Source organism: Scomber japonicus, chromosome 2 (assembly GCF_027409825.1).
Source record: "Scomber japonicus isolate fScoJap1 chromosome 2, fScoJap1.pri, whole genome shotgun sequence".
Lineage (NCBI taxonomy): Eukaryota > Metazoa > Chordata > Actinopteri > Scombriformes > Scombridae > Scomber > Scomber japonicus.
This window is the reverse complement of record NC_070579.1, coordinates 7,738,771-7,854,097: the sequence shown is the minus strand read 5'-3', so window position 1 is coordinate 7,854,097 and position 115,327 is coordinate 7,738,771. Positions and strand designations below refer to the sequence as shown.

At 40.0% G+C, this 115,327-nt stretch overlaps 7 protein-coding genes and 1 long non-coding RNA gene across 8 annotated transcripts; 3 read left to right on the top strand and 5 right to left on the bottom strand.

Moving 5' to 3' along the window:
• Nucleotides 1-10,336: 10,336 nt before the first annotated feature.
• Nucleotides 10,337-18,951, bottom strand: wdr83os (WD repeat domain 83 opposite strand). Its single transcript, XM_053332837.1, has 4 exons — nt 18,806-18,951; nt 16,363-16,468; nt 14,241-14,338; nt 10,337-10,494 (listed from the first exon to the last, which is right to left on the bottom strand). The coding sequence occupies exons 1-4, from the start codon at nt 18,853-18,855 to the stop codon at nt 10,428-10,430; spliced, it is 321 nt and encodes a 106-aa protein (XP_053188812.1). The 5' UTR covers nt 18,856-18,951; the 3' UTR covers nt 10,337-10,427.
• A 543-nt stretch (nt 18,952-19,494) lies between these two features.
• Nucleotides 19,495-23,720, top strand: wdr83 (WD repeat domain containing 83). Its single transcript, XM_053334179.1, has 9 exons — nt 19,495-19,601; nt 19,768-19,888; nt 20,672-20,777; nt 21,588-21,636; nt 21,916-22,042; nt 22,196-22,263; nt 22,369-22,477; nt 23,039-23,153; nt 23,336-23,720. The coding sequence occupies exons 1-9, from the start codon at nt 19,499-19,501 to the stop codon at nt 23,489-23,491; spliced, it is 954 nt and encodes a 317-aa protein (XP_053190154.1). The 5' UTR covers nt 19,495-19,498; the 3' UTR covers nt 23,492-23,720.
• Nucleotides 23,721-25,633: 1,913 nt separating this feature from the next.
• Nucleotides 25,634-26,370, bottom strand: LOC128365018 (persephin). Its single transcript, XM_053325636.1, has 2 exons — nt 26,280-26,370; nt 25,634-26,076 (listed from the first exon to the last, which is right to left on the bottom strand). The coding sequence occupies exons 1-2, from the start codon at nt 26,368-26,370 to the stop codon at nt 25,634-25,636; spliced, it is 534 nt and encodes a 177-aa protein (XP_053181611.1).
• An 8,902-nt stretch (nt 26,371-35,272) lies between these two features.
• On the bottom strand, nt 35,273-36,890 carry gtf3aa (general transcription factor IIIAa). Its single transcript, XM_053333268.1, has one exon. The coding sequence runs from the start codon at nt 36,784-36,786 to the stop codon at nt 35,707-35,709; it is 1,080 nt and encodes a 359-aa protein (XP_053189243.1). The 5' UTR covers nt 36,787-36,890; the 3' UTR covers nt 35,273-35,706.
• A 1,135-nt stretch (nt 36,891-38,025) lies between these two features.
• On the top strand, nt 38,026-41,581 carry yju2b (YJU2 splicing factor homolog B). The gene is made up of 9 exons (XM_053332753.1): nt 38,026-38,058; nt 38,178-38,231; nt 38,324-38,406; nt 39,017-39,072; nt 39,165-39,225; nt 39,347-39,489; nt 39,623-39,795; nt 39,908-40,046; nt 40,885-41,581. The coding sequence occupies exons 1-9, from the start codon at nt 38,056-38,058 to the stop codon at nt 41,370-41,372; spliced, it is 1,200 nt and encodes a 399-aa protein (XP_053188728.1). The 5' UTR covers nt 38,026-38,055; the 3' UTR covers nt 41,373-41,581.
• Nucleotides 41,582-43,241: 1,660 nt separating this feature from the next.
• On the top strand, nt 43,242-70,210 carry LOC128381450 (venom factor-like). The gene is made up of 44 exons (XM_053341470.1): nt 43,242-43,348; nt 43,430-43,453; nt 43,548-43,583; nt 44,085-44,120; nt 44,711-44,903; nt 45,018-45,183; nt 45,501-45,571; nt 45,782-45,873; nt 46,166-46,248; nt 46,400-46,487; nt 48,522-48,624; nt 49,516-49,630; nt 50,091-50,206; nt 50,332-50,475; nt 51,097-51,312; nt 51,435-51,635; nt 52,240-52,395; nt 52,718-52,847; nt 53,824-53,892; nt 54,284-54,571; nt 55,238-55,475; nt 56,479-56,564; nt 57,135-57,274; nt 57,387-57,596; nt 59,111-59,171; nt 59,355-59,438; nt 59,522-59,725; nt 60,230-60,305; nt 60,562-60,724; nt 61,402-61,509; nt 61,670-61,817; nt 62,225-62,388; nt 63,654-63,809; nt 63,953-64,012; nt 64,131-64,221; nt 64,488-64,539; nt 64,650-64,737; nt 65,121-65,210; nt 65,496-65,601; nt 66,131-66,220; nt 66,320-66,403; nt 66,744-66,824; nt 67,332-67,479; nt 68,848-70,210. Exons 1-44 carry the CDS (start codon nt 43,260-43,262, stop codon nt 68,990-68,992), a joined length of 5,289 nt encoding a protein of 1,762 aa, XP_053197445.1. The 5' UTR covers nt 43,242-43,259; the 3' UTR covers nt 68,993-70,210.
• A 1,218-nt stretch (nt 70,211-71,428) lies between these two features.
• LOC128381067 (uncharacterized) lies at nt 71,429-73,272 on the bottom strand. Its single transcript, XR_008323531.1, has 3 exons — nt 73,171-73,272; nt 73,015-73,075; nt 71,429-71,534 (listed from the first exon to the last, which is right to left on the bottom strand). It is a non-coding gene; the product is annotated as an uncharacterized LOC128381067 (long non-coding RNA).
• Nucleotides 73,273-73,757: 485 nt separating this feature from the next.
• LOC128365009 (B-cell receptor CD22-like) lies at nt 73,758-108,722 on the bottom strand. Its single transcript, XM_053325626.1, has 11 exons — nt 108,649-108,722; nt 108,486-108,543; nt 102,350-102,698; nt 90,528-90,755; nt 89,660-89,929; nt 89,049-89,170; nt 87,177-87,261; nt 86,910-86,948; nt 76,167-76,430; nt 74,281-74,541; nt 73,758-73,765 (listed from the first exon to the last, which is right to left on the bottom strand). The coding sequence occupies exons 1-11, from the start codon at nt 108,720-108,722 to the stop codon at nt 73,758-73,760; spliced, it is 1,758 nt and encodes a 585-aa protein (XP_053181601.1).
• Nucleotides 108,723-115,327: the final 6,605 nt, after the last annotated feature.

Sequence of the window (115,327 nt, the reverse complement as noted above, 5' to 3'; positions counted from 1 at the left end):
TAGGTCTTAAAGGTTAGTGGTTCAAAGCCTCCGACGGGGCCGAGACAATCTGCTGCTGCCCTCAATCCAAGATCAACACAAGCTTCCCTTAAATATGTGCAGTGAGAAAAGGAAAGTATATAAATAAGCATCGCTCTGCAGGATCTAGAGAGCAGCACGGGGAAGATGGTGAGTTGGTATCATGCATTATTTGGGGATGAATGCATGCAGATGGAGAGGGAAAGGAGCGGGGAGGAGCTCAGTGCAATGCATCATGGGAAGATCCGAGCAATGTGGGCCCAGAGCAGCATAAGTAGGGGCTGGTTCAAGGCCTGGGCTGCTTCTACGTATAAAAACACCAAAAGACACTCCATTTATCACACGAGGAGAGAGGAGAGAGAGCAGGTAGAGCGTTGGTTCCTCCTCCCTTCTGGTCTTTTTCCTTTTAACCCTCCTCTTGTCCTCGAGTCAAGGAAGGAAGGAAGGGAGAAAGGAAGGGAGGGAGGAAGAAGGAAGGAAGGGAAGGGAGGGAAGGAGAAAGGAAAAGAGGAAGGGAGGAAGGAAAGAAAGAAGGACAGAGGAAGGAAGGAAGGGAGGGAGGAAGGAAAGAAGGAAGGAAAGGAGGGAGGGAGGACAGACGGAAGGAAGGAAGGAAGGAAAGAGGGAGGAAGGACAGTAGGAAGGAAAGAAGAGAGAAGGAGGGAGGGAGGGAGGAAAGAAGGAAGGAAGGAAGGAAAGGAGGGAGGGAGGACAGACGGAAGGAAGGAAGGAAGGAAAGAGGGAGGAAGGACAGTAGGAAGGAAAGAAAGAGAGAAGGAGGGAGGGAAGAAGGAAGGAAGGGAGGAAGGAAGGTAGGAAGAAGGAAAGAAAGGAGGGAAGGAAGGAAGGGAGGATGAGAGGAAGGGAGAAAGGAAGGGAGGGAGGAAGAAGGAAGGAAGGAAGGGAAGGGAAGGAGAAAGGAAAAGAGGAAGGGAGGAAGGAAAGAAAGGACAGAGGAAGGAAGGAAGGGTTCGGTAGGGGGAAGGAAAGGGAGGAAGGAAGGAAGGAAAGAGAGAAGGAGGGAGGGAAGAAGGAAGGAAGGGAGGAAGAAGGAAAGAAAGGAGGGAAGGGAGGAAGAGAGGAAAGGAGAGAAGTTGTCAGATGGTCCGTTGAAGGCTCGTTACACCTTTTCATTCAAATAAGGCTACATCTGAAGGAAGGAAGAAAGAAAGGAAGAAAGAAAGGAAGGAAGGAAGCAAGGAATGAAGGAAGGAAAGGCGTGAGGAGGGAGGGAAGGAAGGAAGGAAGGAAGGAAGGAAGGGAGTAAGGAGGGAGGGTGGGAGGAAGGAAGGAGTAAGGATGAAAAGAGGAAGGAATTAGGGGAGAAGGAAGGGAGGAAGTAAAGGAGGATGGAAGGAAGGAAGGAAAGGAAGGAAGGAAGGAAGCAAAGAATGAAGGAAGGAAAGGAGTGAGGAGGGAGGGAAGGAAGGAAGGATGGAAGGAGGAGGGAGCACTGATTCGTGCTCAGATTTTTCCACCTGAATCCTGCTGAATTAAAAAAAAAAAAGTGATAATCAAAGCAGTTTAAACGTCTGCAATCTGACTCTGAAATGGAAATGAGTACCTGCTTTCTGGCTAACAAACACACGCTGATTTCGTAGACACGTAGGTGACAATTACGTTTCTAAGGTGACTTGAAAGATTATACCCCAGAGAGGAGACAGATCTACATCCTCCTGTGAGAGTCGAGGGATTACCGAGGACAGCTGGACCCAGATTCACTGTGAGTGTTTGGGTCAGTGATTAATAAGGGTTGGGAAATGAGGGAGGAAGGAAGGAAGGAAAAATGGAAGGGAGGAAGGTAGGGGGAGGAAAGAAAGAGAGAAGGAAGGAGGGAGGGAGGAAGGTAGGGGGAGGGAGGAAGAAGGAAGCTAAGGAGGGAGGAAGGAAGGAAGGGCGGAAAGAAAAGAAGGAAGGAAGGATGGAGGAAAAAAGGAAGGAATTAAGGAAAGAGGGAGGGATGAAAGAAAGAAGGAGGGAAGGAAAGAAGGAAGGGAGGAAGGCAGGGGGAGGAAAGAAAGAGAGAAGAAGGGATGGAGGAAAGGAGGGAGGAAGGAAGGATGGGAGGGAGTGACGAAAGAAGGAAGGAGGGAAAGAAAGACAGAGGAAAGAAGGAAGGTAGGGGGAGGAAAGAAAGAGAGAAGAAGGGAGGAAGGAAAGGAGGGAGGAAAGAAGGGAAGGAAGGGGGGAGGAAAGAAAGAGAGAAGGCGGGAGGAAGGAAAGAAAGAAATGAGGGAGGGAGGAAGGAAGGAAGGAAAGGAAGAAGGAGGGAGGAAGGAAGGAAAGAAAGGAAGGAGGAAGGAAGAAACGATGGGAGGGAGGAAGGAAGGATGGAAGAAGAAGGAAGGAAAGGAAGAAGGAGGGAGGAAGGAAGAAGGAAAGAAAGGAAGGAGGAAGGAAGGAACGATGGAGGGAGGAAGGAAGTGAGGAAGGTATGGGGGAGGAAAGAAAGAGAGAAGGAGGGAGGAAGAAAGCAATCATGTGAAATGTGTTTAAAAGAAACATAGTGATGTGTTGCAAAAGAGGATTATATTTATTCCACATTGAGTTATCATTTATTTTTATGAAAAAATACTGGTTACACCAACTGACACGGGGTTGCATCAGGTAATTGTTCAAGTTTACAGTCATTTACATTTAAAAAGTACAATCATACATTCAAACCCGTCTGCTCCGTCTCTCTCTCGGCCTTGAACACTCTATAAAGACAGGAAGTAATAAAGGAAAAACAAACTCCATAAGAAAGAAAACCCACAGATGATAAATCACTGTGAGTTATGTAAGTGCTTACTGTTCAGTCATCTCAGCGCCTGGGGGGGGGAAAACTGTCTTTGAGGCAGCTGGTCGGAGCTCTCGGTGCTCTGTAGGCGTTTTCCCGAGGGACGGAGTGTAAACAGACCGTGGCTGGTGTCCTCCGTAACACTCTCTCGTCCTCCTGCTGCTGCTGGAGGTGTAAATGTCCTCAGTCTGTGGCAGCAGAGACGTTACTGGACCAGGATTATTTTAAAGATGGAGATTGGTTTTTACTGTCCTCAGTTGGTTGTGGTCTTACTCTGTGATTCTAGTTAAACCACACCAGTATGACTCCAGTAAGGTACTTACTTACTCCGGTAAGGTACTCCAGTACTTAATCCTTCTGTTGTCCTTGAATCAAGGAAGGAAGGGAAGGAGGGAGGAAGGATGGATGGAAGGAAGGATGCATGGATGGAAGAAGGGAGGAAGGGAGGAATACAGAAGGAAGGAAAGGAGGGAGGGAGGAAGGAAGGAAGGAAGGAAGGAAGGGAGAAGAAGGAAGGAAAGGAGGGAGGAAGGATGGGAGGGAGGAAGGGAGGGAGGAAGAAAAGGAGGGAGGAAGGGAGGAAGGAAGGATGGGAGGAAGGAAGGAAAAGAAGGGAGTGAGGAAGGAAGGATGGGAGGGAGGAAGGATGGATGGAGGAAGAAGGAAGGAAAGGAGGGAGGGAGGAAGGAAGGAAGGATGGAAGGGAGGAAGAAGGAAGGAAAGGAGGGAGGGAGGAAGGAAGGTTGGGAGGGAGGGAGGAAGGAAGGAAAGGAAGGAGGAAGGAAGGAAAGGAGGGGGAAGGAAGGAAGGGCAGAAAGAAAAGAAGGGAGGGAGGAAGGAAAGGAAGGAAAGAAGGAAAGTAGGAAGGAAGGAAGGGCAGAAAGAAAAGAAGGAAAGGAGGGAGGAAGGAAGGATGGATGGATGGAAGGAAGGAAGAAAAGAAGGGAGGGAGGAAGGAAGGGCGGAAAGAAAAGAAGGAAGGGAGGAAGGAAGGAAGGATGGATGGATGGATGGAAGGAAGGAAGGAAAGGAGGGAGGGAGGAAGGAAGGTAGGAGAAGGAAAGAAAGAGGAGGGAGGGAGGAAGGAAGGGTGGAAAGAAAAGACGGAGTGTAAACAGACCGTGGCTGGTGTCCTCCGTAACACTCTCTCGTCCTCCTGCTGCTGCTGGAGGTGTAAATGTCCTCAGTCTGTGGCAGCAGAGACGTTACTGGACCAGGATTATTTTAAAGATGGAGGTTTTTACTGTCCTCCTCAGTTGGTTGCGGTCTCGCTCGGTGAAGGAAAGAAGGAAGGAAGGAAGGAAGGATGGGAGGTTTTTAGCAAAACCACACCAGTATGGTTCCAGTAAGGATGCTCTTAACCCTCCTGTTGTCCTTGAGTCAAGGAAGGAAGGATGGGAGGGAGGAAGGAAAGGAGGGAGGAAGGAAGGAAGGATGGGAGAGAGGAAGGAAAGGAGGAAGGAAGGAAGGAAGGTAGGACAGAGGAAAGAAGGAAGGATGGGAGGGAGGAAGGAAAGGAGGGAGGAAGGAAGGAAGGAAAGGAAAGGAAAGGAGGGAGGAAGGAAGGAAGGAAGGAAGGGAGGAAGAAGGAAGGAAAGGAGGGAGGGAGGAAGGAAGGAAGGATGGGAGGATGGAAGGATGGAAGGGAGGAAGAAGGAAGGAAAGGAGGGAGGGAGGGAGGAAGGAAGGTTGGGAGGGAGGGAGGGAGGAAGGAAAGGAAGGAAGGAAGGAAAGGAAGGAAGGAAGGAAGGTAGGAAGGACAGAGGAAAGAAGGAAGGATGGGAGGGAGGAAGGAAGGAAAGAACGGAGGAAGGAAGGAAGGGTGGAAAGAAAAGAAGGAGTGTAAACAGACCGTGGCTGGTGTCCTCCGTAACACTCTCTCGTCCTCCTGCTGCTGGAGGTGTAAATGTCCTCAGTCTGTGGCAGCAGAGACGTTACTGGACCAGGATTATTTTAAAGATGGAGGTTGGTTTTATTTTTACTGTCCTCCTCAGTTGGTTGTGGTCTTACTCTGTGGTGGAAAGAAGGAAGGAATGAAGATAGGAAGGAAGGAAGGAAGGACGGAGGAAAGAAGGAAGGATGGGAGGGAGGTAGGAAGGAAGGACGGAGGAAAGAAGGAAGGATGGGAGGGACGGAGGAAAGATGGATGGATGGGAGGAAGGATGGAAGGAAGGATGACGGATGGAAGGTAGGAGGGAGGGACGAAAGAAGGAAGGATGGAGGGAGGGGAGGAAGGAAGGAAGGAAATGAGGGAGGAAGGAAGGAAGGAAGGAAATGAAGGAGGAAGAGTGGAAAGAAGGAAAGGAGGGAGGAAGGATGGATGGATGGATGGAAGGATGGAAGGGAGGAAGAAGGAAGGAAAGGAGGGAGGGAAGGAAGGAAGGAAGGAAGGAAGGATGGGAGGGGGGAAGGAAGGAAGGAGGGAAATGAGGGAAGGAGGAAGGAAAGCAGGAAGGAATGGAGGAAGGGAGGAAAGAAGGAAGGAGGACAGAGGAAAGAAGGAAGGTAGGGGGAGGAAAGAAAGAGAGGAGGGAAGGAGGATGGAAAGGAAGGAAGGAAAGAAAGAGAGGACGGAGGCAGGAAGTACAGACGGAAGGAAGGAAAGGAGGAAAGAGAGAGGAAGGAAAGAAGGAAAGGAAGGAAGGAAGGAAAGAAGGAAATAAATGTCCCTCAGAATAATAAAGACTCTATTAATCAGAATCAACTAAAATAAAGTTCACAGGAGCTTTAACAGAAACCAAACTGAAGGAGGTTGGTTTTTACTGTCCTCCTCAGTTGGTTGTGGTCTCGCTCAGTGTATGCCTCCAGTAAGTGAGTCAAGGAAGGAAGGAAAGGAGGGAGGAAGGAAAGAAGGACAGAGGAAAGAAGGAGGGGAGGAAGGTAGGGGGAGGAAAGAAAAGAAGGAAGGGAGGAAGGAAGGAAGGAAAGGGAGGAGGATGGATGGATGGATGGAAGGAGGAAAGAAGGAAGGAAGGTAGGGGGGAGGAAAGAAGGAAGGAATGAAGGGAGGGAGGAAGGATGGATGGATGGAAGGGTGGATGGAAGGAAGGGAGGAAGATGGAAAGAAGGGAGGGAGGAAAGAAAGAGAGAAGGAGGGAGGGAGGGAGGGAGGAAGGAAAGGAAGGAAGGGAGGAAGGAAGGAAATGAGGGAGGAAGGAAAGAAGGGGGGAAAGAAAAAAAAGGAAGGGAGGAAGAAGGTTAGAGGGAGGGATGAAAGAAGGATAGAGGAAAGGAGGAAGGGAGGAAGGTAGGTAGGGGGAGGAAAGAAAGAGAGAAGGAGGGAGGGACGAAGAAGGAAGGAAAGGAGGGAGGAAGGAAAGAAAGAGAGGAGGAAGGAAAGAAGGAAAGGAAGGAAGGGAGGAAAGAAGGAAATAAATGTCACTCAGAATAATAAAGAATCTATTGATCAGAATCAACTAAAATAAAGTTCACAGGAGCTTTAACAGAAACCAAACTGAAGCTCTTTTGTTGGTTTTAACTCTGGTCTGAAGTTTGAAGCCTGTTGAAGTTGCTTTTTAAATAATTGGCAGGTGTTGGCTTCTTCTTCTGAGAGGGGACATAAATATCTCATGTCGACTGGCAGCACGAATAATTCAGAGTACAAGTTCAGCTTAGGCCACGGCCGACGTGTGAGAGGAGTAATGTGAGTTCAAAAAAAAACAAAACTGGATCATCTCATTTCAGAAGAGTCTAAAAACTTCCTCCCTTCTTTCCATCTTCCTCCCTTCCTTCCTTCCTTTCCTTCCTCCCTCCCTCCTTCTCTCTTTCTTTCCTCCCCCCTACCTTCCTCCCTCCCTCCCTTCCTTCTTTCCTCCGTCCTCCCTTCTTTCTCCTTCCTTCCGTCCTTCCTTCCTTCCTTTCTTCTTTCCTCCCTCCTTCCTTCCATCCTTCCTTCCTCCCTCCCTTCCTTCCTTTCTGCTTTTCCTCCCTCCTTCCTTCCATCCTTCCTTCCTTCCTTCCTTCCTTCCTTCCTTCCTTCCTTACTTCTTTCTGTCCTTCCTTCCTTTCCTCCCTCCTTCCTTCCATCCTTCCTTCCTTCCTTCCTTCCTCCCTCCCTTTCTTACTTCTTTCTGTCCTTCCCTCCTTTCCTCCCTCTTTTCCTTCCTTCCTTCCTTCTTTCCTCCGTCCTCCCCTCTTCATTCCCTCCTTCCTTCCTTCCTCCCTTCCTTCCTTCCTTTCTTCTTTCCTCCCTCCTTCCTTCTTTCTCCTTCCTTCCGTCCTTCCTTCCTTCCTTCCTTCCTTCTTCCCTACCTTTCTTACTTCTTTCTGTCCTTTCTTCCTTTCCTCCCTCTTTTCCTTCCTTCCTTCTTTCCTCCGTCCTCCCCTCTTCCTTCCTTCCTTCCTCCATTTAGTGTTAATATGATTTTACCCCTCCGCATTAAAACACATATCTATGAGAAATCACCACGGTAACGAACTCTAACTGTACTGTAATTACCTGACGATTCATTTCAGACTCATGTGTGATGCCGTTGTGCCCTCTAGTGTTACAGAGTGAGATGGAGACGCTCACACTGACACTCTCTGCTCTGATTCTGCAGATCCAACAGAGCAGAGTATGGAGATTAGATTTAATTAAAATAGCCCCGAGCGACGTCACCCACCCAACTTAAGATCTACATTCAGCAAACTGTGACAGCTTTTAATATCCAAATTACGCAGGCTGCCGATCAATGCTGGTGATAACTGCTGACTTCAACAAATTCAATATCCTCTCCTCTGATAGCAATCAACAACAAATGCACTATTATGACTGAAAGAGAATATATAAATAAATATATATATAAATATAAAATAAAAGGGTAAAGAGAGTTCTTTAACCCTCCTGTTGTCCTCGAGTCAAGAACGGAAGGGAGGAAGGATGGAGGGAAGGAAGGAAGGAAGGAAGGAAGGATGGAAGGGAGGAGGACAGAGGAAAGAAGGGAGGAAGGAAAGGAGGAAGGAGGGGAATAAGAAGGAAGGAAAGGAGGGAGGAAGGAAAGTAGAGAGGAAGGAAGGAAAGGAAGAAGGATGGAAGGGAGGGAAGGAAAGTAGAGAGGGAAGGAAAGTAGAGAGGAAGGGAGGATGGAAATAAAGGAAGGAAGAAGGAAGGAAGGATTGGAGGGAGGAAGGAAGGAAAGAAGGAAGGAAGGAAGGAAGAAGGGAGGGAGGGAGGAAGGAAGGGAGAAGGAAGGAAAGGAGAAAGGAAATAGGGAAGGAAGGGGGGAAGGAAAGAAGGAAGGGAGGATGGAAGGGAGGAAGAAGGAAGGAAGGATGGAGGAGAGAAGGGAGGGAGGGAGGGAGGAAAGGAAAAGAGGAAAGAACGAAAGAAGGAAGGGAGGAAAGTAGGGAGGAAGGAAGGGCGGAAATAAAGGAAGGAAGGGAGGAGGAAGGAGGGAAGGAAGGAAAGTAGGGAGGAAGGAAGGGCGAAAATAAAGGAAGGAAGGAAGGAAGGAAGGAAGGATGGAGGAGAGAAGGAAGGGAGGGAGGGAGGAAAGGAAAAGAGGAAGGAACGAAAGAAAGAAGGGAGGAAAGAGAAAGGAAGGAAAGAGGGAAGGAAGGAGGGAAGAAAGGAAAGTAGGGAGGAAGAAAGGGCGGAAATAAAGGAAGGAAGGATGGAGGAAAGAAGGAAGGGAGGGAGGGAGAAAGGAAAAGAGAGAGGAAGGAAAGAAAGTAAGGAAGGAACAGTGAAAACAGACGGGGTCAAAGGTCAAGTGCTCTGTTTGCAGTTTGAGTAAAAAACAAAATCAGGAGAAAATTCAGCGGAGTTCAGCCTCAGCAGAGCTAAACCCAGAGAGACACACACACACACACACACACACACACACCACACACACACGCACACACACAAGCAATTAACGCTGTGTGGATGCTGTAGGGGAGAAAGAGTTTATTGCCCTTACTAGAGAAGAGACTGGAGAGGGATAGACCTGCTGTGTGTGTGTGTGTGTGTGTGTGTGTGTGTGTGTGTGTGTGTGTGCTGATTAGTAGATGTAACAGCTCCTGAACAGAGGACGGGGGGGGGGGGGGGCTGGGCGGGGGTCGGACCTCTCACCAGATTAATGTCTGCCGCTGTGTGTGTGTGTGTTGTGTTATAAGAGAACACACTCATAACTCCAGTGTGACACATTCATTCATATCTTTAAGTACTGCTGTTGCGTAACCTCACTTTTTGGGGACGGGGGGGGGGGTGAGATTGGGTTAATGCCACTATGACATCACAGGACCCTCGGACATGGACCCAAATCCCTCCGTGACTGCACTGATCTCATCAAATTTAAATCTCTTCTCTTCTTTTATTTGTTATGTTTTTCTATTTGTGATTCTTCTTCTTCTTCACTAGATTGATTTTATTGATTGTGTTTTTATTTGTCTTTGATTCTGTAAACACATCTTTAACCCCGAAATAAAGGAAGGAAGGAAGGAAGGAAGGAAGGAAGGAAGGAAGGAAGGAAGGAAGGAAGGACGGAGGAAAGTAGGAAGGCAGGGAGGGAGGGAGGAAAGAAGGGAAGGAAGGAAGGTAGGAAATGAGGAAGGAAGAAGGGACAGAAAGAAAAGAAGGAAGGGAAAAAGGAAGGGAGGAGGGAGAGAGGAAGGAAGGAAAGGAGGGAGGAAGGAAGAAAGGACAGAAAGAAAAGAAGGAAGGGAAGGGAGGAAGAAGGAAGGAAAGGAGGGAGGGAGGAAGGAAGGGCAGAAAGAAAAGAAGGAAGGGAGGACGGAAAGTTTGGAAGGAAGAAAGGAGGGAGGGAGGAAGAAGGAAGGAAGGAAGAACGGACAGACGGAGGAAAGGAAGGAAGGGAGGAATGAAAGGAAGGAAAGGAGGAAGGAAGGAAGGAAGGAAGGAAAGAAGGAAGGAAGGAAGAACGGACAGACGGAGGAAAGGAAGGAAGGGAGGAATGAAAGGAAGGAAAGGAGGAAGGAAGGAAGGAAGGAAGGAAAGAAAGAAAGAAAGAAAGAAAGAAAGAAAGAAAGAAAGAAAGAAAGAAAGAAAGAAAGAAAGAAAGAAAGAAAGAAAGAAGGAAAGAAGAACGGACGGACGGAGGAAAGGAAGGAAGGGAGGAATGAAAGGAAGGAAAGGAGGAAGGAAGGAAGGAAGGAAGGAAGGAAGGGAAGGAGGAAAGAGGGACGGACGGAGGAAAGGAAGGGAGGGAAGAAGGAAGGACGGACGGAGGAAAGAAGGAAGGGAGGAAGAAGGAAGTAAAGGAAACAGTATAGTTATAATTACCACTAGGATGTTAACAGACTTTTAAATAATGTAATTTCCCATATGATTTGAACGCATCATTAGAGACAGACCAGAGCCATCAGTTCCTTTTAAAACCGAACATCTTTATTAACGTCAAACTCTCCCTCAGTATCGATCAGCCAAACGGTAAAATGTCAAAGTTTCCATAAAACGACAAAAAGACTTTAGAAAAAGATTGAAAAGAGGAAGATGATGAGGAAGATGATGAGAACACCGTCGGAGAAGGCCGTTTGATCTCTCCGTCCTGACAACGTGTCCTCTCCTCTCCTGCTCGTCTGCTCTCTGTCACATTATCCTTCCTTTTTTCCATCTCTGGTTTTTCCATGGCGACGGAGGGAGGGAAGGGGAGGGGAGGGGGGGGTGGAAACCAGCTGTTTCGTCACTCATTCTAGAATACATCTTCGGTTACCATGGCGGCGACATGGGCTGTGGGTTCTGCAGGTAGGACATGACGACTGCTGAGATGGACAACCTGCGGACAGAGGACAAAAAAAAAAAAAGATGTGAAACATTAGTTTTAAAGTCGAGATGAAATATTAGTTTGTTACCTTAGTTTAATGAATCTACACCAGGGGAGTCAAACTCATTTTCATTCAAGGGCCACATACAGACCAATTTGATCTCATGTGGGCCGGATCATAAAAAAGATGGAGGGAAAGAAGGAAGAAAGGAAGGAAATAAGAAGGGAAGGAAAGAAAGACAGGCAAAAGGAAGGAGGGAAGAAAGGTAGGAAGGACAGACAGTGAAGGACGGACAGACGGATGGAAGGAAGGAAGGAGGGGAGGACAGAAGGGAGGAAGGAAAGAATGAAGGTAGGAAGGACAGATGGAAGGAAGGAACGAAGAAAGGAAAAAAGGAAGGTAGGGAGGAAGGAAAGAAAGAAAGGAGCAAGGGAAGAAAGAAAGAAGGAAGGAAGGACAGATGGAAGGAACGAAGAGAGGAAAAAAGGAAGGTTGGGAAGAAGAAAGGAAGTAGGGAGGGAAGAAAGAAGGAAGGACGGATGGAAGGAAGGACGGATGGAAGGAAGGACAGAAGGAAGAAAGGTAGGAAGGACAGATGGAAGGAAGGACAGAAGGAAGAAAGGTAGGAAGGACAGATGGAAGGAAGGAAAAGAAGACAGGAAGGAAAGTGGGCCGGATTGCTCCCCTCAGCGGGCTTTCCTTCCTTGTGTCCTTCCTTCCTATTTTCCTTGCTTCTTTCCTTCCTTCTGCCCTTCCTTCTGTCCATCATTCCTTCCTTCCTATTTGCCTGCCTTCCTTCCTACATTCCTTCTGACCATCATTCATTCCTTCCTTCCCTCCATCTGTCATTCCTTCCTTCCTTCTGACCATCATTCATTCCTTCCTTCCTTCCATCATTCCTTCCTTCCTTCCGTCCGTCCGTCCATCCATCCATCCATCATTCCTTCCTTCCTTCTGTCCATCATTCCTTCCTTCCTTCCTTCTGTCCATCATTCCTTCCTTCCTTCCTACCTACCTACCTTCCTTCCTTTCTAACCTCCTCCCTTCCTTCCTTCCTTCCTTCCTTCCTTCCTTCTTTCTGTCCATCATCCCTTCTTTCCTTCTGCCCTTCCTTCCTTCCTACGTTCATTCCTGCCTTCATCATTCCTTCCTTCCCTCCATATGTCCTTCCTACCTTTCTTCCTTCATTCCTTCCTACCTTCCTTCTGTCCATCATTACTTCCTTCCTTCCTTCCTTCTGTCCATCATTCATTCCTTCCCTCCTTCCTACCTTTCTTCCTTTCTAACCTCCTTTGTAATCAACAACATCTTCACCTACAGCACCGTTAGCACCTCTGTATTCTGACATGTTGTATTTGCCTTCATCATCATCATCATCATCATCATCATCATCATCATCATCAGGTGTAAGCAGTATTACTAACTTTCTTATTTCCTTCCTTGTTTGCATTTGTTTTGCTCTCTGAGTTCAAATAACACTTTTGTTCATGAAGTGTGACTTTTTAAATGACTTCCTGTTTATTGCCTTCGGAGGTGAAACCCAAACCCAACACACTCTGATTGCTTTTTAATTCAATGTAATATTTTGAAATGACTTTTTTTGAAAGCTGGCGTATTATTTCAACAGAAGCCTTAACCTTCCTGTCGTCTGTTTTGACTGTTCCTTCTTTCCTTCCTTCCTTCTTTCTGTCCTTCCCCCCTCCTTCTTTCTTTCCTCCCTTCCTTCTTCTTTCTTTCCTTCCTTCCTTCCTTCCACCCTCCCTCCCTCCCTCCTTCTTTCCTTCCTTCTTCTTCTTTCCTCCCTTCCCTCCCTTCCTTCCTTCCTTCCTCTCTCGCTTTCTTCGTTCCATCCTCCCCCCTTCTTCCTTCCTCCCTCCTTTCCTTCCTTCCTTCTTTCTGCCCTCCTTTGCTTCCTTCTTCCCTCCTTTCCTTCCTTCTTTCCTCCCTCCATTCCTTCCTTCTTTCTTCATTCCCTTCCTCCTTCTTTCTTTCCTCCCTCCTTTCCTTCCTTCTTCCCTGCTTTCCTTCCTTCTTTCTTTCTTTCCTTCCTCCCTCCCCCCTTTCCTTCCTCCTCCCTCCCTCCTTCCCTCCTTCTTCCTTCCTCCTTTCCATCTTTAATTCACACAAACAAATATAAGAAGTCAGGTTGTTCTGATTCACCTCCATGACTCACCCCCCCTCACCCTCTCCTCCTCATCTCATCCCTCCATCGTATCACTCACCTTTTGTTCAGTAACACGCCGATACTCACATAATATCTTGGCAATTGACAAAAGTCCTTAAACTGGCCTTGAACCAGCATCTCTACACAAGACGCTGATGCATTAAGTCCATTGTCTGACATTATTTGCTGAGCCAAACATCCTGCGTGACTAAACTATGACTTCATCAAGCGTGTCTCTTTAGTACAACCTCATCTAGACGATGGACAGCGGGGGCTTTTCCTCTTTTCTAAATCCGTCCTGTCTGCCGAGGCTCGGGGGTGGGGAGGGTGGGGAGGGTGGGGGGGGGGGCTTTACTGGACGATTGCCCCCCGCTGTTGTAAGTGAAATGGAAATGTGCCACAGCTGGAGGTCACACAGTTAAAAGCTTTTGGACATTAGACTTGGCTCATCAGGAGTCTGAATGGCAGCCGGGGTGGAGTCTAACCTACAGTTTTAAAGCTGCGTAATGTAAGATTTTACTGTAAATACATACAGTAGTAACCTTGTCATAACAAAGAGAAATACTTTAACCCTTATATACTGTTCAGGGTACATGTGAGAGCTGTAAAAACACCCTGTACACATTTCTACAAGGTGGATTTTGACTCATGTCAAACGATTATTAAAACTATTTTTTTTTTAACTTTAGAAACATGCTGCATTTATTGGGCTTAATTAAGAGGAAGGAAAGGAGGGAGGAAGGAAAGGAGAGAGGAAGGGAGTGAGGGAGGGAGGGAAGGAGGGAGGGAGGGAAGGAGGGAGGGAGGGAGGGAGGGAGGGAGGGAAGGAAAGGAGGGAGGAAGGAAGGACGGAGGAAAAAAAAAAGGAGGGAGGAGGGAAGGAAGGAAGGAAGGAAGGAAAGGAGGGAGGAAGGAAAGGAGAAAGGAAGGAAGGGGGGGAGGAAGGAAAGGAGAGAGGAAGGAAGGGAGGGAGGAAGGAAGGAAAGGAGGGAGGAAGGAAGGAAAGAAGGAAGGGAGGAAGGAAGGAAGGACGGAGGAAAGAAAGAAGGAGGGAGAAAGGAAAAGAGGAAGGAAGGAAGAAGGACAGAGGAAAGAAGGAAGTGAGGAAGGTAGGGGGGAGGAAAGAAAGAGAGAAGGAGGGAGGAAAGGAAGGAAGGAAAGAAGGAACAGTCAAAACAGACGGGGGCAATTTGACCCGGGAGGACGACATGAAGGTTAATATTCCTTTTTCTTCCCTCTTTCTTTTTTTTCTCTTCCTATTCAACTCTTTTAATGTGAAGCACTTGGTGTATGTAATTTCTTTTGTTGTTGCATTTGTTCAAAGGTGTTTTACAAATAAGCAAAATAATCAAAATTATAAGAGAAAAACTTTTAAAAGTTTAGTTGTTTTTTTTTTACAGATTAGAATCACTCACTTGGACACATAATGTTATTAAAATGATTATATGATATGACCGTTTCCACTTAAAGTCAATTAACTACATTATTGATTTATCTCTCAGCTCTAGATTAGATTCAAAGTCTCAGCACTGATCTCGATGCTTCGCTTTGCTTCATACCTCCCAAACTAAACCAGCACCAAGTAACACTCACATGAAGCTGCTCATCATCTGTTTGGTGTCTTCGGAGCTTCTGGAGTTTGCAAAGCTGATGAACGAGCAGTAGACGGCGATCCAGGCGCACCACTTCAGCTGGAAACACAAACACACACACACAGGTTAGATACGAGCTCAGTGAAGATTTAAACATATAAACATACATATAACGTTCTGCTAGTGAACAGACAGACAGGCTGGGGGGGCGGGGGGGAGTAATGAAATACATGAACAGTGTCACGTAGTTAACATAGACTGTATAAAAGAAATGGACGTAACATCCGTGACGTCACCCATTGGTTTGTGGACTGCTGCTCGGAAGCCAATAGTTTAGAATCTAGGCAGCGGCCATCTTGAAAATTTCAGGTGCATGCTGGGAAAAATAAAAACATGGATTCTACTTATATGGGCATGAGGCGGAGTCATGGGCGGAGCGGGGAGGTTGCTATGGTTGCGAGGGCTGGATCTCGAGGACATTGGGCAATCAACCTGTCAATCAGGACGTAGCCACGCCCTAATGCATACCCTGCTTTATCACACTTTTAAAATCCAGGTTAAAAACATTTCTCTTCTCCTGTGCTTATGATTGAGCTCTTTTAAAGCACTTTACATTTTAATCTTTCATTTGCACTCTATGTCCTTTTAATGATTTTAAAGCTAATTTATTATTTTATGCTGCAATCATTTTATTTATGTCTTTCAATTTTTCTGTACTTTGTTTTTATTATGGGGGGTGGGGTGGGGGTTAATTGTATGTTTTAAGTTTCTCAAATTACATGTTTTTCTGTTTTATGTAAAGCACATTGAGTTGCCATTGTGTATGAAATGCACTATATAAATAAAACTGCCTTGCCTTATCGTCACATATAAAATCAGGGAGGCCAAAATGTCCCAAATGAACATCATACTGCATTGAAGAAGGCTTTAAACTAGAGATTGAGACCATAAACACATTTTGAAAACGTTTACTGAGGTTAGAAATCAAGTGAGAAGTTGGTGAATTCTCCATTGACTTGTATAGAGACGGTCGCCCCCTGGTGGCCTTTTGATAGAATGCAGTTCTAAGTTACTTCCACGTTGGCTTCATTTCAGAGGACCCTGCCTGGTAATTAATTAACTGTACTCTGTTAAAGTTACAGAAATAAAGGATAGATAGGGTTAGGTAGTCAGATTACCAATAAACTGGGTAAAAATGAGGATTATTAGCAGGATTACAACTTTAGAAAACATTTTAAAATAAAGAACAATATATACAGCCATGCACTTTAAGCAGAGCAGGAACAAGACGGCTGTAGGAGCATAAATGTAATTTGAGTTGATATTTGGACAATAATTTAAATTCATATGTTAAATGGTGAGTTATGTTTATGCTGATAAAAAAAAGAGCTATTTATAGTATTTACAGATTAAAATATTGACAGTTTGTATTTACAGTAAGTAAGAAGTTAATAGTTTAATTCATTGCACTTAAAATACGTGTGTGGATAGGGAGGATTGGGAGTACGTTGTGGTTTTCTAGTCATTTTGTATATTTCATCATTGCTTTTGTTTTTTATGTGAGGATCTGTGTGTGTGTTGGGGGGGGGGGGGGGGGGTTACTTGTGGGGTCATTCAGTCAGGCAAGCATGAAGTGGAGCCACAGTTTTTTGACCTCTCTACCTCCTTTAGTCTCTCTTTTTTATTTTCTTATCTTGGAGTAATGTTTTTTTTATTTTAGGGGGAAATAATAAGTTCAATTGTTCTAAAGAAAACATTTAATACAAAGAAGTTAAAAAACAACAACATATTAGTAGATGGAAAGACAATCAATTAACCAAATGATCTACTGTTGGGCTTTAAGGCCACATGAGTCCGCTGCCTTCGCCCTCTTCATTAAGTCCGCTGTGTGTCGTCAGAGCTGAAAGACAAACGCTGCCCTTCATCCTTCAACCTGAAAAGGTGAGTTTACCTTTAATCTTCTAAATGGAACGACCGAGTGGGACCGGGCGTTCCCCTTCAGAGGGAACGGCCCTTTAGTGTTTAGTGTGGACACAGAGGAGGGATAGGGGACAGAGGGTCGGTGTGTGTGTGTGTGTGTGTGTGTGTGTGTGTGTGTGTGTGTGTGTGTGTGTGTAGGTCACCTTGAGCATCAGTCCACACATGCTGAAGATCATGCCGAGCAGGTTCATGTAGTCGGGGGTGGGGTCCTCCAGTGTGGGGTTGGTCTCTGTGCTGGGAGGCTTGTACCTGCAGACACAGAAAACACACACAATCAAATACACACAAAGTATTTTACTGTGTGTGTGTTTTAAAGTCACACTCCACTTCCTGTTACTTCAGTTTAATGTGTGTTTCACTGCAGGAGGATGTTTGAGTTTCTATGTGCTCATTAAAAGCTAAGTTAAAGGGCCTATGAGCAGGATTTATGACATCACAACTATTTAAAACTACACAAGTGTGATGTGGAGACTTAAAACCTCCAGTGCACAAACTCAGAGGATGGAAGTAGGAGATATTTTGAGCCCTACAACGTTCGACATAATTTAGCTGAGTAGTTCTTTGACCAATATTGTGATCTGACATCAGTGTGCTACTCCTGTGCTTTTAAAAAAATGACGAAAACTAAAACCGTTCTAAACGAACGACAATGTGTTAATTGCTGATTTTTGGACAAGGACAAGTCTGGTGTATTTTTATAGTGTTCATATATACAGTATCTCACAGAAGTGAGTACACCCCTCACATTTTTGCAAATATTTCATTATATCTTTTCATGGGGCAACACTATAGAAATGAAACTTTGATACAATTTAACAGTAAATCCATAAGCTATACAAGCTGTACACGCATATCAAAGTTTCATTTCTACAGTGTTGTCCCATGAAAAGATATAATAAAATATTTGCAAAAAAGTGAGGGGTGTACTCACTTTTGTGAGATACTGTATATATATATTTGTATTATTGCCACTGTGGCCTATGAAAGGAGTATAAATTAGTTTCTCTTATGAGTACGTACGGTTCAACTAGCCGCCACTTAAATTAACAAAAGTTCACATAATCAGCTGTTTCCAGAAAAACTACATCATATCCTGCTTATTCACAGACTGGACTAATGAGGGAGAAGGAGAGGATGTAATGGTATGAATTTCTAATTATGTAATATTTTTTGGGGGGGAAACTTACCAGATACAAATTATTATTCAAAGCAGAGTGTTTTTATAGGTCTTAAAACATGTTTGGAGCAGAAGTATTTAATATTGTAAAAGTGATATGTGCAGACTTCTGTTAACTACAATCCTTTTAATTACACATTCATCACTTTAATGTTATGTGAGTCCTTTCACACAAAGCTGAGTGTTAAAAATCTAAATATTAAACCCTGGACCTCCATCTGCTGCTGTAACACCCTCCACTCTTCTTCTCTGGAACCTGGCTGCTGCAGAGATCGACTCTCATTAAGCCAAAAGAGTATTTAATGAGGTTGTGAAATGATGCTGGCGATGAAGTCTGGCTCACATTCGGCATTCAGTTCATGTTAAAGGTGTCGGCTGGGGCTGAGTTCAGAGTTTATGAAAGCCACAACAAACTGGGAAAAGCTTTTTTTGGGTGGGATCCAGCTTAACATGCTGCAACAGGTAAAGAGTCTTTCCCAAGCTGTTGGCATCATGTCTATATATCCACTTATATGGAATAAGTGTAGCACCCAACCTTTACATTATTATTATATTATATTATATTATCATTATCTCAGTGGTATGAATAACAGGAAGAGCATTTCTTCTAAAGAGTACAGTCGCTATATGGCGCTATATTAATAAAAATTGATTGATTGATGGACCCAGCTTTGCATTTTTAAACAGGTAAAGAGTCTTTCCCAAGCTGTTGGCACAAAATTAAAAGAACACCATTGTCTAAAATATCAATTTATACTATAACAGGAAGATTTATCCTAATCGAAGTCAAAGAATCAAGTTAACACCAAGAAAAGCAGCCTGTGTGTGTGCAGAGGTATCCACTGACCTTTAGCCATATAGTGTGAAAGTCAAGTTAATGGTCAACTACTTGGATAATTGATTAATTGAGTCATTTACTAAGAAAAACTGGCCAAATTATGCATCTTATATAGTAAAATCCTTCAATTGTGGACAAAATGAGACATTTGATGACTTCAACTTGAGTTGTGTGATATTTTTACACAATTTTCTCACTTTTAATGAACCAAAACATGACAATAGACCTCAGTTACAGCTCTAGTTTTAAAATAATAAAGCAAACTGAGAGAAGCCCATTCAGAAAGTGAGATTAAGGCAAATAGATGGAAACAGTGCTCATTTAACATAAAGTATTAACAAATTAATTAACACAGCAACTATACCACTACCTGAGGATTTAATATGTAAGTTATTATCAATATATAAAGCCAGTTCAGAGGTGTTTAAACCCTAAATCTAAATGAGCTCATCACTAATCCCTTCACGCTACACTCATGACGTGAGTTTAAGGAGTTAGCTAGTTAGCTTCAGTTAGCCAAATGGTTAAATTTACCAACACAAACGCTCTATTTCCTGTATAAAACACTCACCTCAGTATCTTATTCTGTCGCCTAGGGTCTGCCATGTTGTTAGAAGACATTATATATTATAATTCACTCGTTTAATGTGTTTATTTTAGGAGGAGATTGAGATTTAAACTCCGATGACAGAAGGACAGCTGATCGTGCCCGTTCGTGAATGGACCCAAATGTGTTTCCGGCGTGTTTCAGAATAAAAGCATAGCGTAAATTCGAACGGTGAAATAAAGCGGGAGGAAGCGGTTTGAAATCTTATTTTGAAAGGAAATGCTTGATTCCCAGTATGCATTGTGCGTGTTAGCAAAATGAATGGAGGAGACTTGAGCTAGATTGTTAAAAACATGACGTTAAAATAGATTATTAAGTGATTTAAATAGTTGTATCCAGTATATCCACATGGCGCAATCTTGAACTTTAAATTTTTAGGGGGTAAAAGTAAGTAAAAACACATTTTAACCTCTATAAGAAGGAAATGCTAGCTGTAAAGTGTTTGTATGCTAGTCAGGTTTGTATACAAAAAGCAGATGTTTCCTTTTAGAGAGTTTTTAAGGGGTCAAGAGGTAACACTAGACGACTTACTGTCCCAATAAATGTGCAAGTTTCAAAGTAAAAGGGCTAAAACCACATGATAACTCTCTGGTGATATAGTGGGAATTTATTAAATGACATGTGATGTGTTGTGTTTCTCCTCACAGGTTGGGTGTCATGTCGTTTCCTCTCCCCAAACCTCAGGCTCCTCAGCTTCCTCAGCATCTGCTCAGGACCATCGACTGTCAGCAAGGAGCTGTCAGAGCTGTCCGCTTCAATGGTGATGAACACACACAAATATTCATCTTACTATTGTTTAGGACTGTTGAGATAAACCACTATAGTCTGTTTCTATTGTGACACATTTGTAGTATTTAAGTCTCTTGATGATGCAAATTGATTTAGCTCACACCTGTTTCCTGTCTCCTGTCTCCTGTCTCAATCAGCTGATGGTAACTACGTGCTGTCCTGCGGCAGTGACAAATCTCTAAAGCTGTGGAGTGTGAGCCGAGGGACGCTGCTGAAGACGTACAGCGGACACGGATACGAGGTTCTGGATGCAGACGGGTGAGAGAAGATTAGTCACTTTGTCTGGAAGGATAAATCAGCAATATTAGTGTCATCAGATTGCATGATAGACACATGAAGATGTAGTAAATATGGGCTTAAGAGATAGATAGATAGATAGATGTAGGGCTGCAACTAACAATTATTTTCATTATTAGTTAAATCTGCCAATTATTAATTCATTTTAATGCTCATAAAATGTCTTACAATAGTGAAAAATGGCCATTTTAACTTCTTATAGCTATTGTTACATCTATAAATGTATCATTTTATGTGATTAACAGTCCAAAATCTAAACATAGTTAGTTCAGTATCATTTATGACACCGACACAGCTTCAAATCCTCACATTTGAGAAGCTGCAACCAGCCTTTTTTTTGCCTCTTTGACTTAACAAATGACTTAAACTATTGTTTGATTATTAAAGTAGTTGCAGATTAACTTTCTAACTCTAACCCTGCAGCTCTTATTATATGATATGACTAATTAATAACTATACTAACATTTTACGAAGCGTCCTTATTTTCTGATGGAGGTTTTTTTTGGATAAATGATGAAAAACTTGAGCTGTGTTTCAGTAAAGGAAGCTTTATTTCAGGCTGGTTTTAGCTGTAGAGGAGATACAGTTTACAGTGTAATGTAGGAAGTGTAGCAGCATGTGACCTGAGTACTGATATGTGCACGACTCAATAACTAACTAACTATATACTCTACATACTGTTTATAACTCTTTACCCCCTGCATGAATCAACCATCTTTGTTTCTGCTTCGGCTGCTTCAACAGTTCCTATGACAACAGCCAGATTTGCACCTGCAGCTCAGACAAGACGGTGATCCTGTGGGACGTCGCCACGGGCCAGGTCACACGGAAGCTCAGAGGTCATGCTGGGGTCAGTCCTGCTGTCTGATAGTTCAATGCACCGACACAGTTTCACTTTATTTTGTATCCTAAATCAATCAATCAATCTTTATTTTTTTATAGCACCAAATCACAACAAAGTTATCTCAAGGCACTTTCCACATAGAGCAGGTTCTAAACCGAACTCTTCAGGTTTTAACTTTAAAGAGACCCAACATTCCCACATGAGCAACAGTGGCAAGAAAAAACTCCCTTTTAACAGGAAGTAACCTCAGAACCAGACTCAGAGTGGGAGAACATCTGCCTCGACCGGTTGGGGTTGAGAGGAGAGAAAGGAAGGATAGAGGAGAGAGAGGAAGTAGAGGAGAGAGAGGAAGGAGAGGAGAGAGAGAGGAAGGAGAGGAGAGAGAAAGGAAGGAGAGGAGAGAGGAAGGAGAGTAGAGAGAGAGGAAGGAGAGGAGAGAAAGGAAGGATAGAGGAGAGAAAGGAAGGATAGAGGAGAGAAGCACAATGAAAATCAACAATGAAGCTAGAAGGTCCGGGACTGGAATCCGTCATCCGGACGACTACAGGCCCAGATTACCTGAGACCAGAAACCAGAAAGACAACTCCGGGGGAGAAGTTTAGCTTATTGAATGCATTAATAGAACATGAATGTTAATGGATATAGATGGATGGATAGAGAGAGAGAGGGAGGAGGAGAGAGGAGCTCAGTGCATCATGGGAGTCCCCCCAGCAGTCTAAGCCTATAGCAGCATAAGCTAAGAGCTCTAAGAGCCCTAACTATAAGCTAAAGCTTTTGCTTTTTTTTCTTCATCTCACTCGAATTTTGTGTTTGCAGAAAGTAAACTGTGTCCAATTCAATGAGGAAGCAACTGTCATCTTGTCTGGTAAGTTTCCATTCATGTAACATAAATACAATACTCTATTCAGTATTATTATTATATTAGTTTGTGGATGTTATTGCATTTATCAGGTATATATACATATATATATATATATATATATATATATATATATATATACATATATAATGTAATTTATTGGATAATACATTGTCTATATGTGTTCTTCTGCCATACAATTATCAAGACTAATATTGATCAAATTGTGAGTTGTATGTTAATTTAATAGTGCTCTTTGTGTATAAAAATGTCCTGTTTTTTTAGGCTCCATAGACGGGACGGTGCGTTGCTGGGACACCAGGTCCCGTCGGTTTGAGCCCATCCAGGTTCTGGACGAGGCTCGAGACAGCGTCAGCAGCGTGAAGGTGATGCAACACGAGCTGCTAACAGGGTCAGAAAACAACTTATTTCTCTATTATTTAGGTTTGATTTTAAGATTGATTCACGAATCAGTCATGTCTCATGTTTCATTCAGACTGAAACAGCTAAAATAGATCTTACTGCCACTCTGTTTTATTCTCACAACCAACATCTTGTGTTTCAGGTCGGTGGACGGTAGAGTGAGGCGCTACGACCTGAGAATGGGACAATTACACGTGGACTTCATCAGCAGTGAGCAGTCGTTTCTATGACAGTATTTTAAACATTCAGATAATGTGAAAATGACTCTGTGGGAAAATAAAGTTGGGTCTAAATGTGTGTGTGTGTGTTTTCCAGGTCCGATCACGTGCGTGTGTTTCAGTCAGGACGGTCAGTGCACGCTGAGCTCCAGTCTGGATTCAACGGTCAGACTGCTGGACAAGACCACCGGAGAAATGCTGGGAGAGTGAGTGAAGATGTTTCATTTATAGTTTGATGACATCACATGACATCACATGACATCACATGACATCACATGACATCACCACTTAGTAAAAGAGTACAGACACTGTAGGAGAAGAGCTTCCTGTTTTTAGTATTCATCAATTAAAAAAAGGATGAATTAAAAATGTGACTTTAACTTTTGTGTCGTTCTCCCGGGTTAAATTGACCCGTCTGTTTTGACTGTTCCTTCCTTCCTCCTTCCCTCCTTCTCTTTCTTTCCTCCCTCCTTTCCTTCCTCCCTCCTTCCTTCCTTCTTCCCTCCTTTCCTTCCTTCCTTCCTCCCTCCCTCCTTCCATCTGCCCTCCCTCCCTCCTTCTCTTTCTTTTCTCCCTCCTTTCCTTCTCTCCTTCCTTCCTCTCTCCTTCCTCTCTCCTTCCTCCCTCCTTTCTTTCCTTCCATCTGTCCTCCCTCCCTCCGTCCTTATCTCTTTCTTTCTTCCCTCCTTTCCTTCCTTATTATTCCTTATTTTATTTTTATGTTTTAACATATTACCTGAACTAGTTTTGGTTTGTTTTTGCTTTAGGTATTCAGGGCACAAGATGAAGGGCTATAAGCTGGACTGCTGCCTGTCCAGTAAAGACACTCACATCCTGAGCTGCTCCGAGGACGGACACGTGTACTGCTGGGACCTCGTGGAGGTGAGCGTCCAGCTAACAAATACTTAACAGGTCACCATTATGCAGCCTGAGTCCTCCTGAATACAGAATATCATAGGAGTGTCTGTCTTTAAGCCCCAATCCATCATCTAAATCAAACCCTCACTAAGCTATTTTAATGAAGCACGGACTAACGAACATCCTGTCTCATCTCTCTCTTCCAGGGCTCTTTATCGTTAAAGCTGCCGGTGGGGAAAGCCGTGGTCCAGTCTCTTGCTTTCCACCCGACGGACGTCTGCCTCCTTACAGCCATGGAGGGGCGTGTCCAGGTGTGGGGGGCAGAGCCAGAGGAGACGGAGGAGGATGCCATGGCAACGTAGAGAGGGTGAAAGTAGTAGATATTTCAGTAACTGGGCTATACTGTCATCCTAAAGAAAACCCAAATTAGGATGACTGACACTACTGATCTTCTTCTCTGAGGTTGCTGGTGTTAACATAAGTGCTGACAGAAGGAATATAAGGCAAAGTCTCAAATGAAAGAGATCATAATTGGAGTATATGTAAATTTATAAATGATCATTGTGGAAAAAGTGGTTTTATTTCATTCTGAGGTGAGCTACTTATAGAATCATTAAATTTACAAAAACTTTACAGCTGTTGAGATTTTGCTCCGAGATGTTTGACAGTTTAGATCTGACTTTAGCTCATTACTGAGTCCCACGCCTTTTGGATTTATTCATTTTTGTATGACAGACAAAATATTTTTGTACAAAACCTGAATAAACATCTTTTTTTTTTGTAATATACATCACATTGTGTATTCTCTCTCTCTCTCTCTCTCTCTTTCTCTCTCTCTCTCTCTCTCTCTCTCTCTCTCTCTCTCTCTCTCTCTCTCTCTCTCTCTCTCTCTCTTAATCGCCCCCCACTACTTTTTTTTTTTTTTTTTTTTTAGCGAACTCCGCTGAATTTTCTCCTGATTTTTTCCTCCCTTCCTTCCTTCTTTCCTTCCCCCATTCCCTCTGCCCTTTTTTCCTTCCTTCCTTCCTTCCTTCCCTCCTTCCATCTTTCCTTTCTCCCTTCCATCTTTCCTTTCTTTCTGTTTTTCTTTCCTGTCTTCTCTTCCTTCCTTCCTCCCTTTAGCGTTAGTTACCTTTTATTTACCAAGACTAGTCCTGGTCATATAACATAACCGCCTACATTCAAGTCTCTCTCTCTCTCTTTCTCTGTCTCTCTCTCTCACTCTCTCTCTCTCTCTCTCTCTCTCTCTCTCTCTCTCTCTCTCTCTCTCTCTCCACATAAATGATGCTTCCCACCAACACGGTTCAGTTCTGTACAAGTTTATCTTTATTAGGAACTGTACAAACAATCAACACAGAGATGAGCACAGTAAAAAATAAATTAGCATGACACAAAAAAAATGAATGGCGACAAATAAATAAATAACTTAAGATTACATAAATAGATTTTTTCAAATGTGGCTGGAACGTCTGGCAACTTTGTCTGAATGTTAAAGAGAGTTTCGCTTCACTCGGCTGCGTTGGTCGAACCACGAGACGTAGCCGCGCAGCTGCGTACACACACACACCATCCAAATCTATTATTAACCCCCGAAATTGCACTGAAGATCTTTTTAAATAAATATAATGTCAGCTTATTTACAAAAAGAGAAAAAAGAAAAAAAAAAAAGTCAAGTAGTAGTTAGTGTCAAACTCATTTTCATTTAAGGGCCACATACAGACCAATTTGATCTCATGTGGGCCGGATCATAAAAAAAAGATGGATGGAAGGAAGGAAGGACAGACAGTGAAGGACGGACAGACAGATGGAAGGAAGGAAGGAAAGAAAGGAGAGAGGGAAGAAAGAAGGAAGGAAGGACAGATGGGAGGAACGAAGAGAGGAAAAAAGGAGGAAAGGAGGAAGGACAGATGGAAGGAAGGAAGAAAGTGGGCCAGATTGCTCCCCTCAGCGGGCCGGTTCTGGCCCACGGGCCGCATGTTTGACACCCCTGTTGTAGAGTCTCTGATCAGCTCGATTCTTCTAAAAATAGCTTTGTCAGGAAAAATCGAACATTAAAAAAAAAAAAAAAAAAAAAAGTATTTGCATTTGAAGGCTTCCCCTCCAAAAATCCCTCTATGTATTTATAGCAGACGTCAAATGGAAAAACTCCCCTCACTCTTCCAGAAATAAAACAGTTCATGAAGGTTTTTAGCTTGACTGATTTCAGAGTAAAAGCTTTCACGAGCCAAAAGTTGTTAAATTCTGATCCTGTTGAGGTTCATGAGATCTTCGGCTGGAGTCAAAACATTTAAATCAACATAACTGGAGTAGTGATGGTTCTTTCACCCAAAAGCATTTACATGTCAATTTTGGGGGAAAACAGTTTGACTTTGTGACATAAATAACATTTATAAGACATGAAAGTTTTTTTTCATTTACAGAAATTACAAAGAAAACCTGCTTTGTCCTCCCAGATCATCTCAGTATTTCACTCCAAGCTTCCCCCCGTCTACGTTCGCCCCCTTCTAGCCCACACAGTTGCATCCCGCCGCCGACAGCTTCTCCACTTTGTGCCAGCGGTGCGAGTTATCCAGGAAGGCCATGTCCTCGTGGTGGGTGGGCCGGCAGCAGGGGGCGTTGTGCCACAGCTCTCCGGCCGCCGGGTGAGGCAGAACCCCGCTGAGCAGCAGGTTGGTGAGGGTGAGGTCGTGGTTGGAGCGGACGCGGGGACACGACCCGCCGCAGTACTTGAAGAGGACGGTCTCGTCCGAGTCGTAGCCCAGCCCGAGGTCTCGGACCTGCAGCAGGATGGAGTGGAGGCCACACTGGGAGTCTGGAGTGGAGCGGCGGGAGCGGACGATGGGGTGATGGAGTGATGGACCGACTCCAGAAGCTTCTTCAGCTGGATCTCCGCTTCTCTTCTCCTCACTTTGAGACACGTGTGGAGATGCAGCTTCCCGTCTCTGATCTAGAAAAGGCAGAAAGAGTTATTTATACATCATATGCACCAAATTACAGAGAATACATCTATAAAAAAGCTCCTAACTTCACCCCAATCCACATTGAGACACCAAATATTTACAGCAGTCTAGCTCAAAAACACACAATCCTGGAATCCAGTAAAAAAGTAATAATCAGCCAAAAGGTCATAGGTCACGACCCAGCACTTACCAATCAGTGACCTGAGCCGACGGCCCTCTCCCCTCTGGACGCAGACCAGAATCACCACCAGCTTCAGCAGCAGCAGCAGCACTGACCTCATCGCTACAATCTGCTCTTCGTCTCTACGAGAGAACCAGACGTTGTGTGGTTGGGGGGTTTTTTTGTGAGTGTATGCTTAAGATACAGACGAGTCGCGGCCTCCATATATATAGCCCTCGGGAGATGAAGGGGGGCGAAAGGGACGAGACGAGGAGGTGTAGGGGGAAGACAGACGCTAACCCGTTACTTGCCAACAGACTATCCCACTCACCTGAGGCTTTGACAGGCAGCGTAGGAGGGCAGGCGGGCGGTTGACCCAGAATTTGTCCTGTTGGGATTATCTAATTGGTGTAAATCATCGGTTTATTGTCGAGTTTCCCCAACGCAGATGTTTTTCCAGAGGATGCTGGCCCCCTTTTGGCAAATGGAGGGTTTTTTAAGGGGGCTTTTAAGGAGTGGACAATGATGCCACTTTGATGATGATGATGCTGAGAAGTATGCGTGCCTGCCGATAAATAAATGAATCATTAGAGGAAGAAGAGATAGCTAGACAGACACAGGAAGTGGAAAGACAGCCAAGAGGTACAAGTCATAGACGGAGAATTATCAAAAAATGGAGGCACGAAAAAAGGATGTAGGAAATGTGAAGGATGGAGCGAAAGATGAGTCGTCACTGAGGAATGTCTGAAAAGAAAAGTCCGCTCCTGTTATCATCATCTCCTTTGCTTTTGTCACTTTTGAGGATCGATGAACCAAAATATTTAAAAAAAAAAAAAAAAAGAAAGAAGAAGGAGGAAACTTTCTCTCTAAAAGATTAAAATGCTAAAAGTTATAATTATAAACACAACAGGGGCCCGTTCCCGTTTTTATAGCACGCATTCCACAATGGGTGACTGGCCTGGAGAGGAAGAGGCAGAGCTGGGACATAAATTGAGGGATTTCACCAGCAATGTGCGGCTGACATGTAGAATATGTAGAATATGCTTTATGGAAAGGTCAGAGGGCCCGAAACAGGCAGCGAGTGGAATTTGGAGTTTGCAGGAAGAAGAAGAAGACGAAGTGCATATTTGGACCTTGTTTCTGTCAGGTGTGCAGCAGGTCAAACACCCCTGTGCACCTTCTTCTTTTTTCTTTTTTTTTAATAGTGAAATGATGTGACTCAGGCTGGAAATATGGATAACTGCTGAATTATGTAATGAGTTGCTAAATATTAGTCGTCTCTGTCTCTGGTCCTTCTTTATATCTGAGAATACTGAAACCAATCGCTTTAATCACATTCATCCCTATAATAACACATATATAGGCTACACATATCATCTCCCTAGACTAGATCATGGGTCAGGAACCTGGGGCTCGCGAGGCTCTTTTTCTGCACAGTCGAGGCTCTCGGATGAAATGGGTTAGCGAAAAAAAACCAACTTGCAACTAAAGGGGATAAGCATAGAGGAAAGCTAAAACAACAGTCAATACTACTTCTATTAAAATGGCAAGGCTTCGTGGCAAATACGTCGTAGCAGGTCTATCTGAGAAATGTTATTTCACTTTCCACCTCATTTGACTCCGTAACCATAGCCAGCACAATATTGTTACATTCGCGGCTCGTTGCCATGACAACGTCAAACAAAATCACAGCCTGAGTGGACAGATGAGTTCGAGTTTGTGTTGAGGGTTAGGGTTAGAGGGTTGGAGAGAGCTGGGACTGCCACCTGTTTGTTATGTAACGACAAAATTGCGTCGATGAAACGATGCAATATTAACCCTCCTGTTGTCCTTGAGTCGAGGGAGGAAGGGAGGGAGGAAGGAGGGAAGGAAGGAGGAAGGAAAGGAGGAAGGAAGGAGGGAAGAAAAGGAGGGAGGAAAGAAGAAAGGAGGGAGGAAGGGAAGAAGGAAGGAAAGGAGGGAAGGAAAGGATAGAGGAAAGAAAGAGAGGAGGGAATTAAGGAAAGGAGGGAGGAAGGAAGTAGAGAGGAAGGAAAGGAGGGAGGAAGGAATAAGGAAAGGAGGGAGGAAGAAATTAGAGAGGAAGGAAAGGAGGGAGGAAGGAAAGAGAGAAGGAGGGAGGAAGGAATAAGGAAAGGAGGGAGGAAAGAAAAAGAGAAGGAGGGAATGAGGGAACAGTCAAAACGGACAGGGTCAATTTGACCCGAGAGGATGACACAAGGGTTAAACGCCACTTCGACACCCACCACCATGCATCATTTGCAGCAAAATATCCTGCAGGAGATAGTCAAAGCAAGGCCTGCCAAGAGCTCCTGAAAAAGGTACAGGTCGACCAACATGTATTAAAGTAACTAAGTAAGTTAAATATCCAAACCGTCTTCTAGTCATCTTTATGTGGCTCTTCTGAGATTGAAAAAAAAGTTTTAAGTGGCTCTCCAGGAAAAAAGGTTCCCGACCCCTGCTGCCCTAGATCAAGTCTGTGAACTTTGTCTAATTGATCACATTTGGGTTTTTTTGCCTCACAATTAAAACTGCTTATAAGACTAAATTAAGTAAGAATAAGTAATTATTAGTAATGGTAAAAATATTTATGCTGCAATCTTATATTTAATGCTCCATTCTAGTATTTTATTTCTCTCTCTTTCTATTTTTCTGTACTTTGTTTTTATTTTATTTTATTATTATTAGTGGTGGGGGGGGAGTAAGTGTGCTCTTGTGAACTCCTTCAGCCAGGTGTTGAATAATCTATTAAAATAAGAAAAGAGACAACATGTGAAGTGTAAAGAAGAGAAGCAGGTGGGATAATAAATGCAGGAATGAACACTAAAGGGAAGAGTAAGCAGTTCACATAGCAGGAAATATCCAATGCATGCAAATAATACAATAATAATAATAATAATAATTTAAAAAAAGGACATTACTTTTACTTCGCTGTGTTAATATTTGCCTTCTGGTTTCACTTAGTTATATTTAGACAAGAGGAGTGTGTCCAATGAGATTTATTTATTTATTTATTTCAGAGTTAAACATCCCCATTTCTCTTTTATTATAGCACTGCTGATATGAATTAAAAAGGAATCAGCCCTAAATCTTGAACTCAAAGTGCTCCGTGAAATTTACTGCCAGGAATTTCAATAATTCTTCCGAGGATCAGGCCTCTGGAGACTGCACAGAATTACACATTAAAACATGAGAAATGGATTTTTAAGCGAACTCCACTTCAGATACAGGTGTTTAACAACACTGATGATATATTTCTTGGACTATCTGCTGGTCACCAATACTCAGAAACATCAGCATCACACATCGTGAGCTGTTTCACCTCATGCAAACCCTTCAAACAGCTACGATAGATAGATAGATAGATTAAAGTTAAATAAGAATAAAGATACTAAGAACAGTATACTAAATAGATAAAAACCAAGGTTCACATTAATGTGCTGAGGCTGTGTGATAAGATAAGGCAAGACAGTGCAAGTATGAGTCATTAAATATTCAATATTCATCATTCATTAATAGCCTACCTCATCTGTCATTAATAAATGAGAGAGTTTATCCTTTAGTTTTTTACACTGTTTGTGTCACAATCACATTATATTATGATAAATGGATGGACTGGACTTACATAGTGCTTTTCTAGTATTCAGACTACCAGAAGTCACATTCAACCATTCACACACTCATTCATATGTTGATGTTAGGGTAAATGGACTGTACTTATATAGCCTAGCGCTTTTCTAGTCGTTATGACCACTCAAAGTGCTTTTACACTACATGTCTCATTCATCCATTCACACACATTCATACACTGATGGCAGGAGATACAACGCAGGGTGCCAACCATCAGGAGCAACTTGGGGTTAAGTATCATGCCCAAGGACACATAGCCGGCTAATAAACGTTAGCCCCGCTAGCCGGCTAATAAACGTTAGCCCCGTTAGCCCCGCTAGCCGGCTAATAAACGTTAGCCCCGTTAGCCCCGCTAGCCGGCTAACAAACGTTAGCCCCGCTAGCCGGCTAATAAACGTTAGCCCCGTTAGCCCCGCTAGCCGGCTAATAAACGTTAGCCCCGTTAGCCCCGCTAGCCGGCTAATAAACGTTAGCCCTGTTAGCCCCGCTAGCCGGCTAATAAACGTTAGCCCCGCTAGCCGGCTAATAAACGTTAGCCCTGTCCTTGTTTTTCATACTTAAATTACATTTTTGAAGGCAGGTTCTCTACTTATTAAGTAGTATTTTTATAATAATAATTATAATAATCCCGGTGCTTCTTCCACTACTGATAAAATAACACAGTTACACAAAGGACACTTTGGGAAATGTAATAAGCTAAACGAAAAGTGTTTTTACTGCAATCACATGGCTCAAATGTCATCTGAACAGTATGTAAGGTTGAAATTAGATGTTTAGTGAATTATTTTATAGTGCAAAGAACATGTGAAATCTTCTGAACATTGTCTGAGATGCTTGAACAAAGTTAGCTGCTTTAACAGACTTTCCCAGTGGTTCTTTTAGTGGTTATACTGGGCAGTGCAGTGGTTATACTGGGCAGTGCAGTGCATATATACATGCCTGTAGAGGTTAATAACAATCAGAACTCTGCTTGACTCACTGAGAGCACCCAAGCACCCATTTCCCGGTAATTTCCGTTGAAAACAAGCTCATGAAAGGGCAAAGAGCCTGATGATACATTCCTTCTACATTTCAAGGAGACACAGGGACGAAGGCCAAGAGGAGAGAAGAAGAGAAGACGGAGGGAAAGCAGAGGAGGTGGTGGGAGAAATACAGTGGAGATAGAGCAATCCCTTTGGATTATAGCCTAAATCACCCGTCTGGAATTCAGAGATGTCAGAAGACAGGAATGGGAAGAACGTGGCATCAATTTTTCAGTCAGAAAAAAAAAGATTAAAAAATGTTGGCAGTAATTTTATTATCTGGTCAGATCTGAAAACACGGCTTGTACTGATGATGGTCCAAAACTTAAAACCCAACATTTTTTAAAAGGGTAACCTGCTCTAATGCCAGGAGTGATATTACTCAACTTAAAACAAAGTGAGGCCCCTTCAGATGGATATCAGCTACTTTCACCGCTGTATATTATTATCTAAGAGCTTATTGAACCAGGCACTGTTCAATTAGATTTTTCACTATTTTACAATTTCTGTATCATTTTGAATTACATACTGTCATGGTTTAGTCAATGCCGTAATCAGGATTTTTCAAATACAGAGGTCAAAGTGAACACCATAGGTCTTGTATGGGTGGTCAGTAATCCATGATATATTTATAACATTTTCTTCCTGTGCATTTCTCAGTCATGGTCCAGTTCTTGTGGTCCAGTTTTTTCTTATCACTTCCAATTTAAATCTGCAACTTAAATCAACTCCTATTTCAGTATTCTACAACTTCTATGGTTGTATTTTTAAAAATTATAACTGCAATATATTATTTTCTTTGTTTGTTCTTAAAATGGAAAAATTTGAATGCCCCAAAATTGAATGGGGCTGCTGGGAAAGGAAGCAAAGGGCTCATCCAAAGTCCAATTCACAAATGTAGACAACATTTCTGGCGATTTTCAAGTTGCAGTTCAACATCTACTGCAGCAAATATTTTTCTGGAAGTGAGCTCTATATAACTGCGACATAATAAATGTATTATGTCTATGAGGAAACCAGTTGGGACAAAACACGGGGGCAGCGGTATCTCCAAGTACGTGTCATGTGACGGTCCGTTGATGCAAGGAGAATTGTCTCGTCTGCTATTTTCACTTCACAATAAAAGGAAACTTCAAGAAAATAAAAAAATACCGAGGATATGACCTCAGTGTCCTCAATGGTAGCTACGGCCATGGGTTTAGTGGGACAATTGAATATATTGTTAATATTATGAGTAACACCTGTGATCTTCAAGGCGTCTGCTATGAAAAAGGCACCTTGTCTGTTTCCCAGTGTAAATCTTTTACCTGATCTCATACATTTTTTAAACTATCTTATTGCATAGTCTGTATGGATTGTTCCTGTCTACTCAAGGCTTACAGTGTTGAAGTAATAAAGATAAAGAATGTATCTCTGAGCCCAGCGCTGTCAGCTCGGCTGCTGATGCTCAGGCATGACTCAGTGACAGGTCTAAATGTAGCCTGACTTCGGGCCAACACTCATATGTCCAGGTAAAAATAGTGCTCGACTATGATGGAGCTTATAAAAATACATCTAAGTATGGAAAGATTCAGGTAGAGAAAAAAAACCCTAGTACTGTATGTAAAAAGAGATGAAGCCCAAACAAAGTTAAATAAAGTACATATAGTGGCCCTCTGGTGTCTCTGTGAATACACTGAGCTTATTAGACTTACAGTAACATAACTTTATTTATATGATGTAGACAGAAACTTAAAAAGTTTGAAAGTGCTGATGTGGGCTGTTTGCACAGTATCACATTTATTTCAGAGAAATTTTAAAAACTGAATTATTAATATTTTCAGTGATTTATATAGTGGAATAAATAATCCCTGGACAGGTTGCCAGCCAATCACAGGACTAACATATAGCAGACAAACAATTATCACACTCTGCAGCCAGACGCTCCTCTCACCAGTGGCGTGCACAGACTTGTTGAAGGGCAGGAGCGAAAAGAAAAAAGCACGCGTTTTGGCTCCCAAGAGGGCACTTTAGTGTGTTGTGCCAACCAGGAGGACACCTTAGCACCTTGTTTTATATTCATATTTTGAAAAGTGACTGTCATTTTCTTTGATGTTGGGTTTGTCATAGCTTTATACTTTCTTAAAGTGACAAAATGAGTTAGTATAGCTGGGTTTGCACTGAAAAATAGTATACAATGAATGAATGAATGTTGCAAAGATGGTTTAAAAGGTGCCAAATAAAAAGAGACATAAATAAATATTAACCACAATAAAATTTGACTTAAAGTTCATAAAAGTGCGAATATAAAAACTGAAAAACAACACAGAAAAATATTGATGTCTGATTTGAATTGCAGACATAATCCACAGAGAAATGTATAAGTGGTGTAACTGGTGTAACCATACAGCATCTGCAGTGTTATTGTAAGTTATCAGTGTCTCTGCAGCTCTCATCAAGACTAATCACAGCTTTTGTTCCACGTGATAAATTTATCTTTTATTGCTCCAGCAGCCGTGTAGGAAGGTTGTAAAAGAGGAAATGATTCCAGGATATTACATTACATGTTACATTCAAAATGTATGAATACTAATTGGATGAGATACGCGGTGCATTCCTGGGTGAGCTGGTCAGACAGCCGGTCCATATAGGGCTCGTCTGAGCAGAGCGGGGCAGGAATGCAGGGATCAGCCTTCCTGTAACTGGAAATATTCGGAGAAGGTTTAGCCTTGGAATCCCAAACTCGCTCAGAGCTGCTCCTGTTTACGCCGTAAATCTGTTTGGTCAGTGCTGAAATACCTGAGCGCGTGCCATCATGGTGCAACAATCCTCCCAGCCTCTCTCTCTCTCTCTCTCTCTCTCTCTGCTGCAGGTGATTTCACTCTGAGCAACACACCCCTCCTCTGATTGGGAAAACACTCTACGTGACCAACAGCATGTAGACACCCAAATAAAGAGAGAACAGGAACATTACACTCATATATGATTGTTTAACATCTCAGTCCAGATCCAGTGGCTTTATTCTGCTGCTGTATCACCCTCCAGTCTTCTAGTGGGGATTTTCACAAGAGTTTGAAACCTGCAGGAATTTTAATCTCATTCAGACACAAGCGATGGTGAAGCTGGTAGCTGAGGTCTGATGAAGTCTAGCTAACTGTTCCAGCTCATCCTGGAAGTGTTGAATCAGGTTGAGTTCAAGGCTCTGAGCAGGACAGTCAAGTCCTGCTGTGTCCCAAATCACTCCCCATTTACTATATAATGAACTATATTTACCCTCCATCATTTTATTTGAGCGTCTGATTGCTGAGTGTGTAAATTTATCCACTACAGTTCCCTCAAATATTCCACAATGAACATTTTAAAGATGTGAAAACTACCATCAAGTGATTAGTGTCCAAAGTCTTGATTTGCTGCTCACTATATTTAGTATCTATCTAGTGTTTATTAAATAGGGAGTATTGAATGAGTGACTAAAGGAGTGATTTCGGACACAACCCCTTTCTTTACAGACTTGGTTTTGGTTGTATAATTATTATTATTATTATTATAAGCACACTATTGTCTGACCTATGACTGTGTGCTGTGGCATTAAGATTTCCTTTATTTGGAGTTTAAGGAGGAATCCAGGACCAAAAATATGCAAATATGAATGGACTGGGATGTCCATGTGGTGTAACAGTGCTTTCACAGTAAAGTCTAATATTTGTTTGATTCAATACAGTTAAGACTTCAGTAAAGACATGTTAAATAAATATTAATGATAGTTATAATAATTGATCTTAGTACGTCTATGATTAACTCACAAGACACACACTTAATAACTAGCTCCAGCTCAACTAAAACTAACAAATTAAGAGTTAAAGTTGATAATGTAAAAAGTGAGAAAATGGCAAACCACTGAAATATTAGCTAACCGAAGTTTATCAGCCAATTCTAACTTACTATATGTGTCAAGATCAGTGTGTTACATGTTTACAAAAATGTTTTATATTCTTCATTGTTGTGTGTGTGTATGCGAGCTTCTAGTTTTTTTATTTCAAATGAATCAAGTTTTCTTTTGTTTCTGTTTTAATTAAGTTTTCTTTTCTGGTAGTAAAGTTTAATAATCACCTACACAGTATCCTGCCTCACATGATATTTATCAGAACTCTGATATTATTATATTAGATTTCAGTTTAGCTCAGATCAATATTAGTTTAGGCTCATATTATATTATAACTGTAGTGTAGAATGATCATATTTCCATCAATAAAAGCGAAATAAATGAAAACCTCTTTTACATACAAGGCTGCCAGGAGACTTAATGGATGTAGACGACCTTTGAAGAGCAATAAATAAAATGAAGACATCAAATATGTTTTAAACCATTCAAATGTTTTATTAAACAAAAAAAGTTTTTGCATAACAAAGGAAAAATATCATTTTTCTCTTTTTATACTTTTTAACTTCTCTTATTTAATACAATATGGAAAAATATATACATTCTTATATAAATAGCAACAGATAGAGCAGACTAAATGCTCCAGAAATTGACGCACTTGACACAAAACTGAAAGAAAGAAGAGTCTAGAAAAGAATTTAAACACAAAGACAAACGCTGCCACAAGAGGAACTGAGCCAGACGCTCATTACTATGCTGGCTTCATCCTGAATCCACGAACAAGAAACACTTCAATAAAAAATCACTTTAGTCTGTTACGTTTCATCGTGAGTCATATTTTTTTGGCTGGTGACTCATAATGTTGGACGGATTTCAGATAACACCAACATCTGGTACAATACTGTGATCACAACGTTCATGCTAGTATACATTCCTTCATTAGACTCTATACTGATAGTGGCGTAGTCAGTGCATTAGTGAGTCCCTGTGTGTCCACAGCAGGACTGCACAGTAAGGACGTGTCCTGCAGGAGAGAGACCAGCTCAACAGGACCAGGTGGATTCGTCTTCTTCTGCCCGGACCCTCCGAGGGACTGACTCTTTTTGCAGGTCGCCCTCTTCGATTGGCTGTAGCCGCTCAACCTGGAAGCGAGAGATCTTTTGGGTCGTGGCGTCTTCAGCTTCTTCCGCTCGGGGTCGTGGACGACTGTGTGGCGCTGGAGGCTCTGCTTCATAGAGAAGGTCTTCCCGCAGCCTTGGTGGGTGCAGGCGAAGGGCCGCAGCTCCTCGTGGAAGGACTTGATGTGGCTCTGCAGGTTGAACAAGGTGGTGAAAGACCTCTTGCAGTCTTCCCTGGGGCAAATGAGGACCACACGCTCCTCGCAGTGGACGTGCTGATGCTGCTGCAGGAACCAGGAGTCTCTGAACACCTTGCTGCACTGCTCGCACCTCAGGCTGGGTCTGTGCTGCTCCTTCCTGTGCTTCACATTATCCGTCCACGTCTTGGCGGTGAATGTGCAACCCTCCTCCTTGCACGGATAACCTCTGTGCACCTTCTCATGTCGCTTCAGCTTGCTGGGGAAGGTGAACCGCATCTGGCAACCCTCATAAGTGCATTGGTAAGAGGGCAGCTGAGTATGCTGCTCACACATATGAGACTTCAGCTGCTTGTTCTTCTTAAACTCAAGCCCACAGCCGTCAACTTTACACACATACTTCCTGTGCTCTTGCTCATTGGTGTGGACTCGGCTGATGTGTCTGGCCCGGTTGGAGTTGGTGGTGAAGGCCTGAGTGCAGCCGTCCACGGTGCACCGAAAAGGCTGCAGCCCGGTGTGTGTGAGCTGGTGTCGGGTCAGGTGATAGAGGCTGCAGAAGGACTTGCCGCAGCCGTCGTGCTCACATGTGTGCGGCTTCACTCCGGTGTGTTTACACAGGTGAGCATCTAGCTTCCACTGTTTGTTGTACGCAGCCGAGCAGCCCGTAAACGAGCAGATGAAACGTTTATGTGACGCTGGTTTAACTTCCATTTCTGCGACATTTAGTTATAACGGAATACGCTATTTTATATATAGATATATATATATTAGTTTTCCCTCTCGACGTATAGAGCACGCTTTCAGCCTCACCCGGAACTCCCCGTAATGCGCTTCTTATCGACGTCACGTCCGTCCCGGATGTGACGCCATCATTCCTCATCGGTGCTCTGATGTTTGGTTGTTGATTTTTTTTTTTCTTGCAGCTTCTGTAAGTATTATAAGATATTTTTAGGCTATAAATAAATCATGACAGCGCCACAGTTCATACACAACAACACGAATGATTGCAATTTGCTGTTTGTATTCAGTTACTCGTCGTTTATATCCGCATTAAGGCGACGCTAGTGTTAGTTAGCATGTAAGCTAATGCTAGTTTGGGTTTAACTGCAGCTCACACTCTGCAAAAATTTAGTTTTTTTTAGATGTTTTAATACAGACTAACTTCTGTTTAAAACATAAGTCTTTACGGTCTAAATACACGCTTTCACATTATGTAGTTTATTACTGGATTTAACTGCATTAACTGGATTTATTAACTGATATTCTTCATAATGTTTGGGATTGTTTAAAGTCCCAAACCTAAAGCCTAAACGGTTTAGCGATTTAAGGTATCGACCGAAATAAATCAATACCAAGTAGTATTGAAACGTCTCCTGTCAAACGATACCTGCAATCGATCCTTTTTGCACCCAGAGCTAGAAAATATATGACTATTTTTCTGGACTTGCTCACAGCTAATCAACAGCAAGCCTTCTTCAATGAATAAATAATAATAATTTCAAGACTTTTAAAAATGCATTTGTGTTAGAATCATTTAGATGTGGAGGAGTTCATACAATTTAATGCTTTTATTCACATGATGGGTAACGAATGAATTACTCAGTTTGTATCGGTATCACTTGGATTGGTACTGGTATTGTTATTTTTTAAACGATACTGAGCCCTATTAAACATTAGTATTGGATATTGCTGATACCCAAAGCTCAGTTGTCGGTATCAGGACTGAAAAAGTTGAATCGGTGCATCCTTAGTGTTTAATCTTGATTTCAGTTAGATTTCCTGACTAAATGAAGCTTAACTAACTATAATATCAGAAAGCAGGTTATCCCAGATATGAGTTTGGATGAGGAACCTTTAAAGCCAACCTATCGTGTATCTGTAGACATTTAAGATGTATTGGTGTCAGTGACATAACTTCTATTTTTTTATCTTTTCCCAGAAGGTTGAATCCATCAGTGGTGTGGACATCCAGACGTCACTATGGTAAGCCATGATGTGTATTATTCACTTGTGTCTGTCAAGATACAAATAACCTCTTAGATATTTAAATACTCATAATGTGCTCTCTACTAATAAAGTTTACTGTGCTGTTGTCTTGACAGGGTGAAAGAAAAGGAACAAACCACTACTACCCTCCGGATTTTGATCCAGCCAAGGTTTGTACGACCACACAGATGACAGTTTTCAGTCAGTTCAACTTTGTGTTTATAGATCATGACTGACATCTCTGGCACTCTTTACCTTTTAGCATGGATCCCTCAATGGCTACCATAAAACTCACCCTCTGCGGGAGAGGGCCAGGAAGCTGTCCCAGGGCATCCTCATTATCAGGTTAGTACACATACTGAACAGTTATCATCTCCAAAAGACATATTTATAGAAGCAAATGACATACAATGATTGTATGTCTTCCATATCTAATAGATTTGGGAGCAGAGTGTGTAAAATTGCGATTGATGGCCTTAATTTTAATGAATTCAAGCATTATAAAACATGCTGTTATAATAATAATACTGAAAGATTAAGAAAGGAAGTAATTTGTAATGTTTTTTCAGAACTTAACCTCAGATTTGCTTTATTATGATCATCACTCATTAACAGTTAAAGACAATAAAGGGTAAAAGTAGTGCATATATACATACACACAGCCAAACACTGTATATATACACAAATTAAGTAGAAAAAATAATTTAGATAAACTTACTACCTCTCAGTTAACCATGAAAGGCCCTAAATTTGACAGTAAGCTTATATTTTACAACATGCCTTACTCTTTCTGTGTAAGAAGCTTGTCAGTAAGTTCATTCCTCTAATTAAAAAGTGTGGACAGTTTTTATTCCAAATTAACTTTTATTTTCCAAATGAAGCAGTTTCATTGTTATGATAAAACAAATAAAAAGTTGAATTGAATGTTTTAACTGAACTGTTTTTGTCCGTAAAGGTTTGAGATGCCGTACAACATCTGGTGTGATGGCTGCAAAAATCACATCGGCATGGGTAAGTAAAAAACCTGACCCAATTCATTCAGGCTCAGTCTCATGTGATGTTCTCTCAGACATTTCCATAACATAGATGTTCTGCTTGCTCAGGGGTCCGTTACAACGCAGAGAAGAAGAAAGTGGGGAACTACTACACCACGCCGATCTACAGGTAAACACAGACAGACTGATGTCAATCTGAAGTTTCTGTTCTCACATGAAATCGCACTTTTAAACTACATCTAAATCCCAAATCAAGACTTTAAAAATGTTCATATTTGTTGACCCAACAGGTTTAGGATGAAGTGCCACCTGTGCGTTAACTACATTGAGATGCAGACGGACCCGGCGACCTGCGACTACGTGATCGTGAGCGGGGCGAACAGGAAGGAGGAGCGCTGGGACATGGCTGAAAACGAGCAGATACTCACCACAGGTACAAAATCATGTTCATCAATCAAAAGATGAACCTGTTGTAAGGATATAAAGGTGTTGATACCTCTGTTTCTGCCACCTACTCTTCTTTTCATACTTAATCATCTCTCTCCTGTCTCTCTCTCTTTGGACAGAGCGGACAGAGAAGGAGAAGCTGGAGACGGATGCCATGTACAAGCTGGACCATGGCGGGAAAGACCAGGAGAAGCTGAAGAAGGCTCTGCCGTCACTGTCGGAGATTCAGGACCACCAGTCCAGCTGGAAGGACGACTTCCAGCTCAACAGCGCCCTCCGCAGGAAGTTCAGAGTAAGACACTGATCTCTTGTGTTGTTCTCTGCTGTATTAATGCTGACATATCTGGAGACTGTTTCTCATTGGATCACTAAACCGAGGACCCTGCTTTTACTTTGTGATGCAGACAGAGAAGAAAGTTTTCGCTGAGCAGGAAGAGAAGGACAACGCGGTGAGGATGAGGACCAACCTGTCCATCCCACTGCTGCCGGAGAAAGAGGAGGACAAGAAACTGGCAGCACTGCTCACCTACCAGGCGCCCGACTGTAAGTAAAGTTTCTTTTCTCACCTGCACTGCACACAATTGATTAAAGTAAAAAGTAACATTTAAAAATATTTACTTACTGCCTTTGACCTTTGACCTGCCTGGCTTCCAACAGCAGCTCCTATTGATAAGATTAGGAAACCAGTTTTGTTTGGACACAGTTCTCTAGCTGCATTTAAAAAAAATAAAAATGAAAACAAAGTAACTCTAAACTCTAACTAAAATTTGTAAGAAATTAACACCTTTAAAAATGTCTGTAGCAGCTAGAAATCTCTCATAACTCACACAGAGCTGACAGGGCTGCACAGTTTATCTTAACCACACACTGCATGCAAATGTATAATCTATAGCTCAAAATACACCAGATAATACTGATAGACAGTCATGGGGTTTGCCTTCCAGTAAGTAAGGTTGAAAAATAATCTTCAGTTTGTTAAAAGCCTTCACTTCTTAATTCTGGTGTTATCACAGATTGAAATATTCAAACCTAAAACTCAATTTAATCGAATCTAATAACAAATATTCTTAAATTCTTGTGTATTATTTTTAGAGCCCTCTCTCCAGAATTCAGCCCAACATTTATCTCATCTCCACTGCAATTTAGAAGATGAATTTGACCTCAAATAAGAGTTACAAATGGAATAAAGACATCTTAAAATGAAGAGATTACTGAGAAAATAGCAAAATATTAAGATTCCCGGGTTAAGAGATAGAAATAGAAAGAATCCTCATCCTCACCAAACCTAAGACCAAGACCTAAGTTTGTACCAAAGTTTGAATTCTAATAACAGGACTATTAATAAAAATGTCTTTATTATTCTCTTCCTCTCTCTGCTCAGCATATGAAGACAAGAAGCACAGCAAGCGGAAACAGATCTCCTCTCGTTCCTGGTTCAACCCCTCCTCTGCCTCACCAGGGGGCGCTGCTGGCAGTCTTCTCCACAAGCTGGGCCTGCAGGGGAAAGAAGCGGCGGTGGCCAAAGCCCTGGGCGTCTCCCACAGCCCCCTGATCCGCAGACGCTCGGGAGGGTCCGGAGTCAAAACTGAACCGTGTGTCATCGTAGCCCGCAGGAAGTCAGACTGTGAAGCGAACACGTGCGACAAAGAGGTTTTAAAGATCACACAGAAGGAGGAGGCGTCGGGAATGGTATCAACACAAGCAGGACAGGAAGTAAGAAATGACAGTGGATCCACGGAGGAGGCGAGTAAAGAACTGACAGGAGCGGAGGAGGACTCTGGGGAGAAAAAGGAGCAGGACAGAAGTTTTGGAGCAGTCACATCTCTGGTGGCAGATTACAGCGACTCAGATTCAGACCCTGGACAATGAGGAGCCTCGGACTGATCAGAACAGAAATATTGAACAAAATATGTAAAATAAGATTATAATTTTAAGTTTGGTGAAGGATTCATTGTTATACATGTGTTTATGATGACAGAGTGACGGAGGTTTGGACCCTGTTAATCAGATCTCACCTTAAAATGTTTGGTCATATTGATTTTCTGAGTGATGAGTCAATAAAACTGTAAGGAAGCTTGTAAATTAAACAGATACATAGATGTAAATTACATTCAGATTTATATTGTCCTTTTTTTGCCTTGCCTTGGATTAGTGGTAGTATCAGTAACTGTATTTCCAGACATGATTCAATCAAGTACGACAAAGCAAAATCTCACCTTTTATCAGAAGAAGGGCAGAATTATTTTTTTATTATAGATAAATCTGCAGATTATTTTCTTCTTTAAATGTTTTGTTAATGAAATTTCAGTTTCTTTATTTGGACATGTTAAAATAACACAAAAAAATATATAGGCAGCAAAATATAGCAAAACAGAAATTACAGCAAATTTTTAGATAAACAGCAAAATAACCATTTAATGTTTGAACCCGTGTAAAATGTCCTAGTCCTTTTTTCTTAAACTATAGAAATAAAATCAAAGCTACAAAAAACATCCAAAACAACACAAAGAGAATAAAGAAACAACAACTAAAACAAAGAAATAAAGAAAGTCCCATCACATTATCCCAGTTCCCCTCTGTATAGCCCAATTTCATCTCAAGTGGGCTGGACCAGTAAAACCATTGCATAATAATCTGTAAATAATATCCAATATATATAATATAACTAATTTACTACTGAGATGTCTTAGGAAAAGTTACAACCACATTAGGACTCAAGTCTATTATAGATTATTTTGCATAGAAACTGCTGATTGACAATATGTTTCACAATATTAAATATATGAATGGTTTAAATATGACCATAATGTGTATTAATTGTTTTTTGTATTCTGCTCACAGGGTGAAAAAAAAAACAATCTCTGAAGCAGCATTTTACATGAAGTAGGCTCCTCACAGTTGCTCCTAAAACCTTTCATTGTATTCAATGGGCCAGATTTGACTCATTGGTGGGCCGGTTCTAGCCCGCTGGCCTTATGTTTGACACCTCTGCTATCTAAACCTGATTAAATCACATATAAAATGTTCTTTCCAACATATTGGCTCGAGCAAAACAAGGTACATACACACAAATACACATAAAAGAGTAGTTTCTATCAACCCTCGTGTCGTCCTCCCGGGTCAAATTGACCCTGTCCGTTTTGACTGTTCCTTCTTTCCTCCCTCCCTTCCTTCCTTCTTTCCTTCTTCCTTCTCTCTTTCCTTCCTTCCTCCCTCCTTCTTTCCTTCTTCCTTCCCTCCTTCTCTCTTTCCTTCCGTCCTCCCTCCTTCTTTGCTTCTTCCTTCCCTCCTTCTCTCTTTCCTTCCTTCCTCCCTCCTTCTTTCCTTCTTCCTTCCCTCCTTCTCTCTTTCCTTCCGTCCTCCCTCCTTCTTTCCTTCTTCCTTCCCTCCTTCTCTCTTTCCTTCCTCCTTCCCTCCCTCCTTCCCTCCTTCCTCCCTCCTTTCCTTCCTTCCTTCTTTGTCCCTCCCTTCCTGCCTTGACTCAAGGACAATAGGAGGGTTAAATAAGGATGAAAGGTTTTTATTAAAATTACTGCAATAAAGCTACTTTGGTGTTTTCCATATAAGAATCTGCCTTCTGTTTTTGTGTCCGGTCATTCTTATTGATCAGATCAGAAAGAGCAGCCCCCTCCTCTTCCCTCTTCTTGTTGACTGTACATAGTCTAATGAGGTGGGAGGGGGTTATTCTGGGGTCTGTTATAGCAGTTGATTGTCTCTTCAGTGGCCACAGTCCACTCAGGCTCCACATCGGTCAACATGGGTCGGTGGAAGCTGCACAGCGTTGTGTTTCTCCTGCTTGTCTGCTGCTGCAACGGCCAGTTTGACATTAGTCGGACTATAGGAAGGTAAGTTTGTCTGCTGGCTGTTAGGATGGTTTATATCATTATTATAAGTATTATATATAAATAAATCTGTGTTGTTTGCAGAGTTCGACCCCCCCTGCGTGACAGGTATGTGTTCGCTCATACCTCATAACCATCGTAGGCACTGTTGCAACTCTTACAGTCTCTGACAGTTTAAGTTATTTCTAAATGTGCTCCCCAGATTTGCACCAATAGAAAGATTCTGGGACATCCATAAGTAAGTAACCAAAGTGGACCAATCTTTTTTTTTTAAGATTAAATATGTTTAATTTGCCCCTTTTTTTTGCAGTGAAAAGAAGATTTAAAACATGCAATAACAACAATGAGTCTGACATACAGGAGGTTGACTGATTCTGATTTTTACACTGTCTGTATATTTAGTATAAATATCCAACATGTCTTGAATTGACTGTCTCAGTGCCCCGAATTTCACAATATCAAGTGTTTTCCAGTGTTGTGCCAATAAATCAATATTTGTCATTTGTGTGACAGCTTGTTTTTAATTTAAAGTCCATCCAGTAAAAGGTGGACTAAGTTAATTTATATATTTATTATTATATTATAATACTTTGACTTTCACTAGGAATGAAACATGTGGTTTTAATTGTCATGTTACTTTACTGTTGCTAAATGTCACCTCATGATACCACAATCTGTTTTATCTCTTCTCTTGTTGACATCACTGATTAAAAACTAATCCATTCATGTTTTTTTGCAGGACACCTTCTAAACCGGAGGTCAGCTCGGCTAGGAGGTACAGTTACCAATCTGAGTTTAACAGTCAAAACAAATCATTCTCCTTCTTTGACCTTTCTCTTTTTATTCAGTCTTACTTCTTTTCTTTTTTTTTGGTATTTGGGAGTTTTTAAGTATTTTCTGATATTTCACTACTCTCCTTTCACATGCCACAAGCTTTGCATTGTTCATCTGTTAAAGCAAAACTTAAAGATGTAGTGTGTAGCATTTAATGGCATCTAGCAAAGCAGATTTGCCAGAAATGGAATATAATATTAATACATATATATTTTAATTGGTGTATAATCACCTGAAAATAAGAACACTTGTGTTTTGGTTACCTTAGAAAGAGAAAATACTGGTTGATTTGAATGCACCAGTAGCTCACCATTTGACATTTTCAGGAGCATTCAGTCTTATTTTTGGTACATTAAAAAAAAGGTGCAAATATCATTTCAAATGAAATAAAACCAAAAAAAAAAAAAAAAAGTACCTTTGAAGAAACCTGATGCTGCTTTTAAGACATATTTTTGAATTGAAGTGTTTGTATCTACTGAAATGTTTACAGTCTCTAAAACGTTAATGAATCCTTGTGGTATCATCATGCAGGTTTACTCTGATGGCTCCAGACCTGCTGAGGGCAGACAGTCCTGAGAACTTCTATCTGCAGGCCGACGGGGATCCGTCCAGCCCCATCACTGTCTCAATCACCATCCAGGACTACACTAGGACCACCATGCTCCTCGAGGACTCTGTCACACTCAATCAGGAAAATGGCTTTCACACTCTCAAGAGTATACAGGTGACTCAACAGGTTATAGTATAAAATCAGACAATAACCCGACTCTCTACAAGACTGATCCTCACTATGATATTATTCTTAACGTCTTCTTGTTTCTTGTCTCATTTTTCCCAGCTTTCCTCGGACCACTTAAATCGTGAGGAGAAAAAAAACAAGTTTGTGTATCTGACGGTGGACTTTGGTGGCATTCACAGAGAGCAAAGGATAATGATGGTGTCTTTTCACTCTGGATACATCTTCATCCAGACAGATAAACCCATTTACAAACCTGGAGATAATGGTGAGAACTACAAATAATGGTACTTGAACAACACAAATACTGCTTGAGGTTAAAACTGTTGAAACAGTTGGTGGATATGTAAAAAGAGCAACTTTTTCAATATTTCCTGTCAAAGTTTAGTTGATATCAGCCATGATAGATGCAGCATTACTGGCAGAGGTGCTGGTTCAAAAACCGTAACTGGTATGACAATGATGCAATCCATGGATACAAGCCTGAATAATGTTTGACTGATGTACAAGAAATTGAAAATTAGTTTTATTTTTAAATCATTTTCAGTCTGTCTCTTATACTTTTCTCCCTTTTTCTTCCTACAGTACGGTTTAGATCCTTCGTGTCCTCTCCAGAGTTTAAGGCTTTTAACAACTCTATCTCAATAGATATCAAGGTAAACTAATAATAATACATTATTACTGAGAGGTAAACAGTGGGTAAATAATTTTGTAATGAACAAAACCTAAAAAAAAAAAAAAAGAAGTAGGGTGGGGAACATATTGGTGCCTTTACAGACATTGTGGATCTTGACTTATAGGTTATGTCAAAACTGGTAATAACCTAATGGCTTATTAAATGATTAAATGAAATCTGTGATTTACAGAATCCAGAGGATGTGGTGGTTAAGCATGTCTTCAGGGTCAGAGCTAACGATGGCATCTTTTCAGAAACTTTCGCTCTCTCGGAAATTGTCAAGTAAGATCAACTTGTTGGACTCCTTTTTTAACACCTGCCAACACCGAGAGGATAAGAGGTGTTGGCATTATTAATTGAGGGTCAGTCAGTCAAATTTCTGAGCTTTTTGCAAAAACACAGTGAAAGGTAACAGGATTTATGGGTAAAGTTGTTTTGATTTCTCGACACTCCTCCCCTCTAGTAGTATCGCTGGTGTGAATTTGAGGTTGATGCCTGTATTAACCATGGTTTTAACTTTTTATATTAATCTAACAACTAAAACCTCTCTAATATAACTGATTGTCTGTGACAGCGAGGGAACATGGACGGTGATTGCCAAGTTTGACCACTGGCAGCAGAACACATTCACCACCAAGTTTGAGGTGAAGAAATACGGTAGGTCAAGTTCAATCATGCTTTTTGCTAATTACATCAGTAACTAAAAATCATTTTGTCAAGCAGGCGTCACATTTTCTTCAACTCTTAATGTCATATTTTGGAATAAAGTGATCCACAGGCTCTCTTTTCATGCTTTATGGTGTTTCAGTGCTCCCAGCCTTCAATGTTACCTTGACACCCAGGCAGTCCTTCCTCAACCTGGATGACAGTGAGCTGGTAGTGGAGATCTCAGCCAGGTCAGTCGAACACACAAACACTCTTATTTTCAATACAACAGTTTTTTAGTTTTCTTGTTTTTTACTCTTGTGATGTCAGATATCTACTTTAAACATGGTCAAAGTTCCAACCACGTCCTGATCATAACATAGCCTCTGATGTAACCAGGAATTGCAAAATCCTTCTTGCAAAGACAAGACATGTTTGGCTTTCTTCAACCACAAACCACAACTTTTTTTATTTTCTCTTTCGAGCTGGTAACCACCACTGTGGATCCAGATAAATAAATGAATGATGTGAATGTGTATAATAGACGACTAATCGAATATTTGCTGCATGCCAACATTCACAGGGCTAAATAGATAATGCGTCAAAATAATTTAGCTTCAACTGCACAAACGTATTTATTCAAATGTTAATCAGTCTTAATGTCTTTACAGAAACACATTAATTGAAAGAAAAACATCTTACAGGTTTACAGATCCATAAAAATATAACAGCGCTGATTTTTTTTCTCCCCGTCATAAACAACGCTGAGCAGATAATTTACAATCATGGTAGCAATGAGAGTAATGTTTGTTTTCACTCTGAGACTTTTGTCACACCCAGGACACCAGGAAGAATAGCTGTTGCCTGGGTCACAGCTTATGGGGATCCAAATAAACTAAACTAAACACTTTCGAGGATGTTGACAGACTAGTTTGGTGATTAGCGTCAGGTCCGTCTCCCTTAGTAACCATCACAGCAGACAGCAGCTTTTTGTCCATGTAAAACCACGATAGCTCAGCTCTGCACATATTTCACACCTGACGACATTATCCTTTACTTTCTGTAAGTTTTTCCACGCTGGACTTTTGTGTGGCTTCGTCTGCATCATGTTCCCTCCAGTCAGCTAACTAGCAGGCTAACTTACTACCGAGTCAAAGTAGCTAAGGGCAGTAAAAGTCCGTGTCACATTTACTTCAACACAAGGTGGAGGTGGTTAAACACAAGCTTACAGCTCCTCCTAGTGGCTGCAGTGTGAATTGCTCTCCAGCAGCTGTTGTTAAACCCTTCATACTAAACCACACAGCTCAACTCTTAAAGAGTTTCAACAAAGAAAAAAATACAGCACAAAGGTCGAAGTTAGTCCCCATGAACTATTAGCCTAATCAGGAATTAGGTTTTAAAGACACAACCCTACTATTTACTGTTTATTATATTTCATTTCTATTTAAATTGCCTAGACCGCATGTAAAACCACGATAGCTCAACTCTGCACATATTTCACACCTGACGACATCATTTACTTTCTATAAGTTTTTCCACACTGGACTTTTGTGTGCCTTCGTCTGCATCATGTTCCCTCCAGTCAGCTAACTAGCAGGCTAACTTACTACCGAGTCACAGTAGCTGATTTACAAAAAAACTTAGACATCCCCCTAGTGGCTGAAAGTGAGAATTGCTGCTCTCTAGTAGTCGTTCATTCATTTCCATTTTTATTATATTTTAGCTGTTTTAATTATTTTTCTCTTGTTCTTTTAAAAAATAATAATATTGTAAGTTTAAATTAGTTTTTTTGTATGTTCTCCTTTTGCACTAAATGTAAAGCACTTTACCCAAGTTGCCCTGTTGCTGAAATGTGCTATATAAATAAACTTGCCTTGCCTTGCCTTAATGAATCCTTCATAGTAGACTGCACAGCTTCTTGATTAAGGTTTTTCAATGAAAAATGAAAAATGACCACAGCACAAAGGTCGACTTTAGACCCCGCAAACGACTATTTGATTATTCTGTTTTAATGACACATCCCTAAAATAGACCAATAAAGAGCATATAAATTATATTCATGCACTTGCACACTTTATTTGATTATTTAACCCCAGAATTTTAAAGTATACTGTATAAGAAAATAATGCTGACCATAGTTGCATTCTCTTTCCCTGTTTTTCCTGTCTGTATCTTCCCCATCAGTCTCTCCAGTTAAATACAAATACTAATAAATAATATTGAAATAAAAGTATGAATAAAAACCACTGTTTTTTTTTACTAAACGTTACTGTGACTGTATTCAGGTACCTGTATGGGGAGCCAGTTAAGGGGACGGCATATGTGGTGTTTGGAGTGAAGAGCAACAAAGAGATGAGAAGGTTATCGTCAGTGAAGCAGGTGTCAGATGTAAGTCCCATCCCGAAAATCACCAGCTGTTTATGTCACTGATTTATGGATGCAGCTATTAAGATTTAAGCTTATAAAGGAAGAATGTACACTATCTCCCTGCCACATTTATCAGCTAAAAATATTACCACTATAAATATTACCACACACATCTTTGGTGACCTTTATCATTATTTGGCATTACGATACATCCCTGGATTAGGGTTAAGCAAACATTTTCCCATGTCAGTGTAATAATATGTGGCATTCGGTGACTTCTTTGTTTTGAAAATTAGATGCACTATTTTATTAATCTGTTCAGCCATGACATTATTGCTTATGTTACTTGACCAGCTATTCTGTGTATTTCTCACAAACTGTTGTTGCTTCTGTTGGTGTTGCTAATATATATTGAGCTCATTAAGGATAAGGCTAACCTACATCTGCATGAGCCTCCCACTGGAGCCTTTTCTTCTGTCCAATTGGTGAATGTCCTGTATTCAAGCAGCTTTTCACTCTGTTTTGGTCTTAACAAACATCTTGAGCTGCTAGGTGTTTTGACTTTCTTCATTAGCGAGTTACACAAATTTAGTCTGTCTACTGTTAAAGTGCCGGTAGCTGCCATGAGACTTAACCATGCAGTCGGTGTGCAAGAAGAGAACCACGAGCAATGAACTAAAAGACACTAAAAGCTGTGCACATCTGCAGAATTAGGTTTTAAGTTTCTGTGTGTCCAGCACTTTGAGTTAAACTTTCACATCATACGGAGTTATTTGGTTCAATATTGACTTGTCAATTTTCTGTTGAAATTAAAAATACTGGTGATAGTTCTATAAATAATTTGTAACAGTGGCCAAATTACAACTATTTCCATCGACTGTTTTGTAAAATTACTCTCTGTGTCGCCTGCAGCTGGATGGAGGAATCGTCAGGCTGAGCATGGCGGAGATCAAGAGAGCTTATCCTGACTTCAGATCTTTGGTGGGCTCCTCTGTGTATGTCAAGGCCTCCGTCTTGACCAGCACAGGTAAGCATTTCATGGTTTCAGTGCACAGGGGGTAAAAAACAGAAAGTCAACCCAATAATCATTCTGAAAATCTGTACAAACCTAATACAGGATACACATATACAAATTGTTGTAGTTAGACCAGAATAGATTTCATCCACCGTTCAGGACACATCTGTGGCGACATCTGTACATTTCCACTTTTGAAATCTAGCCTGTGGTCAGATGTGTGTCAACATACCCTCTGCCCTCTGGACAAACTAAAGACATCAATAGCTGTAATTGCCTCTGTGTCACAACGCTAGGAAAATGAGCATGTTAGAGCTGTTGTTTGGGGGGAAACTATCTCAAAAACCATTTAAAAAAAAACATTTTTACCCAATAAAATGATTATTTCCTCTTTCAGGAACTCTAAAAAATCACTACGAAATGTTTAAACAGTGAACAGTGAGTTATTTGCTGCTGTTTGCCTCCTGTACAGGCAGTGACCTGGTTGAAGCTGAGAAGACCGGCATTAAAATCGTGGAGTCTCCTTATGTCATATCCTTTAAACACATGTCAAAGTACTTCAAGCCGGGTCTACCCTTCGATTTCAAAGTAAGAACTCCTCCTCTATTTACTGTATTTGTCTAACATAAACTGGATATTTTTCATGTGTTCTCTTCCTTAGTTTTAGTAAATAAATTTAAATCGCACTGAGAAATTCTTCCCAACCCGTTCAGATCCAGGTGAACCACCACGATGGTTCCCCGGCCCGTGACGTCCGGGTAAAAGTGAATCTTCTGGATGATCCTCTGGTCGTCAGCTCCGGTACAGTGAGCACTACCATCAACATGCCCGACCAACAAATCCAACAAACCATCACTGTTAGTATGACTGCATATTACTTATACTCAGTTAGTCAGAGCCTCAACTCACCTGCAGCTGGGGGGACTTTTGGTGTTTTAGATTTTCAGGCTCTGCAGTACATTGCAGACCTTTTGCACCCTCACACCACAAGCTGAGCCCTTAGGTCCTCTACTCAGGGTTAGGGTTAGGGTTTTCTAAGTGACCTTGGACACAGTTTAAGAACTTGGGATGCTGCACCTTACAGTCAGCAGCCCAAAACCTTTGAAAAAGTCTCCCAATGGGCTTGAGGTTCTTGATACTGTGGACTCATTTAAAAAGCACCTAAAACATCTGTTCAGACAGGCATTTTGTGGTATTTCATGTTTTAACTTGACATCCATATTTGTTCCTGTTGTATATTTTCTTTGGTGTCTTTATCTCTATTTATCTTAATCTTATATGATTGTAGTTGATTTTATTTATTTTGAATGTGAAGCACTTTGTGACTGCTGTCTGTGACAGGCGCTATGATATAAAGTTTACTTATTTACTTATTTTAATGGTTTTCCCTCGTCATTGAAAAGGAAATCCATCTCTGGAACAATGGAAACAAATTTGTCACAAACCTTAATGGATTTCTTCTTCTGTCTGTTTCCTAGGTTGAGACCACACAGGCCGGCCTGACACCAGAGCAGCAGGCCAAGCACCAGATCGTCGTTCAGCCATACATCACCTTTAACCATCGACAGCAGAATTACCTATACATCTCCACTGGGACCAACACAGTGTCTGTTGGGGACAGACTTTCCTTGAAACTGTCCATCAAGACAGCAGAACAGACCTACAGAGACTTCATCAAACAAATCACCTACATGGTGAGACAGTGAGACAGGCACTTCACTTTTTCAGCACAGAACATTACATTTACCTCAATGAAACACAAAATTAGAAAGAAAAATAATGACTTCCTTTCAAAAACTGTTTTTGTGTCTCTCAGGTGCTCAGTAAAGGCAAAATCATCCTTGCTAAACGCATCGATGTGTCCAATCAGCTGGTCACCAGTGTCGGGCTGACGGTCACCCAGGAGATGATGCCGTCTTTCCGTTTCGTGGCGTTCTACAGCATTCCCTGGACCAGGCGTGAAGAGGTGGTGGCTGACTCTGTGTGGATTGATGTGGCAGATTCCTGCATTGGAGGGGTGAGTGATCAGCTCAGCCTCAGTAGTTGCTTGAGGAGCATTCAAAATTTGTTCCATAAAAAAGCAGCCAGTTTAAATACAGAAGCTCACAATGTGTGTCTATCAAGAAGTGTTAAAAGTGTTCTTATTCAAGACACAGACTGTGGGTTTGTTCACACTGCGAGGCTTAAGGATATAGATGTTGATAATCTGTTTTTCTCTTATTGTCTACAAAGATCATGTGCAGAGCCAAACCAACAATGAATTGATCTACTTCAATAATATCTACTTTCATTCGTCTGTGCCCAGGCTCCTGTTGTTGTCCGAAAAAACTATCAAAAACATGTCCATTAGTCACACCTATGCACTGGATGACACTGAACAGTGACTTGAGTTTCATTAACATGTTGTGCTACATATCATAAACTCTTGACTTTGTACTAGATAAATGTATAAAAGAAAAGTATAAAGTTGAACGGTTATGCAGTTTCCTTTTTAACTGCATAACTTTTTAAATATGGCCAATACTCGTCTGGTTCTGTTCCTTCTTCATTGTGATTTTTTTCTATGATGATCTTGTATTTTTTGCTGTTTCAATGACATTTTTATGCCTTTTCTCTTACAGCTTAAAGTTGGGCCAGTGGATGGCAAACATCGTGACTACCAGCCAGGGAAGAACTTACGTTTACAGGTCAAAGGTGACCCAGGGGCAAAAGTCAGCCTGGTGGCTGTGGACAATGCTGTGTATCTTCTCAATAAGGAAAGACTCACACAGAGAAAGGTGTGTATTTATTTGTATCTGAGGACATGAGATTCAAACAGAGATATTCACGTAAAATTTGTAACTCTTTTATGGTGCATATCTATAAGTTTTGTGGGCATAAAAGCAAAGATGACAAATGACAATACAAATGGTCATCTTAGTCTCTCAGCTTGCTTCCAAAGTTTTCCCATGTGTGCGAACAGCGAACATTAGTTTTGAAATAAAAGAAAACATAATGGTGTCACAAGTCGTAACCATTGTTAGTGTTCTTTTTTATTAATGTAATGCAGAACGACAAAAACCTCATGTCTCCTTTTCTTCAACGGGACTGTTTGCGTAGATTTGGGACGTGGTGGAGCACGGAGACATTGGCTGCACCCAAGGAGGAGGCCGAGATGCAGCAAAGGTGTTCACAGACGCAGGACTTCTCTACATCTCCAGCGCTGGTTTTAAAACCATGGTCAGACAAGGTACTTGAAGCTGCCCCTGTGTTGAGACAATTTCATGTTACTCTGACACTATGGAAAGCAACACAAAAAAAAACAAGATAGGGTTGAGCTGACATTGCTTTGCTCACCAATATTCAGCTTGTCTGTTTAGTTCCCATTTGATGAGCAGCTCTGATGACACATTCTTGAGCCTTAACTTCCCAAACTGACTGACTCACACGATTACTCCACCACACCACATGTTGTGATTTTAGTGAACTCTAGCTGATAGCAGTACTCGTCGTTGTTGCACTTGTATTGAGTATTGGTTCAAATTAAGAACATCTGTAGACATGTGTATGTAGGACAGGTGCAAAGCCTGCCGGGAAAATATTGAACCAGACTTAGGTGATAAGTGAGTCAGACTAGACGGTTTTGTGTTCTGTCTGTGTTTTCGTCAATACACTTGTATGTACATAGTTATATACCAATTCAAATTTCCCTCTCTCCCATGTTTACACTGTGTGTTTACTAAAAGTGAAGCAAAACTAGAGCTGCTACGGAGCGAGTTTCCAGTCTGATCTCTCAGTAACTCTGTTTGTGATACTGCCATGCTTTTATCCACTCTCACTGAACACTTCATTAGAAACACTTAGAAATTAGAAATCTGATACAATTCAATACAACAGCTTAGCTATGAGTTCTAGTTTTACAAAGCTCATACATCTTCAGCTTTTGTCGACATTGTCAGAAAGGTGGTAATTCTACTTGACGTTCATTTTTGAGTTGGTACTGATATTTTTCTATATATAGCTATATATTTATATAGCTATATATTTATATAGCTATATATATTGTGTCAGGAGGGAGTAGACACTGAAAATAATCAGAAGTAGACAATAAGATTTGTTTAGTATATTTTTAAAAAGTATTGAATAGGAATCACTTCAGGGAAAGGGTATTGATCAATCATTTGATAAATAAGTAATGATTTAAATTTAATCTCTCCTCTTTACAGCCCTACATTGTCCAGGCAGCACCAGAAGCAGGCGCTCTGCTGAACTGTTACAGCGGAAAGCCCAGCTAGGTGAGTGCTCTCTTATCACAGAGGGTTTGCTGAGCCCAGAAAAGCTGGGAAGGAGCATTGCTTAGTCCTGACTAGTGATTAAAATTACAACTTTTACTATACTGTTTTAATCTTCAACTTCTCCTACTTGGCTTTATTTTTTTACCCACTAGTTAAAAATTGTTCACCAACTTGTTCTACAATCCTAGCAGAACAGTCAGAGATTGTTTTATTGGATTCAGCTTCCTGCTGTCACTATAAATGTTGTCTTTGAGAATACAGAGACTGAACCATACAGTTACATAGCCTGTTAATTATTTGTTCAAATATATTTTTTTTTTACTATTACTATATTACATTACTAACTAGTCCCTGCTGCCCCCCCCCCCCCCCATCTCCTCTCTGCCTCCAGAGAGCCATTACAAGGATAAGCTGCAGCATCGTTGCTGTAAGGATGGCCTGAAGAAGGTCCCCATGCCGTACTCGTGCACGCGACGCTCCCTCTACATCACTGAGGGCTGGGAGTGCATGAGGGCTTTCCGCTACTGCTGCGCCACCTACCGGGGCGAGGTGTTTGATACCGAGATTCCCATCACAGCAGCACCCATTACCACAGTTGCCCCCACCACCACTTCTCCACCCCGGCCCACCTTTCCAGTCTTAGCTCGAGAGAGGATACCCCTCCTTCGGCGAAACTTTGGTAATTATCTACACCAGTCTTTTCAGCCCTGTCTGTTTGTTACTTCGGGTAAACATTTTGAAAGCTTTTAAAACACTGTTTTTAAATTCAGTGAAAATATGTGGTTTAAGTTTTAAGTACTTACTGCTGGGGGAAAACTCAACTTTTTTGCATGTTTCAGTGAAGTTATCCACTCGCTTTACAGTGATTATAAAACTTGTTTATCAGGCGCACCATATGTAGTGGCTTAACAGTGAAAAGCATCATTAAATATTGCAAATTAATTAAGTCCAGCACAGTTATAGTAAAAGTAATCAACAAACAAGTGAAAGGATTAGGAGTATTATTCTCATTGCGGTTCAGTGTTTCTTTTTGATGAAACTAATATGTCTCTTTAATGTGGGCACAAAGAATAACAAATTTCTCTGGAAATTTTGCTGATTGATTTTGTTGATAGATGAAAAGTCAGGGAAGTCCAAAGTGGAGGACCAACTACCCATCTGGCATTGATGTCCCCTAGAGCCATAGCTAGCTTGAGTAAAAATCTCAATCAGTTCATCCATTCTTCTCATTACATGTTTCGAAATTTGTCTGCACGGATTCAGACATATAGATTTACATTTATGTGTTAGAGCTGTGTGTTAAGAGGTCAACATTTTCTAATCGTATATGAATGTGTTCACATAGATTGGGGAGCACGTGTGTCATCTGAACGGTCCACCTATACCAGAGTAAATAAAATGGAGGAAGAGGTGCCAATCATGTCAAGGGGTGCGATGATTGAGGAGGACGACGAAGAGGAGGAGGAGGAGGAGGAGGAAGAGTGGGAGTACCTAGATGAAACTCAGGTGTATCTGCGCTCCAAATTCTTCGAGTCTTGGCTGTGGATTGGTGTTAATCTGCCCAATGAGGCTGGCACAGATGGGTGAGTGACAAGTTTGAGGTTAAAAAGATTGGTGGAACAGCTTAATTCCTTGGATTGAGACTGGTAGATTTTAGGGTTCACACTTTACATTTAAAGACATCATGAGAAGCTTTAATTCCCAAATTTTTGCTAACATCCATTATCTAGTTTAGTATCTGGACAATTAAACATGTGACTGTTATAATGAATGTATGTCTCAAACATCGGAACTAAAACAACCCTCCAATAACAACTGGATCCTGAGAAGGTTTGTCCAGCCAGTGATACTTCACAAACTGTGTTTGAATGATGAACGGACAGGTTGGGGTCAGCCTCTCACCCTGTAGCATCTCAGGGACAAAACACGTACTGTAGCACCGTGAATCCCCAGGGTTGCATCATGTTGTGTTTGCTCAGTGATAACGGCTGAATAAACAGCTCAGAATCAACTATGCCGACCCACATCTGTTTCTGTTTGTGCTGTTGCATGTTTGTACTGTGTGTGTTGGTCTGTGTAATGAATCTATATATATAATGTCCTGTACTGATGCAGATGCCTGTATGTGTGTCATGTCCTTGTTTGCATTGTGACATGCAGCAGTCAACTTTGAACACTAATGCTGCTGTCATCGCTGGCTGCCACAAGTCCTCCAAACACACTTATCATACATCTATAATATAAAAATTCCACTATAACAGTTACATAATATCACTTCATTGAATATACAAAAGTCTAAGGAGACTGTGTTAGTAAAATAAGAGTAATTTATTACCAATGTAGTAATTATTACAGCATACTTTGCATCACCAGTATCACAACCCTATGTATAGATAGTTTATTGCCCTACATAACAACAGTTTCTTATATTTATTAGGCTTGAGATCTCCTGTTGTATCTCTGTATCTGTACTGAGCTGAAAATGTGCCCTTTGCTCTGTTTAAACATGGATTGAGATTTAACTACAATCAGAGTCCAGTTCCTCGTATGTCAGAATAATTCTTGACTCTTATTCTGATTCAACAGGTTCGCGACTCAGAACGTGGATCACCCCTTACCTGACAGTATCACAGAGTGGGGAGTTCTGGCTGTCAGTGCATCACCTCAAACAGGTGGGAGGAGGAGGAATGTGGGAGCTAAGTTGCCTTGTTGTACTGTGACACAAGTGGGAGAGAAGGGAAAGCTTGATGAGTTAACATTATCGTCATTATTTAGAACTGCAATACGATTTACTGATGATTTTTGTTTCTTTTTTTAACATCTTTATTTAAATTGGATTAGTTAGACTTATTTGTTTCGACAAATAAATACACATAAACATTCAATAACTATGCATTAAAATAAAATTGAATCCACATTCTCTTGTTGTTCCTTCTACTCTATTCTGAACCAGTTTTGAATCTATTAATTCAAACAATATAATTATCATAATGTTAGTATTATCTTTTAAAATATAATTTATATTTCTTTATTGTTTAATGAATAAGTACAGAGTAAGCACTGGCACCAATGGTCGAAACATACAGTATTACTCATTGACTCTAAAGTGGATAAAACTTTTGTCCAAGTATTGCTTTGAGTAATAGTAATAGTTAAGTTGATGGTTTAAATCTTGAAAAACCATTTTCTCGACTTCCCGCCCACATGCATGCGATCCCTCACTGATTTTTGAATATTTGCAGGTTTCTGTGTTGCCGAGCCTTACAATGTCAGAGCATGGAAGCGTTTCTTCGTGGACCTGAGGCTGCCGTATTCAGTGGCGAGGAATGAACAGGTCGTGATTAAAGCAGTTGTCCATAACTACGGCTATGAAGACCTGCATGTAAGAAAATCACCTTCATCACCTCACTTTCTCTTTGTTCAGCCTGGGCAAATAAAGCATTTCTACAGGATTTGTGTCACTGCTGACTGTAGTGTGATTGGTTTCTGCTCAGGTGAGGGTGGTGCTGATGAAGACAGAGGACATGTGCAGCGTCGCCTTCAAGGACAGACACACACAGGACATTGTGGTGCCGGCCTTCTCTTCTATTGCGGTGCCTTACACCATCGTACCACTGGTAGTGGGCAAGCTTCCTCTGGAGGTGATGGTGGCAGGCAGGGACATGATGGGAGGAGACCGCATCCAGAAATTGCTACGTGTGGTGGTGAGTTAGTTTTAAAGATGATGCAGTTCAGTTTTTCTCTTCTTCTTAGGGTTAACCAAGGTACCTTTGGGGTGTCTGTTATTGTTCCATCAATAGTTGAAAGCTGCCTAGATAGTAGATTTGATAAACTGGAATATATCAGGTTTTTATAAATGCCAAGCACCTAACTGTGGTATATACGTGTGTGCCTGCATACATATATCCTGCCAGTAGGTGGCAGTGTCCCTAAATGTAACTCATGCATTCTGAATATACGCTGCACTTGTTCTGACTCCGTGAGAAGTAAACACCGTTCCTCTGAAGTAGCTTGCCTGATAGCTTTCTTTCATTCTTACAACACAACACGAACAAATTATGAATTTACCACAGAGGACTTTGGGATGAGAAAAAACTCCCCCAAAATTCCAATACTGGGAAAAATATGAAAGACGTCTCAGAAACAACAACAGAGGAGGGTCATCATGACATGCAATAGATGTTGTGTGTACAGGATAGACCAAGTTAGGAACACTGGCCAAAAAAATTATACATTAATTGATAATATATGTGACTAATCGCATGCCAACATTCACAGGGGCTACATAGATAATGCGTCAAAAATAACTTTCAACAAACAACAAGCTTTAACTGCACAGACATGTATTTATTTAAAATGATAATCAGCCTTCATTTCTTTACAGAAACACATTAATTCAAAGGAAAAAAAACGTAGAGGCTTAGAGACCCCTAAAAATATATCCCCGTCATAAACAACGCTGAGCATATCCTTTACAATCATGTTAGCAATGAGAGACGTAATGTTTGTTTTCTCTCTGAGATTTTTGTCACACTTTCGAGGAGCTGTCACAATAGTTGACAGACTAGTTTGGTGATTAGCGTCATGTCCGTCTCCCTCAGAGTCAGCCGTTTTTCCACGCTGGACTTTTGTGTGGCTTCGTCTGCATCATGTTCCCTCCACTAAGCTAACTAGCAAGCTAACTTACTACCGAGTCAAAGTAGATGAGGGCAGCAGTAAAAATTCACTCCGTGTCAGACCCTTATAAGATTTCTTATGTACAGTCTATGGTCAGACCCTACTTCAAAATAAGGTGGAGGTGGTTTAGACATCCCCCTAGTGGCTGAAAGTGGGAATTGCTTTGTAGTAGTTGTTAATGAACCCTTTATAGCACACTGCACAGCTCAACTCTTGATTAAGGTTTTTTAATGAAAAAAAAAATACTTTTAATTTTGGATAACTCTTTTTTTTTGGATGATTTTTAGAAGAAAGACCACCTAATGTTTTTAAGTTGTCATGTCCGGACTCATCCGAAGGTCGACTTTAGACGCAAACGACTATTCGATTATTCGGTTTTAATGACACATCCCTAATGTGAAGAATATGGACGTCAAGCATTTCCCCAGTACTCCAAATCAAGCTTTAGAGTGTGCAGAAATGAAAATTATAAAATATGTTCAAAAGTTTCTTTGTTTTTTACAAAGATCTGATATAATCACTAAATCTTTGATCCAAACAGCTGGACGGAGTGCAGAAAATTAAAGTTTGGAGTGTGGTGTTGAACCCATCTGCTGAAGGAGGTGAGGAGACTGCAGCGATGCATAATTTACCTTTTAGGACCAATTTTATCAAATTGGTCCATGGAGGCTCAGATGCAGATGCTTGTATGTATAGATTTGGAGGAGGGGGGGGGGGGGGGGCATTTGAATGAGATATTCATGAAGCTTAATTTATTGTTCTGTTTCTGTTTCTGTCCACTACAGGAACACAAGAAGTTCGTGTGGGCAAGATCGAACTGGACTCAGTTGTGCCAAACTCTGTGCCAGAGACTTTCATCAATATCAGAGGTCAGTCACTACCAGAGCAGTGTTATGGTTTAAAAATGAACCTAGGCAGACTAACAGACTGATTTTTCTTGTTTCCTCTCCAGGGAACGTATTGGCAGACAGCATTGAGAACTCTATCAATGAGGACTCTTTGGCGTCTCTGATTAGGATGCCCGGTGGCTGTGTGGAGCAGAACTTGGCTAGCATCACTTTACCGCTCATTGCCACCCTCTACCTGGAGCGAACCAACAACTGGGAGAGTGTTGGGGTGCAGCGCAAGGCCGAGGCTCTTGGATACATTAAGAAAGGTGAGAGAGAGGAGGAGGGAAGGATGGATTGATGGATAGAGAATATAAATAAATATGATAAATAAAGTAAAGGGGAAAAATGACTAAGAAAGATTAACAGAATGGGCTGTTGTATGTATAGTATGGATTGATGTGTAACAGTGAAATAAACGTAGTGCAGTAAAAACAATATTTCCCTGTAGAGTGGACATACAAAATGGCATAAAATGGAAATTTTCAAATACATTTTCTTGAAATTAAGCGAAATAGTTGAGTAAATGTATGCAATTTCTTTCCACCACTGCAGATGAATGAATGACCAGTTGGCTGGATAAACAGTTAAATAGTTGGATTTGGTTAGGGGTTAGGGGTTAGGGGTTGGCTTAGTGGACAATTAGTGGATGCCTTGTTGGCTAACTATGATGATGAATGGATGGATAATTATGAAATAATCTTGTTTTTACTCCCCAATGAGATGAAAAACACAGATCCCATCTTTAAATTAATTTGTGATGTGTTTTTCAGGCTATGAGAACCAGCTGGCATACAGAAAGAGCGATGGCTCCTACCCCCCCTACAGGCGGGAAGGTGCAAGCACATGGTACTGTCAAAACATAACTAATTCACATTTCTTTATTTGATTATAGGCCTTTTTTCAGTAGTACCAAGTGTTTACAAGACACTCAGTGTTTATCAGTATGGCAAGTTTATGTAATAGGTCTCGAAAGATTCTTTATTGAATCTGTCTCTGTTAATTTATTGACAGATTTAAAAAAAAAAATGTGGTAGAAAGATATGTTACATGTGTTTTTAAAAGTGACCAGCTGTAGGCTAATCACAGTCTACCTGAATGTCAGGATCACAGCGTACGTGGTGAAGGTTTTCTCCATGGCTCACTCCATCATCGGCATCGACGAGCAGCAAGTGTGTGACCCTCTGCTCTACCTGGTGAAGAACAAAGCCAAAGTGCCAAGGGGAAACTTTGTCGAGGACAACCCGGTTTACAGCACAACCATGACCGTGAGACACTGATCGACACAGACCTAAAAACACTGCTGATAACTGAATGAAGCTATTTCCTCTTTCCATCTTTCTTACTTTCCTTTTAATAATATAACAGTGTCCTTTAAATAAACAATCAAACATGCCCTATCCCTTAGTGTTAATAGTATCCTGGAACACAAAGTTAAAGGACAAACACATTATGAAAACGAATTATAATAATTAGCTCCATATAAATAATCACAAGCTAATTATATAAGAGCTCATATTTTTGGATTTTTTTTATATTTTATTTTTTGCTTGGGCAGTTTTGTCCTATTTTGCTGAGAGTAATTGACATCAGGGTGCATGATTTTGCAAAGCACACATACAGATTGATAGCAGGAATGTTTAAAAAGAAACTCAAACTTGTCAGTGATCATAACTATACTCTTTAATCAAAGAATCAGGTCTTCTTTCTTTGCATCAAGCAATACAAACTATATAATTCAGTAGACCAGAATCTACACAGGACAGGTGTCTTGAGTCAATTTTGGAGATACATTACAGGAAACAACAAACAATAATATAGTAAATAATAACAACTGATATGCAGAAATTGAGCTGAAGTGGACATGGTGCTATGTATCTAACTTTTCAAGTTTCCAAACTTTAAATTTAATGTGTTTTTAATTAAATTTTTGGGTGGTCTCTAGGGTGGTCTCCGTGGTGATGACCCTGAGGCGACCCTTACAGCCTTCGTCATCATAGCGCTTGCTGAGGCGAAGCAGGCAGGAGTCCGCTGCTCTGGTGCAGAAGTGGAGGTAAAGAACACAGAAAAAGCATCTTGTAGTGTTGATCAAGTAGTTGACTTTTATCTATAATTCACAGTTGCCTGTACAGTACTTGTTTATGTCCCTGTCATGTAGTCTCATGGTAGAGTGGTACTTGAATCTATAATCTTCTGTATCTGTGTGCTTTAAGGCTGTTATAAGTAGGGCAGGCACATACCTGGCGAGAGTGCTGTCGAGGACGGGGAGGAGACCGTACACAGTGGCCATTGTCTCATATGCGATGACTCTGCTTGGAAAACCTTTCAACTCGCAGTCTTTACTCAGCGCTGCAGCTTCAGGTATTCTGCTCTGTTTCATTGGTACATAGCAGAGAATCTCACCTGCAAAGACATCAAGTGACTTATTGTCATTTTAAAAACTTCTGTTATCTGTATTTTTTTTTCTTTATTTGTAGTTTACAGCACATAGCTAGTTAAATCATTGCATATTAAACATGCCCAAAATAAATTGTGTTGCTAGTCTTAAATTCAGCAGGATAATTTATTTTGATGTTTTTTAAATATTCATTTTAAGACTAACACCGTCACCTCACATCCTAAAAGTCCTGGCTTTGCATCTTCATTCTTCAGTGTTCCTCCAGTCTTGTTAATTACATTGAGTCAGAATAGATAGAGGAATGATGAATGAATGTTTGCCTGCTCCTCCTGATTAACTTACACAGAGACTCCTTCTCTCTCTCCTCCAGACGGCAGCCACTGGCCCGACAGGCAGAACAGCTTGTTCTCCCTGGAGGGGACCGGCTATGCCCTGCTAGCGTTGGTGAAGCTGGGCCGCATGAAGGAAGCTGAAGCGCCCTTCAAATGGCTGAACAGCCAGCGGAGGAGAGGAGGGGGCTTCGGTTCTACTCAGGTACCATCGGGAGTGGGGGGTCTCGTAATTTTCAAATCCATCAGTTTCATACTCATTTTTCAAGTTTCACTCACCCGCTTCAGACCCAAGTCAATTTTACACCATTTAAACCTTTTAAAATGATGCTCCCTCACAGTTCTGTTGATATTACAGTGAATAATATGAATGAAGTTCATCCTTGACCTTTGAGAGAAGAATATGTAACGAAATATTCTAAACATCTTCTGTCTGATGTTTTGTCTAATTCAGTTTATTATATACCTGAAAAATGAAGTCACATCATTGGTGAAAAAGCATGTTAATCCAAAATTGTCATTAAGCAGCAGTGTTCAGTGGTTTGCAGCTTGGCCTGAAATGACCAAACGCAACCAAAGATATTAAAGGGACAGTTAACACAAACTCTATGATAAAACTTCACAAAACAGTTGAAAGACTCTGCTTGAATGAACGATATGTACTCTGGTCTGGGTGTATCTTAGTGTGGTTTTGGTCACAACATAAACTTCGTGCTCAAATTGAAATTTCAGCCCACATGAGACAGACTCTGATCATACTTGTGGCTGCACAGAGATGCAGAACACAAACACTTCTCCATATTGTGGTTTGTCATTGTGTGTGTAGTGCTTGTGGTAAGGCAGCAGGGGGCGACATCACATAAGAGATGACAAACAGATGGATTCATGAAAGGTCTAAAATCATAGACATATATAGACGCTGCATTGACTGTGGAGAGGCGTGCCTAAAGCGCCGCCATCTTGGTACAGGGCTAGCAGAGGTAGTATTGCATGTATTTTTATGAAGGTTAGAGCTACTCCACAGCTTCAAAGTAGAATTATTCACTTATTCGCTTTATCTCAGCATCACTCACTGCACTGTCACTATCCCAAATATGCATAATATTGGACAGTCTGACAGCTTGTCTCTAAGGAGGGTTAGTATATGTTGCAACTAGATGAAGTCAAAAACCGGACTGTCAATCACAGTGTCTCTTATTTATTTATGACAACAACTCTGAACTGAGTCTTCTTCTTCTTCTCTTGGTGCTTTTACAAATGGTCTCTTTATTGCCTCAGCAGCAACACCTGGTGGCGGTGAATTCACATAGCACTCAACTCATAAATTAACCAAATACTCTACAAATTAAACCATTAAATTAACTGAATTACACACAAAAATTAATTGACACAAAAATGTTATTAAGTTTTGAAAATTGTGTCTTTTTTTCTTTCCTCCCCTTTTTTTCTTGTCTGTCTGCCCTCTCTCAGTCCACCATGGTGGTACTCCAAGCGCTGTCAGAGTACCTGATCCACAAACCTCCTCCCAATGACCTCAGTCTGGATGTGGACGTGAGAGTGAGAGGCCGCCAGGAAATCCGTTACCATTTCAACCCCGACACCGCCTACGCTGCTCGCTCCACCAGGGTGAGAAAGATTTAATCTCAGTCAGATAATTTAGGCTGAAAATCACAGAGAGTATCAAGTTTACAAGTCTTTTGTGCAATTATCAGGCAGTATGGTTGTGTTCAGATATATTTTACCAAAAAAATCTTGCTTTTGTTCCATAGTTGCCTCCTAATCTTGACCTGAGTGTGGTGGCTCGAGGGAACGGAGAGGGAATACTAGAGGTATAACTAACTCTATGGAGGAGTATTGGTATCAGTTTTACGACTCACTGAAACACAATTAATAGTAATTCTATTCATGTGTGTCTTTCTCTGTCTTTCTCTTTACATTTGATCCAAGGTGGTGACCTATTACAACCAGCTGCATGATGTGGATGAGAAAATCCCCTGCGAGCACTTTGAGCTCAATGTCACAATCGAGGAATCCAACGGTAACTCCAATTATAAATGTTTGCTAATGCTTGGCTCTGTGGCGTTATTTTCTATCCTCTTCATAAAGCAGTTGAGTGAAGTCAGTATCTTTTTAAAGAGATTAAGTTTAAACCAGAAAACTGAATACAAGGGCATTTTAAGGTGCATTTTTGAATCTCATGATAAAATAATGTTAAAAACGACAGGAGATAACCTAAAATAAAAGATAATGTATATATTCTCAACTATTCAACATTAAATAATTCTTTTTTTTGTCCCAAATCAGAGACGGTTCCAGCAGATGTAGAAAAGTCCTACCAGATCACCATCAAAGTGAGGTGAGTTACTGCATTGCCCTTAAACTATGTGTGAGATTTGTATAACTTTCATTAAAACTGATTTCAAATCAACACGCTGCCTGTTGATGATTGTTGTTTTTCTTCCACAGGTCTTTAGGGCCGAGAGATGTCAGGATGGTGGTCCTGGATATCAGTCTGCCCACCGGCTTCACACCTGAAAACTCAGACCTGGAGATGGTAACCTTAACTCTAACTCACTAAAAAGTGTCAAAATGCAGAGACTTGACATAGTAATTCAAAGAAAAGTATCTTCTGGGTAGCAGTAGGCCTCTATCAGCAACCATCAGGAATTGCATGGATGTAAATGACATAAAGAGCAGCTCACCTTATTGAGCTATTTTGTTGTTTTTAACACCTCATGAAGCGTTTAGCAAAAAATACAGTCATGTCTCAGTTTGTGTTTAGAAGTTAAAAAAAAAACATTAACAGGAAAAAAGAGGGAATTTTTTTCATCTTTAAAAGTTGAGAGCTTACAGTCATGTGATAATAACCTGTGACAGATATATGACTTGTCACATGTCCAGGCCAGTACTGATAATTGATTCTCTGTGTTCGTCCAGTTGTCCAACTCAGTGGACCGTTACATCAATAACTTCCAGATCGTTGATAACCTGAGTGACCGCGGCTCTCTGATCATCCATCTGTTCAAGGTAAGCAGAAGGAGCTGCTTCATTATTTATGTTGTTTATGTTGTGTTGCTACTTGTGGGTATTTACCAAAAGGAAGGTACACTGAATTATGTGCAATTGTCTTTCTTAAATAAAACCCAGAACAAGCGTTTTTTTCAACAGCTGTTTTCATATTTTACGTGATACTGTTGATACTATAACTATATTTTCTGAAAATCAGATTTTATGAGCGCTATCAGTATTTCTACTGGCTCTGTAATGTCTGTGTGTCTCTTCTCTGCTTTGTTGATCCTCTCTTCCTCTCAGGTGTCTCATCAAGAGCCAGAGATCCTGATGTTCAGGCTTCAGCAGACCTTCAAAGTCGGACTCCTCCAGCCTTCTCCAGTCACTGTCTATGAGTATTATAACCCAGGTAGGAGAACATATGTGCCCAGAAGGCTGGGATTGTTTCTACTAACCCTAACCGTAACCATTTTGATATAAAAAACGAAATATTCATTGATATTAGAGAGTATGCTTCAGAAACATTTCACATAGTGTCACCATAAGACTACAAGAACTAGTGTGCTCCCTAAACATCCTAATAGTTACAAGAAAGCCAATCTAAGATTAAAAAAAAAAAAACAGATTTAGTCCTGAACACTGATAATGCAGAACGTGTCCTGTTTATCAGGTTTTTCATTTGCAAATTAAAAAAAAGAAATACTGGGTGCTTTTCAGACCCACCCACTAAATCCTGAACACAGAAATCTTGAAACACAGTTTGTCTAGCTAGCCTAGCTCCACAATTCAAATCTAAATGGTTGAAATGCTTTTTACACCTTTTTTAGAAATACATTTATGACCTATTTAATGTGTTTAGAAGAAAAAGTCTGAATTCACTTTACACAGTCTTTAAATGTTTTGGTATCATGTATCCATTCTCTGTCTTGTTCTGTCAGACCACCGCTGCACTCGTTCATACACTCCCAGAGAGGACACAGAGGCGCTCACTCAGATCTGCTCTGCTGATGTCTGCCGCTGTGCACAAGGTAAAGTGTGCATGTGTCTGTAATACTCCTTTAGTGAACATGTGTTTGTGTGTTTATGATACCCCTTATTTTCACTTTCTGTTTGCTCACAATCTCCAGGTGACTGCTGCATCTCCAAACGTGACAATAAAAACTTCCCCAACAAAGAAAGAGAAGTATTTGCCTGCAAGACGTTACACCACGGTACGATACACTTTCTCACTCTCACTACTTTAACACGCATGCGTACACACAGAAGAACTTGGTCAGAGAAAGTCCATTGTCAATTTTAAATGGAAATTAAATATTTTATATATATATATATATATATACATTTAATTATTAGTAGGACCAATTCTTGCAGCATGGAAATAGCATTCATACTGTGGCATTAAAATTTTGATCCTAGAAGAACGATCAAATTTAGCAACCCAGATTCTGTGGACTGTGAATGTCCAGATATGCAGATTTCATGGCATCATTACCACAGGCCTCATCACTAGTAGGGGGCGAAATGACAAGTTTGATTGTTTCTGTGCTTCAGTTTTCCAGGTGAAGGTGCTGAGCGTCAGCGAGAGTTATTATGACAAATATGAGATGGAGATCACAAAAGTTATCAAGCTGGGTGAGTCACTGCTTTGGCTGTCTGTCTCTCAGGTTCTTGCTTGTGCACTGGCAAACACTCATTGACTTAATGATGCAGTTTATGATGTTACACACTTCGCTCATTTGTTAACATATATAAAATCTTTGCTCCTATTTTTTTTAATTTATGTGGTGCTCTCTTGTTCCCTTCCAATAAGTCAAATTTGGAAGCTGAAACTTTCCCAATATTTTTGTTCTGAAGCTGATTGATGCTTTGTTCTTATGTACAATATCATAGAGTAATTATAGGAAAATAGTTAGTCTTCCCCCCATAAAGGTAGGATGGAGAAGTCTTGCAACAGCATTAAGACAATCATCAGGGGCCAAAACTCTCCACTGACATCCGGACTAATTACATTATTACATTATTGTATGGTGGAGAAAAAAAGGAGTAATTTCAAACTACTATTGAATCAAAAAGTATATCAAATTGTCCCATTGATTGGTTTTATCATCCTGTGTAAATGATTTTAAATTTCTCTTCCAGGTGTGGAGGCCGGAGTGGTAGTGGGTCAGAAGACATTTTTTATGTCTCATGGAAGCTGCAGAGCGGGGCTCAACCTGAAGGTGGACTCTCACTACCTCATCATAGGCCCCAAAGACGACTTGTGGAACATTGATAGCGACACAAACATGTGAGGAAAGCAATAAAAAATGATAAACTTGTGAGAAAAGATAATGTTATGAAAACAATGGCAGGGGGGTTTGTGCATAACAGGCTCTTTTTGCAGGTTCTGACAATACACATGGGTTTTATGGAAAATGATGGTTACGTAGTTAAATGTGGGAAATGTATCTTCTTAGGATGCCATGCATATAAGATACCAAAGTGTTTTAAAGCCCATCATCTTAAGAAATATATAAATTTATGCTGACTGAATGGATTTTGTAGTATTGTCCCTCACAACCCTGCCCTTACACTCTAATAGCCTCTGTTTGTGCTTAGTGTTCACATAATATGCAACATTTGAAAGACAAGCATATTATCAATGGATGTATTCATGTGCTGCAAATATGACTTCATCCATTCAATTTGAAAGATGTAACAGCACCATTCAAATAAAAATGAATGAGGTCCTTAACTTTGGCTAGATTTCCACTCCTAAGTCATGATGACAGGGGGGCCTGATGCCATGCAGTTACTATTATACTGTATGCAGCTAATACAGTAAGAAATATGAGCACTTGTATATAAATGAACTGTCATTTTAGTCCAAAATTCATAAAGAGGCCCTGGAGGGGGCAGTGAATGAACCCAGCTAAAGAGTACACACTAAAGCAGACACACTTGCAGGGAGGCAGCGATCATTTCATTGGTCATTTGTACACCTAGCCTTTGATTGGTTGGGGAAGTTTGATAGGGCTGAGCAGAGATTTCACAAGTGCACAGAAGCACACAGAGAACAAAGAGAAGGGTTGAAGCCGGACAACAGGAAATCTGTGCAAGCAACAATAGGTGATGTGTAAGCATACAGTTTGAGCAGTAAAAAAAGCAACTCTAAGCACAAGCGGAGGCCACTTAAGTGCGAGGGCAGGGATTAGAGGGACAATATTACAAAATCTGAATGTGAAATCAATAAATTGAACTCTCAATTTGATACACCACACTCTTGAATTAAGAGAGGAAAAAGGCTCCACACAAACCACAAATGAATTAACATTTTGATCGCAGTAGGACTTCATTAGGTCATTGAACTGCCAACAGGGTTTGAAACATTATCCATTTAAATACATTTGGGGTTTGGAGCCCATGTGCAGACAGGCACTTTTTTATTGATGCTGGTTTCCAATCGCCTTGCACCTACGTGTGTTGTGCTATGTGATTTTGGCTACTTCACTAACTGAGGTTAGTGAAAACATAACTGACCTACAGAAGTACAAACTGACTCCTCCTTATCAGCAGAAGCAAACCCTGAGTTTCTTACTTTGATACACTCTGATCTCTTAAAAATGCAACCTAAATGTAAGTTAACTCCTCTATCTTTTTGCTTTCTGTCTGTCAGATTGGTCTACATGCTCGGGAAGGACACCTGGGTGGAGCGCTGGCCTTCGCCTGCAGAGTGCTCCAGCAATACCAGCCTGCAAGCGAAATGCAAACACCTTAATGATGCAGCAGAAGAATTGTCTATCAATGGCTGCAGGTTGTAGAGGTGTCTGAGAGATGACAAATAACTGTACACAAAGATGTATTGGTCATTATAACCCAGTCTGTGCAAAAAGGACACTTTATACAAATGTATTTGTGTTTTCACCCTGGAAAAGTGAACAGAAAGTGATAAAGCAGAAACGTGTTCCATTAGATTATTCTCTACTCTGATTATGCAACATAGGAATGTTCCTACCACTGGTGGGAACAATGCAAAAATATCCAAGTTTTAACAATGTGTAATAAGTCTAACGTGAGCTATGACACATATGTTGCACTTTAAAGTTAAAGTGGCAAAAAGAGCAACATGAAGGGTTTTTCCGTCTGACAGATTTTTATGTGTGTCCCTGCTGAACTTCCAAAAACTAAGGAGGAAGTTGTCTTGAACTGCAACTTTCATTTGTGTTCATGAGACCATAAGACCCAGATCAGAGTCTTAAAATACATCAGACTTCCCCTTCACATTGTTGATATGCATGACTAGCCCGCATGCCAGTAAACACAAAAAAAAAGTACATAACAGAATAACTTTATTGCTGATTTACAAACTGTACATGAACGTTATACTGTGATATATATATATAATAGACAATGAAAGACTAGTTTTGTGGCCTGATGGTACAAAACCTGCATTGTATTCTGTACTCTTTTTGTTTTCTTGTAAACAGCAATGGGTGGGCCAGTATCTAAAAGAATATCCTGTCAGGCCTCTCTCAGTGGTGCCTGACAATTATGTGACAGATAATACACTAAGACTGTACAATATGATTTAAAAGATGTATTGCGTAAATATGAACAGCAAAAAGCCTCATGGAGCTTTTAAAATAAATAATTGCTAGTAGTGGTAAATCATTTTAAACTTTACACTTTGGAGTTTATTGTGCATATTACAAGTCATTTTGAAAGTGGAAGAGGAAAATCAAAATTTAGTCAGTAACGAATCACGAAAATACTATTTACAGCAGTAATGGAAGATATTAAAAAACCATTTTGGCAAGGTTCAGTGATCTCTACGCACCACTGCTTTGAGGTTGCTAGGAAACCAGCCATGGCCGGTAAGTCACTGCACCTGGCCAGGAAATAGTCTGGTACATAATCTTACTGTAAGCCGCTGTGAAAACCACAACTTCTCATCTTTACACTTCTGTTCTTGTGAGATAATTAAAAGGAAGTTTTATGCCTCTCATCACAGGTTATGTGGACTTGGTATGGACATGAAATAGCCTCTTTCTTTCTTGATAGTTTTAAATGTTTTTTTCTTTTTCTTTTAAAAGCTTCTGACCTGTGTTGGAAACCACTCTAAAAACATGGTTTTCAAACATATAGTACAAATGTATATATTATCCAACACCTGTTCATTAGGCCTAACAACAGAAATAAAAAACTCTTATAAATATGTTTTCTTTCAAATAAAACAATAAAGCATGATACAAAAATAAACAAATTGTGTAAAAAAAAAAAATACAATTATATAAGAAAATAATAATAATAATATTAACACTGATGATGATGATTATAAAAAGTTAAAACTATTGTTATAGTGATGTAGACATACTAGGAAATAAAAGCAATTGTGAATATGAAACATAAAAAATAGAGTGTGCAAAAAAGAATGTGAAAAGTATGTGGTGACATACTGTATACACTTAGCATCTGATGCAGTAGTGCAGAGATAAAGCTGAAGCTGCATGTTGAACCTATGTCAAATGTAATCTATTAAGTCTTCACCCACTATTCCTCATGTTTTTTAAGTCGAGCATGATAAAGCCAGCAGGACAATATGCTTACAATGTCAACACCGAACAATAATGATGATTTGTGATCGATCGCTTGTTATATCCACATTTACCTACAAAATAGGTGCTGAATTCAAAGTCATAATTCATCGATGGGCCAGGAATCTATTGATATTTATACCAAGCGTAATGGTAATCCATCCATAACACATCCAACAGTTGTAAAGACATGTCACTAAGAAACAAAATTGTCAACTTGCTGGTGTCACAAGAGTTAAAATCAGGAGATCACCAAAGTTAGTAGGATTTATCCTGTGGGAACCATCAATTGCTGTTCCAACAGACCAAGCAAGTGAAAAACTGACTGACATGGCCATCTCCACAGCCACTAGCATGGCTAAAAATGAAATAATTAACTACTATAAACATAAAAAAAGACAGACCAGAGTTTGTATTCATCAGTTTTTCTTGACTGTGCTGTACAATGCAGCTGGGTCCTCCTCTGTTCCCTGATCGCTGGTTCTGAGGATGAAGTAAGTATGATATGAGTAAGAATGAAAACAAAACAAGTGAATGCAGGAAAATGTTAAAATAGGAAATTAAACTAAATTGTGTGAAGAGCTTCTCACCTCGGTACACTGATAAATTTGACAGCAGCGTACTCAACAACCTCTTCTTCTACTGCTTGTCTGTGAAGTCGAGCTGGTCCGACATTGGAGTAAATAGCATCTGTCTGATTACTGGAGAACTTGATACTGGCATAGTGAATGTCATCCTGGTCCTCCGGCTGCCCCGGAGTGGGAAGACACTGCAAAGACAAATGTACTTTTATATGCTACTATTCCTGGTGGATGTTAAAGGTATTTTATTGATGAGGTACATAATCTGAACCAGCATATTCTGGGTCATCTACAAAGCCACCTTCCACTTGTGTACGGAAAACATCTACAGGGAAATGTCAAGGAGGCATCTTGGCATGATGCCCAATTCACTAAAGGTAATTTCGGCAGACAATAGTGGTTTCACTCTTAACATCTTTCAAATATCAGGGCTAACTTAGCCTTTACTTAAAAACTGTGTAAAGTGAATTCAGACATTTTCTTCTTAACACATTAAATAGGTCATAAATGTATTTCTAAAAAAGGTGTCAAAAGTTTCAACCATTTAGATTTGGATTGTGGAGCTAGGCTTCAGAAACTGTTTCAAGATTTCTGTCTTCAGGATTTAGTGGGCGGGTCTGAAAATCACGCACGCATTGGTCAATCAACCTGTCAATCACGACGTAGCCATAGCCCTAATGCACGCTCACTCTGCTTTATCGTCAAATATAAAATCAGGGAGGCCAAAATTTCCCAAATAAACATCATACTGCATTGAAGAAGGCTTTAAACTAGCGATTGAGACCATAAACAATTCTCCATTGACTTGTATAGAGACGGTCGTCCCCTGGTGGCCTTTTGCTAGAATGCAGTTACTTCCACGTTGGAACTCGGCACACTACTACAGTCTACAGTTAGCTGAGTTAGCCGCCGAGTTAGCAGCAGAAAGCTCTCAGAGTGGCGTCCATGTTTCTGGTAGAGGTGGTGACTTTGATTGACAGGTGACATTTGGTAGGGGGCGGGGTTTCAGCGGACTCGGCGGGCACTCCCACAGCGTTTGGGAAAAGAGAAAAAGGCTGAGTTTTACACAACTTTGAAGCCTAATTTCATATATTTGGCGATTTTTTTTAATCATTCAAATTTTGCAGGGTGATTAACAACACACTTTTCTGTGGTATGTCAAACTCAGAACACATATTTATTCTTACTTTACACAAACTTTAAGGGCATTCAGAAGTCCTCTGGGTGACCAAATCCAAATAGGTGTCACTCGAATACTTCAGGAAAGCTACTAGATAGCCTACTATGAATGTTCAGTGGGTAAATTTTGAGTAGCCTATCCCTACACATGCCCAAAAAGCCTTTCACCCCAGACAGCTCCCGAAAAGGAGATAGTCGAGCCATGATTCATGAGTCTGGATACAGAGCTAGTGTTGTACGTAGAGCTCAAGTCTATCTAGCTGGTATCTCTTAACTTCCCACAGTAGTTCTAGCTCTAGTGGAAAGGCCTAAGCAGGAGAACCTCAAGTAATCAACCAGATCAAAAAAATCAGGGCAGGTAAAGAAACATACAAGCAAGTGCTTCTCAATTTGAGTGAGTTTTCATGTTGCACAGTTTGAAATAATTGAGGAACCAAAGAATTTCACTGAATTCTTCATAGAATTGTTCATAGAACTCTCTTTACTCACCTCGTTTCTGTTCTCAACTATCTTTCCAGGCTCTGGTGATTGCTTGAAGGGCCACCTTTTACTGGTTAGGGGAATTAATTAAAAACAAATTATTTCATAATTCAGCTACCAAACTGTAATTAATAAGCAACGCTTTAGTAAAACAAGCTTACTTACATTATTAATAGGAAGACAACGAATAGTATAATGGCCAGAAGAACAGCAGTGGTTGTTCCAGTGACAGTTGCTTTCCATGCTCCTGGGTAATGGTGATAAAATACAACACTGATACACCAAAACAAAACCATAGGAGACAATGGCATTGCTATGTGGGATCCTCAAACTCTGGGAGATTTAACCCTTTCAGTACATCCAGGGTCTACTCCATGGCAGATGGTAGCATTTCCACTAAATGACAATATGCAGCTAAATATGAAGATTTTCTATCAGTTCATGTTTCTCAGCCAGGCCTGCTTAGAGATATCCATATGGTCCATCCATCCAAAACAAATACAGTTTTGGACCATTTATGTGCTAGCACTAAATATTTAGCATTTTGTATCGTACCACAGTTTCATACTTGATAAACACACAGGCCTCTTACAGAAAATGTTTAGTTTAATACAACTTAGATCTTTTTTTGTAGTTAATTCTTGCCTTTGTTTGTTTGGCACATGGGCATTGTACATCAAGTTAACTGTAATTATGCGGAAACACAAGGACATCACTCCACAAACTTTTACAGTGTGAAAGCAGTCAGACAGTCAAATAGCTAGTAAACATGCAAACAGATTTGGAGGTTTTAAAAAAAAGTAAGTATACAAAACTTCTCATTAGTGTGTGCAGTCAACTACAGCAATTAGCTAAACGTGAAACCGGGAAGTCTGTCTGTAAACTGCATGTCTATGAATTATGGTGTGAGAAAACATTGCACAGTTAGCTTGTTTTCTCTTGGAAATTAGTTGCCCTATTTCTGTTGTTTTAGTTGTGTTACCACGTTCTGAAATCTCATCAATTAAAGACAACAATATTTTTAGTTTTCATAATGATTTATGTCCTCAATTCCAAGTGTGAGCTACAGTGTCAGTCAATGCAAAAACCTCTAGTGCAGACTACCATTCACTTCCTCAAACACACAACATCAGTAGCTACTAAAATGAAGAGTTTCACATGGTTGGTTTAACTTGCAACGTGTATTGTTAAATTGCCAACCAAAATCCCAGCACCTACATACTATCATATGGTGGACCTCTGATGTATACATGTGTGAATGAATTGAAAACTTACCTGCTGCAACAGTCAGATGTAAGGTGGAGTTATGACGTCCTCTTCTGTTCTGGGCTACACAGTAATAATTCCCACTGTGTTCAGGTCTGACATCAGTGATGGTGAAGATCTGTCCTGATGCTTTTGGTGAGTCTTCATTCTTCTTGTACCAGGTGTAATTAGCTGCTGGGTTAGCATCACTGCTACAGGTCAGATTCACTGAACTGCCCTCCACTATCTCAGCAGAGGGACTCAGTGACACAGAGGGAAGCTTTGGAGCATCTAGTGATCAATATGTATGGAGATAAAATAAATACGTATTTTTATCAGGTTGACTTTTATACGTACAAAATTCAACTTGGGTTGTTGGACCAAAGAAAAAGAGCCCATATTTGAATCCACCTTTTAGTATTTCTATTTTATAACATTACGTTTCTATCAGCCTAAACTCAGATGACTCAGAACAATCTCAACATACTGTTATATTGTTTTGTACTTACACCAGACATCAATGAATAGAGATGTAGAGTTCTGTCCATATTGATTCTCAGACTTGCAGTAATAGATCCCTCTGTCCTCAGAGCTGATGGAGAGGAAATTATATTTTCCTCCTGGTCCTGAAGGCAGCTTTTGGTTTCCCTTGTTGTACCAGGTGTATTTAGCTGCTGGGTTAGCATCACTGCTACAGGTCAGAGCCACTGAACTGCCCTCCACTATCTCAGCTGAGGGACTCACTGACACAGAGGGAAGCTTTGGAGCATCTGGAGGGTAATATGTAAAGACATAAAACTAATCACTATTTTTTTCTCAGGTTCATCTCTATATTCAAAAAACTAGGATATGAGCAGCAGGAGGGACCAAAGGACGAAGGGGGGGGGGGGGGGGCAGTTTTTGATTATTTTACTTTTAAGTGGCGTAGAGTGCACTAATTCATATCATGCAGCCATACTAGAATCTGCCTTTCAATCTTTCTATTTTAGTACACTGTGTTTCCTCCACCAGCCTAAACTCTCAACATATCTCAACATACTGTTATATTGTTTTGTACTTACAGTGGACATCAATGAATAGAGATGTAGAGTTGATCTGGCCATGATTATTCATAGACTTGCAGTGGTAGGATCCTCTGTCTTTATAGCTAATGGAAGTAAAATAATAATTTCCTCCTGGTGCTTGTTGCAGTGTTTGGTTCCCCTTGTACCAGGTGTATTTAGCTGCTGGGTTAGCATCACTGCTGCAGTTCAGAGTCACTGAACTGCCCTCCACTATCTCAGCAGAGGGACTCACTGATGTAGAGGCAAGCTTTGGACCATCTATGGGGAAGAATATGTATAGAGACAAAAATAATCAGTATTGTTGCTGAGGTTCATCTTTATACATACAAAAACTAGGACATGGGCAGCCGAAGGGTCCCACTGACACAGAAGAGGTCTTTGGAGCACCTATAAAAGATGTATTTACGCATTAATTTAAGGTGATGATTACTTCTGAAAACTTGAAGGTGGTCTGGTGAATGGATGAATAGTGGATATTATATTAATGTTTTGCTTTCTCTGCATGGCTTGTGAACTGTCTTTTAAATGCATGTTTTGTTGCTATTGTCTTTGTGGCATCTTCTTATTTTCTGCCTGTAACTTTTAGCCATCACATCACTGGTTTCAGAACATCTCCCCAAGAGACTGGAGCTGAAAATTAGCAATCTGGCTATCACAAAAATGTTGATTCATGTGTGCTGTTCTTATAAATAACTTAAATGTATAAGTCTGAATTTAAGTGAACAGAACTGTTATATTTACTATTACAGCAAATTGAACGTGAAAAAACATGATCTGCTGAAAGAGTTTTGGTTCAAAAAAAAGTTGTCAATTGTAAACAGTTTTTGGCGTTAAAAAAGCAGTTTCACTCACATTTCACATCAACAATGTATTTAGATGTCTTCTTCCCCAGCTGGTTCTCAGCTGTACAGTAATACTCTCCAGAGTCAGAGGACTGGATGGAGATGAAGACAAGCTGTGGTTCACTGAGAGGTTGAAGGTCTGGATTTACATTCTCCTTGTACCAGGTGTATTTAACTGCTGGGTTAGCATCACTGCTACAGGTCAGAGTCACTGAACTGCCCTCAATGATTTCACCAGAGGGACTCACTGACACAGAGGGAAGCTTTGGACCATCTGGAGAGATGATATGAACACATATTAACTTGAAGATATGAACGTCAAAGTCTGTTTCATTTTCTGATAATGTATACTAAATACAATGATGGATGCAGGAATAAATACAATAAAGTAGAATTAATTTTTGTTTGACCAGAGTACTGTCCCAAGTACTCACTTTCTTTAATGCAGGTAGCTGGTGGGAGCAGACTGCCAATTACTAGTAATTAACCAGCTGTCCTTTTTTGCAATTTCTGGATTTGACTTCCTGTAAACTATTTGGGTCACAGTTTTCACTCAATGTGTTAATGAAGAGAAGAGAAAACTCACACACTGGAGGAGAGCTGAAAGACTCGTATCCTGATAGAGCACAATAGTAGCGGTCATCAGGATTAATTTGATTGAGATAAAAGTAAGCAGTCCTCTCCTCAGTTAGTTGGTCATTCTTGTACCAGATGTAGGAAGGATGAACAGGCAGCTGACAATTGCGGTGACATGTCAGCACTGTCCAGGTGGGTGAAGATGGTCTAACTTGTACTTGGACGCCTGGATCAACAAACAAATATAATTTCAGAATTAACTGTCAACACACAGTACAGACAAGAAAATACTCAGATGTTCACAGTAACATTTCCTAAATGTTCTGAAACATCTAAAAACTAACTGATCACAACATCGAGGAATTGAACATTTAAAGCAAATGGTTATGGCTAATTAACTAGTCTTTAATCTGCTAAAAGCTGTTTTGTTTACAAAAATGCAAAGTTGTAAAGTGTAAGCAGTTTCACTCACATTTCACATCAATAAAGATGTATTCAGATGTCCTCTTCCCCAGCTGGTCCTCAGCTGTACAGTAATACTCTCCAGAGTCAGAGGACTGGATGGAGCTGAAGACAAGCTGTGGTTCTTTACTGAGAGGTTGAAGGTCTGGATTTACATTCTTCTTGTACCAGGTGTATTTAGCTGCTGGGTTAGCATCACTGCTACAGGTCAGAGTCACTGAACTGCCCTCAATGATTTCACCAGAGGGACTCACTGACACTGAAGGAAGCTTTGGACCATCTGGAGGAGATGAACACATATTAACTTGAAGATAACAATGTCAAAGTCTGTTTCATTTCTGGATAAGTTATACTCTAAAACAATAATGAATACAGGAATAAATAAAATAAAGTAGAATGCATTTTCACTTTTATTTTTGATGTCACTTTTATTATTTTTAGACTCCTGTTGGTGGGAGCACAGTTACTAGTCGTTAATCAGCTGTCCGACTGCTTGCTGAGTTGTGGTAACACAAAATGTCATTGGCCCCACATTTTCAGATATTGTAGGTCTACCTTCCTCGCTGTCACTCACCTCTTTTGTTTCTTTCTATAAATCCTGCTGTGACATCACGTTGCTTGTATTATGTGTCCTGTACTTAACAACACTTACACACCTTAGCACAAGCTAGCATGGTATTAAAAGAAACAACTAATATCACATTTTGGTATGAGTAAAATAATTATGTTGATAAAAGTACAAAGAATAAATGAAAAGGTGTAAGAGGTAAAACTGAGTCTGACTTCATGTAAAATTTGGGTCACAGTTTTCACTCAATGCGTTAATGAAGAGAAAGGAAAACTCACACACTGGAGGAGAGCGGGAAGACTCGTATCCTGATAGAGCACAAGAGTAGTAGTCATCAGGATTATTTTGGTTCAGATAAAAGTTAGCTGTATTCCCCCCAGCTCGTCGGCCGTTCTTGTACCAGATGTAGGAAGGATGACCACGCAGCTGACAATTACTGTGACATGTCAGCTTTGTACTGGTGGATGAAGATGGTCCAACATGCACTTGGAGGCCTGGATCAACAAACAAATATAATTTCAGAATTAACTGTCAACACACAGTACAGACAAGCAAATACTCACATATTCACAGTAACATTTCCTAAATGTTCTGAAACACCTAAAAACTAACTGATCACAACATCAAGGAATTAAACATTTATAGCAAAAGGTTATGAAGTCAGATTTGGTGGAAAAGCTTTGCACATAATGAGGAGATTGTGGCAGCAGATGGCGTTAGCATTAGCATGTAAGCAGAGTAATAGTAAAAAGTTTTAATGGACACACTCCTTTGGATATGATGACCATTATTAGTCAGCTGGTAGCCAAGTAGCTGGTAAAGCTCTGTGCTCTGCTTGAACTAATGCTTTACTCCATTTCAATAAAATGTTACCTGTGACTGTCAAAGTGACTCCAGGTGAACCAGTATATTTCCCTCCTTGTCGATTTGTTATGAACCTGAACGTGTACTCAGCTGAGTCACTTTCTCTCACGTTTGTAATTCTCAGAGTGCAGATGTTGTTATCACAGTGATGCTGCACACGATCTCTGTACTTCCAGTTTTTTCCCAGATCCACAGGTTCATTATTACTCTCTTTAGCAAACCACAGTGTTTCATCAACTCTAGTATAACGGTCATTTTTCCAGTATGGGTATCTGTAGGTGCAGCGTATGTCCACTGTTGATCCTTTTAAGGCACAGATCTTAGTAGGAGTGTAAGTCACTCCCCAGTCATTCTGACCCTGTACCACTGTAACACAGAGCACATCAGAAACCACAATCAGATGTATAACAACATCCAGGGAAAGAGTTAGTTTTACTTACATTAATGGAGGTGTTTCAGTTTGTAAACCTGCAAAGGAAACTGGGAACAGGTATACAAATATTTAGTTTGCTTCATTTCTGTACTAAAGAACAAAAGTGAATGTCTCGTATAGTTGGCATGGATTTGGATGTAAGCTAGAGACAAAATGGTGAAGGAGCAGACTCTGGTGTTATAAGATTTCCCTCAGTAAGTTCATGATTGGTTAGAAAATAAAAACAAGTGAAAGTTTTTAAGATAGACTCATGTTTGAACATTGCTTTGTTTTCCTCAGCAGTGTTTGGTACTTTGTTTGCTTTGTTCCTATTTATTTGTACAATGACATTCAGTCTCTACATTTAACCCATCTTAAGTATTAGGAGCAGTGAGCAGCCATTGTGCAGCTTCCAGGGACTAACTCCAGATCTGTGTCAGTGCTTTCGTCACAGGCACTGATAGAAGAATTAACCTATCATACAAGTTTTTGTTCAACTACATACAGAAAGTGTGAGGCAACAGTGCTAACCACCAAGCCACCGTGAGAAACAAGGCGCAGTAGACTGTTTGGATTAACATTTCGTGAAGGGACACTCAATCACACTTGAATTTCAATTATTAATTTAAATCTTGGATTAATTTTAAAATGAGTGCAGAAACAATCCACATGATTCAAATCCTGTTTTGGATGAATGATTAACTAAATGACTAAACAGGGCCGGCCCGTGGCATAGGCAGTATAGGCAAATGCTAAGGGCGCCGTCCATCCAGGGGGCGCCACAAACGGGGGAAGAAAAAAATGTAACTTCCACTATTCTAACTACTTGGTATCATGTCTTAATATGAAGATAATAAGCCCACATTAATTTAACTGCATAGCAAAGCCTGTTAAATAGGAATACTAATAATAATAATGATGACACGTTACTTTCCTAAGACGCCCCCCCCCCCCCCCCCCACTAATTAGACTGTACCTGCTACCTGGGTGGAGGATGGTCGTTTTTTAACGTGACCCCAAGGCAAGCTCGACAACAATATGTCATAACGTCCCAAACTGTCTGGTGCCCAGGGGAGGAAGAAAAGAAAAGAAGAGGAGGAAAAACGAGACAAAGACAGAGGTAATGTTACAATAAAGATGATGTCATGACATTATTTGTGTGTTGCTGAACGACGATAACGTTGTTAACCATTAGCATAACATGGTTTGTTGTTAAACTGTTAGTTTTAACGCCAGTTAATGTTATGGAAGAGCCTAAGTTGTTATGGAAAATAGTAATGTAACTACTCCCACCTTACTTCCCAGCAAGCACATTTTGGTTGAAAAGACGTCTAAAAGTCGTGTATCTATGGTAACCGGTGAAAAGACGTTGAAAATTGGTTGAAAAGTGAAAGTTTTTTACCGGTGTCGTGCCAAGATAGTTACCCCCGAAATTCTATCGGGGGTAACTATCTTGGCACGACACCGGAAATCAAACGTTGAAATTAGGGTTTGTGCTCGCTGGGTTTCCTCAGGGAAATGTGTAAATATTAGATCTATTCAGCATTTTTATTAACATCTGGTTAGCTAAGGTTTTCTTTGCTTGTAATAGTCAATCAAAATGCTATTCCTTTTCCACCCTTTTATTATAGTTGTAAGCCTAGCTGTATGTTGTGTTACAGTTCATATTGTCTAAAGTGTGTTTATAGTGATAAACTTTACATCAGTGTTAAAGTGCACATCATTCATGTTATAGCATAACTTATCATTCCCACGTTCTATATTATACTGCAGTTTACTGCTTCTTTGCATTCTGCTAATCAGTATTTTGTTGTAATGACAATAAAATTGAATCTTATATAATGTGCATATCAGAAAAAGTACATTGTATATTATACATGTACAGTATAGTGAACATCATGTATCTCTTAGATTTTTCATTTATATTATTTCATTTCATTTTATTCTTGAAATCATATTATGTATCATATCATATTTATTATTAGACTGGTGTCACATACTCCTCTTCTCTCTTCAGATGCACTGTTGAGGTTTCTCAGTCCCACTCCTGCAAATCTTGGGCCACCTACAGCATCAAGCGCTCCTCCTGTTGCCTCCACCTCAGCAGCACCACCCAGAAGTGATGCAGCAGCATGTCACTTGTTTACACTTTTTATTTTGTGGGTATTTAAATCTTATACTTTATGTAAGCTATTTATATTACATTTCATATATTCATATCATATTTTTTTGTATTTCTTTCTAATTTGTTCTAAGTATTTTGATTGGGCAATTTCTTTCTTTAAATAAAAGAATGTCCAAGATAAAGCTATTCAGTTTCTTGTGAGTATGTACACCAGCAGTGGAATTTACTTCGATGCAAGGGGGGCGCCACCTAAAATCTTGCCTAGGGCGCCACATTGGTTAGGGCCGGGTCTGTGACTAAATATAGTTTTCAATCAAAATGTGAGCAAGTCTACATAAATGTGTGTATTGGTTAACAAAAAAAAAATCTCCCAACAATTATAGAACCAAAGCTATGTCCATTGACTGCAGAGTTTTAAGGAGAGACTGTGTATCACTTTACAAATCAAATACAAACATGTCGACCTGAGAATTAATGCTTTTTTCTCTCTGAAACTCTCTTCAGTTTGCTCTGAACAAGCTACAATGTACCTGTAGTGTAAATGCAGATATACAGTACCTGACACAGAGAGAAGGAAGACAACAAATCCACTCGCTGCTGCTGTTGAACCCATAGCTGCTCCTCTCATCTCTCTGACTTCAGAGACAATAAAACATGTCTGTCCAAGAAGGAAAAAGACAAGACTTCGATGTAGAAGGACGTTGTCTTCATAAGATCACGTCTCTCTGTGGTCTGCAGACAGAAGACAGAAGTCAAGCTGTTAAAAATAAACCCCATTTCCTTCCTCTTTACATTATTAACATGCAAAAATGAGTCTGTTTCCAGTAGATGAAACTCAACAACTAATGATGTGTTGATTGCAAACTATGAATTTCTTTTAATCTATTTAAGAGGGAGGGTTGAGTATAAGAGTAATATGATTTTAATACAAAGCTTTCAGTGCCATCATGATTTTACATCTGGGCACAAAATGAATGAATACACCAACTATATGACTGCAAACAACAGATACTCATTTAACTATTTAAGAGAGTCTTACTAAACACTGACTCATCAAGCCAAACAGCAGGAGAAGGGAAAGAGGATTTGTCTTTTGGGTGTCATGTTGTTTTTAATAAGCAACAAAGAACAAGGAGAAATGTAATTACATGACAGTGAATTGGTGATATAGAACAAAAACTAAATGTAATGATTTGTATAAAGAAAGCAGAGAAATAGACAATTTTAGTGTTACAGTAAGGCAGCAGAAATAAATCATGAGATGAATGTTAGATTACTGGAAACAGATATTTGACTGACAATAACCCTGAAAGTGAAAGACATACTGTAAACACAGAAAGGAGAGTAGAAATGATCTGTTGTCACTAAAATATAACTCACTACTGACATCTAGTGGCAGAAGTACAAGTTTTTACAAGTTGATCAATAAAAGCTGCGATAGTCCAGTGTGTGTGTTTGTGTGTGTGTGTGTGTGTGTGTGTGTGTGTGTGTGTGTGTGTGTGTGAGAGAGAGAGAGAGAGAGAGAGAGAGAGAGAGAGAGAGAGAGAGAGAGAGAGAGAGCGCGAGAGAGAGGGTTTGTCTGTATGTAGAGAGTGTGTGTGGGTTCTTGTGTGTGTGTGTGAGAGAGACAGAGAGAGAGGAGAGAGAGAGAGAGAGGAAGTGTTTTTTTTTTGTTTGTGTGTGTGTGTGTGTGTGTGTGTGTGTGTGTGTGTGTGTGTGTGTGTGTGTGTGTGTGAGAGAGAGAGAGAGAGAGAGAGAAAGAGTGTGTGTGGGTTCTTGTGTGTGTGAGAGAGAAAGAGGGCGAGAGATTGTGTGTCTGTGAGTGTGTGTTTGTGTGTGTTTGTGTGTGTGTGTGTGTGGGTTATTGTGTGTGTGCGTTTGTATAAAAGAGAACATACATTTGCATAAAGCATATGTGTCCCAGCCATAGACTGTATGGTCCCAGCTAGGCTCCTGCCCTTTGCGTAAGATTCAAACCAGTTTAGGACTGAGCCAGTAAGTCCCGCCCAGTTTAACATGTCAATGACCTGAAGTCCTTAACAAGAGCAGTCTCAGTGCTGTGGTCAAGTTGCTGCTCAGCTAAGTGTGAAAACCAGAAAGAAATGCAGAACATGAAGTGTTGGAAACTACGAAAAGCTGCTAAAATAGAAGAGGTGTCAATAAGACCTCAAAGGGAGGGGAAACTGTTATAGCTGTAAAAGTTAAAACAGTTGTCCAGCTCTACAGTACAGAGTGCAGAAATTAACAAACAGAGTTTAAACATCAGGATGAGATGAAATGCTCAGTGCATTGCTGTACCATCATATAACTATGAATATATTCATATGCATGAATAAAAATATATGCATCTAACAATCTGTGGAGGGAGGGAGGACAAACCATATCAGCCAGGCCCCACCCCCACCACTCATGACGCAGACACATCTAAACATCTTATTACAGTGTTCAGCAATCAATGCTGATGTTATTTTGACTTCATTCAACAGCGATAGCTTACACAGGAATAAACAGAAGTGAATGTTTGATGTAAAATTTGAGTTATTGATCATACTGCATCACACATCATCACACATCAAACCTAAATGTCCTACAATGTAAATGCAGATATACAGTACCTGACACAGAAAGACGAAAGACATTAAAATACATCAAATAATGTTCACAACATGTAATAGTCAGATCAGTAAACTGTTCTACTCACAGCAGAGAAGGGTGTTGTCTGTTAAGATGCTCGTCTTCTGTGGTCTGTGAGCAGAAGTCAGATATCAGGCTTAACTTAAATGAGTACATTTCCTTCCTCTTTATTATTATTATGAATATGCATGAGGGGCCAACGTGACAGTATAGGCGTATGTGACATGATCTATGTTAGAGAGGATAACAGATGAGTATTCGGGCCTTTTAGCAATTTAAAGAGAGAAGTGAAATAATGAGACACTTTTGTCATCTCACTCTTTTTAAGTGTGTGGACAGTTCAGTGTCTAAAGAAAACACGTGACATATGTGTGACATTTGATTTGATGCATCTCCTCACACTTCTGGTGCATGTTGAGACACTGAATACACCACCATGAGTTCAAAGAGATGTAGTGCATCAGTATGTGAAGTAAGAAGTGACATGCTGATCACAGTGTTTATTGTATGTATTAAGAAACAAATACAAAATTAAAGTCAATCAAAAATGATAGAGATCGATGTGTAAATCACAAAATGTTTTACATCTACAGTTGTAAACTCACTCATTCACAATCACTCTGACTTAGTGGCGGCTGCTGGTGTTTTAAACAGAGGAAGCTCAGTGCTTTGGTACGGGGGAGGAGCTCGCGGCAGCACTCGCTGCTCGCTGAGGACAGAGTGACACGTGCTTTCATGTCAGAGTCTCCAAAACATCAGAAAACTCTCCAATAACACCAGAAAAAGTCGCTAGATTTGTCGATAGTCGCTTCTAAGAAGGGTTGGAAAGTCGCCAGATTTAGCGAGAAAGTCAGGTCACATCGGCAAAACTACACTCAGAGGAGTCAGCCTTCCTATAGCTGTCTATCAAACATTTCCTCTAATCATCATACAGCAGCAGAGCGTCCGACCCGCCCACTGCTCTATTGACTACCAGAGATGCTCAGGGTCCAGGGGCGGGACGAGTTTGTCGAGTTTGTCACATTATCCAATGAGCGTCTTATCGTGGCTTGTCCCGCCCAAAGCAGCTGTTGGAGGAAGTGTCTTTGAACACCGCTGAAGTCTGCGGCGGACTGCCAGTGTGTGATAAGGAAATCATGTCGGAAAATAACAGAGTCGGCAATAAACAGCTGGTTAAAGGTTGTAAAATCAAACGCATTCAAGTGCAGATTTGATGTGATGTTGCTGATTTTAGGGGAAGGTGAGTTTCTCTTGTTGTCTAAGAGCAATCGCCCTAGTCTGACTGTAACACGGAGCACATCAGAAATCAGTTCTTCAGCTGCTTAAAGATGCACCGATGCTCTCTGAAGTTCATCTCTTTGACCTGTGAACCATGATACAGTTCAACTGAACAGGAAAAGTTGATTAATTTTGAGGTCATAGATTTAAAAAAGTATTTATTGGTTCTGGCAGATAGATTGTGTAAAGAGACGTCGTCTATTTAAATAGTGACAACAACATATTAAAATACCCAAATCTCACAATGTGAAAGTAATGAATTTAAAACTATCTGCAGGGCTAGACATCTCATGAGATCAGTGAGAAAATATGTTAATTGTTATTCAGGTGAACTGAGCCTTTAAAGCAGACAGTGGAGGGAGACCTCAGTGATGAAGCCTGAATCTGCAACACTGAAGCTTCACCACTAGAGGGCAGTGAAACATCAGAGATACTGAATCACAACCCTGAGACAACATTTTACCATCATCACTGATTGTTTACACACATTTAAATTTACTCAGTAGTTTTTAGTTTTTATGGCTGAGTTTCTTCTTAATCTGTTTACACTTAATATTAAATTCATTAATCATTACAATTACAGGTTCAGTTTCAGAAGCATTGATTGTTCACATTGGTGACCTTGTTGTACAGTAGTTGAACAAACTCTCACAGTCGAGGTGTCTAAGTATGAAAATGATTCAGTCAGTGATCTACAGCTGTCACCAAGAAATATGGACTGTTATACTGAAAAGGCTTCATACTCAGTAAACTTCCACACATTCTGCTTCACTGAGTGACCCCAAAGAGTTTAAATGCACTGAAAAGAGGATAAACAGCTAACACGACAATTAATGTCTTGTGTTAAATACAAACTCTTTCTATGCATCTTCATTTTACCAACATCCCAAATTATATTAAACAATTACAATGCAGGAAAGTGAGAATTAAATCAGCACAAAAGAAACAGATTTAAAGATAGGGTTTACATTTTATTTGCCTTCATAGCTGGTAAATACATTCAGATCCTTGAAAATACACATAAAAACTATATTTAAAGCAGAAACTTTCTGCCCGCTGTCGCCCTCTGCAGCAGTGAGAAATAAATCAGCACAAAAGAACAGATATAAGATATTATTACAATATTAACTAAAACCAAAATTAGAAAATCAATTAATTAGAGAAATTAGAGAAGCACAAATCTTGAATAATCTCAGATTAATTCATCAAAATCCCTTCTTTCTCACCCATTTCCACTATAACTATTGTAACTTGAGTAGACAGGTTTTCTGGTCTAATCCCGACTTCCATTCTTTTCCTAATTTACAGTCATTTAACACAGGTGACACTGATTAACATCAAGTGGGTAGTTCCAGGTCAAAAAAACCTGCAATTTCTGCAATAGCCAGCAGGGGGAGACTCCACTGACTCCAAAAAAGCTTTGACAGTGAGTTTATGGTCTCAATTGCTCCCTTCCAGTCTTCTTCAATACAGTGTGATGTTCATTTGGTAAATTATGGTCTCATTAAATATAATTTTGACACTAAAGCCATTTGTCAGCTTAGGCTGAAAGATATTTATAAAACTCACAGGGATTACTTCTATATATGTTTGACTCATCTTTTGACATGTCAACCACTTTTAACATGAGCATCTGACACTGTGACATTAGGTACATGACTGAGAGTAAGCAAAAGCACAATTGTTCCCTTTAAATAAATATCAGAGCAGTAAACGACAAAATGTGCTGGAGCTTTTCTTTTTTCTTCACTTCAGATTGCTGAGGTAATAAAAAATAAAAAACAAACAAAGGTGAGATTGCTGATATGTTCGTATTTAGTTGACTGTGCTGTACAGTGCAGATGGATCTTCCCCAGTTTGCTGAACTCTGGTTCTGAGAGGGGAAATTAAAACAATGAATCAGGTGAATCTGAAGATATTACACAAATTATACAGTCATAATAATAATTAAAGCGGTGAACGCCACCCACCCACCCCCCCCATGCATGTTGGTTCACAGACACAATAGGACTTTGCGCCGCTCGGACCCTAATGATGTAACAGGCAAATAAAACAAATAAAAAACCTGACAGAAGACCATTGTTACTGTGTTATATATGACGAGCTGATCTGAGGTCGGAGTAGAGAGAATCTTCCTGGTTGTTGGACAACTCCAGGCTGGCGTACAGAGTGTTATCTTGCTCCGGCTGTGGATGATTAAATAACAACATGAAGAGCTTCACAGTCAGATGAGTTTTCTAGTGTCACTTTAAGATAGTGAGTGTGGAAGTGTGAAACCAGGATAGAATAGTATAACTCTCCCTCCTCACCCTCTCTCTGTCGTCTGGTCTCTCCTCAGCCTCAGACGATTGATTGGAGGCTCTCTTTTTCCTGATGAGGAGAATTAATTAAAAACACAAATGACTGAATTTTGAACAATGATTCAGTGAAACAGAACTGCTTACCTCATCCATAGAAAGACAGAGAGGATCATGATAAGCAGGAGAACAGCAGCTGTTATTCCAGCAGCTATTGATGTTCCTGTTCCTGGGAAACAGTGATGAAAAGAAAACACTGACAGTTAAGCTGGGTGTTACAGCATGTTTAGCATGTTATATTCAGTTGTATTAATTTTTTTAACTCTAACAGCTCTTTTCAGTTTAGAATATATTTTAAACAGTTTTATTGTAACTTTCTATTTTATATTATTTATCATTATGTTACATGTGGTACTTGTATTTTCTCTTAACTTGCATATTTTGATTGTTACACACTACAACACCAAGGCAAATAAGTTGTATGTGCATATAAATTTGGAAATAATAATAATAATAATGATAAAGCTCAATACAGCCGGATTATCTAGCAGCCTGTCGGCCTGCAGTATGTTTAATGGTTCAGCTGAAACTCTTTAGACTGACACTGAAGTCATTCTGATGTATCAGCATGGATATATTTGCAATGAGCTATTATAAACCAGAAATCAGACTTGCAGATTTATCCATCTAGCTCTGTGAAGGCTGAGAGATAAATTAGGGCATTAACTAGAATAAGTGTAAACATCTGGATTATGAATTCTGCAAGTAAAAATAAAAACAGTGTAAGCAGCTACAGTGAGCTCTCCTCTCTTCCTGCAGCTTCCTCACTCAGCACAGCTGGTGGTGTGTGATGCATTGCTGAGTGACAGATAACAAATGTCAATTGCCCCAGTAGAGGGTGCTGTTGTGACATATGTTAAATTCCTGACATCATTCTTTAAAGCTCCTGCATTTGAGACAAGAATTATAAATCTCTAAAAGAGACAAATTACATTGAAAAACAGTCGTTCAGCAGAAACTCCAATTTCTCCACCACCAGCTAGAGATTTAACTCCTAGTGTGTCCACAGTTTGTCCCAAAACCTTTTCTTGATCTGATGTGTCTGAATACTCCTGGTCACATCGCAACTTCCTCCACTAAATGAAAAAATGCAGCAGCTAAATATTTGTAGTATTTAGCTCATAGAGTGAAGCAAAGCAGTGAAGGAATCTCACCTTGGCTGCTTATATTCATGAGCGCAGTTCTCTCTCCAATAGTTAAATATAACAAGTCTGCATCACTTCAGCCTAATCAGAGGTCAAATAATCCTTTGAAATATAACTTGTGAAAAAGAAACACACTGACAAGTAAATTCAGAGTTTTTTCTTGCTCAGATCTTTCTTCACCAGGATTTGAAGTTAGCTGATTTCTTCTGTCAGCAATGAATCACACAAACACAAACACCCCCCCCCCCCCCTCTCCTCAACCGCCCCGCATCACATCACATGGTGTATAAAGAGTGAGTGCAGTGTGCATGTAGCTGAATGGAAAAACGTACCTTTCACAACAGTCAGATGTAAGGTGGAGTTATGACGTCCTCTTCTGTTCTGGGCTTCACAGGAATAATTCCCACTGTGTTCAGGTCTGACATCAGTGATGGTGAAGATCTGTCCTGATGCTTTTGGTGAGTCTTCATTCTCCTTGTACCAGGTGTAATTAGCTGCTGGGTTAGCATCACTGCTACAGTTCAGAGTCACTGAACTGCCCTCCACTATCTCAGCAGAGGGACTCACTGACACAGAGGGAACCTTTGGGGCATCTGGAGGGTAATATGTATAGAGACAAAACTAATCAGTATTGTTGCTGAGGTTCATCTTTACACAAACAAAAACTAGGACATGAGCATCAGGAGGGTCCCACTGACACAGAAGAGGTCTTTGGAGCACCTATAAAAGATGTTTTTACACATATTAATTTAAGGTGATGATTACTTCTGAAAACTTGAAGGCGGATGAATGGATGGATGAATAGTGGATGTTCTAATCATGTTTTGCTGTCTCTGCATGACTTGTGAACTGTCTTTTAAATGCATGTTTTGTTGTTATTGTCTTTGTGACATCTTCTTATTTTCTGCCTCTAACTTTTAGCCATCACATCAATGGTTTCAAAACATCTCCCCAAAAGACTGGAGCTGAAAATGAGCAATCTGGCTATCACAAAAATGTTGATTCATGTGTGCTGTTCTTATAAATAACTGAAATGTACAAGTCTGAATTTGAACCTGAAAAAACATGCATGTTTCACTCACATTTCACATCAATAAAGATGTATTCGGATGTCTTCTTCCCCAGCTGGTTCTCAGCTGTACAGTAATACTCTCCAGAGTCAGAGGACTGGATGGAGCTGAAGACAAGCTGTGGTTCTTTACTGAGAGGTTGAAGGTCTGGATTTACATTCTTCTTGTACCAGGTGTATTTAGCTTCTGGGTTAGCATCACTGCTACAGGTCAGAGTCACTGAACTGCCCTCAATGATTTCACCAGAGGGACTCACTGACACAGAGGGAAGCTTTGGAGCATCTGGAGGAGATGAACACATATGAACTTGAAGATAAGAATGACAAAGTCTGTTTCATTTTCTGATAATTTATACTATATACTAAAGACAATAATGCATGCAAGGATAAATAAAATAAAGTAGAATTAATTTTCACTTTTATACTGTATACTTGTACTGACTCAACTGTCCTTTTCTACAATTATTTTCCTCTCTCTCTGTGTGTGTGCGTGCGTGTGTGTGCGTGTGTGTGCGTGTGTGTGTGTGTGTGTGTGTGTGTGTGTTCTGCTTGCTGAGTTGTCGTAGCAATAAATGTTATTGGCCGTATAGATTCAGAAATTGTGGGTCTACCTTCCTCACTGTCACTCACCTGTTTTGTTTCTTTCTATAAATCCTGCTGTGACATCACGTTGCTTGGATTATGTGTCCTGTACTTAACTACACTTACACACCTTAGCATAAGCTAGCATGTTATTAAAAGAAACAACATTTTGGTTTGTGTAAAAGTACACAGTATAAATTAAGTAGTGTAAGAGTTTAAACTGGATCTGTCTTCTTGTAAACTATTTGGGTCACAGTTTTCACACAGTTTTGTGTTAATGAAGAGAAGAGAAAACTCACACACTGGAGGAGAGGGGAAAGACTCGTATCCTGATAGAGCACAAGAGTAGTAGTCATCAGGATTAATTTGGTTCAGATTAAAGTTAGCTGTATACACCCAAAATTGTTGGCCATTCTTGTACCAGATGTAATAATGATGACCAGGCAGCTGACAATTACTGTGACATTTCAGCTCTGTCCTGGTGGGATGCTGTTTGGATGAAGATGGTCCAACATGCACTTGGAGGCCTGGATCAACAAACAAATATAATTTCAGAATTAACTGTCAACACACAGTACAGACAAGAAAATACTCACATGTTCACAGTAACATTTCCTAAATGTTCTGAAACAGCTAAAAACTAACTGATCACAACATCAAGGAATTAAACATTTATAGCAAATGGTCATGATTTTAGATTTGGTAGAAAAGCTTTGCACATAATGAGGAGATTGTGTCAGCAGATGGTGTTAGCATTAGCATGTAAGCAGAGTAATAGTAAAAACTTTTAATGGACACACTCCTTTGGATATGATGACCGTTATTAGTCAGCTGGTAGCCAAGTAGCTGGTAAAGCTCTGTGCTCTGCTTGAACTAATGCTTTGCTCCATTTCAAATAAAATGTTACCTGTGACAGTCAAAGTGACTCCAGGTGAACCAGAATATTTCCCTCCTGGTTGGTTTGTTGTGAACCTGAACTTGTACTCAGCTGAGTCGCTCTCTCTCAGGTCTGTGATTCTCAGAGTGCAGTCGTTCTTATCACAGCGATACTGCACACGACCTGCGTACTCTGGGTCTGTTCTCAGATCCACAGCTTCTTTATTACTCAATTTAGTGAACCAGAATGTTTCATCAACTGCAGTATCAACATTATTGACTCTGTATGGGTATCTGTAGGTGCATTTTATGTCCACTGTTGATCCTTTTAAGGCACAGATGTGAGTAGGAGTGTAAGTCACTCCCCAGTCATTCTGACCCTGTACCACTGTAACACAGAGCACATCAGAAACCACAATCAGATTTATAACAACATCTGAGGGAAAAGGTTACTTTTACTTACATTAATGGAGGTGTTTCAGTTTTTAAACCTGCAAAGGAAACTAGAACAGGTATACAAATATTTAGTTTGCTTGATGTCAGATTTAAAGAAACAAAAGTGAATGTCTCATACAGTTGGCATGGATTTGGATGTAAGCTAGAGACAAAATGGTGAAGCAGCAAGCTCTGGTGTTATAAAATTGCCCTCAGTAAGTTCATGATTTGGTTAGAAAACAAAAATAAGTTGTACAGTGAAATTCATTCTCTACATTAAACTCATCTTAAGTATTAGGAGCAGTGAGCAGCCATTGTGCAGCGGCCAGGGACTAACTCCAGATCTGCGTCAGTGCTTTCATCACAGGAACTGACAGGAACCATCATACATGTTTTTGTAAACCCAAACAAGCAAAAGGAGAACATGCAAACTGCAAACAGAAAGACCCTGCCCCAGTCAGGTATCAAACTCAAGACCTTCTAGCTGTGAGGTAACAGTGCTAACCACCAAACCACTGTGAGAAACAAAGTGCAGTAGACTGTTTGGATTAACATTACATGAAAGGAAACTCAATCATACTTAAGTTTCAATTATTATTTTAACGTTAAAATGAGTAAAATGTAATTTTAAGTGCAGAAACAATCCACATGATTCAAATCCTGTTTTGGACAAATTATATATATACTAAATATATTTTTCAATCAAAATGTGAGCAAGTCTACATAAATGTGTGTATTGGATAACCAAAAAAAAAATCTTCCAACAATTATAAAATCAAACCTATGCCTCTTGGCTGCAGAGTTTTAAGGAGAGACTGTGTATCACTTTACAGGTCAAATACAAACATGTCAACCTGAGAATTAATGCTTTTTTCTCTCTGAAACTCTCTTCAGTTTGCTCTGAACAAGCTACAATGTACCTGTAGTGTAAATGGTAGATATACAGTACCTGACACAGAGAGAAGGAAGACAACAAATGCACTCGCTGCTGCCGTTGAACCCATAGCTGCTCCTCTCATCTCTCTGACTTCAGAGACAATAAAACATGTTTGTCCAAGAAGGAAAAAGACAAGACTTCAATGTAGAAGGACGTTGTCTTCTTAAGATCACGTCTCTCTGTGGTCTGCAGGCAGAAGACAGAAGTCAAGCTGTTAAAAATAAACCCTATTTCCTTCATCGTTACATTATTAACATGCAAAAATGAGTCTGTTTCCAGTAGATGAAACTCAACAACTAATGATGAGTTGATTGCAAACTATGAATTTCTTTTAATCTCTTTAAGAGGGAGTATAAGAGTAATATGATTTTAATACAAAGCTTTCAGTACCATCATGATTTTACATGTGGGCACAAAAATGAATGAATACACAAACTATATGACTGCAAACAACAGATACTCATTTAACTATTTAAGAGAGTCTTACTAAACACTGACTCATCAAGCCAAACAGCAGGAGAAGGGAAAGAGGATTTGTCCTTTGGGTGTCATGTTTTTAATAAGCAACAAAGAACAAGGAGAAATGTAATTACATGACAGTGAATTGGTGATATAGAACAAAAACTAAATGTAATGATTTGTGTAAAGAAAGCAGAGAAATAGATAATTGTAGTGTTACAGTAAGGCAGCAGAAATAAATCATAAGATGAATGTTAGATTACTGGAAACAGATATTTGACTGACAATAACCCTGAAAGTGAAAGACATACTCAACACAGAAAGGAGAGTAGAAATGGTCTGTTGTCACTAAAATATAACTCACTACTGACATCTAGTGGCAGAAGTACAAGTTTTTACAAGCTCATCAATAAAAGCTTTGATAGTCCAGTGTGTGTGTGTCTGTCTCTGTGTGTGTGTGTGTGTGTGTGTGTGTGTGTGTGTGTGTGTGTGTGTGAGAGAGAGAGAGAGAGAGAGAGAGAGAGAGAGAGAGAGAGAAAAAGAGAGAGAGAGAGAGAGAGAGAGAGAGAGAAAAAGAGAGAAAGTATATATATGTATGTGTGTGAGAGAGCAAGAGGGCGAGAGATTGTATGTGGATGTGTGTGTGTTTGTATATGAGAGAGAGTGTGTGTGTGTGTGTGTGTGAGTGTGTGTTTGTGTGTGTGAAAGAGAGAGAGAGAGGGGGAGTGCGTGTGCGTGTGTTTGTATATAAGAGAACATACATTTGCATAAAGCATATGTGTCCTAGTTTAGGCTCCTGTCCTTCAGGTAAGATTCAAACCAGTTTAGAAAGTCCCACCCAGTTTAACATGTTGTGGTCAACCGTGTCAGATGCAGCACTGAGATCCAGTAACACTAACATGGAAATACTGTCAGTGACCTGAAGTCCTTAACAAGAGCAGTCTTAGTGCTTTGGTCAAGCTGCTGCTCAGCTAAGTGTGAAAACCAGAAAGAAAAGCAGAACATGACGCGTGGGAAACTCTGAAAAGCAGCTAAAATGGAAGAGGTGTCAATCAGTCCTCACAGGGAGGGGCAACTGTTATAACTGTAAAAGCTAAAACAGTTGTCCAGCTCTACAGTACAGAGTACAGAAATTAACAAACAGAGTTTAAACATCAGGATGAGACGAAATTCTCAGTGCATTGCTGTACCATCATATAACTATGAATATATTCATATGCATGAATAAAAATAAATGCATCTAACAATCTATGGAGGGAGGGAGGACAAACCATATCAGCCAGGCCCCACCCCCACCACTCATGACGCAGACACATCTAAACATCTTATTACAGTGTTCAGCAATCAATACTGATGTTATTTTGACTTCATTAAACAGTGATAGCTTACACAGGAATAATCAGAAGTGAATGTTTGATGTTGTGAAATTTGAAAGTTATTCATCATACTGCATCACACATCATCACACATCAAACCTAAATGTCCGACAATGTAAATGCAGATATACAGTACCTGACACAGAAAGACGGAAGACATTAAAATACATCAAATAATGTAAACAACATGTAATAGTCAGATCAGTAAACTGTTCTACTCACAGCAGAGAAGGGTGTTGTCTGTTAAGATGCTCGTCTTCTGTGGTCTGTGAGCAGAAGTCAGATATCAGGCTTAAATTAAGTTGGTACATTTCCTTCCTCTTTATTATTATCATGAATATGCATGAGGGACCAAGTGACAGTATAGTTTCGGGCCTTTAAGCAATTTAAAGAGAGAAGAGAAATAATGACATTTTTAAAAATCTTACTCTTTTTAAGTGTGTGGACAGTTCAGTGTCTAAAGAAAAGACGTGACATATGTCTGACATTTGATTTGATGCATCTCTTCACACTTCTGGTGCATGTTGAGACACTGAATACACCACCATGAGTTCAAAGGGATGTAGTGCATCAGTATGGGAAGTAAGAAGTCACATGCTGATCACAGTGTTTATTGTAAGTATTAAGAAACAAATAAAAATTAAAGTCCATCAAAAATGATAGAGGTCGATGTGTAGATCACAAAATGTTTTACATCTACAGTTGTAAACTCACTCATTCACAATCACTCTGACTCAGTGGCGGCTGCTGGTGTTTTAAACAGGGGAAGCTCAGTGCTTTGGGACGGGGGAGGAGCTCGCGGCAGCACTCACTGCTCGCTGAGGACAGAGTGACACGTGCTTTCATGTCAGAGTCTCCAAAACATCAGAAAACTCTCCAATAACACCAGAAAAAGTCGCTAGATTTGTCGATAGTCGCTCCTAAGAAGAGTTGGAGAGTCGCCAGATTGAGCGAGAAAGTCAGGTCACATCGGCAAAACTACACTCAGAGGACTCAGCCTTCCTATAGCTGTCTATCAAACATTTCCTCTAATCATCATACAGCAGCAGAGCGTCCGACCCTCCCACTGCTCTATTGACTACCAGAGATGCTCAGGGTCCAGGGGCGGGACGAGTTTATCACATTATCCAATGATCGTCTTATCGTGGCTTGTCCCGCCCAAAGCAGCTGTTGGAGGAAGTGTCTTTGAACACCGCTGAAGTCTGCGGAGGACTGCCAGTGTGTGATAAGGAAATCACTTCGAAAAATATCAACGTCGGCAATAAACAGCTGGTTAAAAGTTGTAAAATCAAACGCATTGAAGTGCAGATTTGATGTGATGTTGATGATTTTAGGGGAAGGTGAGTTTCCCTTGTTGTCTCAGAGCAATCGCCCCACTCTGACTGTAACACAGAGCTCATCAGAAATCAGTTCTTCTGCTGTGTAAAGAAGCACCGATGCTCTCTACAGTTCATCTCTTTGACCCGTGAACCATGATACAGTTTAACTGAACAGGAAAAGTTGATTAATTTTGAGGTCATAGATTTTAAAAAAAGTATTTATTGGTTCTGGCAGATAGATTGTGTAAAGAGATGTCGTCTATTTAAATAGTGACAACATATTAAAATACCCAAATCTCACAATGTGAAAGTAATGAATTTAAAACTATCTGCAGGGCTAGACATCTCATGAGATCAGTGAGAAAATATGTTCATTGTTAGTCAGGTGAACTGAGCCTTTAATGCAGACAGTGGAGGGAGACCTCAGTGATGAAGCCTGAATCTGCAACACTGAAGCTTCACCACTAGAGGGCAGTGAAACATCAGAGATACTGAATCACAACCCTGAGACAACATTTTACCATCCATCACTGATTGTTTACACACATTTAAATTTACTCAGTAGTTTTTACTTTTTATTGCTGAGTTTCTTGTTAATCTGTTTACACTTGACATTAAATTCATTAATCATTACAATTAGTGGTTCAGTTTCAGAAGCATTGATTGTTCACATTGGTGACCTTGTTGTACAGTCGAGGTGTCTAAGTATGAAAATGATTCAGTCAGTGATCTACAGCTGTCACTAACAAATATGGACAAATATAAACAAACTAATACAAACTGTGTCTGTTCATCTTCATTTTAGCAACATCCCAAATCATAATAAACTATTACACTGTGACAAGTTTAATCCTAAAATAGACAGAAAGTGAGAAATAAATCAGCACAAAGGAAAAGATTTAAAGAAAATATTAAATTTTATTTGTCTTCATATCTGGTAAATACATTCAGATGGTCAAAAATAAACATCAAAACTATTTCAAGCTGAAACTTTCTGCTCACTGTCGCCCTCTGCAGCAGTGAGAGGGAACTGAAATCATGTTTCCAACTACAGAGATGATGTGGAAGCTGGCTGTTTATTGTATATCAGCCACTGCAATACCTGGATAATGTGACATTCAGCAAAGTGTGATAGAACTGAGATTATGTTTGATGTGTGAAAATACACAGTAAACTGCACAAGAAGCCAATCAGGATTCCTCAAAAGCGATTAATTACAGTATGTACACATTTAAAATAACAGTTTGCATTGCAGCTCTAATCCTAAATATCTGTAACATAACTAAAAATAAGCTTGCATTAGTTTAGACAGAACACTCAGTAAATTATAAATCAGTTGAGTCACACACACCACCTGATATTCAACTGATCTAAACAATCAATCATGTTTGACACGTCGACATGATTCAGTTCAAGCTGCCATCAGCACATTCTTCTCAAAGCTTCTGCTACATGCTGTTACTGACTGTCTGTGCTGCTCACTTCTACCTGCTGCTGAAAACTGAACATGAAAACGTCCACATGGTCCTCTACAGCCTCTCTCTCTCTCCACTGTCATATTTCACTGTTGTACTACGTTCTGTCTCCATCAGGTGATTCCAGCCTTTGGTTCAACTGCATCAGAACAAAATCACATGACATTTAGATGAGGTACATCTCATAACTGACTTTATGGCTTCATGTTAACAATATAAATGTGTTTGCTTGCATTCATGAGCCAAGTGATAATAACTGTATTTTAGGATAAGTTCTGTCAATAAGGTTTCTCTCTCTCACCTCTATAGTCTCTACAGGTTCATTCAGGTCAGTGGTGGAGCTCAGAGTTTTCTTCTTCCTGGATTGAATCCAACAAAATTAAGAAATATTTAACTAAATTAAATTCATAATTTGAAAGCCATAAAAGGGTTTTGGTAAAAAGCACAAAAGAATAAATGTTTTCTTTATTGTTTTACCTCATCCACAGAATCAAGAGAAGCAGAGGAATCGGCATCAGGACCGCCAGAATCAACTTGATGATGTTCATTATAAATACTGATTTCCCTAAAAAATGAGACCAACAGAAAGCAGATAAAACTCCTCAATCAGTGCTGAGCTCTTGTGCTGTATACATGAGTGTAAAGATCAATGAGTATAACTTACCTTTCACAACAGTCAGATGTAAGGTGGAGTTATGACGTCCTCTTCTGTTCTGGGCTTCACAGGAATAATTCCCACTGTGTTCAGGTCTGACATCAGTGATGGTGAAGATCTGTCCTGATGCTTTTGGTGAGTCTTCATTCTCCTTGTACCAGGTGTATTTAGCTGCTGGGTTAGCATCACTGCTACAGGTCAGAGTCACTGAACTGCCCTCCACTATCTCAGCAGAAGGACTCAGTGACACAGAGGGAAGCTTTGGAGCATCTGGGGGTTAATATGTATAGAGATAAACTATATTCATATTTTTATCAGGTTGACTTTTATACTTAAAAATTCAGCTTGGGGTGTTGGACCAAAGAAAAAGAGCCCATGCTTGAATCCACCTTTCAGTATTTCTATTTTATAACATTACGTTTCTATCAGCCTGAACTCAGATGGCAGAAAAATCTCAACATATTGTTATATTGTTTTGTACTTACACCAGACATCAATGAATATAGATGTAGAGTTGATCTGTCCATATTGATTCTCAGACTTGCAGTAATAGATCCCTCTGTCCTCAGAGCTGATGGTGAGGAAATTATATTTTCCTCCTGTTCTTGAAGGCAGCTTTTGGTTCCCCTTGTTGTACCAGGTGTAAATAGCTGCTGGGTTAGCATCACTGCTACAGGTCAGAGTCACTGAACTGCCCTCCACTATCTCAGCAGAGGGACTCACTGACACAGAGGGAAGCTTTGGAGAATCTGGAGGGTAATATGTATAGAGACAAAACTAATCACTATTTTTTCTCAGGTTCATCTCTATACATTCAAAAAACTAGGATATGAGCAGCAGGAGGGACCAAAGGAAGAAGGGGGGGGCAGTTTTTTATTATTTTACTTTAAAGTGGCGTAGAGTACACTAGTACCACCAGCCTAAATCAGATGCAGATAAATCATAATGTAGTGTTCAACGCCTCTTTGTGTGTCAGATTTTTATTTTGTACTTACAGTGGACATCAATGAATTGAGATGAAGAGTTGATCTGTCCATACTTATTCATAGACTTGCAGTGGTAGGATCCTCTGTCTTTATAGCTAATGGAAGTAAAATAATACATTCCTTCTGGTCCTTGTTGCAGCATTTGGTTCTCCTTGTACCAGGTGTATTTAGCTGCTGGGTTAGCATCACTGCTACAGTTCAGAGTCACTGAATTGCCCTCCACTATCTTAGCAGAGGGATTCACTGACACAGAGAGAAGCTTTGGAGCATCTATGGGGGGAATATGTATAGAGACAAAACTAATCAGTATTGTTGCTGAGGTTCATCTTTATACATACAAAAACTAGGAAATGAGCAGCAGAAGGGTCCCACTGACACAGAAGAGGTCTTTGGAGCATCTATAAAAGATGTATTTACACATATTAATTTAAGGTGATGATTACTTCTGAAAACTTGAAGGTGGTCGGATGAATGAATGAATAGTGTATATTATATGAATGCTTTGCTGTCTCTGCGTAGCTGGTGAACTGTCTTTTAAATGCATATTTTGTTGCTATTGTCTTTGTGACATCTTCTTATTTTCTGCCTCTAACTTTTAGCCATCACATCATTGGTTTCAGAACATTTCCCCAATGAGACTGGAGCTGGAAATTAGCAATCTGGCTATCACAAAAATGTTGATTCATGTGTGCTGTTCTTATAAATAACTGGATCTGACTTCCTGTAAACTATTTGGGTCAAAGTTTTCACTTGATGCGTTAATGAAGAGAAAATAAAACTTGCACACTGGAGGAAAGCGGAAAGACTTGTATCAACTGTCCCATGCACTGTGTGTGCATGATCTGCTAAAACCTGTTTTGTTTACAAAACTGCAAAGTTATAAAATGCAAACAGTTTTTTTGCATTTTAAAGCAGTTTCACTCACATTGCACATCAATAGTGTATTCAGATGTCCTCTTCCCCAGCTGGTTGTCAGCTGTACAGTAATACTCTCCAGAGTCAGAGGACTGGATGGAGCTGAAGACAAGCTGTGGGTCTTTACTGAGAGGTTGAAGGTCTGGATTTACATTTGTCTTGTACCAGGTGTATTTAGGTGCTGGGTTAGCATCACTGCTACAGGTCAGAGTCACTGAACTGCCCTCAATGACTTCACCAGAGGGACTCACTGACACAGAGAGAAGCTTTGGAGCATCTGGAGGAGATGAACACATATTAACTTGAAAATATGAACGTCAAAGTCTGTTTCATTTTCTGATAATTTATACTAAATACAATGATGGATGCAGGAATAAATAAAATAAAGTAGAATTCATTTTTAATGTTTGATTATTGCCACTGACCAGAGTACTGTCCCAAGTACTCACTTTCTTTAATGCAAGTAGTTTTAGACTCAATCTGGTGGGAGCAGACTACCAATCACTAGTATTTAATCAGCTGTCCTTTTTTGTAATTGCTGGATTTGACTTCCTGCAAACAATTTGAGTCAAAGTTTTCACTCAATGTGTTCAAGAAGAGAAGAGAAAACTCACACACTGAAGGAGAGCGGGAAGACTCGTATCCTGATAGAGCACAAGAGTAGTAGTCATCAGGATTATTTTGGTTTGGATAAAAGTTTTCTGTCCTCTCCTCAGTTGGTTGGCCGTTCTCGTACCAGATGTAGGAAGGATAATCAGGCAGCTGACAATTGCTGTGACATGTCAACTTTGTCCTGGTGGGATGTGAGTGGGGTGAAGATGGTTCAACATGCACCTGGAAGCCTGGATCAACAAACAAATATAATTTCAGAATTAACAGTTAACACAGTACAGACAATCAAATACTCACATGTTCACAGTAACATTTCCTAAATGTTACTGTGAACATCTAAACACTAACTGATCACAACATCAAGGAATTAAACATTTAAAGCAAAAGGATATGAAGTAAGATTTGGTGGAAAATGTCTGCTAATTAACTAGTCTTTGATCAACTGTCCCATGCACTGTGTGTGCATAATATGCTAAAAGCTGTTTTGTTTACAAAAATGTAAAGTTGTAAAGTGTAAGAAGTTTTTTGCATTTCAAAGCTGTTTCACTCACATTTCACATCAATAAAGATGTATTCAGATGTCCTCTTCCCCAGCTGGTTCTCAGCTGTACAGTAATACTCTCCAGAGTCAGAGGACTGGATGGAGCTGAAGACAAGCTGTGGTTCTTTACTGAGAGGATGAAGGTCTGGATTTACATTCTTCTTGTACCAGGTGTATTTAGGTGCTGGGTTAGCATCACTGCTACAGGTCAGAGTCACTGAACTGCCCCCAATGATTTCACCAGAGGGACTCACTGACACAGAGGGAAGCTTTGGACCATCTGGAGGAGGTGATATAAACACTTATTAACTTGAAGATAAGAATGTTATCATAAAACAAAGTCTGTTTCATTTTCTGATAATTTATACTAAAGACAATAAAGCATGCAAGAATAAATAAAATAAAGTAGAATTAATTCTCACTTTTATACTGTATACTTGTACTGTCCCAGGTACTCACTGTGTTTAATGCAGGTAGTTTTAGACTCAACTGTCCTTTTCTAAAATTATTTCCCTGTCTCTCTCTCTCTCTCTGTGTGTGTGTGTGTGTGTGTGTGTGTGTGTGTGTGTGTGTGTGTGTGTGTGTGTGTTCTGCTTGCTGAGTTATCGTAACATTAAATGTTATTAGCCCTATAGATTCAGATATTGTGGGTCTACCTTCCTCGCTGTCACTCACCTCTTTTGTTTCTTTCTATAAATCCTGCTGTGACATCACGTTGCTTGTATTGTGTGTCCTGTACTTAACTACACTTACACACCTTAGCATAAGCTAGCATGTTATTAAGAAACAACTAACAACACACTTTGGTCCGAGTAAAAGTACAAAGTATAAATTAAATTGTGTAAGAGGTAAAACTGAGTCTGACTTCTTGTAAACTATTTGGGTCAAAGTTTTCACTTGGTGCGTTAATGAAGAGAAGAGAAAACTCACACACTAGAGGAGAGCGGAAAGAATCATATCCTGATAGAGCACAATAGTAGTAGTCATCAGGATTAATTCGGTAAAGATAAAAGTAAGCTGTATTCCCCCCAGCTCGTTGGTTGTTCTTGTACCAGATGTAGGAAGGATAATCAGGCAGCTGACAATTACTGTGACATTTCAGCTCTTTCCTGGTTGGATACTGTTTGGATGAAGATGGTCCAACATGCACTTGGAGGCCTGGATCAACAAACAGAAATGTAATTTCAGAATTAACTGTCAACACACAGACAAGCAAATACTCACATATTCACAGTAACATTTCCTAAATGTTCTGAAACAGCTAAAAACTAACTGATCACAGCATCAAGGAATTAAACATTTATAGCAAATGGTTATGATTTTAGATTTGGTGGAAAAGCTTTGCACATAATAAGGAGATTGTGGCAGCAGATGGTGTTCGCATTAGCATGTAAGCAGAGTTATAGTAAAAAGTTTTAATGGATACACTCCTTTGGATATGATGACCGTTATTAGTCAGCTGGTAGCCAAGTAGCTGGTAAAGCTCTGTGCTCTGCTTGAACTAATGCTTTGCTCCATTTAAAATAAAATGTTACCTGCGACTGTCAAAAAGACTCCAGGTTCACCAGTATATTTCCCTCCTGGTCGATTTGTTATGAACCTGAACGTGTATTCAGCTGAGTCTCTCTCTCTCAGGTCTGTGATTCTCAGAGTGCAGTCCTTCTTATCACAGTAATGCTGCACACGACCTGAGTACTCTGAGTCTGTTCTCAGATCCACAGGTTCATAATTACTCTCTTTAGCAAACCAGATTGTTTCATCAACTTTAGTATAACGGTCATTTGTCCAGTATGGGTATCTGTAGGTGCAGCGTATGACCACTGTTGATCCTTTTGAGGCACAGATGTGAGTAGGAGTGTATGTCACTCCCCAGTCATTCTGACCCTGTACCACTGTAACACAGAGCACATCAGAAACCACAATCAGATTAATAACAACATCCAGGGAAAGAGTTAGTTTTACTTACATTAGTGGAGGTGTTTAAGTTTGTAAACCTGCAAAGGAAACTGGGAACAGGTATACAAATATTCAGTTTGCTTAATTTCTGTTTTAAAAGAAACAAAAATGAATGTCTTATACAGTTGGCATGGATTTGGATGTAAGATAAAATGGTGAAGCAGCAGGCTCTGGTGTTATGAGATTGCCCTCAGTAAGTTAATGAGTTGGTTACAAAATAAAAATAAGTCGTACAAGGAAATTCACTCTCTGTATTTAACATCTTAAATATTAGGAGCAGTGAGCTGCCATTGTGCAGCGGCCAGGGACTAACTCCAGATCTATGTCAGTGCTTTCGTCACAGGAACTGACTGAGAATTAACCTATCATACATGTTTTTGTAAACCCAAACAAGCAAAAGGAGAACATGCAAACTCCACACAGAAAGACCCTGCCCCAGTCAGGTATCAAACCCAAGACCTTCTTACTGTGAGACAACAGCGCTAACCACCAAGCCACTGTGAGAAACAAGGCACAGTAGACTGTTTGGATTAACATTACATGAAAGGAAACTCAATCATACTTAAGTTTCAATTATTATTGTAACTTTAAAATGAATAAAATGTAATTTTAAGTGCAGAAACAATCCACATGATTCAAATCCTGTTTTGGACAAATTGTATATATACTAAATATATTTTTAATCAAAATGTGACCAAGTCTACATAAATGTGTGTATTGGTTAACCAAAAAAAGAAAGTCTCCCAACAAGCTATGTCCCTTGTCTGCAGAGTTTTAAGGAGAGACTGTGTATCACTTTACAGGTCAAATACAAACATGGCGACCTGAGAATTAATGCTTTTTTCTCTCTGAAACTCTCTTCAGGTCGCTCTGAACAAGCTACAATGTACCTGTAATGTAAATGTAGATATACAGTACCTGACACAGAGAGAAGGAAGACAACAAATCCACTTGCTGCTGCTGTTGAACCCATAGCTGCTCCTCTCATCTCTCTGACTTCAGAGACAATAAAACATGTCTGTCCAAGAAGGAAAAAGACAAGACTTCGATGTAGAAGGACGTTGTCTTCTTAAGATCACGTCTCTCTGTGGTCTGCAGGCAGAAGACAGAAGTCAAGCTGTTAAAAATAAACCCCATTTCCTTCCTCTTTACATTATTAACATGCAAAAATGAGGCTGTTTCCAGTAGATGAAACTCAACAACTAATGATGAGTTGATTGCAAACTATGAATTTATTTTAATCTCTTTAAGAGGGAATATAAGAGTAATATGATTTTAATACAAAGCTTTCAGTGCTATCATGATTTTACATGTGGGATCAAAATGAATGAATACACAAACTATATGACTGCAAACAACAGATACTCATTTAACTATTTAAGAGAGTCTTACTAAACACTGACTCATCACGCCAAACAGCAGGAGAAGGGAAAGAGGATTTGTCTTTTGGGTGTCATGCTGTTTTTAATAAGCAACAAAGAACAAGGAGAAATGTAATTACATGACAGTGAATTGGTGATATAGAACAAAAACTAAATGTAATGATTTGTATAAAGAAAGCAGAGAAATAGACAATTGTAGTGTTACAGTAAGGCAGCAGAAATAAATCATGAGATGAATGTTAGAATACTGGAAACAGATATTTGACTGACAATAACCCTGAAAGTGAAAGACATACTGTAAACACAGAAAGGACAGTAGAAATGGTTTGTTGGCACTAAAACATAACTCACTACTGACATCTAGTGGCAGAAGTACAAGTTTTTACAAGTTGATCAATAAAAGCTGTGATAGTCCAGTGTGTGTGTGTGTGTGTGTGTGTGTGTGTGTGTGTGTGTGTGTGTGTGCATGTGTGTGCTTGTATATAAGAGAAGATACATTTGCATTAAGCATATGTGTCCTAGTTTAGGCTCCTGTCCTTTAGGTAAGATTCAAACCAGTTTAGGACTGAGCCAGAAAGTCCCACCCAGTTTAACATGTTGTGGTCAACCGTGTCAGATGCAACACTGAGATCCATTAATACTAACACGGAAATACTGTCAGTGACCTGAAGTCCTTAACAAGAGCAGTCTTAGTGCTGTGGTCAAGTTGCTGCTCAGCTAAGTGTGAAAACCAGAAAGAAAAGCAGAACATGACGTGTGAGAAACTACGAAAAGCTGCTATAATAGAAGAGGTGTCAATAAGACCTCACAGGGAGGGGCAACTGTTATAGCTGTAAAAGTTAAAACAGTTGTCTAGCTCTACAGTACAGAGTGCAGAAATTAACAAACACAGTTTAAACATCAGGATGAGATGAAATTCTCAGTGCATTGCTGTACAATCATATAACTATGAATATATTCATATGCATTTATAAAAATATATGCATCTACTGTAACAATCTATGGAGGGAGGGAGGACAAACCATATCAGCCAGGCCCCACCCCCACCACTCATGACGCAGACACATCTAAACATCTTATTACAGCGTTCAGCAATCAATACTGATGTTATTTTGATTTCATTCAACAGCGATAGCTTACATAGAAGTAAACAGAAGTGAATGTTTGATGTTGTAAAATTTGAAAATTATTCATCATACTGCATCACACATCAAACCTAAATGTCCTACAATGTAAATGCAGATATACAGTACCTGACACAGAGAGATGGAAGACATTAAATACATCAAATAATGTTCACAACATGTAATAGTCATATCAGTGAACTGTTCTACTCACAGCAGAGAAGGACGTTGTCTGTTGAGTTGCTCGTCTTCTGTGACCTGTGAGCAGAAGTCAGATATCAGGCTTAAATTAAGTTAGTACATTTCCTTCCTCTTTATTATTATTATGAATATGCATGAGGAGCCAACGTGACAGTATAGGCGTACGTGACATGATCTATGTTTGAGAGGATAACAGATGAGTGTTTCGGGCCTTTTAGCAATTTAAAGAGAGAAGTGAAATAATGAGACACTTTTGTCATCTTACTCTTTTTAAGTGTGTGGACAGTTCAGTGTCTAAAGAAAACACATGACATATGTGTGACATTTGATTTGATGCATCTCTTCACACTTCTGGTGCATGTTGAGACACTGAATACACCACCATGAGTTCAAAGAGATGTAGTGCATCAGTATGTGAAGTAAGAATTGACATGCTGATCACAGTGTTTATTGTATGTATTAAGAAACAAATACAAATTAAAGTCCATCAAAAATGATAGAGATCGATGTGTAAATCACAAAATGTTTTACATCTACAGTTGTAAACTCACTAATTCACAATCACTCTGACTCAGTGGCGGCTGCTGGTGTTTTAAACAGGGGAAGCTCAGTGCTTTGGGACAGGGGAGGAGCTCGCGGCAGCACTCGCTGCTCGCTGAGGACAGAGTGACACGTGCTTTCATGTCAGAGTCTCCAAAACATCAGAAAACTCTCCAATAACACCAGAAAAAGTCGCTAGATTTGTCGATAGTCGGTTCTAAGAAGAGTTGGAGAGTCGCCAGATTTAGCGAGAAAGTTAGGTCACATCGGCAAAACTACACTCAGAGGAGTCAGCCTTCCTATAGCTGTCTATCAAACATTTCCTCTAATCATCATACAGCAGCAGAGCGTCCGACCCGCCCACTGCTCTATTGACTACCAGAGATGCCCAGGGTCCAAGGGCGGGACGAGTTTATCACATTATCCAATGAGCGTCTTATCGTGGCTTGTCCCGCCCAAAGCAGCTGTGGGAGGAAGTGTCTTTGAACACCGCTGAAGTGCCAGTGTGTGATAAGGAAATCACTTCGGAAAATATCAACGTCGGCAATAAACAGCTGGTTAAAGGTTGTAAAATCAAACGCATTGAAGTGCAGATTTGATGTGATGTTGATGATTTTAGGGGAAGTGGTGAGTTTCCCTTGTTGTCTAAGAGCAATCGCCCCAGTCTGACTGTAACACAGAGCTCATCAGACATCATTTATACTGCTGCGTAAAGATGCACCGATGCTCTCTACAGTTCATCTCTTTGACCTGTGAACCATGATACAGTTTAACTGAACAGGAAAAGTTGATTAATTTTGAGGTCATAGATAAAAAAGTATTCATTGGTTCTGTCAGATAGATTGTGTAAAGGGATGTCGTCTATTTAAATAGTGACAACATATTAAAATACCCAAATCTCACAATGTGAAAGTAATGAATTGAAAACTATCTGCAGGGCTAGACACCTCATGAGATCAGTGAGAAAATATGTTTATTGTTATTCAGGTGAACTGAGCCTTTAAAGCAGACAGTGGAGGGTGACCTCAGTGATGAAGCCTGAATCTGCAACACTGAAGCTTCACCACTAGATGGCAGTGAAACATCAGAGATACTGAATCACAACCCTGAAACAACATTTTACCATCCATCACTGATTGTTTACACACATTTAATATTACTCAGTAGTTTTTAATTTTTATGACTGAGTTTCTTGTTAATCTGTTTACACTTGACATTATATTGATTAAGAATTACAGTTTCAGAAGCATTGATTGTTCACATTGGTGACCTTGTTGTACAGTAGTTGAACGAAAGTGTTGTGTCTAAGTACGAAAATGATTCAGTCAGTGATCTACAGCTGTCACTAACAAATATGGACACATATAAACAAACTAATACAAACTGTGTCTGTGCATCTGCATTTTAGCAACATCCCAAATCATAATAAACTATTACACTGTGACAAGTTTCATACTAAAATAGAGGGAAAGTGAGAAATAAATCAGCAAAAAGGAAAATATTATTTTATTTGTCTCATTTGTCTTCATATCAGGTAAATACATTCAGATGATAAAAAATAAACATAAAAACTATTTGAAGCTGAAACGTTCTGCTCACTGTCGCCCTGAAGCAGTGAGAGGGAACTGAAATCATGTTTCCAACTACAGATATGTTGTGGAAGCTGGCTGTTTATTGTATATCAGCCACTGCAATACCTGGATAATGTGACATTCAGCAAAGTGTGATAGAACAGAGATTATGTTTGATGTGTGAAAATATACAGTAAACTGCACAAGAAGCCAATCAGGATTCCTCAAAAGTTATTAATTACAGTATGCACACATTTAAAATAAGAGTTTGCATTGCAGCTCTAATCCTAAATATCTGTAATATAACTAAAAATAAGCTTGCATTAGTTTAGACAGAACACTCAGTAAATTATAAATCAGTTGAGTCACACACACCACCTGATATTCAACTGATCTAAACAATCAATCATGTTTGACACGTGGACATGATTCAGTTCAAGCTGCCATCAGCACATTCTTCTCAAAGCTTCTGCTACATGCTGTTACTGATTGTCTGTGCTGCTCACTTCTACCTGCTGCTGCTGCTGCTGAAAACTGAACATGAAAACGTCTACATAGTCCTCTACAGCCTCTCTCTCTCTCCACTCTCATATTTCACTGTTGTACTACTTTCTGTTTCCATCAGGTGAGTCCAGCCTCTGGTTCAACTGCATCAGAACAAAATCACATGACTGGATTTTACTCCAGGTCTTCCTGCTCCTCTGTGTCTTCTGTCTGTGCTGCAGTGACGACCTGCAAGTCTGAGACGTTCTCATAGTCAAGATGAGAGTCCAACTGATGGGAAGAAATATAAAAAATGATTGACTTCATTCATGAAACTTTCACATGATAACATGATTTTACACTGCATTTTAAATATAAACCAACTTTCCAGCTTCATGTTGTCCTCTCACTTACCTCTAAAGTCTCTAGAGGTTCATTCAGTTCAGTGGTGGAGCTCAGAGTTTTCTTCTTCCTGGATTGAATCCAACAAAATCAAGAAATATTAAAGTAAAAGAAATTCATAATTTGAAAGTGTTTTTGATGAAAAAAAGCACAAATGTTTTCTTGAGTGTTTTACCTCATCCACAGAATCAGATAAATCAGAGGAATCAGCATCAGGACAGCCAGACTCAACTTGATGATGGTTTTCATGATTATAAATTCTGATTTCCCTAAACCTTGAGACCAACAGAAAGCAGATGAAACTCTTCAATCAGTGCTGACCTCTTGTGCTGTTTACAGAGTATGAAGATCAATGAGCATAACTTACCTTTTACAACAATCAGATGTAAGGTGGAGTTATGACGTCCTCTTCTGTTCTGGGCTACACAGTAATAATTCCCACTGTGTTCAGGTCTGACATCAGTGATGGTGAAGATCTGTCCTGATGCTTTTGGTGAGTCTTCATTCTCCTTGTAGCAGGTGTAATTAGCTGCTGGGTTAGCATCACTGCTACAGGTCAGAGTCACTGAACTGCCCTCCACTATCTCAGCAGAGGGACTCACTGACACAGAGGGAAGCTTTGGAGCATCTGGGAGTCAATATGTATGGAGATAAAATAAATACGTATTTTTATCAGGTTGACTTTTATATGTACAAAATTCATCTTGGGGTGTTGGACCAAAGAAAAAGAGCCCATGCTTGAATCCACCTTTCAGTATTTCTATTTTATAACATGATGTTTCTATCTATTTTATAACATGATGTTTCTATGTTTCTAAACTCAGATGGCAGAACAATCTCAACATACTGTTATATTGTTTTGTACTTACACCAGACATCAATGAATAGAGATGTAGAGTTGATCTGTCCATATTGATTCTCAGACTTGCAGTAATAGATCCCTCTGTCCTCAGAGCTGATGGAGAGGAAATTGTATTTTCCTCCTGGTCCTGAAAACAGCTTTTGGTTCCCCTTGTTGTACCAGGTGTAACTAGCTGCTGGGTTAGCATCACTGCTACAGGTCAGAGTCACTGAACTGCCCTCCACTATCTCACCAGAGGGACTCACTGAGACAGAGGGAAGCTTTGGACCATCTGGAGGGTAATATGTATAGAGACAAAACTAATCACTATTTTTTCTCAGGTTCATCTCTATACATTCAAAAACCTAGGATATGAGGAGCAGGAGGGACCAAAGGAAGAGGGGGGGGGCAGTTTTTGATGATTTTACTTTTAAGTGGCATAGAGTACACTAATTCATATCATATAGCCATGCTAGAATCTTCCTTTCAGTCTTCCTCATTTAGTACATTGTGTTTCCTCCACCAGCCTAAACTCAGATGCAGATAAATCATAACGTAATGTTCAACCCCTCTTTGTGTTTCTATCAGCCTCTGCTCAGATGGTAAAAAAATCTCAACATACTGTTATATTGTTTTGTACTTACAGTGGACATCAATGAAATGAGATGAAGAGTTGATCTGGCCATAATTATTCATAGACTTGCAGTGGTAGGATCCTCTGTCTTTATAGCTAATGGAAGTAAAATTATAAATTCCTTCTGGTGCTTGTTGCAGTATTTTGGTTCTTCTTGTACCAGGTGTATTTAGCTGCTGGGTTAGCATCACTGCTACACTTCAGAGTCACTGAACTGCCCTCTACTATATCACCAGAGGGACTCACTGACACAGAGGGAAGCTTTGGAACATCTTTAAGGGGAATATGTATAGAGACAAAACTAATCAGTATTGTTGCTCAGGTTCATCTTTACACATACAGAAACTAGGACATGGGCATCAGAAGGGTCCCACTGACACAGAAGAGATCTTTGGAGCATCTATAAAAGATGTATTTACACATATTAATTTAAGGTGATGATTACTTCTGAAAACTTGAAGGTGGTCTGGTGAATGAATGAATAGAGTATATTATATTAATGTATTAGCCATCACATCAATGGTTTCAGAACATTTCCCCAAGAGACTGGAGCTGAAAATTAGCAGTCTGGCTATCACAAAAATGTTGATTCATGTGTGCTATTCTTATAAATAACTGAAATGTACAAGTCTTAATTTGAACCTGAAAAAACATGTTTTGTACAAGTTGTACATTGTAGACAATTTTTGGCTCAAGAAAACAGTTTCACTCACATTTCACATCAATAATGTATTCAGATGTCCTCTCCCCCAGCTGGTTCTCAGCTGTACAGTAATACTCTCCAGAGTCAGAGGACTGGATGGAGCTGAAGACAAGCTGTGGTTCTTTACTAAGAGGTTGATGGTCTGGATTTACATTCTTCTTGTACCAGGTGTACTTAGCTGCTGGGTTAGCATCACTGCTACAGGTCAGAGTCACTGAACTGCCCCCAATGATTTCACCAGAGGGACTCACTGACACAGAGGGAAGCTTTGGGGCATCTGGAGGAGATGATATGAACACATATTAACTTGAAGATATGAAAGTCAAAGTTTCATTTTCTGATAATTTATACTAAATACAATGATGGATGCAGGAATAAATAAAATAAAGTAGAATTCATTTGTAATGTTTGATTATTGCCACTGACCAGAGTACTGTCCCAAGTACTCACTTTCTTTAATGCAAGTAGTTTTAGACTCAATCTGGTGGGAGCAGACTACCAATCACTAGTATTTAATCAGCTGTCCTTTTTTGTAATTGCTGGATTTGACTTCTTGTAAACTATTTGAGTCAAAGTTTTCACTCTATGCGTTAAAGAAGAGAAGAGAAAACTCACACACTGAAGGAGAGCGGGAAGACTCATATCCTGATAGAGCACAATAGTAGCGGTCATCAGGATTATTTTGGTTCAGATAAAAGTTAGCTGTATAAACCCCAGCTCGTTGGCCGTTCTTGTACCAGATGTAGGAAGGATAATCAGGCAGCTGACAATTACTGTGACATGTCAGCTCTGTCCAGGTGGATGAAGATGTTCTAACTTGCACTTGGAGGCCTGGATCAACAAACAAATATAATTTCAGAATTAACTGTCAACACATAGTACAGACAATCAAATACTCACATATTCACAGTAACATTTCCTAAATGTTCTGAAACATCTAAAAACTAACTGATCACAGCATCAAGGAATTAGACATTTAAAGCAAATGGTTATGAATTTAGATTTGGTGGAAAATGTCTGCTAATTAACTAGTCTTTGATCAACTGTCCCATGCACTGTGTGTGCATAATCTGCTAAAAGCTGTTTTGTTTACAAAAATGTAAAGTTGTAAAGTGTAAGAAGTTTTTTGCATTTCTTAAATGTATAAGTCTGAATTGAAGTGTACAGAACTGTTAAATTTACTTTTACAGCAATTTGAACCTGAAAACACATGCATGATCTGCTAAAAGAGTTTTGGTTCAAAGAAAGTGCAAAGCTGTCAATTGTAAACAGTTGTTGGCTTAAAAAACTGATTTACTCACATTTCACATCAATAAAGATGTATTCAGATGTCCTCTTCCCCAGCTGGTTCTCAGCTGTACAGTAATACTCTCCAGAGTCAGAGGACTGGATGGAGCTGAAGACAAGCTGTGGTTCTTCACTGAGAGGTTGAAGGTCTGGATTTACATTCTTCTTGTACCAGGTGTATTTAGCTGCTGGTTTAGCATCACTGCTACAGGTCAGAGTCACTGAACTGCTCTCAATGATTTCACCAGAGGGACTCACTGACACAGAGGGAAGCTTTGGAGCATCTGGAGGAGGTGATATAAACACTTATTAACTTGACGATAAGAATGTTATCATAAAACAAAGTCTGTTTCATTTTCTGATAATTTATACTAAAGACAATAATGCATGCAAGAATAAATAAAATAAAGCAGAATTAATTCTCACTTTTATACTATATACTTGTACTGACTCAACTGTCCTTTTCTACAATTATTTTCCTTTTATTTATAAAGCACATTTAAAAAACAACCTCCGTTGAGCCAAAGTGCTGTACAGTTATTAAAATACAATATAATCACACACAATATAATAATAAATAAAACAATATGTGTGTGTGTGTGTGTGTGTGTGTGTGTGTGTGTGTGTGTGTGTGTGTGTGTGTGTGTGTGTGTGTGTGTTTGTGTGTGTGTTTGTGTGTGTGTGTGTTCCAACTGCTTGCTGAGTTGTCTTAACATTAAATGTTATTGGCCCTATAGATTCAGATATTGTAGGTCTACCTTCCTCACTGTCACTCACCTGTTTTGTTTCTTTCTATGAATCCTGCTGTGACGTCACATTGCTTGTATTATGTGTCCTGTACTTAACTACACTTACCCACCTTAGCACAAGCTAGCATGTTATTAAAATAAACAACTAACATCACATTTTGGTCCGAGTAAAAGTTCACAGTATAAATTAAAGAGGTAAAACTGTGCCTGGCTTCTTGTAAACTATTTGGGTCAAAGTTTTCTCTCGATGCGTTAAAGAAGAGAAGAGAAAACTCACACACTCGAGGAGAGGGGAAAGACTCGTATCCTGATAGAGCACAAGAGTAGTAGTCATCAGGATTATTTTGGTTCAGATAAAAGTAAGCTGTCTTCTCCTCAGTTGGTCGGCCGTTCTTGTACCAGATGTAGGAAGGATGAACAGGCAGCTGACAATTACTGTGACATGTCAGCTCTGTCCTGGTGGATGAAGATGGTCCAACATGCACTTGGAGGCCTGGATCAACAAACAAGTATAATTTCAGAATGAACTGTCAACACACACATATTCACAGTAACATTTCCTAAATGTTCTGAAACATCTAAAAAATGAACTGATCACAACATCAAGGAATTAAACATTTATAGCAAAAGGTTATGAATTTAGATTTGGTAGAAAAATTAGTCAGATAATTCAAGCAGCAATAATTCTTCTAACTAACCTTAATATTCACATAGATGAGCATTAGATTTGAGAGAAATCAACATTATTAAAAGCTTTGCACATAATGAGGAGATTGTGGCAACAGATGGTGTTAGCATTAGCATGTAAGCAGAGTAATAGTAAAACGTTTTAATGGACACACTTTGGATATGATGACCGTTATAAGTCAGCTGGTAGCCAAGTAGCTGGTAAAGCTCTGTGCTCTGCTTGAACTAATGCTTTGCTCCATTTCAAATAAAATGTTACCTGTGACAGTCAAAGTGACTCCACGTTCACCAGAATATCTCCCTCCTGGTTGGTTTGTTGTGAACCTGAACGTGTATTCAGCTGAGTCTCTCTCTCTCAGGTCTGTGATTCTCAGAGTGCAGTCCTTCTTATCACAGTGATACTGCACACGACCTGAGTACTCTGAGTCTGTTCTCAGATCCACAGGTTCATTATTACTCCCTTTAGTAAACCACAATGTTTCATCAACTCTAGTATCACGGTTATTTACTCTGGATGGGTATCTGTAGGTGCAGTTTATGTCCACTGTTGATCCTTTTAAGGCACAGATGTGAGTAGAAGTGTAATTCACTCCCCAGTCATTCTGACCCTGTACCACTGTAACACAGAGCACATCAGAAACCACAATCAGATTTATAACAACATCCAGGGACAGAGTTAGTTTTACTTACATTAATGGAGGTGTTTCAGTTTGTAAACCTGCAAAAGAAACTTGGAACAGGTATACAAATATTTAATTTGCTTAATTTCTGTTTTAAAGAAACAAAAGTGAATGTCTCATACAGTTGATGTGGATTTGGATGCAAGGTAGAGACAAAATGGTGAAGCAGCAGGCTCTGGTGTTATGACATTGCCCTCAGTAAGTTCATGAGTTGGTTAGAAAATAAAAATAAGTTAAAATAAATTCACTTCCTGTATTTAACATTTTAAGTATTAGGAGCAGTGAGCAGCCATTGTGCAGCGGCCAGGGACTAACTCCAGATCTGTGTTAGTGCTTTCATCACAGGAACTGACAGGAGAATTAACCTTTCATACGTGTTTTTGAAACCCAAACAAGCAAAAGGAGAACATGCAAACTCCACACAGAAAGACCCTGACCCAGTCGGGTATCAAACTCAAGACCTTCTTGCTGTGAGACAACAGTAGGCTACTAACCACCAAACCACTGTGAGAAACAAGGCGCAGTAGACTGTTTGGATTAGCATTACATGAAAGGAAACTCAATCACATTTAAGTTTCAATTATTATTTTAACTTTAAAACGAGTCAAATATAATTTTAAGTGCAGAAACAATCCACATGATTCAAATCCTGTTTTGGACCAATTATATATATACTAAATATATTTTTAATCAAAATGTGACCAAGTCTACATAAATGTGTGTATTGGTTAACCAAAAAAAGAAAGTCTCCCAACAAGCTATGTCCCTTGTCTGCAGAGTTTTAAGGAGAGACTGTGTATCACTTTACAGGTCAAATACAAACATGGCGACCTGAGAATTAATGCTTTTTTCTCTCTGAAACTCTCTTCAGTTTGCTCTGAACAAGCTACAATGTACCTGTAGTGTAAATGCAGATATACAGTACCTGACACAGAGAGAAGGAAGACAACAAATCCACTTGCTGCTGCTGTTGAACCCATAGCTGCTCCTCTCATCTCTCTGACTTCAGAGACAATAAAACATGTCTGTCCAAGAAGGAAAAAGACAAGACTTCAATGTAGAAGGACGTTGTCTTCTTAAGATCACGTCTCTCTGTGGTCTGCAGGCAGAAGACAGAAGTCAAGCTGTTAAAAATAAACCCGATTTCCTTCCTCTTTACATTATTAACATGCAAAAATGAGTCTGTTTCCAGTAGAAGAAACTCAAGAAGTAATGATGTGTTGATTGCAAACTATGAATTTCTTTTAATCTATTTAAGAGGGAGTATAAGAGT

Excerpts from the sequence above, each read along its gene's own strand:
- yju2b (XM_053332753.1), top strand. Across the intron at positions 39,490-39,622 it reads CGAGCAGATACTCACCACAG|AGCGGACAGAGAAGGAGAAG; the intron begins GTACAAAATCAT and ends CTCTTTGGACAG. Across the intron at positions 40,047-40,884 it reads CACCTACCAGGCGCCCGACT|CATATGAAGACAAGAAGCAC; the intron begins GTAAGTAAAGTT and ends CTCTCTGCTCAG.
- wdr83 (XM_053334179.1), top strand. The coding sequence starts at position 19,499 with ATGTCGTTTCCTCTCCCCAAACCTCAGGCTCCTCAGCTTCCTCAGCAT. Across the intron at positions 21,637-21,915 it reads AGCAACTGTCATCTTGTCTG|GCTCCATAGACGGGACGGTG; the intron begins GTAAGTTTCCAT and ends CTGTTTTTTTAG. Across the intron at positions 23,154-23,335 it reads ACTGCTGGGACCTCGTGGAG|GGCTCTTTATCGTTAAAGCT; the intron begins GTGAGCGTCCAG and ends TCTCTCTTCCAG.
- gtf3aa (XM_053333268.1), bottom strand. The coding sequence starts at position 36,786 with ATGGAAGTTAAACCAGCGTCACATAAACGTTTCATCTGCTCGTTTACG.
- wdr83os (XM_053332837.1), bottom strand. The coding sequence starts at position 18,855 with ATGTCTTCTAACAACATGGCAGACCCTAGGCGACAGAATAAGATACTG. Across the intron at positions 14,339-16,362 it reads TGTGTGGACTGATGCTCAAG|CTGAAGTGGTGCGCCTGGAT; the intron begins GTGACCTACACA and ends TTGTGTTTCCAG. Across the intron at positions 10,495-14,240 it reads CAGATGATGAGCAGCTTCAT|GTTGTCCATCTCAGCAGTCG; the intron begins GTGAGTGTTACT and ends CTCTGTCCGCAG.
- LOC128365009 (XM_053325626.1), bottom strand. The coding sequence starts at position 108,722 with ATGAAAACCATCATCAAGTTGAGTCTGGCTGTCCTGATGCTGATTCCT. Across the intron at positions 89,930-90,527 it reads TTTCCCCTCTCCTCCAGTGT|ATGCTCCAAAGCTTCCCTCT; the intron begins GTGAGTTTTCTC and ends CATCTCCTCCAG. Across the intron at positions 89,171-89,659 it reads CATCTTTATTGATGTGAAAT|ATGCCCCAAAGGTTCCCTCT; the intron begins GTGAGTGAAACA and ends ATTACCCTCCAG.
- LOC128365018 (XM_053325636.1), bottom strand. The coding sequence starts at position 26,370 with ATGAGGTCAGTGCTGCTGCTGCTGCTGAAGCTGGTGGTGATTCTGGTC. Across the intron at positions 26,077-26,279 it reads TCGGCTCAGGTCACTGATTG|ATCAGAGACGGGAAGCTGCA; the intron begins GTAAGTGCTGGG and ends TGCCTTTTCTAG.
- LOC128381450 (XM_053341470.1), top strand. The coding sequence starts at position 43,260 with ATGGGTCGGTGGAAGCTGCACAGCGTTGTGTTTCTCCTGCTTGTCTGC. Across the intron at positions 44,121-44,710 it reads GAGGTCAGCTCGGCTAGGAG|GTTTACTCTGATGGCTCCAG; the intron begins GTACAGTTACCA and ends ATCATCATGCAG. Across the intron at positions 63,810-63,952 it reads ACGCTGCTCGCTCCACCAGG|TTGCCTCCTAATCTTGACCT; the intron begins GTGAGAAAGATT and ends TTTGTTCCATAG.